Source organism: Ovis canadensis, chromosome 13 (assembly GCF_042477335.2).
Source record: "Ovis canadensis isolate MfBH-ARS-UI-01 breed Bighorn chromosome 13, ARS-UI_OviCan_v2, whole genome shotgun sequence".
Lineage (NCBI taxonomy): Eukaryota > Metazoa > Chordata > Mammalia > Artiodactyla > Bovidae > Ovis > Ovis canadensis.
In genome coordinates, this window is record NC_091257.1 from 44234190 (window position 1) to 44373179 (window position 138990).

Consider the following 138990-nt stretch of genomic DNA (forward strand, 5'->3'; position numbering starts at 1 on the left):
AAGTCTGTTCTAGTACTCTTAGCCATTAAATACATTCAGCTAGCATTTATTATGTTAGAATCACACCTAAAACAATAAAAATATGGCCATATGGAATATTAAATTGATGGTGATTATAAAATACTTCAAATATATTCAGAAGAACATTTACAGGCATGTTTTGAACACCCACCTTGGATCATAAGCTCTACTGTTAAGATGAAGTCTTAAGGGTCAGTGAGTATGTACAGATGTATACAGTAGTTACATTTGATTATATGACATGATAATGAAGTATAATTTTTAGAGCTAAAAATAAAAAATGAAGTCTCTGGGTTCCTGTAATAGGCCAGTTGTAGTTATGAGAGTTAAACATTTTGTAGTTGCCACTGGTCATCTCTAGTGACTTTATATTCACGTTGAATTTAGATAATGGTACTCATAGGGGAGCTGTGCAAAATAGAATATATAATTCTTCCCCAGTCACACTGAGTCTGTAGAGTGTATTTCATCAAAAACTCAGGGTAGCATCTGAGCTAGAAAAAAGGTTCCGTGTCCCCTTAAAACTCTGCATTCTTCAGCTCCTTCACCAGCAGCTATATTATGGTGCTCAGCCTAGTCTCTGTTGGTGTATGTATTAATAAACCAATTGTTGAGTAATTTAGGACAGAGACACTTGCTGTAAATTATGATTCAACATATTCCTCAAAGAACAGAAAGGAGTAGCACCAGGCCCCCAGCCCTCAGCCTTATCACGTTGGGTTACCCCTCTCTGGTGCCAATTTCTTAGCTGAAACTTAAAAGTCACTGTCCAGTTTTCCTCCCATGTAAATGGACACGGGCTAATTTATCCTTCTCCCAACACTTGGTAATGGAAAATTCCCTTCTGGACAAGTAAGAGGGCTGGCTTCCTAGGTCCACTTGGTATTAGCTCCCCTGAACACCTGGTTTATTCTCCTCTCCCACTGATTCTGTCCTATAACCTTAATTAGTCTTATGGATTCAGTACTTATTTTTGGCTTATCTACAATGCAGCCTGGTGATAATGCATTTCAGTTTCATTGATCTGCAAATTGATTTTTAAAGACTCCACTTAAGTGAAAGCTCTGCTTTTGCTTTCTTAATATGAAATATCAGCAAACCAAAGTGTTTATGAATATCTGTGAATAAGTATATTAAATCACATACATAACCTACTGGTGGATTTTAAAGACGTTGAATGCCTTTTAAGTATTTTCTTTAGATTTTAATTTTACCACTGTCTTCCCACAACATTCTTAAAGATGATGGAACACCTGAGGTAGGTAAGAGGCTGACTTTCTTCTGTAGCCATCAGTTTATAGTAATAGATTCAAGCTTATTTAAGTTTGAAGTGTGTTTATAACCTAGGATATAATCCATTGGTGAACATCATCCTGTGTGAACTCGAAAAGCTTGTATTCTGCTCTGAAGTGTACTTTTATCAGTTAAATCCAGTTGGTTGAGGGTGCCATTCTGTTCTTCCATATCCTTATTTTTCTAAACTTATTCTGTTATAGTTGTAATCATGTATTAGTTTGTTTTCTTTCAGTTGTTTTCGCTTTGTGTATTTAAACATTGTTGGTTTACTTCTTTTCCCCTGTTCCCATGTAATTATTGATGTGTTTTGGACATGAGTGTGAGCAAACTCTGGGAGGTAGTGAAGGACAGGGAAGCATGGGGTGCTGCAGTCCACAGGGTCGCAGAGAGTCACACACAAGTCAGCGACTGGAAAACAGTTGATATGTTTGGATTTAGTTCTCCTGTGTCATGTTTTCTGTTCTATTTTTCGGTCATCCATTTCCTCTTTACTGCTGCCTTTTAGGTAATAGGATCATTTCTAAGTATTCCATTTTTATCTATTATGATTTTGACTGGTATCTGTTAGTATAGATTTTTTAGTGGTTGCTCTAGAATGAAGTAAGCCTTTTCTTTTTTCAACTACTATACTCTCCCCTGTTGCCAACTTCTCATATAAATACTGTAAATGTTCTTGTTTAGGAAGCTCAGCTTCTGGAGTGCAGGGAATTTCAAAATCAGAGGAGCTTTGTGAATCCGCACTGCTGCTAAGAGTCAATGGCCTTTTCTCCTGAAGCATCTGTTTCCCACTGCTTAGAGTGGTGGTTTCTCCAGCACTAGGAAGTATATTTACATCCTGATCTCTGCTTTTGAAATCCGAATAAGTGTCCTTTAGGCAAAGTACATTTTGTTCTGGCTGAGGGGCAGGAATATTCTCTTTGATTCCTGGCCTATAGACCCCTTTGTTCAAAGAGGTAACATCCGCACTGTTTCTGTCCTGGGAAGATAACAAAACAGTGTCCGATTGGCTGTCCCAGCCTTGACTTCCTTGTTCTGATATGTGTGTTGACTGAGAGGAGGCCTGGGAAGAAATGTGCGTTGACTCCCCATCAGAATCGCTGAAAAGCTTAGGGGACTGGGAGCCCCCTGCCTCTGTGGAAGACGGGAGGTTTTCCAAACAGTCGTCTGTGCCTTCGTCATCTCTTTTAAAGAACACCTCCCACTGCGGTACTTCCCCATCGGCCTTCTGCTGGGGCTGGAAGACAGGACCCGTGTCTCCTTGAGCTGATCCTAGGATTTCTGATTCTTCATTTTCACTGTTGGATTCCTCGCAATCTATAAAGTTTGCCCAGAGGACTGTTGGCATACTCTCTGCTTTGAAGCATCCTGTGCTTTCTCTCCATTTCTCAGGCTGGTTTTGTGATATAGTAGGTGTGGGAAATACCTCAGGGTGAAGAGTCTTGTGGTTTGGAACCTTGTGCCTTAAAGGTGCCGGCAGAAGATCATCGAAGAGACCATCGTCCTCTTCCTCCTCTGTGAGACAGACAGAACAGGTGTGTTGGTGACAGAATGCAGAAGGAACCAATTCATGCTTTTAATCAAAAATCCAATTTACAGCACTTGGCTGCATTTTTAAGTTCACAGAATTGCAAATAATGGGAATTCACTCTTCTTCCTGGAGAAGTTAAAAGGCCGCTTATTATCCTGAACGATTTGACCTGACTACCAGCCTTCAGCTTGTCATAAAGCCAGGCAGTGAGTTGAGACTAGAGACCTGCACTCCCCAAATAAGACCACAGAGTCTTAATCAGTGGTTCTTATCTGGAGAGCTTTTTAAATAAAATAGCTTTCTACGTTTCATTTCAGACCTACTCAGTCCCTGAAAGTAGGACCGAATAATTTATTTTCTAAGTTCTACAGCTGATTCTTTACATCATTTCAGCTTTGAAACCATCTACACTAGGAGAGAGATTTGCAGACTCTTTGTGCTCTGCAGCCAGTAGATGTTCAGTGCATTGGCTGATTTAATAAAAAGACAGTTTTTTAAAGTTTTCCTTCTGTGAACATTTTTTGATATCCGTTAATAATTCATGCATGTTACAGGCTAAATGTCTGTGGTCCTTTCAGAATTCTTTATTTCTGACTCCACAATGGTGTTTGGAGGTGGGACCTTTAGAAGATAATTAGCTTATGGTCGGGAAGGGGAGGCAACACATACAATGGGATTAGTGTCTTTGTGAAGAGAGGAAGCAGATTTCTCACTTTCTCCAGGCCCATGCACAAAGGAAAGGCCATGTGTGTGCACAGTGAGAAAGTGGTACAACCCAGGAAGTGGGCCCCCACCAAGACCCAGACCTGCCAGCACCTTGATCCTGCCATCGCAGCAGCCCCCAGGACCGTGAGTAGCACCCAGTGTCTGCTCGTTGCCATGCAGCCTGTGCCAAGTGCACAAGGCCATGAGAGACGTGGAGGGGGCAGGGGGAACAGGAGACTTTAACCAAAATACCGAGTAAGCCACGTCTGGTGTCATGTTACTGTCTCAAGCATGCTGCACTGGCCTGAAGTGAGCCCTGTCCACGTACATCCTGCAAATGAGGAAATCTTACATAAAGAATGAACTCTACATAAGTTAAAATGACATGGCATGGAATTAAGGAAGGGGAAACAAATATTTTCCTGCCCTCTGATGGTACCTGAGCTTGAAGAATGAAATGGAATGCTCATGAGACTGCTTACTGGATAGGGTAACTTACTATTCTAGTGGTGAAGCTGGTATTAAGAAGCAGGTAATTATAAGTTAACTATTTCCCCAGTGACAAAGGGTATAGCTTAAAACTACATTTTTTAAAGCTGCTTTAACGGGGAAGGGAGGTATAGGAACCATCATCAAGCTTCCCATCTTACCACTGAGGAGACAGGCCTGGAGAAGATGTGTGACAACGCAAAGGTCAAGAAACCAGAAAGGCCGATTAAGGGAGGAAACCCAGCTCTTAAAGTCCAGGGTTCTGTTACAACTGACAATTGTTCAAACAACCAACTGTTTATCTTCTCATCTTCTAAAGGACTTACGGTGACTTAAAGATGTCTAGCTGCTGTATCTGTAGTCATCCTAATGTCCAAGTTATGGCTTCGTTTTAAGCCAGGGATTAACACGTTTGTTATAGCTCCTTCACAATGTGCCAAAGTTACCTTTCTGTGGAATGTGTTTGTATCACCTCTAAAGCGGGACAGCTTCATGTTCTTCTGAATCAGTGACTATAATAGTATCATGGTATGTTTCAACTCTAAAAATAATCTGTCAGAACATTTTCACATTAACTCACCTGTATGTGTCTGAAAAAAAGTAAAATTTCTATGCCATTAGAAGTTTATTTTCATATTATTCTATGCTACGACAATATAAATACTGTAATATCTACAATTCAATTTAACCCAATAATAATAGAGCTGTGAAATAGACTTAACATATAATGTTCATCACAATATTTATAAAATGGAAAAGTTCAAAATAAATGTACAATGACAAAGATCAAATATACCATTATGTAGTTACGGCATCCAATAGGTGTGTAGAAAGGTGAGAAAATAAAACCTATAATAAGGAAAAGTCAAAATTGACCCAGAAATGGTAAAATATGATAGTAAATCCTCATGATCTTGGATTAAGCAATAGTTTTTCTTAGATATGACACCAAAAGCAAAAGCTATAAAAGGAATTAGATAAATTGGACTTCATCAACAGTTAAGTTTTTATACTTCAGAAGACACCACAAAGACAGCTTTCCCCAGACCATAGCACCCTGAAAAGCAGCCTTGCAGGGAAACCCATATCCATGACGTCAGAGTCATTCTTCCTACCTGAGTCTAGGTGGATTGTTCTAGTTCTCTTCAGTTTTCCAAGAGGTTTGTACTTGGGCTCAGTACTTTGGGAAGATCGGCATAAAGGCTTTAAGCTGAAATAATATGAGCATTTTATTTTTCCTGTTGGAAAAGCTGCTGGAATGTGTTATAGAGGTTATGAAAACCTGACTATGGCGGGGGAAGCCACTACTGTTAAAAGCAGAAAAGCAATGTTTAATAATCAAAAATCACTTTCCTATAACAAAGTGGTAAATACAAGCATTTGAACAACCTAGTAGACCTCATCTAATTGTAGGACTGGGGAGAGCAAAACTGTTCTTGCACTGCAGAAAAACAGGTCCTTAGCCTACTAACTAGTAACTAACAGAGGAACACCTTCTGGCATTCAGGGAATTTCAGTATCGCAGCAGCTTCCTTCTGCCAGATTGCCAGAAGCCTTTAGGATTATGTAGAATACACTTGGTTGAAGAAAGCCAGTGTGCCCCTAACCAGCCTGTTTCACACCCTTGCTCCCACTTTCAGCCCAAGACTATTCTCTAGGTCCATCCCATTCAACAACATAAATGCCACAGGTAGCCCACTCACATTTCTTTAACTTTATCCATAGTTGTGCCCAACGGGATGACATTTGGATAGACATTCACAGGACAGATGTAGCTCAAGAAATCTTTAATCTGGAAGAAGGAAAACAAAATGCATCAATTATCTCTCCCATGAAAACCCTGGGTGTTAAAGAAGAGCAAAGCGAGGAGAAGCTGAGGTCTCTCGAGAGACCTCCCAACATCGGCTGCACTTGAGGTGTGTCCAGGACCTTTCAAGAAGAGATGCACAAGGTGCAGGCCCTATCCCCAAAGATCCCCTAACACCGAGCTGCAGTGGGGCCTGGGAAGCAGTGATTCTGGTTGCCAGTAAGGTGTGAGTTTAACTAATGACTGGGATTCAGAGATTCTGTCCTCCATACGACATTAATTTCCTTACCCATAGTGATTCATTAGGTCACTCACCCATAGTAAATACCTCTCCTTCCAGGAAGTTGGGATTTAGCTGAGTATTTAATATGCACAAGGAAACAAGGTCTTCAAACTGCATTCCTTTCCTCTGATGTGTAATGTTAGCAATACACCAAGAGGAACTACACCTTTGAGACTGCCTAATTTGTTCTCAGGATTTATTCTAAACAAGGACAATGACATGCAAACATGTCATGTCATGAATACCCTCTGCAAAGCTTGGAATGCTAAACAAGAACTTTCACCATTCCTCAAAACATCTTAACAACCCAGACAGGCTTGTGCTTTGTCACTTACTAGATCTTGGTGAGCTTGTGATCTCAGTCAAGTTACCTCATGTCTCTTCGATTCTTCATCTAAGCGTATAAATGACACAATACGTGTGAAGTGCTTAGCCTGGTACCTACCACATGGTTAAATATTCAATAAAACTATTAGGAGTTGGTCATGGCAATGCAAAGATTTTTATTTATTTCTGCACATGGGGAGACTGAGTATTAACACCCAACTTTTTCAAGTAAAGCACCACAAGAGGTAGGGAACTCAGCAATTATTAATAACTGGATTAAAACAAAACAGGAACCTTAATTAAGCCTAGGGGAAAGACAAAGATCCATTCTTTGGCTGCTGCTGCTGCTAAGTCACTTCAGTTGTGTCTGACTTTGTGCGACCCCATAGACGGCAGCCCACCAGGCTCCCCCGTCCCTGGGATTCTCTAGGCAAGAACACTGGAGTGGGTTGCCATTTCCTTCTCCAATACATGAAAGTGAAAAGTGAAAGTGAAGTCGCTCAGTCGTGTCCGACTCCTAGCGACCCCATGGACTGTAGCCCACCAGGCCCCTCCGTCCATGGGATTTTCCAGGCAAGAGTACTGGAGTGGGGAGCCATTGCCTCCTTTGGCTACTTTTCATAAACAATTTCATTTGCACTTTTGGAGCAGGCATGCAATGAAAAACCATTGTTACCTGTCCACAACCTATATGATTTGTATAATCAATCCAAATTTGAGGCTGGTAGAAATCCGAGGCTTTTGAAGGGAATAAGAATGAAGAAAGGAAGGTCAGACCTACACACCAGAAACAGTTTAGGGAGACAGACACCCAGTACACTCTCCTGCTTGTCCATAAAGTCACTGCAAACAGTGGACTGCTGTTCCTGGTGGAATAACTACAGGGTTCTCGTGAGCCTCTAGTCACAGCACTTTGTCAACCAATCAAATACACAATCTTGCTTTATGTGAGTTTCTCTAAAGATATCTTACATAATATATACTGTTGGTCCATGAACAGTGAACTCACGGCCAGTGGCTCTGTAACTTACAACTGAACAAAAATCAAACAGGTACCTCCTCTATAAGGCACACTGCAACCTCCTTGCGCTTAGGCACACTTGCCAGCACTTCAGCATTACACCTGGGGGCTTTTTCAAACAAGAAAATCACCCCAAAAGCACAAAAATGTGGAAAATGCAGCAGCAAATAGTGAAAAGGACACTTGTTTACAGTCTGTGAGCTGAAACACGAAGGCAGGAGGCCACCATGTGCGACCTGAGTCGGGAATGTGCGTGTCAGGTGAGTCCAGTCCTTTGCTTCCCGGGTGTACATGTGTGCAAAGGACCACAGAGCACCAGGCACACTGATGTAAGGGTTCATACAAGTGTCAGTGAGCAGGTGGGTTTGTAATAAGGAATCCACGAATAATGAGAATAACACTTGGGGCGGGGGAAGAAAGGACATAGAAAACAAACCTATGGTTACCAAAGAGGAAAGGGGGTGGCAGAGGTATAAATTATGAATTTGGGGTTAACAGATACACACAATTATGTATAAAATAGATAAACAAGGACTTGCTGTATAGCACAGGGAACTGTATCCGGTATTTTGTAATAACCTATAAGGGAGAAGAATCTGAAAAAGAATGTATACACACACACACACATACATACAAATAACTGAATCACTATACATTAGTGAATTTGCTATACATTACAAACTAACACAACATTGTAAACTATACTTCAATAAAATTTTTTTTTTAAAGAATGTCATTAACTGGAACTGTTCAAATCATTACCATGCCCACAGCTCAGTCCTGCAGAGCTGTATCTGTGTAGCTCCAATACAGAAAATAACCATTATCAGGGAAATGCATTAAGTGCAGAAATGGCAAAACTAAAATCATATATGACAAAGTATCATAAAAAGCCAGCTTTGATCTCGCTTTTTCTCCAATATATGAAATTACTAAACCCCTGCACTTGTAAGATGCTAGCATTTACTTTGGAAATGCTTGAGAATTTTGCAAATAAATTACGTATGTCAGGCTCCCATCCTAGTAGGTCAATATCTTATATAAAAAGTATCCTCACATAACCATATTAAGTCCTCTTCAACTGAGTAATTCTACTATACTGATCCCTACTAAGGACAGAGTGTATACCCCAATCAGCTTTGTTCTTCCACACTTCTGAATATTGAGGACTATTTTGTAAATGGCTTTCAGTACGATCAAAATCCAGAAGGGGCCAAGAATCTGGCCAGTACAAGGCAGCATATCATGAGGTTTTATCTGCAGTGCTCCTTCAAATAAGATTTAAGATATTTTTTCAGTCTTTTTATTGAAGTACTTTTTCAAAGAAGATTTAAGATTTTCAATTTTTTATTGAAGTATAGTTTATGTACAGTATTATGTGTCATAGGTATACAATGTAGTGATTCATAATTTTAAAAGGTTATACTCCACTTGTACTGACTATATTCCTTGTGTTGTATAATGGAGTATTTTACCTTAACTATGACTTCATTAGGGACACTTTTTTTGTCTGTTAGCCTTTAACTTTTATTTATTAAACTATAGCTGATTTATAGTATTGTATTCATTTCAGGTGTACAGCTTCAGATTCTTTTCCATTATAGGTCATCACAAGACAGTGAATATAGTTCCATGTGCTGTGTAAGATTTACGATGCTTTTATGACAAGTAAACAGAATTGGAGTGGGGTATTTCAAATTTAGAAAGCAAGGCAGAGAGAAAACCTTAATCATATGTTTTCTTTAATGTTTCGGTTGAAAATGGTGATGATCAGCAATTTCCTTCAGACTTAGTGACATACCTCATCCACTGAGATGTCTTCCCCACATTTCTTTAGGAAAAGCCACAGGCCACCTCGAGCAGTAGAAAAAAGAGATGCCCCCAGAAGCCACGAAGGCTGCCAAGGTTCTGAGCCTATGGGATCCTCTTACCTCACTGTAGGAGGAATGAAAAGAAAAGCAAGCTCTGTAGGAACTCTCTCCAGTCCTGGTGGGAGATGCAAACACAAAATTAAAGGTCACTTGATCAAAACTAAGTTCTAAACGTCAAGTCTTTTCATGCAGGCTACTGCAGTGCGAAATCATCCTACCATCAGTAATTTCTTCCTGGCACAGGGGGAGCCCTTTCCAGAAATAAAAATGTTTGTAGACATTCTGAATAGCGAACATCAAGGAAATCTGCTAAAACATAATGATCAGTGCGGGGCTCCTCTACTCCACCAAGGGCTCTACTTGCTACAACATCCATTCATGATGTCCCGCCAAGCAAGACACCTCAGCTCTAACCCTCTTGTCTGTCTAATGCAGATAGACTCTGGGAGATACTGGCCAATAGATAGGTTTGGAAGCAGCATTTCTTTAGTTCAAACAGAGTTCAAATTTCAGAGGTTATTTTCCACAATTGTAATGGATCCTCTTCTTGGGCTTAGGCTGCTGCTGCTGCTGCTGCTAAGTCGCTTCAGTCGTGTCCAACTCTGTGTGTCCCCGTAGATGGCAGCCCACTAGGCTCCTCTGTCCCTGGGATTCTCCAGGCAAGAATACTGGAGTGGGTTTAGACTAGACTGCACTTACAGCATTGATTTAATTGATGCCTTCAAATTGTGGTGCTGGAAAAGACTCTTGAGAGTCACTTGGACTGCAAGGAGTTCAAACCAGTCAATCCTACAGGAGATCAGTCCTGAATATTCATTGGAAGGACTCATGCTGAAGCTAAAGCTCCAATCCTTTGGCCACCTGATATGAAGAGGCAACTCACTGAGACATTGAGGCTAGGAAAGATTGAAGGCAGGAGAAGGGAGCAACAGAGGATAAAATGGTTGGATGGCATCATCAACTCAATGGACATGAGTTTGAGCAAGCTCTGGGAGATGGTGAAGGACAGGGAAGTCTGGTGTTCTGCAGTCCATGGGGTCACAAAGAGTCAGAAATGACTTAGTGACTGAACAACAAGGTTTCTCTCCAGAGACACTGCTTGCTTACCTCACAATGATGTTGGTTTTTCTGGTTCTTTCTCCAAACCACATGGTAGATGGCTTAATGCTGATTGTGTGGAGTGGAATTTTATTTTTGGAAGTAATGCCACATGGTAACTTATTCCACTGAAAATATTCCTCTGCCTAAAAACATTTTAAAAATACAGAAAATCAGTTTTAACAGTTTCAACAAATCTGTTTGTAGGCAGGGTCTCAAAAACAAACATAGATGAATTTTCAGACATATATAATAGACAGACAGACATGAGGAAACAGGTAAGTCCAAAGTGAGGAACATTCCACAAAATAACTGGCCTGGACTCTTCAAAAATGTCACTGTGATGAAAGAAAAGCAAAAGACTGGAGACTTACTTGATCTACATCAAAAGAAACTAAGGAGATCTGAGTGATGCAACACATGATTCTAAATAATATCCTGGGGACTTCTGTGGTGGTCTAGTAGCCAATACTCTACACTCCCAATGCAGGGGGCCCAGGTTCCATACCTGGTCAAGGAACTGGCTCCTACATGCCGTAACTGAGAGGTCATATGCCATGCTAACATCCGGCACATCCGAATAAATAAATATATATTTCTTTAAATCCTGGACAGCCTTGCTCCTCCCTCCACAAGCCATAAAGGACACGAATGGGACAACTGGATATTTGAACATGGACAATATCACATCCAACAGTGTTGTATCGATGCTGAATTTCCTGAGTGTGAGAATTGTACTGTGGTCATATAGGAGAATGTCCTTGTTTAGGGTGAAGTGTCATGACTCAGATGGGTTGGCGGGGGGTGGAGGGGTGTGGCATGCTGGTGACACACACACAGGAGAGAGAGATGAGGCTGCCAGGAAGAAGGCATGGTGGTGTTAACACACAGTGGAATCCAGATGAAGGGACAAGGTGTTCATATGACCCAGTGATTCTACTCCAGGGTATACATCTGGACAAAAAAAAAAAACCAAGAACGCTAATTTGAAAAGATATATGCACCCCAATGATCACAGCAGCATTACTTATAATTGCCAGCATGTGGAAGCAATGAGATGTGGTCCATATATACACCATGAGCTATGAGAGGGAAGTTTGGGGGAGGATGGATACATGTATATGTATGGTTGAGTCCCTTCACAGTTCACCTGAAACTATCACAAAGCTGTTAATTGGTTATACCCCAATACAAAATAAAAAGTTACAAAAGAAAAAAATAATACAAAACGGGAGCATTATCACCTCAACTAATGCTGATCACGTGCCTTAAGAAAAGAATGAAATTTTGCCATTTGCAACAACGTGCATGGACTTGTAGGGTATTAAGTGAAATAAGTGAGACAGAAAGACAAATACTATATGATATCACTTATTTGTAGAATCTAAAAAATACAACAAACTAATGAATATAACAAAAAACAAGCAGACTCACAGAGAACAAACTAGTGTTAACAGTGGGGAGAGGGAAGGGGGAGGGACAGATAGGAGTAAAGGATTAAGACGTATAAACGATTAGGTATAAAATGAGCTACAAGGACATATTGTACAGCCTGGGGGAATACAGCCAATATTTTATAATAACTATAAATGGAGTGCAACCTTTAAAAACTGAATCACTATATTGTATACCTGTAACATATAATATTGTACATCAACTATACAAAGTATAGCACTCAGTTGCTCAGTCATGTCTGACTCTTTACAGCCCCATTGGTCTAGCTCGCCAGGCTCCTCCAACCATGAAATTTTCCAGACAAGAACACTGGAGTGGTTTGCCATTTTCTATACCAAGCAAAAAGAAATCTGCCAATTAAGACATTTATTGGGGGTTGTTGGGGAAAAGACAAGAAGTCCCACAGAAAAAGGACAAAACAGTTTCTACTTTGTATTAACATTATTTTTATCCATCCATTAAATAACTGCATGGTGTGTGTCTGTGTTTGTGTTTATATATACATACACAAACAAAATGATGAAGTAAATTACGATGTAAATTATAACATGCAGCTGAACAATCATCAAAAGAATTTCTTAGCTCATATCTCTCCTGTGGTGGTTTGAAATAGAATACTCCATGGTATGAATAACAATCTTTTTTTAAATTTTGCTTTACTTTAGGGCAAAGTGGCTGATGGAGTTACATAGTATTACTACTACAGTGATTATCCAAATGTGCTATTTACTAAAATAAAAATTACTCAGCATTTGAATGCCAAGATTAAAAATTTAGAGAAAAATTATGATCACACGAACCCCCTGCATTTGATGGTCACTAATTAGTAGTTGAGTTACACTGAATGACAATCTAAACTAAAATGGAACTGTTAAAGCCAAATTCAAAATTGAATCCTTGGCAGTTAATACGAGAAGAAAGTATGATGGCATCAGAAAATCAATTACCAGTGAGTTTCAAAGATACTAAAAATATTCATTTGGAACTGGATCACCAATACACGTAACTACTTCCAAATTTAAGGGACTTCCCTGATGCTCCAGTGATTAAGACACCACATTTCCAATGCAGAGGGCATGGGTTTGATCCCAGGTCGGGGAACTAAGATCCTGTATACCATGTGGTGTGGCCAAAAAATTTAAAAAAAAAAAAAAGCAAAGTTATATTTAGATATTCACTTCAAATAGGAAAAATATAAAGTTTATAAATGTGCATGTGTCACGAGTTTCAAAGTAAGCCACAATGGTGATCACATTTTGTTAAATTTTAAATTATAAGCTCTAATGGAACAGCAGCTGGGAGGAGCTACCCTGCGTCCGAGCCAAGGGCGATGGCTGAGAGGAGCTACCCCACGTGCGAGGTCAAGGGCCACGGCCCAGAGGAGCCACCCCGCATCCGAGGCCAGGGCAGCGGCCGGGAGGGGCAACCCCATGCCCAAGGAGTGGAAGCTGTGCGGGCACAGGAGGGCCTAGAGGAGCCATCCCATGGCTGAAGGTCAGGAAGGGTGGCGGGAAGAAATACCCCTCATCCAAGGTAAGGAGCAGCGGCTGTGCTTTGCTGGAGCAGCCGTGAAGAGATACCCCACGCCCAAGGTAAGAGAAACCCAAGTAAGATGGTAGGTGATGCAAGAGGGCATCAGAGGGCAGACACACTGAAACCATACTCACAGAAAACTAGTCAATCTAATCACACTAGGACCACAGCCTTGTCTAACTCAATGAAACTAAACCATGCCTGCAGGGCAACCCAAGACGGGAGGGTCATGGTGGAGAGGTCTGACAGAATGTGGTCCACTGGAGAAGGGAATGGCAAACCACTTCAGTATTCTTGCCTTGAGAACTCCATGAACAGTATGAAAAGGCAAAATGGTAGGATACTGAAAGAGGTACTGCCCAGGTCAGTAGGTGCCCAATATGCTACTGCAGGTCAGTGCAGAAATAACTCCAGAATGAAGGGATGAAGCCAAAGCAAAAACAATACCCAGCTGTGGATGTGACTGGTGATAGAAGCAAGGTCCGATGCTATAAAGAGCAATATTGCATAGGAACTTGGAATGTCAGGTCCATGAATCAAGGCAAATTGGAAGTGGTCAAACAGGAGATGGCAAGAGTGAACGTTGACATTCTAGGAATCAGCGAATTAAAATGGACTGGAATGGGTGAATTTAACTCAGATGACCATTATATCTACTACTGCAGGCAGGAATCCCTCAGAAGAAATGGAGTAGCCATCATGGTCAACAAAAGAGTCCAAAATGCAGTACTTGGATGCAGTCTCAAAAATGACAGAATGATCTCTGTTCATTTCCAAGGCAAACCATTCAATATCACAGTAATCCAAGTCTATGCCCCAACCAGTAATGCTGAAGAAGCTGAAGCTGAATGGCTCTATGAAGACCTACAATACCTTTTAGAACTAACACCCAAAAAAGATGTCATTATAGGGGACGGGAATGCAAAGTAGGAAGTCAAGAAACTCCTGGAGTAACAGGCAAATTTGGCCTTGGAATGCGGAATGAAGCAGGGCAAAGACTAATAGAGTTTTGCCAAGAAAATGCACTGGTCATAGCAAACACCCTCTTCCAACAACACAAGAGAAGACTCTACACATGGACATCACCAGATGGTCAACACCGAAATCAGATTGATGATATTCTCTGCAGCAAAAGATGGAGAAACTCTATACAGTCAACAAAAATAAGACCAGGAGCTGACTGTGGCTCAGATCATGAACTCCTTATTACCAAATTCAGACTTAAATTGAAGAAAGCAGGGAAAACCGCTAGACCATTCAGGTATGACCTCAATCAAATCCCTTATGATTATACAGTGGAAGTGAGAAATAGATTTAAGGGTCTAGATCTGATAGAGTGCCTGATGAACTATGGAATGAGGTTCATGACATTGTACAGGAGACAGGGATCAAGACCATCCCCATGGAAAAGAAATGCAAAAAAGCAAAATGGCTGTCTGGGGAGGCCTTACAAATAGCTGTGAAGAGAAGAGAAGTGAAAAGCCAAGGAGAAAAGGAAAGATACAAGCATCTGAATGCAGAGTTCCAAAGAATAGCAAGAAGAGATAAGAAAGCCTTCTTCAGCGATCAATGCAAAGAAATAGAGGAAAAGAACAGAATGGGAAAGACTAGAGATCTCTTCAAGAAAATTAGAGAAACCAAGGGAACATTTCATGCAAAGATGGGCTCGATAAGGGACAGAAATGGTAGGGACCTAACAGAAGCAGAAGATATTAAGAAGAGGTGGCAAGAATACACGAAGAACTGTACAAAAAAGATCTTCACGACCCGGATAATCATGATGGTGTGATCACTCACCAAGAGCCAGACATCTTGGAATGTGAAGTCAAGTGGGCCTTAGAAAGCATCACTACGAACAAAGCTAGTGGAGGTGATCGAATTCCAGTAGAGCTATTTCAAATCCTGAAAGATGATGCCGTGAAAGTGCTGCACTCAATATGCCAGCAAATGTGGAAAACTCAGCAGTGGCCACAGGACTGGAAAAGGTCAGTTTTCATTCCAATCCCAAAGAAAGGCAATGCCAAAGAATACTCAAACTACTGCAGAATTGCACTCATCTCACATGCTAGTAAAGTAATGCCTAAAATTCTCCAAGCCAGGCTTCAGCAATACGTGAACCGTGAACTTCCTGATGTTCAAGCTGGTTTTCGAAAAGGCAGAGGAACCAGAGATCAAATTGCCAACATCCGCTGAATCACGGAAAAAGCAAGAGAGTTCCAGAAAAACATCTATTTCTGCTTTATTGACTATGCCAAATCCTTTGACTGTGTGGATCACAATAAACTGTGGAAAATTCTGAAAGAGATGGGCATACCAGACCTCCTGACCTGCGTCTTGAGAAATCTGTATGCAGGCCAGGAAGCAACAGTTAGAACTGGACATGGAACAACAGACTGGTTCCAAATAGGAAAAGGAGTACGTCAAGGCTGTATATTGTCACCCTGCTTATTTAACTTATATGCAGAGTACATCATGAGAATCGCTGGACTGGAAGAAACACAAGCTGGAATTAAGATTGCTGGGAGAAATATCAATAACCTCAGATATGCAGATGACACCACCCTTATGGCAGAAAGTGAAGAGGAACTAAAAAGCCTCTTCATGAAAGTAAAAGAGGAGAGCGAAAAAGTTGTCTTAAAGCTCAACATTCAGAAAACGAAGATCATGGGTCCCATCACTTCATGGGAAATAGATGGGGAAACAGTGGAAATAGTGTCAGACTTTATTTTCTGGGGCTCCAAAATCACTGCAGATGGTGATTGCAGCCATGAAATTAAAAGACGCTTACTCCTTGGAAGAAAAGTTATGACCAGCCTGGAGAGCATATTCAGAAGCAGAGACATTACTTTGCTCACTAAGGTCCGTCTAGTCAAGGCTATAGTTTTTCCAGTGGTCATGTATGGATGTGAGAGTTGGACTGTGAAGCAGGCTGAGCGCCGAAGAATTGATGCTTTTGAACTGTGGTGTTGGAAAAGACTCTTGAGAGTCCCTTGGACTGCAAGGAGATCCAACCAGTCCATTCTGAAGGAGATCAGCCCTGGGATTTCTTCTGGGATTTCTTTGGAAGGAATGATGCTAAAGCTGAAACTCCAGTACTTTGGCCACCTCATGCGAAGAGCTGACTCATTGGAAAAGACTATGATGCTGGGAGGGATTGGGGTCAGGAGGAGAAGGGGACGACCCAGGATGAGATGGCTGAATGGCATCACCGACTTTATGGACACAAGTCTCAGTGAACTCCGGGAGTTGGTGATGGACAGGAAGGCCTGGCGTGCTGTGATTCATGGGGTCACAAAGAGTCGGACACGACTGAGCGACTAAACTGAACTGAATGTTACTACTTTCCTTACAAATAAATTGTTCGTTACATAATTCATTACAAATAAACATATATCAATTGTATACATATATTTCATTAGAAATTACAAGTATCTGTGTCTGTTTACTAATTAGGTTTATGATAACGGAATATAGTGAGGTACCGCTGCATGATCCTGATCTAATACCGGGATCTCAGCCTCACTTTTCACATCTGGAAATTGAAGAGCCTAGAAAATGGGATTTCTGAGGTTCCTTCTGAATCTAAAATTCTGGTTTCCGTGAACCATACAAACAGTAAGAGTTCACTGCGTACCTTTGGATGTCGACACGCGTGGATCTGAGTGTCACGGTCTGTTGTCAGATGGTGGAGAATGTCAGGCATGTTTCGAAACATGTCTAGTTTATTCACGTGAACCTGAGGAAAACAACACAAATAAGCACGTTATTGGAACTGTAATTCCTGTAAATAAAGTATTCAAGGGTAAATTGGGCGGAGGTTAGAAAAGAACCCTTCTTCCTCAAAGCCTAGTTTCCAGCTCTCTCAATGCCTGCTAGTGTCTGCCAGGACATCGAGATCCCAAGCCCTGCAATCAGCGTTACTGCCCATTGTGGGTGGCAGTGAAATGTGTGGGGACTTGGCTGGTGGATTTCACTGGATCTGTCCATCAAGTCATTCAATTCGTATTTCTTGTACATCTGATCTACATCATGCTTTATTCTAAATATCGGGTTTATTGCAGTGTACACAGCAGACAAAAACAACCAAGAATCACTTGCTGGACTTCCCTAGTGGTATAGTGGATAAGAATCTGTCTTCCAATGCAGGGGAAGGGGGTTTGATCCCTGATCCAGGAAGATCTCATATCCAGCGGACCAGCTAAGTCCGTGTGCCACAACAACTGAGCCCAAGGGCTTCAACTACTGAAGCCTGCCTAAAGCCTGTGCTCTGTAGCAAGAGAAGGCACTGCAATAAGAAGCCCGCACACTGCAACGAAGGGTAACCCTACTTAACTGCAAAAGAGAAATCCTGAGAGCAGCAATGAAGAACCAGTTAAACCAAAAATTAAATAAATAATTTAATAATTTTTTTAAATGAGTCACTTGCTTATGGAATTCCCTAGCAGGTTTAGTGGGTAGAACTTGGTGCTTTCACTGCCAGGGCCCAGGTTTAATTCCTGGTCAGGGAATCAAGAGTCTGCAAGCAGTGAGGCATGACCAATAAATAAATAAATAAATAAATAAAATGTTTAGAAAAGGACTCACTTGCTCACGAAAACACACACAACGTCCTGTATACTGGCAGCTGGCAGGAGGGGAGGCCAGCAGGAAGAGGAAGCAGAGACCCAGATCCTCCCTTTCCACACTCTTCTTTATTGGGTGAAAGGAGGACTCTGGCAGACGCAACAAAGCAAAACAGAACAAAGCTCAGCCACCTTCAGAATTTTAAGGCTAATACATTTTAAATTGTTAAAACCAACATGTTGGTTTTACTTAAATCTTCTGGGTATTTTAGAGTAAACAACAAGTACCTAAATTGATACAAGGATAATGAAATGGCACCCTCCCCAAAGCATTCTAATTTTGAAGTCTGAATAACAAAACAGATTAGACTAATGTTAAATCAATGTGGAAATTAAATACCCAGACAGGTGTGGAAAGAATCCAAGCCTGATTGTGACTTAGCCTTATTCCTCTCGCTGCCTGTTTTCCTAATGACTAACAAGAAGAAACAACAGATGGATTTTTCTGGCCTAAGCAGATAAAAAGAGGTGAATTCTGAGATGTACAGAGAGACACAGGGAATTTTCATCCTCACAAAAATGAAGGTGCTTGAAGAGGTTGCTATAAATCAACCCTCAGATCTCATCTTTCAGATCCTTCTGTCAAAAAACCTCACTCTTCTCCCCCTTTTCTGTGTGCTCTTTTCCCACCAGGCATGTAGGATATTAGTTCCTCAACCAGAGATCGAACCTGTGCCCCCTGCACCGGGAGTGCAGAGTCTTAACCACTGGACCGCCAGGCAAGTCCCTATACTCCCTTGTCTCTAAAGTTGTTTCTGTTCCCTACAGAGGGATTAAGAGGCTTTGCAAGAGGGCTCACTCCAGGGTCACCTTCCTAGGACCTGCCTCCTCTCCACCATCCCTGGGTACCTCCTAGGCCCAGGGTTTCTCCCTGCCAGGCCTCTGAGCTGGAGCTTCCAGTCTTATAGATTTCACACACCACTGAAATTCACAAAATAAATTCAGGATTGACAGGTGGTGGCTAGCTTTATATTTTGCCAAGAAAGGACATGAAGCGGGGGAAAGGCAGACTAAAATACGCAAGTTTGCACACACACACAACATATAATCACTGTGATTTTTATTTAAAAGGCCATTTTAACACCAAAAACACATAGGAACCAAAATCTCAGAATGAAAGCAAATCTTTCCCAAAATGGAGAATTGGGAGCTTTATGCCAAAAATATTTGGACAGGAAAACTTAAGGAAGGAAGAAATTAAGGAAAGAAGGACTTAGGAAGTAAGGCTTCCTAAGGCTTATGGAGAGCGGCAGAAATTGTTTAAATTTCAAATGTAAAGCACTAAACCTTTTTAGTTTTACTAAATTGTGTTGTATATAAGTGTTAAGTTCATGGCAGAAGTCTGTTAGCCAGAGGATCAATAAAAGATGCCAAATGAAGCAGAATTTAAACGTCCAACTCGTGCCAGCATTTCTTTTGTTCAGAGCCACCACCAAAAATCCATCTTCTCTCAGGGGTCGTGGGCACTGCCAGAAGCAGTCACTCCACTCACCTTGCTGCCGGAGTTCCCAAAAGCCCAGCACTCAGCTCCCATGGAAGGGACAGGTGAAGACTGACTCCCAGCCTGACCTGATGCGTTTCCTTCAAGGGGAAGGGGCTTAGTGCCCCAGGACAGTATTCTCCATACACTTTCGACCATGATCTCCAGTAAGAAATACGTTTGAATTGTGATCTTTTCCCAAGCTGGCGATTTGTGGCATACTGCTTTCTCGGGATACTGGGCAGAGGCAGAGCTGCAGCCCCTGGCCAGGCACGCAATCACGAGGGTGAACAACTCACACACTGACTGAATGCCGTAAGTGAAAACCAGAATGGTTGTGTGTGTCGGCATTCAATAAGTTACACGAGACTCCCAACACTTCATTGTAGATAGGCTTTGTGTTAGACGGTTTTGTCCAACTGTAGGCTAATCTGTGTTTGGAGCACATTTCAGGTAGATGAGGCTAAGCTATGATGTTCAATGGGTCTTGGCTATTAAAGGAATTTTTGACTTAATGATAAGCAATGGACTTAGCAGGACAAAGCCCTGTGGTTAACTCAAGGAAGGTCCAGATAGGCATGTGTCTGATTCCTGACGTAAATTTTCACATGACAGTGGTTACTCTTAACTGTAAGCAACCCCCTCAGATATTTCCTAGTTCAAATGTATTCTCATTGCTGGCCACAAACACTAAATTTCATGACCTGTGATTTTGAAAAAAAATACATCCTTTAGGGGACTTCTCACCAAAGGGCTCTTCCCACTGTCAATTCTCCCAAGAGGAAGCAAACAAAGATGACAAAGGCTGTGTTCAGGGCTTCCCTGGTGGCTCAGTGGTGAGGAATCCACCTGCCAATGCAGGAGACACGTGTTTGATCCCTGATCCAAGAAGATCCCACATGCCACGGAGCAGTTAAGCCCGTGTGCCACAACTACTGAAGGCTGCATGCCCTAGAGCCTGCGCTCCACGACAAGAGCAACCTCTGTAATGAGAAGCCCATGCATCGCAATGAAGAGTAGCCCCAGCTTGCCACACAGCAACGAAGACCCAGCACAACCAAAAATAAATTAACGAATTAAAGACTGTGTCCATCTGTTATGGTTTTCAGTCTGGGGGATGCTGGGAAGTGGCCATGAGGAAGGGGAGGAGAGGAGGAGATGGGAGGATGGAAGCTCAGAGCAACAGAAAAGAAAGTCGTCAGGTACCTGGAGTCCAAACTCCTCACTGAGGTTGGTGAAGAGATACTCGTAACCATAGGCAGCCTTGCAGTTCAGCCACACCACGTGGTAGGGGCTCCGTGAGATCCAGTTTCGGACCAGCTCCATGATTCCACGCAGACACTCCTCCTGGGCAGGAAGGTTCAAAGGCAGTTAACACTGCTCCACGCCTGGGCTTCCCAGATACCCACGGCAACAGGAACAATTAACATCCCATCTGTTACTCCCCAAACCACCCTCTTAAGAAATACAGCTGTGCTCCAGGGAGACGTACCCGACTAGGAATTTGATAGTATTTTGGGTCGCAGAAAGTTGTGTCTAAGTACACACTCTGGATGTCTTTCACTCTGAAAACAAAATTGAAACAAGGGGTGTGACTCATTTCATGGGAAATAAAATACAAAGCCTACACTTTCAGTTATTTTACAGTTTGTTCTGTCATTTGGATTTTTTCTTGTATCAACTTTGTTGGGAAATGATTTCCATATGATGAAATAATACAGCTCTTGCATATATGGTTCAGTGAATTTAGACCAATTCATGTAATTACCACCTTGATCAACACATGGCATGTTACCATCCCCTCATTTCAAGAGGAAAAACGTGCCTTTCTGTTACAAATATTATTATAATCCAGTTAGATTTCTAAGAGAAACAAAAGCTGGTATTTAGTGGGGAGAAACAAACAATAAAACCTTTAAAACAATGCAGTCATTAGGTTCCAGAACTCCACAAAGCCCAGTACCTGCCCCCAGAGTGCAGAAGCTCCATTCTGGCAGCTTCTCCTTTAGCCAATCTGAAGTCTCCTGTGTACAAGACAGTTCCATTGTTGCCCTGAAATAAAAACCTGGAAAAAAATAGATCTCAGTGGCTTCTAAATCTCATACAAAATTCTAATACATTTATTCTAAGTCCATATACTAAATATATGTGCTGTGATTAGTCACTCAGTCGTGTCCGACTCTTTGCGACCCCATAGACTGTAGCTCTCTCCAGGCTCCCCTGTCCATGGGGATTCTCCAGGCAAGAATACTAGAGTGGGTTGCGTGCCCTCCTCCAGGGGATCTTCCCAACTCAGGGATCAAACCCAGGTCTCTCACATTGCAGGCAGATTCTTTACCATCTGAGCCACCAGGGAAGCCCAAGAATACTGGAATGGGTAGCCTATCCCTTATTCAGGGGATCTTCCCGACCCAGGAATCAAACCAGGGTCTCCTGCATTGCAGGTGAATTCTTTTTTTTATATATATAATTTTTTTAAATTTATTTGCTTTTGTCTGTGCTAGGTCTTCCTTGCTGCATGGGCTTTCTCTAGTTGCAGTTTGCGGGCTTCTCACTGAGGTGACTTTTCTTGTTGCAGAGCACAGGCTCAGTAGTCGTGGCTCATGGGCTTAGCTGTCCCGCGGCATGTGGGATCTTCCCAGACCAGGGATCGAACCTGTGTCCCCTGCATTGGCAGGCAGATTCTTTACCACTGAGCCACCAGGGAAGCCCTGCAGGTGAATTCTTTACCAGCTAAGCTTCCAGGGAAGCCCACTAAATATATACTAAATACAAATATATACTAAATCCATAGCCCATGTTGTCTGCCAAACACAGCCACTGTGGTACGGTGCTGATGTAATTCCCAAAATGTTAAACCACACTGAACCCTCAGCTGTTATGTCTTCCCAAAGAGGGGAAAAAATAACATGGTGGATATATCACTGAGTTTGCAAGAGATGTCCCCTAAAATGCATCAGCACCTTTGACCATATACAGAGATCACCCCTGCTCATGGAGAAAAAGATCCATATGATGAGAAAATGCAACGTCCATGGAAAGACTGCTACTGAAGTCTTCCATTGTAAGAAAGCCCCATTTCAAACTTGACTTGTGCCCCAGTCCCCCCTAGTTTAACCCTGGAAATGAAGGTTAAAGGAATTGCCATCACAAGAAGCAAATCTCCTGGTACATGTTATTTTCTAGACCCTACAAGTTTATTTCTACAAATGTATTACATAACAACACAAAATAAATGGGCAAAATAGATGAACCCCCTTACATAACTGATCCTGGGCAATGACCAGCAGGTAAAAGAGTCACAACAATCTCTTCCTTCTAAAAAGAAAGAAAAATAAATAATAATAGAAGTTATCATTAGGACCCAGCTAAACAAAGCCCTCCTGAGTAGAAGGTAAAGTACTTCTCAAGAACGTGCTATATCTTGATCCTTTCCCCACTCTCCAAATCCTGGAAACAAGTGGAATCCTCATTCACAAAACAAATGGTTAAAAGTAGAGTTCCAATGCAACACAGCACTTCCACTCTTGGGAAGAAAGAAATGAAGTGATGGGCCTAGAGACTGTCATACTGAGTGAGGGAAGTCAGGCAGAGAAAAATATCATATAACATCCCTTACATGCAGGATCTAAAAAGAAATGATAAAAATGAACTTATTTACAAAACAGAAGCAGACTCAGAGACTTAAAGAATGAACTTATGGTTACCAGTGGGGAAGAATGGGGGGAAGGGAAGGGATAGTTAGGGGGTTTGGATGGACATTGACACAATGCTGTATTTAAAATGGATAACCAACAAGGTCCTACTGTATAGCACAGGGAACTCTGCTCAATGTTATGTGGCAGCCTGGGTGGGAGGGGGGTTTGGGGGAGAATAGATACATGTGTATGTATGGTTGAGTCCCTTCCCTGTTCACCTGAAACCATCACATTGTTAATCGGCTATGCTCCATTACGGTAACTCCTCCAGTTATGTTTGACATTGTTCATTCCCCGGGCCCCTTTAAAACAGGCTCTCCCACTGGCTGGAGCTGGAGACAAACACACAAGCCTCAGTGTGTGAGAAGAAACAGAAGGGCCAGAGTGGGGTGGCCGGACTCTGGCCACTGGGGGCCACCTGCTGCCTGCCACCCAGTTCTGAGAAAGCCACTCGCTAACCCAGGCCGCCAGGGACTGAGAGCATCTCCCCAAAGTGCCAGCTAGTGGAGCTCAGGATGGCATTCAGGAAGGTTTCAGGCCATCCCTTCCCTCTCCCTCAGAACAGTTACTGTAAAAGCAGTTCAGTGTTTGATCTCCTCCAGGGAGGACATGTGAAAAATCCGTTCCTGTCCCTTGACAGCCACACCACCAAAGACACTCCAGATTTAAAGCAGGTTCTAATTGGGCTACACAACAAATGTTAACTGTATTTGCTGTAAGACAGGAAAACACCTCCCAGCCCAATGTATAATTTGAGATAAAAATAAATACATACATAAATGGTGGGTCCGCAATCCTAGTTACTATTAAAAAAAAGAAATTGAATGCACAACACAAAAGTACCTGCATCTGAATTTAAGGACCAAAAAATAAACGAGATCCACTTGAACAATGTCTTTTTTCTTGAATAAGAAAATGATTCAGAAAAAAATCACAATATACATAAATTTGCTGCAAAAAACATTAAACACTGTTCTGTATACCTAACATTATAATAAACTTAATACATGTGACAGTCATACTACATAGTAATCATACCATTACCATGGCTCTCCTATAACTAGCATGTGGCACTAACAGAAGCAATTCTGTCCTTAAAATTGGATAGAAGCAATGTTCAGTCCCTTAGATGTAGAAAACAAATATATCACAAACTTTTTTTTTTCCCTTACAAACTCATTCACTTACTATAAATTTTATTTCTGGCTAAATGAACATTCAAAATCAAGGAGAAAGATAATCATTTAATGCTAAATAACAATTTTTAGAAATACAGTATTTAATATTTAGTTACCTCGCCTGATGCTTCATCGACTAAAGATATCTGGGTAGGAGTTTCAATTTCAATTGATACCTATTAAAATAAGACATCAGGTATATATCATATTGTACACAGTCTTTCATGACTTTATATGCCTTTGCCATCTAAACACAGAAAGGGAACTAAGAGATATGACAGACTCTCGGTGGAACAATTTCTGATTTCACTATAAAAACAGTTTTACAGCTTGAAAACATGATAAAGTTAAAATTACACCTTTCTTGAGGTTGATGTGGCAATACGTATATATTGAATGCCTTACAAACCTGTACATCCTCAGACACAGCATTTCTACTATGAATTCAATTTCCCCCCTTCACCTCCCCAACCCTCCCATTCCCATTGAACTTGAGTCTTTACAACATGTAGTCACATGTTCTTTGTATTTAGATTTTCTGCTGCGGAACACAGTCTGCTATCAGTCTGTGATGTGTTGGCCTAATTCACAGATTCAAGAAGCTATCCGCACACTTTATAGAATGGCAACCAGCACAGAGAAGCATTCAGTAAGTAGTTGACAAATGAAGATAATTTTTCTTTTTAGTCCGCTGATGTCATAATACCTACAGTGAGGTTCAGGTATGAAAATAACCTTATATTTTTGGATTAAACACACAGTATTCATGATGTACTATTTTTTTTGATACTATTAGATTCAGTATTGGGATGTTCACATGTGCTCATATAGAAATGGCCTTTTTGTCCCATGTATTATCATTGTCCATTTGACAGTGAGGTTGAGCAGCTTATCTTTTTATTCTCTCCTACAGTAGGGATCATTTGTTCTTTGAATATTTGGCAAAAGGCAAGATAAAACCATCTGGGCTGGGGGCTTTTTTTGAGGAAGAGATCTTTGAAAACTGCTTTAATGTCTTTGATGGCTACTTCTTTATTCAAGTTGTCTACTTTTCTTGCCCCAATTTGGGATTTTCCTCCTTTTCCTGCCTCAATTTGGGATTTTTCTACTTTTCCAGGTATTTATCCACTCTATCTAAATCATCAAATATACTATATTAATTTTCAAAACAAGGCACTGCTATTCATTAAGTTATTTTCCTTTATATCATTTGTTATTTTTATATGATCTTTGTTTTTTCAGTCTTGGCAGAAGTTTATTTCTCTACAGACCAGCTTTTACTTTTATTCATCTTCCTTTTTATTTTCTGTGGTAGTTTATTTTCTATGGTAGGTAGGGTGGAACCCAGGCAGGGACAAAGTGGCTTGTGTGGCCTGAGAAAATGGGAGTGAGTGGTCCTGGTTTTTACTGTGGTTACAGGGTGGGCCTGGGCTTGCATCTTCGAATGCCATGTAGGTGCCAAGGAAGGTGTAGACTTTTTAAAAAATCAGTTTGCCCACAGGTAGGGCAGAAGGGAAAGGCGGACACGGGAGCTGAAAGTTGCCAGCATTCAGACGTCAAACAGAATCTTGTTCAGAACTCTCTACTAGCTCCCCCAATTATTGATGGTTTAATCCATATAATGACCCCTAATTCTACCTACTCATTGTCGGTTGTTTCTCTGATCAGTCACTGAATGATCAGGGACTATTATATCCGGTCTGAAGCTATTTTGTTAGTTGCATATATGTTGATATCTTTTCTCTTTTTTGGCTGCACTTTGCAGTTTGTAGGATCTTAGTTCCCCAACCACAAAGTGGTATCTTCTTGATACTTTTAAGAGCTTGTCCCTTTGAACAGTAAAAACACACTCTGTGAAATTAATGATATTTTTTGCCTTCAACTCTCTGCGTGATATAATAGTTGCTACTCTGGCATTTTTAGTTTCTAATTGTTTAGTATATCTTTTCCCTTCCCCCCCCCACCCCACTTCTACCCGAACTTTTCCTTTAATGTTATCTATATGTCTTGTAGACCAAAACTTGGGGATCTATTTTTTTTAAACCTAAATCAAGAATTTGTCTTCTGATCAAAAGTTGACATAAATCCATTTATATTTAGAGCAATTACTCTTATAACATAACCTTGCCTGCCATCTTCACATTTTCATACCATGCTTTGTTTTTCTCCCCTCTACTATAACTTTCTGTTGGAGAGATCCATTTTATACAGCCAGATTCAAAATTATCCATTCTACTTTTATTTCAGTTCTTTATTATAAATCATGTTATGTTTATTTTTCTTATTATAAACCATAAGTTATGTTATTTTTCCTAATCTATTCCATGATCTAAATAAAAGGTTTATTAATTCTGTCAATAAACAATTTACATTTTAAAGCATTAAAATGCAACTCAGCAAGACAGCTTGTGAGATTAGACAAAACTAAGCATCTAGGTCAACATATTGGGGGACAAGAAAGAAAAATCAACAACAATAAAATGTCAACTTCTTCTAAACTAATGAATTGCAAAGGATAAATATTGACATGGTGGTTACTGTGGATAAATACATTGTGTGAGGAAGTGGGCTTTGAATAATGACAATATTTTGTTCAGTACACCTCGAAAAATATTTCCCACTTAAAAAAAAGAATTAGTGTCATTCAAAAAATAAAACTTACAATTCGTTTCTCCCAAAACCTGTACCTCGGGCTTGTTAACAACAACTCTTTAGTAACAGGTGAACAGTATAAGCAAACCTTCAAGCTGGGGAAAAAAGACAAAAGAAAAAAAGTCATCTGAGTGCAATTCAAAATGAGCCGCCATCTGGGTGACTAGGAAATATGTTTCAATGTGTGTCAGTTGTCTCAAATAAATCAGAAACTGTGCTGACACAAACGTATTAGAATTGTTCCCAGCACCCAAGAGTCCAACCACTTTAGTCCCATGATGGTGTAAAGCGACAGAGAAGAAGCAGAGGACAGATTGGATGGGGCCCTCTGACCTCCTCAAAGGCTGGTCCTCACCATTCTCATCTTAAAGACATGCATTTTACAGGATCAGCTGTGTCTGGAGAGATAACGTGGGTAACCTATCTCTGCAGAAGGTGCAAGGGGACAGAAGACATATGCCTTGTACTTCATATAAATCTATTCCATTTATATTTTTAGTTGGCAGAAATCAATTTCATGACAAACTTTAAAACTTCAACACGCTAGTTTCAGCTCAGTTCAGTTGCTCAGTCGTGTCCGACTCTTTGCGACCCCATGGACTGCAGCATGCCAGGCTTCCCTGTCCATCACCAACTCCTGGAGTTTACTCAAACTCATGTCCATCGAGTCGGTGATGCCATCCAACCATCTCATTCTCTGTCGTCCCCTTCTCCTCCCGCCTTCAATCTTTCTCAGCATCAGGGTCTTTCTTCACGTCAGGTGGCCAAAGTATTGGAGTTTCAGCTTCAACATCAGCCCTTCCAATGAATATTCAGGACTGACTTACCCTAGGATGGACTGGTTGGATCTCCTTGCAGTCCAAGGGACTCTCAAGAGTCTTCTCCAACACCACAGTTCAAAAGCATCAATTCTTTGGCGCTCAGCCTTCTTCACAGTCCAACTCTCACATTCATACATGACTACTGGAAAAACCATAGCTTTGACTAGACGGACCTTTGTTGGCAAAGTACTATCTCTGCTTTTTAATATGCTGAGGTTTAATATGCTAGGTTGGTCGTAACTTCTCTTCCAAGGAGCAAGCGTCTTTTAATTTCATGCCTGCAGTCACTATCTGCAGTGATTTTGGAGTCCAAAAAAATAAAGTCTGTCACTGTTTCCATTGTTTCCTCATCTATTTGCCATGGACCAGATGCCATGATCTTAGTTTTCTGAATGTTGAGTTGTAAGCCAACTTTTTCACTCTCTTCTTGCACTTTCATCAAGAGGCTCTTTAATTCTTCTTCGCTTTCTGCCATAAGGAATCAGCCTTCAATGCAGGAGACCCCGATTCAATTCCCGGGTTGGGAAGATCTGCTGGAGAAGGGAAAGGCTACCCTCTCCAGTATTCTGGCTCTGGAGAATTCCATGGACTGTATTAGTCCATGGGGTTGCAAAGAGTCCGGACACTCCAATTTAGAGGTTAGGAATGCAGTCTATGGCAGATCATACTTTCCAAAGATGGCCATGTTAACCATATATTCCCCCCAACCACACACGGTCCTCTTAACAAAATGGTCATGGAATTTCCATTGACAGAAGGGGTCTGTGTTGACCTCCCCTTGAACCTGAACCAACAGAATGTGATGGAAGTAATACTGTAGGGCTTCCGAGTCTAGATCTCTGGACAATATGGCTTCCGCTAGCTCTCTTTTATAGGTCTCTGGTGGCCAGATGGTCAAGAATTCGCCTGCAATGCAGGAGACCTAGGTTCAATCCCTGGGTGGATTGATACCGTGGCGATGGAACTGGCAACCCACTGAAGTATTCTTGACTAGAGAATCCCAAGGGCAGAGGAACGTGGTGGGCTATGTCCATGGGGTCGCAAAATTGAGTCGGACACAACTGAGCAACTGACACAGCTCTCATCTGGGACGTACACTTTTTTTTCCTTTAAAAACTCCACCTATCCTGAAACCACTATGCTGAAGAGGTATTTTTAGAGGTGGAGATATTTTTAGAGGCCCTTTGGGTAAAGGGCTCTGACTGCCTAACCCAGGTGTCAGACATTGAATGAATAAGCCTCCACTACGTAACGTCAGCCCCATATAATACCCAGTCAGGCAGAAGCCAGCCATCCCCACTAGGCCCTGTCAGAGCTCCTGACCCTCAGAAACAGAATATAGACAGAATACATGATTAGGGTTATTTTAAGCCACTGAGCTTGTGGGTAGTTTGTTACACAGCAATAGATAACTAGTATACCGGCTCTAAAATCAAACAGACCTGGTGGGAATCCTGGTCCTGCCACATTACTAGCTGTGTGACCTTGGGCAACTAATCTAATCCCTCTGGTTCCTCAGTTTCCTCATCTATAAAATAGAATTGATTTCACAACCAAAAGCTAAACAATGACGACAGAAGCCAGAAGAGAGGTTATCTGTGAGTGGGGAAGACTGAGTGGGGCGGCGCAGAGTTCTGTACCAGGTGATTGCTGTTCTGCTTCTCACCCTGGGCAGAAGCTACACATGTGCTTACTTGTGAAAGTTCATCAGACTGTTTCCTTATGATGTAAGTACTTTCCTATGTAGATGTTACAGCTCAATTAAAATTTTTACTTAAAAAAGCACACACAAATAAATAGTAAGAAAAAATTACCTGCATTCCAACCTTCTTTTCAAGCTAGGGGCTCTTAATCCTTTCATATGATCTGAAAACATAAAAGAATCAGATATCATAAAAACATTATTTTTTCAGAGGATTCCTTGACCCAGGGAAACTGAGTTGTCTGTTGTTTATAGATTTCCTTTTAAGAGAAAATAAACGAGAGTTTCACTTTTATAAGAGCATTGATTTGTATGAGCTCTTGCTTCTGCAAGCGAAGAATCCACTGAAAATAGGACAAGAACCACCAAAGTTGACCATCTCTGAGCCGACAGAAGCCATTTAAAAGGAGAATGAGCCTCTGTATCTTAGGGCAGAGTCTAAATCACTTGCAGTAGCCACAGAAGAATGCATGACCAGGGTCTCATTTGGAACTGCTTCCATCATTTTCCTCTACTCTCTTTCATTTCAATACAACCATCTTCGGACCATGCTCACTCTAACCCCTTCAATTCCAGTCACTAAGTTAGTCCATCTGGAAATTCAAGTTTGCTTCCATGGAATCCCTGAGGAAACCATTCAGGGTAGGCCAGAATAAGAAGAGTTTCACTAACTTTTCAGCCAACTGTGACTGCTGGGTTGAAAATCAATAAAGAGACACTGGACTTAAACGAACATTAGAGTAGATGAACTTCACAAATATATACAGAATGTTCCATGCAAAAGCAATAGAACACACATTCTTCTCAAATGCACAGAGAACACTGTCCAAGACATACACATATTAGGCCACAAAATGAGTCTCAATATATTTAAGAAGATTAAAATCACATCAAGCATCTTTTCCAACTACAATGGTATAAAACTAGAAAAAAATTAATTACAAGAAAACTGGAAAATTCACAAATATATGGAGATTAAACAACACACAACTGAACAACCAATGGGCCAAAGAAGAAATCAAAAGAGAACTTCAAAAATACCTTGAAACGAATGAAAATGGAAATAAAACATACCAAAATATGTGGGATGCACAAAAACAGTTCTAAGGGGGAAGTGCAAGTGAAAAATTTCTACCTCAAGAAATAAGAAAAATCAACCTCATTTTACACTTCAAGGAACTAGAAAAATAACAAAGCCCAAAACTATTAGAAGGAAGGAAGTAACAAAAATTAGAAAAACAAAGAAATAGAGGCTAAAAAGGCAACAGAGAAAAATCAATGAAACTAACAGCTGGTTCTTTAAAAAGATAAACAAAATTGGCAAGTCTTTGCTAGACTCACCAACAAAAAAGAAAAATACACATAGGACTCAAATGAATAAAATCAGAAATAAAAGAAGAGTTATTACAACTGTTGCCACAGAAAAGAAAGAGTAAGAGACTACTATGAACAGTTATACACCAACAAAGTGGACGGCCTAGAAGAAACTGATAAATTCTTAGAAACATACAACCTAGAAGGACTGAATCACGATGAAACAGAAAATCTGAGCAGACTGACTACTAGTAAGGATATTAAATATCCTTTCTAATATCAGTAATTTTAAAAAAATCCAACAAACGAAAGTCCCAGACCTGATGACTTTGCTGCTGAATTCTACAAACATTCAAAGAACTCATTTTATGAAACTAGTATTACCCTGATACCAAAACCAGAAAAGGATACCACACACAAAAAAGAAAATACAGCCCAATATCCCTGATGTACATAGAATAAAAAATCCTCAACAAAATATTAGCAAACAGAATTCAACAATATATTAAAAGGATCATACACCATGGTTAAGTGGATTTATTCCAGGGATGCAAACTTGGTTCAACATCCACAAATCAATCAATGTGATAATCTCATTAACAAAATGGAGGATAAAAATCATATAATCATCTCAACAGATGCACAAAAGCACTGGACAAAACTCAATATACATTTATGATAAAAAATCTCAATAAATCAGGTACAGATAGAACATACCTTAATATAACAAAGCCATATGTAACAAGCTCTCAGCAAACATTCACAACTACATCAAAAAGAATCAAATGCCTAGGAATAAACTTAACCAAGGAAATGAAGGCTTGTATATTTAAAATTATAAGACATTAATAAAATAAATTGAAGATGACACAAATAAATAGAAAGCTATTTCATGTTCATAGACTGAAAGAATCAATATTGTTAAATTGTTAAATTGTCCATACCACACAAAACAATCAACAGGCTCAATGTAACCAATATCAAAATTCCATTGACATTATCCATAGAAAAAGTTCAAATAATCATAAAGTTTGTATAGAACCACAAAAGACTCCAAATAGCCAAAGTAGTCTTGAAAAAGAACAAAACTGGAGACATGTTTTCTGATTACAAAATGTATTTCAAAGCTATAGTAGTTAAAACAGTATGGTACTGGCATAAAAACACATAGATAGATCAACAAAACAGAATAATAAGCCCAGAAATAAACCCACATATATAGTGTCAATTTATGATAAAAAGTGAAAATGTTAGGCACTCAGTTGTGTCCGACTCTCTGTGACCCCATGGACTGCAGCCAGCCATGCTTCCCTGTCCATGTAATTCTCCAGGCAAGAATACTGGAGTGGGTTACCATGCCCACCTCAAAATTTAAGACTAATTACTCCCAAATCCATAGTTGTTTATATATATATATTTATTTATATATATATATATATATAATCTTTACTTTTTTATTTTTGGCTGTGCTGAGTCTTTGTTGCTAAGCTCAGAATGAAAACTAACCACTGTCTTATACTATACATAAGAATTAACTCAAAACAGATTAAAGACTTGAATGTAAAATCTGAAACCATAAAATTTCTAGATGAAAACACAGGCAGTAAGCTACTTGATATGGGTCTTGCAGATGATTTTTTTAATCTGACACCAAAAGCAAAAATAAACAAATGATCAATACAAAGTGATTCTTTTTAACAGGCAGATCTAAATATACATTTTCCCCAAGACATACAGATGGCCAACAGACACATCAAATGATGCTCCACATCACTAACCACCAGTGAAATATAAATCAAACCCAGTATAAGATGTTACCTCATACCCATTAGAACGGTTATTATCAAAAAGAAAAATAACAAATGTTGAAAAGGATATAGAGAAATGGGAACCCTTGTGCACTGTTGGTGGGAATGTAAATTAGTGCAGCCTATTTTATAAAAAACAATATGGAATTTCCTCAAAAAATTAAAATACAGAACTATCCTATGATCTGGCAGTTCCAAATCTGTGTATTTATCTGAAGAAAGATATCTGCACCCCAGGTTCATTGCACTGTTATTTACAACACCCAAGATATGGAAACAACCTAAGTGTCCATCAATGGATGAAGGGATAAAGAAAACTGTGGTTTATATGCACGAAGGATATTTTCAGCCATGAAATTGCTGTCTAACCACAAATTAACAATTTTCATTATAAGTTTTCTAAAAGCTGATAATAAGTTTAGTAAGTTTAAAGCTAATTAAAACAAAAGTATTCTCTCTATATAACTTTTTCAGTTCTTTTAAGGTTAACACATAAATGCTGCTGGAAATTAATTTTACTTAAAACTATAACTAAGTTGGTTATTTTAAAAGTCATTCCCTCCTCAAATCATTTACCAAAATTGACTTTCATTTGCATTTAAGTAAACACTGCCCATTACCACCCCTGATGAGAGCAAAGACAGTCAAGCTTGGTTGTTGGGGAGACAATGTTAAATAGCGTGGCAATAACCCACAAAAAAAAAATATCTAATTACCCTATTCACTACCAACACTAGAAAAGGTCAGTTTTCATTCCAATTCCAAAGAAAGACAATGCCAAAGGATGTTCAAACTACCTCACAATTGCACTCATCTCACATGCTAGCAAAGTATTGCTCAAAATTCTCCAAGCCAGGCTTCAACAGTACATGAACCGTGAACTTCCAGATGTTCAAGCTGGTTTTAGAAAAGGCAGAGGAACCAGAGATAAAATTGCCAACATCTGTTGGATGATCAAAAAAGCAAGAGAGTTGCAGAAAAACATCTACTTCTGCTTTATTGACTATGCCAAAGCCTTTGACTGTGTGGATCACAATGAACTGGAAAATTCTTAAAGAGATGGGAATACGAGACCATCTTACCTGCCTCCTGAGAAATCTGTATGTAGGTCAAGAAGCAACAGTTAGAACTGGACATGGAACAACAGACTGGTTCCAAATTGGTAAAGGAGTACATCAATGCTGTATATTGTCACCCTGCTTATTTAACTTATATGCAGAGTACATCATGCAAAATGCCAGGCTGGATGAAGCACAAGCTGGAATCAAGATTTCTGGGAGAAATATCAATAACCTCAGATATGCAGATGATACCATCCTTATGGCAGAAAGCAAAGAACTAAAGAGTCTCTTGATAAAAGTGAAAGAAGAGTGAAAAAGTTGGCTTAAAGCTCAACATTCAAAAAACTAAGATCATGGCACCCAGTCCCATCATTCCATGGCAAATAGATGGGGAAACTGGAAACAATAACAGACTTTATTTTGGGGGGCTCCAAAATCACTGCAGGTGGTGACTGCAGCCATGAAATTAAAAGACACTTGCTCCTTAGAAGAAGGTTATGACCAACATAGACAGCATATTAAAAAGCAGAGACATTACTTTGTTGACAAAGGTCTGTCCAGTAAAAGCTATGGTTTTTCCAGTAGTCATGTATGGATGTGAGAGCTAGACTATGAAGAAAGCTGAGCACCAAAGAACTGATGCTTTGGTGTTGGAGAAGACTCTTGAGAGTCCCTTGGACAGCAAGGAGATCCAACCAGTCCATCCTAAAGGAAATCAGTCCTGAATATTCATTGGAAGGACTGATGCTGAAGCTGAAGCTCCACTACTTTAGTCACCTGATGCGAAGAACTGACTCATTGGAAAAGACCCTGATGCTGGGAAAGATTGAAGGCAGCAGGAGAAGGGGACAGCAGAGGATAAGATGGTTGGACGGCATCACCAACTCGATGCACATGAGTTTGAGTAAGCTCTGGGAGTTGATGATAGACAGGGAAGCCTGGCATGATGCAGTCCATGGGATTGCAAGGAGTCAGACACAACAGAGCAACCGAACTACCAACACACACACCCTCAAATTTGTATGTAACGATCCTTAAACTAATGAAAATAAGGTCATCCCCATACCTCATGTGGCCGACGCTGACCAAACACATGCCTCTACAGGACAGTCCACCTGCCCCCTCAGAGGGTCATCTCCTCACGTCACTGCTGGTCCAGGCTTTTCAGGACAATGAGCACATCCCAGAGCAGGACTCCCTGTTATATAGTTTCTAAACTGTTTGAGTCATGACAAATAGAAGGCTGACTCAGGACTCTGCTCCATGTTCCCAAACCAATTCAGTGGGCAGCACCCTGTTCCATCAAGACAGTCCAGCCCACCACCCCAGGCTCCTTCCTCATGGGCAGTCAAGGGAACCTGGATGAGCTTACTTTGTGATGCTAGTGGCTCAGTGGTAAAAAATCTGCATGCAGTGCAGGAGACCCAGGTTTGACCCCTGAGTCAGGAAGATTCCCTGGAGGAGGAAATGGCAACCCACTCCAGTGTTCTTGCCTAGGAAAGCCTATGGACAGAGGAGCCTGGGAGGCTACAGTCCATGGGGTCACAACAGCTGGACACAACTGAGCGACTCAACAGCAAGGACTGCACCCAGAGTCTCTTTTCCAGGGCCTTTTTTGTTTTCCTTGACCAGAATAAATCTTAAGTTGTCTCCAGAAGGGGTCCTCCCCACCTCTGGGCCACTCTCATAAGGCTATGGGTCCCCTCTTGTCCTCCAGGCCTCACTGGTGCTTAGTCAAGTCTGCCCTGAGCACAGCATTGGATTCCAGATGGGCCATAAACAAGCGTCAAGCAGGTCCATGGCCCACCTTAACTTTCATCAAGATGTGATGCTAACAGTGTATGTGCATGTGTTAACAAGAGACCATAGATCTTGTCAGACATCCTGTGTCACTCAGCTCAGGCTGCAATAACAAAATATCAGAGTCTGCATTAAGCAGAAATGCATTTCTAACACTTCTGGAAGCTGAAGTTCAAGATTAAGGTGACGAGACTGGTTTCTGGGGATGCCTCTCCTCCTGCCTTACAAAGAGCCATGTTCTTGCTATGTGCTCACACCTTTCCTCATTGTGCATATGGAGGGAGCGAGCTCTCCTCCTTTTCTTCTAAGGCCACCAATCCTATCAAATTAGAACCTCACCCTTACAATCTCATTTAACCTTCAGGTGTTAGTTAGTCATTTGTGTCCGACTCTTTGCGACCCCATTCAGTGTAGCTCACCAGGCTCCTCTGTCCATGGAATTTTCCAGAACATTGGAGTTAACCTTAATCACTTCCTAAAAGTCCCTTCTCCAAATGCAGCCACACTGGGAGTTAGGGACTCAGTATCTGAGTTTGGATTTTGGCCGGGGGGGCGGGGGCGGTGTACAAGTCACTCCATAACACATTCAAAGAAATCTGTTTCCCAAAATGGTTATAAACCACCAGTGGGCAATGTGGCAAACCTCAGAAAGCAGAAGGAGAGTTCTTGCCCTTGATGAGTCTACATCCTTATTGGGAAAACAGACCCATGTGGGATCAGAGAATAGGAAAAGTTATTATAAAGTGCTGGACAGGAGAGTCTTCGTTAATGTACAAACTAATGATGATGATTTCACAACTATTCCTCAATTTAAAAAAATAAGTAAAAATATAAATACACATATAAATACAAAAACAAGCAAACATACAAATTCCTTTAGATGAATATGAACTCTTTCTCCAAATTCACTACTGCAAAATATGAAGGCCAAGCCCTGAATCCATTCTTTCACTGTGGCCACCACATGTGAGTTCAGACACCTCCCGTGGAGACTCAACAGAAAAGGTAAAAATATTCTCACCCAGCAGTGAATTCCCAATGAAAAACAAGGCAAAAACAAAAATGATATCAAGTCGCAGAAAGACTGTACAGAGGCTCCTATGCTCTTCAGTGAATCAGGAAAGGAGGTCCAGACTTTTCTCATTAAAGAGAGGGGAAAAAAGAGCTGAGAGCTGGAAAGCAGAGGCATTTCCCCAAAGCAGAAATTTCATCAATTTACACCTTAAAGTGACTGATTCCACACACAAAACAACAGCTGGTCTTCATACCAACCGCACCACGAGGGCCAAGTTTTGGTATTTGCAGTTTACTTTAATATCACACAGTGTGATTTGTACATGAATAAGTATCTGAGTCACTCCTCAAAATAGGGGTTGGGGATCCTACCTAAGCTACTCTGGAAGTCCACACTCAAGAGGCAGCTTCCAGACGGCTCCAGTTAAGCTTCATCTCTGGTCAATGCCCAAGGCTGTGCTAATTAGCACAATGAATATGGAGCCTGTTTTCATAGGTAAAGTTAGCGACCTATCAGTCAGCATGTCAGATGTTAAAATGGAAAGTGGTTGTGAAATCAGCAGGTACCCCAGCCCTGGAGACAGGCTAAAACGTTTTAGAGATGCTCCAGCCTTGCCTGGAGCAGTTAGCCTTGGGACACTATCGTTAGAGGGTGATGCCAGGCTTAATTCCTAACAGCTTCCAGCTGTGAAACATTAGTATTCTAGTTGCCTAACCTGGCCCTCTATAAAAGAAACCTGCATCCCACCTCTAGACAGAACATCTATAATTGAGGGGAGCTTGCACTTCGTTGAGCTTACAGACAGGACTTTTCAGTGCCTGCATGCTTGCTAATCTGTGTGTAGGAGTATGGCACAAGACGCTTCTCTCAGAAGAAAAGCTATGACAAACCTAGACAGCATGTTAAAAAGCAGAGACATTACTTTGCTGAGAAAGGTCTGTCCAGTCAAAGCTATGGTTTTTCCAGTAGTCATGTATGGATGTGAGAGCTGGACTATAAAGAAAGCTGAGCGCAGAAGAATTGATGCTTCTGAAATGTGGTGCTGGAGAAGACTCTTGAGAGTCCCTTGGACTGCAAGGATATCCAACCAGTCCATCCTAAAGGAAATCAGTCCTGAGTATTCATTGGAAGGACTGTTGCTGAAGTTGAGGCACCAACACTTTGGCCATCTGATGCTTAGAACTGACTCGTTGGAAAAGACCCTGATGATGGGAAAGATTGAAGGCAAGAGGAGAAGCGGACGACAGCGGATGAGATGGTTGGATGGCATCACCGACTCGATGGACATGAGTTTGAACAAACTCCGGGAGTTGGAGATGGACAGGGAAGCTTGGCGTGCTGCGGTCCATGGAGTCGCAAAGAGTCAGTCACGACTGAGCGACTAAACTGAACTGTATGGCTGAATTTCATCTAAACTTGTCTTTATAACATAATCCCGAGGATGTGGGGGAAGGCTAAGTAATACCCGTCAACCTCTGACTATAGGGCACTGGGAGAGCTTTCAAAAGAACCGAACAGTTGTGGCAGATCAAAGTGGCGGGGGTCAGTGGTTGCTGTTCTATCCCGCAGTATGAGGGATGAGAAGATAAAGTCTCGGATAGACTGAAGAGCCCGGCTGGGACAAGGTCCAAGCTAGTTTCTCGCATGGCCTCCCAAAGCCTGCACTTCCTCCTGCAAGACCCTCGCCTTCCCTCTCTCCAGACATGGGTGACCTCCTCTAGAGGCCCGATCCCACGCAGCCCGGGTCCCCGGGAGGAGGCGACGCGCTGCGCTCACTCACCTTTGTGGCAGTGGGACAGGAAGTAGGCACGGGCCCTCAGGTTCTCCCTGTCGAAGCGGTCTATGGAGATGGTTGGATACTCTGCCATCTGACCCTCGAAGGAGCTCATAGCGTCGGTCAACCTTAGCGGACTAATCGCCTAGCGAGTGAGCCGCGGAAGCCCCAGCCGGCCGCGCCGCTACTTCCGGGAACTTGCTACCGCCTCACCATTGGCCGGTCGGGCGCAGCAATGTCCAATCAGAGCAGCTCCGCTTCCGGGGTGGGCGGTGCCAACGAGCTTCCTGTCATTTCCGGCCTCCAGTCACCTGCGGGTTGAAACCAACCACCTGCTCTGCGTTCACAGCTGAGAGGCTGGGTGGAATCTAGGCTGTAACGCGAGCAGTGGGCCTCCTCCCGGATACCTTGGCACAACACATCGTCGCTTTTGAAGAGTTGCCTGGGTCTGTGCAGGAACAAGAATGCGAAGGGAGACAACGTCCAGAGCAGGCGACTACATCGAAGGATGCGAAGCGAGATGCGGAGCTTGGCTTTGAAATCGGACTGCATTCTGCTTCCTTCTTGTCCACTGTGTTCCTGAAAGCTTGCTTTGGCTTCTCTTCTTTCTGTCCCTTCCCAGTGTCTTCTTTATGGGATAATCGTGAAGATTATGTGAGAAAATTGTATCAGTCTTGTGGTATATTCGAAAACTATTAGTCTCAGTTTCCATTTATAATCTACAAACTGAGTAAAATACACAATCTCTGACAATCAAGCTCAGATGCATGATCTTAGGGTAGATAAGTAAAGATCCCAGGGAGAGTTTAGCTGCTAGCCTCCCCAACATCCAACTCTTCTGAGATGTTTCATTGTTGTTATTGTTTTCTGGAAGTTAGAAACATGTGTAAAAGAAAAAAATGGTAGGGTGATAGATGAAAGGTCTGAAGTTTTTAAACATCAAAGAAACTTTATGGAAAGGTTTGCTAAAGTATTGTGTGGGCCTACATGCTCAGTCGTGTCCGACTCTTCGTAACTCTATGGACTGTAGCCCACCAGGCTCCTCTGTCCAGGGGGATTCTCCAGGCAAGAATACTGGAGTGGGTTGCCATTTCCTCCTCCAGGTGATCTTCCTGAACCAGGGATGGAACCCATGACTTTTGTCTCCTGCACTGCAGGTAGATTCTTTATCGCTGAGCCATTGGAGAAGTCTTGTGAAAATATTAACATTCACCAAAGAGTCACAATAGCATTATCTGCACCCCCTTTGTAGCAAGTCTCCTTAGACAGCACAGTATTATTTTAATCACAACTCCAACACCTGTGAGTTGTGCTTAGCATTGTGCAAAGTACTACTTTGTGCTAGCACTGTACAAGCCCTGACACGATGACAGAGATGACTAAGATGTGTCTACAAGTCTTTTTCAATCAATTTGGAGATAGACCTTTGCAGAACATGGTAAATAAATGCTTCCACAGAGGCACAAGGTAATGTAGGAATAATTCCAGCAACAATTCGTTCTAACCAGGGAAATCAAGAATCAGAATGTCACCCTCGGGGAATATTAGCATATTCCTGCAGCCCTGGCAGTCAGTTCTATTCAAATACAGATTCTGATGATGTGCTGAGGAGGAGGAGGAGGAGAAGAACAGTAAGAAGAGAAAGAGGAAAGGAGGGGGGAGGAGTACACACCATTGTCACTACTCTGAGTAAAATACTCTGCTTGTATATATTGCCAACACATTTGATTTGGTATGAGATGGCTTGTCATAGGATAAAAGAGAGTGACACTGTGGCTAGGCTGTCTATACCTAAAACCAGATCTTGCACTGAGCCTGATATCTGCAGAATCCTGTGTGTCTACTTCTGACAATGAAGCTCCTGGCCACAAGCCTTGATATGGCTCATATTCTTATTTTTTTATTTGTCCCTTTGTTTATCCTATTCTCTTTCCACAATGGATACAGTACAGGAGAATAAAGACAAATAGAGAGTCAGAATAAAAAGAAGATAGGATAGAAAATAGTGAAGATGGATAAGCATTGCCCAGAGGCATGTAATGCGTACTCTTAGGATGAGTGAGCCATATATTTAGGTTGTGCTTTTTTTTCAGGGGACAATATAAATAACTTGCATTATACACATACTATGTTTTATGCTATTCTTTTAGAAAAGAAAGTACAGGCCCTGATTAGCATTTCATCTGAGCCACTACTATTTATGTAAATCTTGGTTAAGGTAACCTCTCTGAAACTCAGTTTTCTTATCTTAAAATGGAGATAACAATAAAGCCCACACAAGGCCCTGGAAAATGGTAAGAGCTCAATAAATATTAGACAATCAGTCGTGTCCAACTCTGTGCAACACCATGGACTGTAGCCCACCAAGCTCTTCTGTTCATGGGATTCTCCAGGCAAGAATACTGGAGTGGGCTGCCATTCCCTTCTCCAAGGGATCTTCCTGACTCAGAGATCCAACCTGGGTCTCCTGCATTGCAGGCAGATTCTTTACCATCTGAGCCACCAGGGAAGCTTCCAATAAATATCAGCCATTATTATTTAGTGGGCACCTACTACTATATGATCTCACTGATATGTGGAATCTAAAGAAATCCAACTCTTGGAAACAAAGAACAGATTGGTGGTTGCCAGAGAAGGATGAGGGGTGTGGGGGAGATGAGTAAAAGTGGTCAAAAGGTACAAACTTCCAGTTATAAGATGAAACAGTCATGGCATGGAAGGTACAGCATAGCAACTACAATCGGCAATACTGTAGTCTATACTTGTGCTTAGTTGCTCAGTTGTGTCCAGCTCTTTGCGACCCCATGGAGTGTAGCCTGCCCACCAGGCTCCTCTGTCCATGGGGATTCTTCAGGCAAGAATACTGGAATGGGTTGCCATGCACACTTCCAAGGGATCTTCACAACCCAGGGATCAAACCCAGGTCTACCTCATTGCAAGCAGATTCTTTACCATCTGAGGCACCAGGGAAGCCCAGTGTATACTTGAGAGTTACTGAAGAAGTGGATATTAAAACTTTTCATCACTAGAAAAAAAACTAACTATATGAGGTGATAGATGCTTAGCTAGATTTATTGTAGAGATCATGTTGGTGCAGCATATACATGTTTCAAGACATTATGTTGTTCACCTTAAACTTATGCAATGTTATATATAAATTATATAACAATACAATTGGGAGAGAAAAGGAATGAGCTGTTAATACAACAAAACAAAAGGGATGAGTCTCAAAATAACCTTGCTGAGCAAAAGAAGCCAGACAAAAGAAGAGTACATACTACATTATGCCATTTATATAAAGTTATAGAAAAATGTAAACTGATCTAAAGTGACAGAAAGCAATCAACAGTCAACTTTGTACACAAGGAAACAAGTTCATTAACTTGATATGGTCATGATTTCACAGGTATATACATATGCCATACATGCTGCTAAATATGTGCTATTTATTGCATTTCAATTATAGCTCAATAGATTTGAAAAAAATTGGAGTGTATATAGGGCTTCCCTGGGAGAAGGCAATGGCAACCCACTCCAGTACTCTTGCCTAGAAAATCTCATGGACGGAGGAGCCTGGTAGGCTGCAGTCCATGGGGTCTCTAAGAGTCAGGCACGACTGAGCGACTTCACTTTTACTTTTCACTTTCATGCATTGGAGAAGGAAATGGCAACCCACTCCAGTGTTCTTGCCTGGAGAATCCCAGGGACCGGGGAGCCTGGTGGGCTGCCGTCTATGGGGTCGCACAGAGTCGGACAGGACTGAAGCGACTTAGCAGCAGCAGGGCTTCCCTGGTGGCTCAGCTGGTAAAGAATCCACCTGCAATGTGGGAGACCTGGGTTCAATCCCTGCGTTGGGAACAGCTACTCACTCCAGTATCGTGGCCTAGAGAATTCCATGGACTGTATAGTCCATGGGGTAGCAAAGAGTCAGACACAACTGAGTGACTTTCACTCACTCACATAGGAGAATATAAACAAAGTAAACAAGATTGGTAGGGATATTCCTTATCTATTGGAGACGACTGAAGACACTACCTAGCTATGAGGTTTCCCTGGTGGTCCAGTGGTTAAGATTTTACATTCCCAATGTAAGATTCAACACAATCCTTTCAAAATACCAAGAGCATTTTTCACAGAACTATAACAAATAATTTTAAAATGTATGTGGAAACACAAAAGACTCTGATAGCCAACAATATTGATAAAAAAAGAACAGAGTTGGAGGAATAACACTTCCTGACTTCAGACTGGACTACAAAGCTACAATCATCAAAACAATATGGTTCTGGCACAAGAACAGACTCAGATCAGTGCAACAGGATAGAAATCCCAGAAATAAACCCATGCACTTATGGTCAATTAATCTACCTCAAGGGAAGCAAGTATATCTAATGGAGAAAAGACAGTCTCTTCAACAGTGGTGTTGGGAAAACCAGACAGCTACATTGAAAAGGTTCTAATTTCATTCTTTTACAACATCATATGCAAAGATAACTCAATATGGATTAAGGACCTAAATGTAAGAACAGAAACCATAAAACTCTTAGAAGAAAACACAGGTGTAATACTCTGACATAAATTATAACAATATTTTTTTGGAGGTCCGCTCCTAAAGCAAAGGAAATAAAAGCAAAATAAACATATGGTACCTAATTAAACTTAAAAAACTATTGCACAGCAAAGATAGCCAGTGACAAGACCAAAAGACAACCTACTAAATGGGAGAAAATATTTGCAAGTAATATGACTTATATAGCCCATGGTATCTCAAAAGAGCCAAACATGACTTAGAGACTAAACAACAACATAAGGGGCTAATATCCAAAATACATAAACAGCTCATACAATTAACAGCAACCTCCCCCAAACAACCCAATTTAAAAATGGGTAGAAGACCTGAATAGACATTCTTCCAAAGAAGACATACAAATGACCAACAGGGACTTGAAAAGATACTCAGCATCACTAATCAACAGAGAAATGAAAATTAATACTACAATGAGATAGCACCTTACACCTGTCAGGATGACTATCATCAAAAAGAATACAAATAACAAATACTGGTGAAGATGTAGAGAAAAGAGACCCCTTGTACACTATTGATGGAAATACAAGTTGGTGCAGCCACTGTGGAAAACAGTATGGAAGTTTCTCAATATCCAAAATACCATATGACCCATCAGTTCCACTCATGGGTATATAAAAAAGAAACCCATTAATTCAAAAAGAATTAACTAATGTTCATTGTTGTCGTTCAGCTGCTCAGTTGTGTTCAGCTCTCTGTGACCCCGTGGACTGCAGCATAGTGTCCTTCACCATCTCCCAGAGCTTACTCAGACTCATGTCCATCGAGTTGGTGATCCTTCCAACCATCTCATCCTCTCTTGTCCCCTTCTCCTGCCTTCAATCTTTCCCAGAATCAGGGTCTTTTCCAATGAGTCAGCTCTTCACATAGGCCAAAGTATTGGAGCTTCAGCATCAGTCCTTTCAACGAATATTCAGGACTGATTTTCTTTAGGATTGACTGGTTGGATCTCCTTGCAGTCCAAGGTACTCTCAAGAGTCTTCTCCAACACCATAGTTCAAAAGCATCAGTTCTTCAGTGCTCAGTCTTCTTTATGGCCCAACTCTCACATCCATATGTGACTACTAGAAAAACCATAGCTTTGACTAGATGGATCTTTGTTGGCAAAGTAATGTCTCTCCTTTTTAATATGCTGTCTAGGTTGGTTATAGCTTTTCTTCAAAGGAATAAGCATCCAGCAGCATTATTTACAATTGCCAAGACATGGAATCAACAGATGAATGTATCTTCTAGGCATCATGCTATACTGCTTCCACAGCATCACAGTAGCAGTGGTGGTGAAATATATTTATTCCGAATATGCTGTTTTAGTACCTACTTAGTGCTAAGCACTGTTCTTGGAATTTAGTTAATGATATCTCTCTCGATGGAAACTACATTCTAGTGAAAGATAAATACTAAAATATAAACAGGCAATGGGGGTGGAATGAATTGAGAGATTGGGATTGACATATATACACTATAGATACAACATGAAAAATAGATAACTAACAAGAACCTACTGTATAGCACAGGGAATTCTGTTCAATGCTCCATGGTGACCAAAATGGGAAGGAAATCCAAAAATGAGGGGATATATGTATATGTTCTCTGGTGGATCAGACAGTCAAGAATCTGCCTGCAAGGAAGGAGACCTGGGTTCAACTCTGGGTTGGGAAGATCCCCTCGAGAAGGGAATGTCAACCCATTTCAGTAGTCTTGCCTGGAGAGTTCCACGCACAGAGGAGCCTGGTGGGTTACATTCCATGGGGTCAGAAAGGGTCAGACATGACTTAGAGCCTAACACTTTCACTTTCATAGCTGATTCACTTTGCTGTACAGTAAAAACTAACACAATATTGTAAAGCAACTATACTTCAATAAATGTTTTTGAAAAAGAAACAACCAATATAAAAAAACATTACACTAAGAAAAGGAAATAAGAAGCAATATAAAAATAGTATATTAGGAGGTGATCAGACTTGTGGAAAAAAAAGAAACACTAGAACATAGTAAGAGGACTAGAGAACACGATGGGAAGAGCGAGCTAGGTGGATGAAGATGGGTGAGTTGAGATATTAACAAAGAATTGAAGACAAGGAAGTGAGTCAAGGGGATAAATGGAAGGAGGCAGCTACAACTAAATCCTTACTGTGGGAGCTAGGAGATGAACAGCCAGGTCACTGTTGCTGAGCAGTGTGATCCAGGGCTACAGAACAAGGGAGGAGTGATTGAGTGCAAATCTTGTTGGGCTTTGGTGGTTTTTACTCTGTAAAATGGGAAATCATTGCAGGATTAGGAGAAGAGAAATTACATAATTTTATAATAAGATCAAGTCTATTGTTTTGCTGAGAATAGACTGCAGGGAACAAGAGAAGCCTGTTGGGAACTACTGCAATAACCAGAAGGGGAAAAGCGATGGTGGATAGAAGCTGTAGCGCCAACAGATTTTGCAGATGGATAGATATGTTGCTGATGAATAGCAAGAGAAAATGAACTCTAGTGACCACTTACTGAAAGTGGGAGACGATGGAAGGGGAAGAATTAAGCATGGGTGTTTCGAGGGTAGTTGTTTTGGGCAACCATATGGATGTTGAATAGTGCTTTTCTTGTGGCTCAACTGGTAAAGAATCCGCCTGCCATGTGGGAAACCTGGGTTTGATCCCTGGGTTAGGAAGATCCCCTGGAGAAGGGAAAGGCTACCCACTCCAGTATTCTAGCCTAGAGAATTCCATGAACTGTATAGGCCATGGGGTAGCAAAGAGTCGGATACAACTGAGCGACTTTCACACACATGGATGCTGTTACACCTTGGAGTTTAGAGATCTGGGTTAAGGAAATAAATTTGAGAGTTGTAAGTAAAGAGGCAGTATTTTAAATAGAATAATGAAGGTAATGTTGGAAAAAATAATTAAAGCTATAGAAGTCATTTATCATAGGTTTACTAGACTGTTATGCACTATGCTCAGCCCTATGGATTGGTTAATTTAAGAGGTGGGACAGATAGGAGATATTTAGTATCAGGGACCAGAAGCCCAGTGGTCTCTATTCCTTGATCAGCTTTTTTAGGGAATGCTGTCTGTGACTGATGCAGTGGCAAGTGACACAGTCCTCTCTCCACCTCTAAGAGGGGTTGAGACAACTGCAAGGCTCCATCCAGAGATCCGCTTTCAAGCTCCAAACTGGGCCCCGCCCCACGCGCTTGCGCACAAAGGCCCATTCGCAGAGGGTGGGGCCTGAGTGAGTACAAAGGGGCCTAAGTAAGCTGCGAAAGGCGTTGCCAGGTAAAGGAAGCGTTGCCAAGGCCGTGACAGTTGGCCTCTGGCTGGCCCAGCCCAGGCCACGGATCCCGAGTGGAGAGCACGAGCACCACTGTGCTCGCTTGCAAGCTCCTGGGCGGGGCTCCCCGGCCTCTCAAGGATGGCTGAGCGAGGGTTACCCCTGCGAGCAGGACCCAAGGGTGAGAGGCCCCATTGCGGAGGGATGGGTGCGCCCTCTCCGAAGCCATCCAGGGCCCACCCCTTCTTCTTCAGGGTACCTGAGATTTGTCTGTCTCCCTCCTCTATTTTCTCGTTTCCTCTTTTTATGGAAGGGTCTTTAATTTCAACTCTCGGTGGTTTCCAGGCGGCCCTGTGCCCCCTTTGTCTTTAGGGGTCGCAATTCTGGGGCTCCTTTCTGAGTTCCTCCTACGGGGCGACCATTTGATCCCCAGTGTTGAGGACACGTTCTCCATCCCAGCCTTCTCTAGGCAGATTTTGCCTCACAGACGTGATTGCTGATTTCTGGCAGAAAAAAAAAAAAAAAAAAGTTTGAGGGACCAGAGAAGTCACATTAGTCACCTTGGAGGGTCCCCAAAAGGAGAGGCTTTATGCTGCAGAGGTACACAGCACACCTGGACGATGGACCACCAAGGCTTGGATTCTGGGAACCAGTTTTGTTGTTCAGCTGAACACCAACAACTTTGGGAACAGTGAGAAATTTAGAGGTTATCAAGTGACTTGCTAGTTAAAGGGCCCTTCTGACAAATCCTGCCTTGCCTAGGAACAGAAGAAAATAAAATGGGCAAAAAAATGGGAGATTAGCCTTACTGATGACTCTTGGAGTTTGAAAACTAAAAGCACTTTTAAAAGCGAGAAGAAGGTGACATGTTTGCACAGAAAGGAGTTTGACAGTACATCAAATGCTTCTTCTGTTAGATCTGAGCTTCAGATTGTCAGGGAATTAATATCAGTTGGATTTTTCAATACCCATGTAAATCCTAATACTGTTTAATAAAGTCTGATCTTTGCATAGTAGGGAGGCATTGCCATTTCCTGTGTCTCCAGATACACCTTAGTATTACAGAGGTAAAAAGTATTTCATATCAGTTATTTTTTGCTACAGCTGTCATTAAAACTTACAAAGTGCTAAAGGTTACCAGCCGAATTAGTGCAGTCACTGAATTTCTGAGAATCACTGAAATCTTTAAGGAATTTTAAGTTGATTTTTTCCTATTTTTAGTTTCATTCTGTTTTTAGTAAATAGAAAGCTGTAAGAAGGTTTCGCAGGTGGCACAGTGGTAAAGACTTCACTTGGCTTTAACGTCATAAGCATTCACTGTTATAACTGAAATTCAAATTCACTTACAGAATCTACTTTATTAGGTCTAATTTAATGTATTTCAGCTAATAGAACCATACTGAAATAGAAAAATGAATTCAAGGAATCACGATGAAAATTCTGGGCACTACTTTCATAAATGACTATAATATATACTGATATATAATAATTATAATATTAAAATGCAATATACATATATAACATGTACTATAAAATATTATTGTTCACTGTTCAGTCACTAAGTCATGTCTGACTCTTTACGCCCTGTGGTTTGCAGCACACTAGGCTTCTCTGCCTTCTCTATCTCCAGGAGTTTGCTCAAACTCATGTCCATTGAATCAGTGATGACATCCAACCATTTCATTCTCTGTTGCCCCCTTCTCCACCTGCTCTCAATCTTTCCCAGCATCAGGGTCTTTTCCAATGAGTCACCTCTTCACATCAGACAGCCAAAGTATTGGAGCTTCAGCTTCAGTCCCTCCAATGAGTATTCAGGGTTGATTTCCTTTAGGAATGATTGACTGGTTTGATCTCCCTGCTGTCCAAGGGACTCTCAAGAGTCGTCTCCAGCACCACAGTTTGAAAGCATTATTTCTTGGGCATTCAACTTTCTTTATGGTCCAACTCTCACATGCACACATGACTACTAGAAGAACCATACATAACTTTGACTATATGGACCTTTGTGATGCCCCTGCTTTTTAATACGCTGTTTAGGTGTGTCATAGCTTTTCTTCCAAGAAGCAAGCAACTTTTAACTTCAGGCTGCAGTGATTCTGGAGCCCACTAAAATAAAATCTGCCACTGTTTCCACTTTTCACTATCTATTTGCCATGAAGTGATGGGACTGGATGCCATGATCTTGGTTTTTTGAATGTTGAATTTTAACCCAGCCTTTTCACTCTCATCTTATATATAATAAATATTAAATGAATGATATTTTTGGGTAATAAGTAGCTGAGAAAACAAGTGCAAGATTATGTCTTTGAAAAATTGGCTATACAAATTTGATGACTATACAGTTATTTAAACTAGAGTCGAAAATTTAATTTCAGGAACTAAGTTGTTTTATTTTTAAAAATTTTAATATAAATTTATTTATTTTAATTGGAAGATAATTACTTTACAATATTGTATTGGTTTTGCCATACTTTGACATGAGTCCACCATGGGTGTACATGTGTTCTCCATCTTGAACCCCCCTCTCACCTCCCTTCCCATCCCATCCCTCAGGGTCATCCCAGTGCACTAGCCCCGAGCACCCTGTATATGCATCGAACCTGGACTGGCAATCCATTTCATGTATGATAATATACATGTTTCAATGCCATTCTCCCAAACCATCCCACCCTCGCCCTCTCTCACAGAGTCCAAAAGACTGTTCTGTACATCTGTGTCTCTTTTGCTGTCTCACATGCAGGGTTATCGTTACCATCTTTCTAAATTCCATATATATGTGTTAGTGTACTGTATTGGTGTTTTTCTTTCTGGCTTACTTCACTCTGTATAATAGGCTCCAGTTTCATCCACTTTATTATAACTGACTCAAATGTATTCTTTTTAATGGGTGAGTAATACTCCATTGTGTATATGTACCACAGCTTTCTTATCCATTCGTCAGCTATTGGACATCTAGGTTGCTTCCATGTCCTGGCTATTATAAACAGTGCTGTGATGAACATTAGGGTACACGTGTCTCTTTCAATTCTGGTTTCCTCGGTGTGTATGCCCAGCAGTGGGATTGCTGGGTCATATGGCAGTTCTATTTCCAGTTTTTTAAGGAATCTCCACACTGTTTTCCATAGTGGCTGTACTAGTTTGCATTCCCACCAACAGCGTAGGAGGGTTCCCTTTTCTCCACACCCTCTCCAGCATTTATTGTTTGTAGACTTTTGGATCACAGCCATTCTGACTGGCGTGAAATGGTACCTCATTGTGGTTTTGATTTGCATTTCTCTGATAATGAGTGATGCTGAGCATCATTTCATGTGTTTGTTAGCCATCTGTATGTCTTCTTTGGAGAAATGTCTGTTTAGTTCTTTGGCTCATTTTTTGATTAGGTCTTTTATTTTTCTGGAATTGAGCTGCAGGAGTTGCTTGTATATTTTTGAGATTAATTCTTTGTCAGTTACTTCATTTGCTATTATTTTCTCCCATTCTGAAGGCTGTCTTTTCACCTTGCTTATAGTTTCCTTTGTTGTGCAAAAGCTTTTAAGTTTAATTAGGTCCCATTTGTTTATTGTTGCTTTTACTTCCAATATTCTGGGAGGTGGGTCATAGAGGATCCTGCTGTGATTTATGTGGAAGAGTATTTTGTCTATGTTCTCCTCTAGGAGTTTTGTAGTTTCTGATCTTACATTTAGATCATTAATCCATTTTGGGTTTATTTTTGTGTATGGTGTTAGAAAGTTTCATTCTTTTACACATGGTTGACCAGTTTTCCCAGCACCACTTGTTAAAGAGATTGTCTCTACTCCATTGTATATTCTTGCCTCCTTTGTCGAAGATAAGGTGTCCATAGGAGTGTGGATTTATCTCTGGGCTTTCTATTTTGTTCCATTGATCTATATGTCTGTCTTTGTGCCAGGACCATACTGTCTTGATGACTGTGGCTTTGTAGTAGAGCCTGAAGTCAAGCAGATTGATTCCTCCAGTTCCATTCTTCTTTCTCAAGGTTGCTTTGGCTATTCGAGGCTTTTTGTATTTCCATACAGATTGTGAAATTATTTGTTCTAGCTCTGTGAAAAATACTGTTGGTAGCTTGATAGGGATTGCATTGAATCTGTAGATTGCTTTGGGGTAGTTTACTCATTTTCACTATATTGATTCTTCCAATCCATGAACATGGTATATTTCTCCATCTATTTGTGTCCTCTTTGATTTCTTTCACCAATGTTTTATAGTTTTCTATATATAGGTCTTTTGTTTCTTTAGGTAGATATATTCCTAAGTATTTTATTCTTTTCGTTGCAATGGTGAATGGAATTGTTTCCTAATTTCTCTTTGTTTTCTCATTGTTAGTGTATAGGAATGCAAGGGATTTCTGTGTGTTGATTTTATGTCCTGCAACTTTACTATATTCATTGATTAGCTCTAGTAATTTTCTGGTAGAGTCTTTAGGGTTTTTTATGGTAGAGGACCATGTCATCTGCAAACAGTGAGAGTTTTATTTCTTTTCCAATCTGGATTCCTTTTATTTCCTTTTCTGCTCTGATTGCTGTGGCCAAAACTTCCAAAACTATGTTGAATAGTAGTGGTGAGAGGGGGCACCCTTGTCTTGTTCCTGACTTTAGGGGATGCTTTCAATTTTTCACCATTGAGGATAATGTTTGCTGAGGGTTTGTCATATATAGCTTTTATTATGTTGAGGTATGTTCCTTCTATTCCTGCTTTCTGGAGGGTTTTTTAAAAAATCATAAATGGATGTTGAATTTTGTCAAAGGCTTTCTGTGCATCTACTGAGATAATCATTTTTTAATTTGTTAATCTGGAGTATTAAATTGATTGATTTGTGGATATTGAAGAATCCTTGCATCCCTGGGATAAAGCCCCCTTGGTCATGATGAATGATCTTTTTAATATGTTGTTGGATTCTGTTTGCTAGAATTTTGTTAAGGAGTTTTGCATCTATGTTCATCAGTGATATTGGATTGTAGTTTTCTTTTTTTGTGGCATCTTTGTCAGGTTTTGGTATTAGGGTGATGGTGGCCTCATAGAATGAGTTTGGAAATTTACCTTCCTCTGCAATTTTCTGGAAGAGTTTGAGGAGGATAGGTGTTAGCTCTTCTCTAAATTTTTGGTATAATTCAGCTGTGAAGCCGTCTGGTCCTGGGCTTTTGTTTGCTGGAAGATTTCTGATTACAGTTTCAATTTCTGTGCTTGTGATGGGTCTGTTAAGATTTTCTATTTCTTCCTGGTTCAGTTTTGGAAAGTTGTACTTTTCTAAGAATTTGTCCATTTCTTCCAAGTTGTCCATTTTATTGGCATATAGTTGCTGATAGTAGTCTCTTATGATGCCTTGTATTTCTATGTTGTCTGTTGTGATCTCTCCATTTTCACTTCTAATTTTGTTGATTTGATTTTTCTCCCTTTGTTTCTTGATGAGTGTTGCTAATGGTTTGTCAATTTTATTTATCTTCTCAAAGAACCAGCTTTTGGGTTTGTTGATTTTTGCTATGGTCTCTATTGTTTCTTTTGCATTTATTTCTGCCCTAATTTTTAAGATTTCTTTCCTTCTACTAACCCTGGGGTTCTTCATTTCTTCCTTTTCTAGTTGCTTTAGGTGTAGAGTTAGGTTATTTATTTGACTTTTTCCTTGTTTCTTGAGGTAAGCCTGTATTGCTATGAACCTTCCCCTTAGCACTGCTTTTGTAGTGTCCCATAGGTTTTGGGTTGTTGTGTTTTCATTTTCATTCATTTCTATGCATATTTTGATTTCTTCTTTTTATTTCTTCTGTGATTTGTTGGTTATTCAGCAGCGTGTTGTTCAGCCTCCATATGTTGGAATTTTTAATACTTTTTCTCCTGTAATTGACATCTAATCTTACTGAATTGTGGTCAGAAAAGATGCTTGGAATGATTTCAGTTTTTTTGAATTTACCAAGGCTAGATTTATGGCCCAGGATGTGATCCATCCTGGAGAAGGTTCTGTATGTGCTTGAGAAAAAGGTGAAATTCATTGTTTTGGAGTGAGATGTCCTATAGATATCAATTAGGTCTAACTGGTCTATTGTATATTTTAAAGTTTGTGTTTCCTTGTTAATTTTCTGTTTAGTTGATCTCTCCATAGGTGTGAGTGGGCTATTAAAGTCTCCCACTATTATTGTGTTATTGTTAATTTCCCCTTTCATACTTGTTAGCATTTGTCTTACATATTGCGGTGCTCCTGTATTGGGTGCATATATATTTATAATTGTTATATCTTCTTCTTGGATTGATCCTTTGATCGTTATGTAGTGTCCTTCTTTGTCTCTTTTCACAGCCTTTGTTTTAAAGTCTATTTTATCTGACATGAGTATTGCTACTCCTGCTTTCTTTTGGTCTCTATTTGCATGGAATATCTTTTTCCAGCCCTTCACTTTCAGTCTGTATGTGTCCCTTGTTTTTAGGTGGATCTCTTGTAGACAACATATATAGGGGTCTTGTTTTTGTATCCATTCAGCCAGTCTTTGTCTTTTGGTTGGGGCATTCAACCCATTTACATTTAAGGTAATTATTGATAAGTATGATCCCGTTGCCATTTACTTTATTGTTTGGGGTTCGAGTTTATGCACTCTTTCTGTGTTTCCTATCTAGAAAAGATCCTTTAGCATTTGTTGGATAGCTGGTTTAGTGGTGTTGAATTCTCTCAGCTTTTGCTTGTCTGTAAAGCTTTTGATTTCTCCTTCATATGTGAATAAGATCCTTGCTGGGTACAGTAATCTGGGCTATAGGTTATTTTCTTTCATCACTTTAATTATGTCTTTCCATTCCCTCCTGGCTTGAAGAGTTTCTATTGAAAGATCAGCTGTTATCCTTATGGGAATCCCCTTGTGTGTTATTTGTTGTTTTTCCCTTGCTGCTTTTAATATTTGTTCTTTGTGTTTGATCTTTTTAATTTGATTAATATGTGTCTTGGGGTGTTTCTGTTTGGGACTCTCTGGGTTTCTTGGACTTGGGTGATTATTTCCTTCCCCATTTTAGGGAAGTTTTCAACTATTATCTCCTCAAGTATTTTCTCATGGTCTTTCTTTTTGTCTTCTTCTGGGACTCCTATGACTTGAATGTTGGAGCATTTAACATTGTCCCAGAGGCCTCTGAGGTTGTTCTTATTTCTTTTCTTTTTTTTAAATCTCTGTTTCCTTTATTTCCACCATTCTATCTTCTACCTCACTTATCCTATTTTCTGCCTCCATTATTCTCCTGTTGGTTCCCTCCAGAGTGTTTTTGATCTCATTTATTGCATTATTCATTATATATTGACTCTTTTTTATTTCTTCTAGGTCCCTGTTAAACCTTTCTTGCATCTTCTGGATCCTTGTCTCCGGGCTATTTATCTGTAACTCCATTTTGTTTTCAAGATTTTGGATCATTTTCACTCTCATTATTTGGAATTCTTTATCAGGTAGATTCCCTATCTCTTCCTCTTTTGTTTGGTTTGGTGGGCATTTATCCTGTTCCTTTACCTGCTGGGTATTTCTCTGCCTTTTCTTCTTATTTATATTGCTGTGTTCAGGGTGGCCTTTCTGTATCCTGGCAGTTTGTGGTTCCTCTTTATTGTGGAGATTCCTCGCTGTGGGTGGGGTTGTACGGGTGGCTTGTCAAGGTTTCATGGTTAGGGAAGCTTGTGTCTGTGTTCTGGTGGGTGGAGCTGGATTTCTTCTCTCTGGAGTGCAATGAAGTGTCCAGTAATGAGTTATGAGATGTCAATGGGTTTGGTGTGCCTTTGGGAAGCCAATATACATATTGAAGCTCAGGGCTATGTTCCTGTGTTGCTGGAGAATTTGTGTGGTATGTCTTTCTCTGGAACTTGTTGGCCCTTGGGTGGTGCTTGGTTTCAGTGTAGGTATGGAGGTGTTTGATGAGCTCCTATTGATTAATGTTCCCTGGAGTCAGGAGTTCTCTGATGTTCTCAGAATTTGGACTTAAGCCTCCTGCCTCTGGTTTTCAGTCTTATTCTTACAGTAGCCTCAAGACTTCTCCATCTATACAGCACTGATGATAAAACATCTAGGTTAATGATGAAAAGTTTCTCCACAGTGAGGGACACCCGGAAAGGTACACAGAGTTACATGGGGAAGAGAAGAGGGAGGAGGGAGATAGAGGTGACCAGGAGGAGAAGAGGGGGAATCAAAAGGGGAGAGAGCAAGCTAGCCAGTAATCACTTCCCTATGTGCTCTCCACAATCTGGACCCCTCAGAGATGTTCACGGAATAATACAGAGAAGAGAAAAGGGAGGAAGGAGAGAGAGGTGGCCAGAAGGATAAAAGGGGGAATCAAAAGGAGAGAGACAGATCTAGCCAGTAATCAGTTCCCTAAGTGTTCTCCACAGCCTGGAACACACAACGAGATTCACAGAGTTGAGTACAGAAGAGAAGGGGGAGGGAGGAGATAGAGGCGACCTGGTGGAGAAAAAGAAGAGACCAAAGCGGGAGAGACAATCCAGCCAGTAATCTCACTCTCAAGTAAAAATAGGTACTGAAGATTGGGTTCTTTAAGGTACAAAATTGATAACAAATATCAAAAAGCAAAGATTAAAAATCTAGAGTAGAGGTTAGATTCTCAAAAATACAATATTAAAGAAAAAAACCCAAAGTCACAAAATTATGTATATATGAAGTTTGCTTTTAAAATAGGTCCTTTTTTTTGCAAAGTAATAGTAGGTTATAAAAATGAAAATTAAAGGAGTAATAGAGGACTTAAAATTTTAAAAAAATATTTTTAATTAAAAAATGATAATAGTAAAAATATATCTAGAACTTTCTCTGGTGGTGTTGTGGACAGTGTGGGGTCAGTTCATTTTCAGATAGTTCCTTTATCCAGTTTATACTTCTCAAGATCTATAGGCCCCTTCCTATGTAGTCGTTGCTAACTGCAGGGTTTTAATCTATTGCACCTGTCACTTCCAAAGCGATTCCCTCTATTCATTTTAGCGTCTCTGTTTGCTGGCCTGGGATTTCTTTGGAAGGAATGATGCTAAAACTGAAGCTCCAATACTTTGGCCACCTCATGCGAAGAGTTGACTCATTGGAAAAGACTCTGATGCTGGGAGGGATTGGGGGCAGGAGGAGAAGGGGACGACCGAGGATGAGATGGCTGGATGGCATCACTGACTTGATGGACGTGAGTCTGAGTGAACTCCAGGAGATGGTGATGGAGGGAGGCCTGGCGTGCTGCGATTCGTGGGTTCGCAGAGAGTCGGACACGGCTGAGCAACTGAACTGACCGACTGACTCAGTGTCTAATTTCCACCCTGACACAAGGGGGCGATGGTGGTCACTTTTTTAGGCTCGCTTGTTCAGTCGTGCTGCAGGGAGGGAGGAACACTGCAAACAAATATCATTGGCGTGTGTGGGGAGTGCTCACAGTGTCTCGGCCACAATGGGTTTGCCCCCGCTCATAGCATGTGTGCTTTCCCAGTCTATAATGTTCAGGCTCTAGGTTGCTCTGCTGGGAACTGTCTGAGGTGGGCCCTGGGTTGCATGGACTTTCCAGGTCTAAGCTGCTCAGATTCAGATTCTCGGGTACTCCGCAAAGGCACAGACTTGGTTGGGCCTTCGTTTTGTGCCCTTCCCAGGTCCAAGCAGCTCAGATGACCAGGTGCTTGGCGAGTGCAGTCGCCCCCAGTTGGGGGCTTTGACTTATTGCCTGCCCCATCCCTGCTGCTCAGTTTTCTGGGTGTACAGTAGGCGTGCCTTCTCAGGTGTGCCGTGTGTCTCTTCTGGGGAGCTGATCTCTGGCTGCGACCCTCCGGGTGGATATCGACCATCCAGAATCCCAAGAAGTCTTGGTTAGCAACGAAGCCTGCTTGCAGGTTGGTAAATGATGCCTCTCTGGGGCCGCGATTGCCCCATTCTGGCTCTGGTTGCCCTCCCCTGCCTGTCTCCGGTGGGGGATGGGCTGGTCTGCAGCTGGCTAGCTCTGCTCAGTCCTTTGTTCTGTGAGCAGGCCTGGCGGTGTCTTAGGTTAGGGCTTTTCACAGGATAGCTATCCCACAGTTTGGGTTGCTATCTCTAGTTAGTTCTCTCAGATTGCCCTTGGGGCACTCAGGGCTGGTCCTTACCCTAAGCAATGCAGCCCCCGCCTCCCTGTCCAGTCCCCACTTGCTAGTGGCGAATGCCGGTGTCTGCGCTGCTTCTCTGCTGGGAGTTGCTGTTAGACACATAGTCTGTGGGTTTTAATTATTTATTTATTTTTCCTCCTGGTTATGTTGCCCACTGAGGTTCCAAGGCTCGCCACAGACTCCCCGGTGAGAGTGTTTCCTGGTGTTTGGAAATGTCTCTCTTTTTTAAGACTCCCTTCCCAGATGGATCTCCACCGCTACCTCTTTCGTCTCTCTTTTTATCTTTTATATTTTTTCCTACCCCCTTTCAAAGACAATGGGCTGCCTTTCTGGGTGCCTGATGTCCTCTGCCAGCATTCAGAAGTTGTTTTGAGAAATTTGCTCAGCGTTCAAATGTTCTTTCAATGAATTTGTGGGGGAGAAAGTGGTCTCCCTCTCCCTATTCCTCTGCCATCTTAGCTGTCTTGCTCCTGAGTTGTTTTAAAATCAGTGATCTCAGTACTAGGACACAGAGACAGCTTTTACCTACTGCGTAGATGGTCCATCTTCTCACATCAGAGCACAGTCACCTGAGTTACTGGCCTGCAGTGAGTGGCATGTTTCCAAACAGTTAAGAAAAGAAAAAGGAGGAGACCATTGCTTCCCCATAAGAAGAAAAGGAAGACTGATCTTACATTCCCTTTTTAGGGAAAAAGAGGGAGATAAAATTTTGAAAATGATTAAATAAAATAATGATAGGATACTTTGACAATCTCCTGAGCAGTTAAAAATAAGAGAGTGAGGAGTGGCTTCCCTGGTGGCTCAGTGGTAAGAATCCACTTGTCAGTGCAGGAGACACAGGTTCAATCCCTAATGTGGGAAGATTCCATGTGCCTCAGAGCAGCTAAGCCGGTGCACCACAGCTATTGATTCACCCGGGAGTCACAATTACTAAACTTACGTGCTGCAACTACTGAAGCCTGTGCACCCTAGAGACCATGCTCTACAATAAAAGACGCCACGGCAATGAGAAGCCTGCACTGCAACTAGAGAAAAGCCCGCACATCAAAAAAGACCTAGCACAGCCAAAAACATAAATAAATAAAATTAAAAACAAAAGTAAGAAAAGGATTTCGGAAATGTGTAAACTATTATTTGAAATGCCAGAATCAGTCTGCACCACTTAAGACATCACTCCAGGATTGACTTTATTTCCAAAATAGAACATGGATCCTTCTTACTTTTGGAATTGAATGTTTAAAAAGCTAACATATTTAATGGGATTCTTAACTCTAATTTTTAAAAAATCTACTTTGGTTCATTCTTAAAGGGGTTTCCCAAACTGTCACTACTCTGTTATCTAATGAACTTTTTTTTAAACATCCTTCAGAAATACTTAGTAAGAAGACCTGTGTAGCCATGGCTAGTTCTGACGTGAAACCAAAATCAATAAGTCGTGCCAAAAAATGGTCAGAAGAGATAGAAAATCTGTACAGATTTCAACAAGCAGGATATCGAGATGAAATTGAATATAAACAAGTGAAGCAAGTTTCTATGGTAAGATTTATGCCTCTACAAATCTGAACTCAAAATGAATTTGTTAGAGGGTGAAACGCACTAAAAAATAAAAAACAAACAGAAAACCCACCACCAATAAAGTACTAGAGAATACTGAAAGGGAATTCTACCCCAACCCCCTGATTTTATGATAAAGAGACTAAGATTCAGAAGAATGATTTTCTTGCTGCAGGTAGACTGCAGCAAGAGGTCTCAGCACAGAAACATTAAGAATTTTCTAGCTTTTACTGAGCAACTGTGCTGTGCCAGACAAATCCTTTATGGTAGGCCATAACTCTCATTAGGGTGAGGGTTCTGATAAGATAAGTTCTCTTATCAGATATTCAGTTTGTTTCCTTTCTGTGTTTTTAAATTTCAGCTGCAAATTATATGCTTAGTTGCTCAGTCATGTCTGACTCTTTGCAACCCCATGGACTGTAGCCTGCCAGGCTTCTCTATCCATGGCAATTCTCCAGGCAAGAATACTGGAGTAGGTTGCCATGCCCTCCTCTAGGGGATCTTCCCAACCCAGGGATCAAACTGGTTCTCTTGCATTGCAGGTGGATTCTTTATCAGTTGACCTACCAAATTCTGCCTTAGGCAACAAAATCTCCTGACTTTGGCTGTATACTCCAGACTTTCGTGAGAGAGTGGAGACATGGTTTTGCTTTTCAAAGACTAGACAAAATCTAGATATGGCCCTAGTTTATAATGTGTTTTTAAAAATTCATTTATGCTACTGAATATGGGGAGACTGAGTTTTGAGGAATATTATAGAATATGATATAGTATTCATAAATGTATATTAGGTTTTGGAGTTGATATTACCACGAAGTGTTTATTATTGTTTATTTTCAAATTGTTTTATTATTTTTTTAGAGACTCATTCATGAGCAGGTTTTTCAGATCCCCTTATTTTCTTTCTTTCTTCATTCTATTTGTTGATCTCTACTCCACATTTCCTAAAAAACTAGACAGAAAAATATGATGAAGGCGACCCAGAGCTAAAGTGTAATAGACTCTTTTGTTTAATGGACGTTAACTTAATAGAGAGTATTAGCAGTGGTGAGGTATGAAATTTAAAATACTCTCTAATGAGGGTTTGACTGATGACTGTGACCTTCCCACATCCATTTTTTCAATTCTAGTAGCATTTTACATTTTGGCCCACATTACCAAAAGGGAGTTTTCATTACTTTATTATCTGTGGCTTTTAAATAGGCAAAACACAAGCATTAACATTTTACCGCAGGTCAGAAATAAGCTCCATATACCTTGCCTTCACACTGGGACGCCCCTGAAAGGTGTATAAGACCCAAAGACCCAGGGACATACAGGCACTCCCGCATCTACACCACCATTACAGAAACTGTTGGGACTGAGCTCAGAGATGAGATCAGATTTAAGGGAACACGAAGAACACCTTTAAAGAGAAAGTCCCCAAAAAGCACCTGAGGGATTTGTGTGTGTATGTGTGTATAATGAAGGGAAGAACACCACTATCCATTGAATGACTTGACAATTACAGAGGTGTTTTATATTTTACTTCTGTGTATATTTTTTGGGTACCTGCCCTGTACCAGTTTCTGTGCCAGAAGCTTTAAAAAGATAAATATAAAATCAAGTGCCTGACCTCAGGAAATTTAGTGGGCCAGTGGAAAGAGTACAGACTGTGAAATCAGTCTGCCCAGGCTTTGCATCCTGGCTCTCCTCCTTGGCTGTGTAACCCTGAACAAGGTTAATGCTTACCTTGCAGAGCTCAAGTGTAAAAGGGCAATGCCAGTGCCTGCTTTGGAAAAATGTCTCAAATTAAATGAAATCAAGCGTTGGAAATACCTGATTTTGTGGTGCTCGGTAGTAATTCTTTGAGTGAATGGTGTTTGGTGAATGATAGCTCTTATTATTCTTGTATCTTGGAGTGGAAGATTAAGAGTGACAAACAATGGAAACTTACGTGAGTGAAAATATATGCCCCCCCCCCAGATTAGAGGAACATAAAAATTTCTTCCTTTAAGGACAATCTTCCAAAAGGGCTTTGTGCCCCAAGAGGCATTTGCAGTGGGCTGTAGAGGATGGACAGGATGATACCCAAAGGCTTGCTTTGATTGGCAGTTGTCTGAAGGGCTTGAGCGATGGTCTTTGTTCTTATCTGAAGTACATGTCCTTATAGACACTGTCATTACTGACTGATTTCCTGCCCAAGGAGAGCTGACTTGAGGATTATATCAACCCCCCAACCCCATCCCTACCACCACTCTCTAAGGAATGAAGTTTTCCTAGGTTGAATGGGAGTGATGGGTAGAAAGCCAAGAAGGAAAAATTATGAAACAGTGAAGGGTTATAGAAGGAAAAAAGGCTAGAGGTTGATGAGACAAAACCAATATAGCTACTCTGAGGTCCCTCCTGATTTCCAGGGACAAAGCAGCTGGAAGCAGGACCTTGGTCCTTGTCTTCCTTGAAGAAATATTCAGCAGAGAGACTGTGAAGCACATAAAGTGTTTATTGGAAGCAAAGAACCTGTAGAGGAACACCTGGGCGGGCTCAGAGTGAGCTGTACCCAATAGAGGTGGCTTAGATCGCTGATATGGGGGGCAGTCACCTGGGTTATCTCTGACTGGCTGTCTTGTTTGTGCCTACATTTGGTCTGACTCAAGGTCCTTCATGGTGGACGTGTGTGCATCTCTCACCCAAGATGGATTCCAGTGCAAAGGTGTCTGGGAGGTTGGCAGGATATACTGTGAGCTGGTGGCTCCTCCCTCTTTTGTCCCCTTCTGAGACTGATGATCTCCTCTGTGCGTGTGTCCAGCTGGGAAATCCCCTTGACCACAAGAATGAGAAAAATGGGGTCGCTTTGTCTTCTGCCCCAGTCAGGGCTCTCATCCTGCTGGTCTTACCTCACAGTGTCGGCAGAAGTGGCCGCAGCTGCTCAGCCTGGGCCCACCTGTCTCCTTCCTCACTCCACATGAAGCGCTGTGGGTAATTCTAAACCAGCTGCAGGCTACTGCTTCTTCACTGAGTGAGGTGGTTGGGGGACCCTAGTAAATGAGAGAGCCTACTGTTGGCCTCAAGAGAAAGAGAGTGGTAATAATGTCTTGAGAACTTCTTTCTTTCTCCACTGAGGGTAGTGGAAACCACGAAGTCAAGCAGGCTTGACCTAAGTGATGGAAAACATCGCTTTTCTCTGTGATGTACCTGTCAGAGAGCCTGCCAGGGTTCATCAGATAGACTGCTACCCATTCTTGCTAACTCCTAAATAAATGAAATGACAGGAGAAAGCAAAAATACATTGTTAGAAAATAAAAGATGTATATCCATTTATATTTGTGGAGCTTCTGTACTCCAGTTTGGAAGTTGTGGTTTATAAGTCTGGAGAATGAGTAGCTGCCAGTAGAGATGATGTTGAAGAACAGGACTTGGTTTTGAATGCCATGAACACAAAATCCAAATAATTGGGTTTTGACAGTGATGGAGTAGACTTCACACCATCCAGAAGCAACATATCCAACAAGAGCAGAAATGCACTGGCCTGAGCAAGAAGGTATAATGTGAATTCACAGAGGAAGGGAAAAAAACAGTCCAAAGTGGATCAAGCCAAACAATCAAGTAAGCAAACCAATATGGCAAATGAGAAAGACTAAGGTGGAGAAGCTAAGAAGAGGTTGCTGAAGACTCTGTTCATGACCTCAGATTTCTATGAAAATGAGCTTCAAGGTGTGCGTGTGAAATATGGACATGAAATACACATTCATCTTTAGAGACATCCAGTCTAGCTTCTTACTGTTGCCTGAGCCTAGCCCTAATTCCCTCCTTAGGTATTATTTTCAGAAGTTAGTAAGTGATAATGCCTAAAATCATCTGTACATATAAGAAGAATAAAGTTTAGATTATTCTGAATGTTTTATCTTGGCTGCAGAGCAGAAATTTAAATCTAGAAATTGGGATCTAGGGAGAAGCATTGAACCAGGTGTCCTTCAGTATAAGGTTACAACGTAAGACAAGTGTGTTGTATGTGTGTCTTTTATGTGTGTGTGTCTATGTGTCTACAAGTGTAAGACATCACTAAGAGCTCTGTTTGGTGTGACTTGCACTTTTAAAGGTTTGATAGTGAACCGTTATATGGAAGGACCATTACAATGTTTGTGTTTTGGTTTTGGATGCACAGGTAGATCGTTGGCCAGAGACAGGATATGTGAAGAAGCTTCAGAGAAGGGACAATACTTTCTATTACTACAACAAACAGAGGGAGTGCGACGACAAGGAAGTCCACAAAGTGAAAATTTATGCTTACTAGCCTTTCTTCTCAGTATTGCTTGCTGTGATCTTTTTTAAAAATCTGTTGTTTCATTTGACATCATGTAAGTGTCATTTTACAAAATACCCACAAGTGCAGACTCTGATGGAATATTTTGAGACACCAAAAGTTGGTCTCTGGTAATCATCTCCTTTTGTTCTAAAATATAACTGCAGTAGCATGCCACTGATGCCCACCTCAGTCTGGTTCTTCCTGTTTTAACTGTGGTAATGTTAACAGCTGTGCAGGGGAAGAGAAAGCCCCCCCACCTAGGAAACCATTCAAGTGGTTGTGTAGAGGTTAGGCCCACCCCCAGCCCCCCAGCCTTTACCACTTCACTAGACCGTCACTTTGAACTGCCAGATCTGCATTTTGTGGCCCAGGAGCTTTCCCTTGCCTCTAGATTCCTTTGCTTTTCACTGAATTGCCAAGAAATGACGGTGGCTGGGGCAGACAGGTGCCAGCCACCTGCTTCCTCTAGAGGAACGTTAATCTCCTGAGGTTAATCTCCAGTCACATGCCACAGTATCTCATTGGATGACGTAGCAATTGGTTATCTCCCTTCCTCACCCCTTCCCCCACTGCCCTGCTGGTCCTCTTCCTCTGAGTCACTTCCTTGGACTTGAAACCTTGTCCTGGGTCAGCTTCTGGATCGCCCTTGAATCACCGCCACAGAAAATATGTTCCAGTGCTTCCTTTAATCACTGCAGTAATAGCCCAAGAACAAGGAAGGCTATTATCCTGGAGACTTAAGAAGTGCCCCCAGATCAGTGAGTCCTGAGGACTTTGAATTTAAATAGATGAAAGATAGCCTTTTATTGTAAATTTTTGTCACTGGGCTTCCCTAGTGGCTCAGATGGTAAAGAATCCACCTGAAATGCAGGACAAGTGGGTTCAATTCCAGGGTTGGTAAGATACCCTGAAGTGTATGGCAACCCACTCCAGTATTCTTGCCTGGTGTCCCCTGGACAGAGGAGCCTGGTGGGCTACAGTCCATGGGGTTGCAAAAGAGTCAGACACAAATAAAGCAACTTAGCATGCATGCATGAACAAGACTTTTTATTTCCCATTGATAAGTTCTGACCATTAAATAGATTCACTTCATGAGCTTGATAGTTTACGGGTGAACGATGTTGGATACATTGGATCTCTGAAGAAGATTTAGCTTGGGACCAGGGACCAGAGTTGATCACTCAAGAGCTTATATGTAGCAGAGTTTCCTTAAAGTATAAAAAGGGACAGAGAAAGCTTCTGACATAGACATCAGAAGAGGGATGGAGAGTGCCCCCCTTGCTAGTCTTAGCAATGGAGCTATACACTTTTTCAACTGATTATTACAATAAATGAAAAGAATGTCTCAAGGTTGTAAAGGTCTTATCAGACCCACTCCCAGAATATACATTTTTATATGACAGAATTAGTCAGAAGGTTCTCAAGAAGGAGAAACATGTTCTCAGCCAAGATACAATGTTATATTAACTATGACAAAGCAGTGTAGAAAAAAAGTGTGTCCTTTTCTCCTCCTTGAGAACTCCAGACTCCTGTCTCCTCCTTGGGGACCCCAGACTTCTTATCAACCTACCCAGGAACTGACTCAAGCTCATATTTATCAATTCATTCAACTCCAGGCCTGCTTCTGCAGAACTCTGTGGTCTCATGAAACTCTATTAGTTTTCCTCGAAGTTGTGCCTTTTCAGAACAAACACATTATGGAAAGGACAAATAGACCAGCAAGCCTCTTATATGCCTTTCACATGCTGCCTGGTGTCATCTTATTGACCACTTGTTTCAAGTCATGTTTCTGTACCTCTCTGGTACAGAAACCTGATTTTCCAGATTTGACAGACCACTAAGTTGCTGAGCATAGGAGGTCTTCTGAACCTGATCACGCTTTTAAAAAAAATTTCCATGGTAGAATAATTGACCCCAAAGACAGCCACATCCTTAACCCTGGAACTTATGGGTATGGCACATTACCTGGCTAAAGAAACACTGCTGCTGCTGCTGCTAAGTCACTTCAGTCATGTCCGACTCTGTGCGACCCCTAAGATAGCAGCCCACCAGGCTCCCCCGTCCCTGGGATTCTCCAGGCAAGAACACTGGAGTGGGTTGCCATTTCCTTCTCCAATGCATGAAAGTGAATGTGATTAAATAGAGAATTTGATATAGGGACATTAACCTGGAAAACAGCAGACCCCATGAAATCATCCAGGTCCTTAAAGAGGGCAGCAGGCAAGTCAGAGTCAGAGGAGATGTGATGAAGGAAGCAGAGGTCTGAGAGAGGTAAGGCAGAAGCCAAAAGCCCCCCAAAACCACATAAAGCCCCTAGAAGCTTGAAAAGGCCAAAAATTGATTCTCCCCTCCTAGAGTTTCCAAAAGAAACACAGCTCTGCAGACCATTTGGTTTTGCCAAATAAGACCCCTTTTAGACTTCTGGTTTCTAGTCCTGTAAGAGAATAAACTCATATTGTTCTACACACCAGTTTATGGTGATTTATTACAGCAGCATCAGGAAACAGACATTGACACAGCACAGATAAAGCCATTAACATCCATAGTCTTGAACCATCCATGGCCTGCCATTTCTGATATTTTGTTTCAGGCTAAGGTTCAATCCAAGAGGGACTTCTCTGGTGGTCCAGGGGTTAAGGCTCTACCTTTCAATGCAGGGGTCGTGGGTTCCATCCCTGGTTGGAGAACTAAGATCCCACATGACTTCAAAAAGTTTGGAGTGAGGCCAGACTTAAAAAAAAAAAAAATCAATCCAAAGAAGTTGCTCAGGCAGTGTTTTAGTAATTAGCGTGAAGGTTCTAACTGCCACAGGACCTGTGCAGCAAGACTCAATTCACAAACATGGCCCTAGGGGCTATGACATGCAGTTTTGGTTCACAGAGTCCACATGACTGGCACTTTCCGCATATGCCTTATGGTAAGCTCAGATGGTGCCAATTTTCCTTAACAAATGCAAAAGCCACCTTCTTCTTGGCCGTTCTTCATAAGTGCTGGTGCCAGCTGACCACCATGGTGCTAGAGAGCAGCGTTCGCAATCGCTCGTAGCAGGGTACCTGTTCTGTAGTGGGACTCAGCCCACAAGCCTTGGTCCGTGGTGGAAACTGCCTCCCTGCCAAGAGAAGCCCAGTCCTGTTCCATGATGGACAGTGGTATATATATACACTCCATTGTGTATATATACCACAGCTTTTAGAAAGATGGTAATGATAACCTTGTATATGAGACAGAAAAAGAGACACAGATATATAGAACAGACTTTTAGACTCTGTGGGAGAGGGAGAGGGTGGGATGATTTGGGAGAATGGCATTGAAACATATATAATATCATGTAAGAAACAAATCACCAGTCTAGGTTCGATGCAGGATACGGGATGCTTGGGGCTGGTGCACTGGGATGACCCAGAGAGATGGTATGGGGAGGGAGGTGGGAGGGGGGTTCAGGATTGGGAACACGTGTACACCCGTGGCGGATTCATGTTGATGTATGGCAAAACCAATACAGTATTGTAAAGTAAAATAAAGTAAAAATAAATAAATTAAATAAAATACTTAGTAGTATAGTATGAATTTAAGGTTTTCAGGCTTTTTGTGGCATTATGTTGGTTGAACACTAGGTCAATTGACTTGTTTCTCAGGACCAATATCACATGTGGCTCAGTGGTAAAGAATCCACCTGCAATGTAGATAATGCAAGGAGACTTGAATTTGGTCCCTGGGTCAGGAAGATCCTCTGGAGAAGAAAATGGCAACCCACTTCAGTATACTTGCCTGGAAAATCCATGGACAGAGGTGTCTGGTGGGCTACAGTCCAAGGGTGGCAAAGAGTCGGACACAACTTAGTGGCTAAACAACAGCAGTGGGAATCTGCTATGTAAAAAAGAGAGCCCAGCCTGGTGTCTTGTGATGATCTGGAGGGGTGGTATTGGGGAGGGGAGGGAGGCTCAAAAGAGAGGGGGTGTATAAATATATAATTACGACTCATTTGCATTGTTGTTTGGCAGAAACCAGCATATTGTAAAGCAACTATCCTCCAATCAGAAAGTAAATAAAGAGAAACAAATACCATATATTAACACATATAGGTGGAATCTAGAAAAATGGTACAGATGAACCTATTTCCAGGGCAGGAATAGAGACACAGACATAGAGAATGAACACGTGGCCATGGTGGGGGAAGGGGAGGGTGGGATGAATTGGCAGACTTGACATATAGACACTGCCATGCATAAATGGATAGCGAGTAAGCTGATGATAGCGCAGGGAGCTCAGCCCGGTGCTGTGCGGCAACCTAGAGGGATGGGATGGGGGCATGGGGAGGAGGAGGGTGCAAGAGGGAGGGGAGATATATATATATATACATACATATAGCTGATTCACTTTGTTGTACAGCAGAAACCAACACAACATTATAAAGCAATTATCCTCCAATAAAAATAAAGTTTTCAAAATGCGACAGAGAGCACACATGGATGAGTTACAGTATGAAATGTGCTTCTTCCTGACCTATGTGTCAAGTCAAAAATGCTGAAAATCACTGCTTGGGCCCAGTCAGCCACACTCCAATTTTAATCAGGGTCCTCCAGAGAGATCACCATCTGGGACCCAGATTCTCAGACATGCCCCCATCAGGCCAATTAGAGCAGATGCTTGGAACTCTTAACTGAGACCTCCATGCCCTACTCTTATAGAATGGGATAGAATACAATAGAACCAAAAGGCTGACTCTCCCTGGAATGACAGGGAAACTCCTGCCTAACCACATGAGTTGGGACAATGGTCTTTTTCTGTCCTGAAATTTCAGCTCTTCTTAGATCCTGAACCCACTGGTTTTCAGACTGAAAGTTATACCATTCACTTTCCTCGGTTTCCAGCTTGCGGACTGTAGAGCTTGGGACTTGTCAGGGTCCATAGACACCTGAGTCAACCCCTTATAGGATATTCTTTATATTTCCTGTTGGTCCTATTTCTTCAAAGAACCCTGACTAATACAACCGTCCCACCAGAGGACCCACCATCCAGTCAAGGAGATAAACTCATGATGAACCGAGTAACAGGGCCCAGCAGCACATCATCTGATGCCAAAGCATGGGTAGGAAAAAAAAAAGAAAGAAAGAAAGAATACTGTGGGCTGCAGAAATTAGGAGAAGCTTTTTTAGAGAGCTTGGGACATGAGCTGAATCTTGAAGGACTAAAATCTGATCAGAATAGGTCTAGTCATAGGTAGAGAATGCCCAAACCTGTAATAGGTACTTCCTGTACCTGCACATAGGTCTTGCCAAATTAATTTCAAATTGGGTTAGGTGGCTCCTTGGGGAGCAGCAATAACAGCTTATTTGTGTTTGCACCCAAGGCACTGATGTGTGGTAAGTACTAAGTCAGCATTTGTTAAATGAATAAAGGATGGTGCCAACAGAACTACCACAGTGAGAAATGCCACTGATAAGAGATTTAGGTGGACAAAGATGATGTAAGTAAATCCAACAGGGTTCGTTTCTCTACAGGAGAACATGCAATCAGATTGTACAGCAGTGATGGGTCTACAACTGGCAGACAACTTTCTGGGCTAAAGGTGACTCCAGCAAGCACTCAGCTATGGATGATAAGACTTGAGTAGCTGAGTATGGAGGAGGGTCATTCTCTCTCTGAAGAGGGCCAGCCTCATCTTCCTAGAGAACTTGTAAATGTGCCTTTTAGACTATGTTGGCAACCCTGCCACCTGGACCAAGTGTCCTTCTTCCATCCCAGGGTCTGTGCACATCCTCACAACCTCAGCCCTGCCCGCAGGCTTTGCTGAACCCAGTGTTGAGGCATGGTTGCTTCCTTCTTCGTAGGTCTAGGAGTTGGGCTCACAAGCTCTCAGAGGAGCTCTGAGACTCATCGGCAGTGTGGATCACCCCACAGTTTTATCGGGGGCACAAGAAAAATCCTAAAGACAGACAGGAAGGATCATTGAGTGATCCAGAGTCTTCCTATGGTTTATTTATGGATTTGTTTCCTTGTGATTATCTTAATTGAAAGGGAATCAAAAACAAGCCTACCTTCTTTCGCTTTGGTATGAGTGGCTCTTCAGGGACTTATTAATACATCATTTGAATGTTTCCTCAAAAATGTGTTCCTGCTCTCCTCTCAGAAACATTCATTTGTCCAGGCCCCACAGTTGAGGATCAGTTTATTTTAATTTATATTTTAAGCTCAAAAGTGTATTTTTAAATTGAAATATAATTGATTTACAATAATACGTCAATCTTCACTGTACAGCAAAGTAACTCAGTTATACACATACATACATTTAAGAAATTCTTTCCCACTAAGGTTTACCCCAGGAAACTAGATATAGTTCCCTGTTCCCTGATCTTGTCATTTATCTAAATGTAATAGTATCTAAATTGCATCTACCAGCCTCAAACTGGCACTCCATCCCTCTCCCTTTTCTCCCCCGCCTTGGCAACCACACATCTGTTCTCTATGTCTGTGAGTCTATTTCTGTTTTATAGATAGGTTCATTTGCACCATATTTTAGATTTCATATGTAAGTGATACCACACGATATTTGTCTTTTTCTTTCTGACTACCTCACTTAGCATGAGAATCTCTAGTTGTATCCGTGTTGCTGCAAATGGCCTTATCTCATTCTTTTAATGATTGAGTAGTATTCCACTGCATACATGGACTACATATATATATGGACCCTTTATCTGTCAATGGATGTATAGGTTGTTTCCATGTCTTGGCTATTGGGGTGCAGGTATCTTTTTGAATTACAGTTTTGTCTGGATATATGCCTAGGAGTGGGATTGCTGGATCATATGGTAGCTCGATTTTTAGTGTTTTGAGGAGCCTCCGTTCTGTTCTCCATAGTGGCTGCACCAACAATGTAGGAGAGTTCTGAAAGTCAATTTAGATTCCATGATCTTCCTTGGCCCCCAGGTCCTATTTGATTCCTCCCAAACAGGACATTTCTCTGAGCTCCCTAGAAGTTCTGTGTCCATGTTGCCACCCTAGGCACCTACTCTTTCTGCATCATCACAACAACTTCCATTCTGATTTCCCAGCCTCCACTCTTGCCCCTTCCAGCCTATCATCCTTACCATAGCCAGAGTGAACTTTCTAAACCACAGACACTTGGAAATTCCCTATCGTTCTTAAGACGAAGTATAAATGCTACTCAAAGTCCTCCATGGACCTTCATAACCTTGTTGCTGCTTATTCCTTGGGCATCTTCTCTGAAAGCTTCCAATTTCCACATCTAATTGACCTTTTTTCAGACTGTTAAGGCATCTTATTGGCTGCCTGCTGCTCTCCTCACAGGCTAGACTGACGCTTTTTTCCTAACTGGCTTCCACTCCTCTCTCTATGCTCAACTGGGTCACATTTCAGAGGAAGCCTCTTCTCATAGTTCCCACTCTCCTCAGTCTGGGGTAGGTGTCCTTTCCCTGACACCTAAGTAACAGACATCTTTTATTTCAGCACTTGTCACATACTGTTGCAAAAGGTCTGTTTTTTCACTCCTCTTGCTCTACAAGACTTGAGCTCAAGGAGGCAGAACTCCCAGTGTTTATCCATCTTTGTGTGTCTTCGCATTGAAGTTCTAGTAAGGATGGGTGAAAGTGAAAGTTAATTGCATAGTCATGTCCAACTTTTTGCAATCCCATGGGCTGTAGCCCAACCAGGCACCTCTGTCTATAGAATTCTCCAGGCAAGAGTACTAGAGTGGGTTGCCATTTCCTTCTCCAGGGGATCTTCTGACTCAGGGATCAAGCCCAGGTCACTTGCACTGCAGGCAGATTCTTTACCAACTGAGCCACTAGTGGACAAGTGAATGAATAATGTGAATACTAAACAAACTACTAAGACTGCTACTAATGACTAATAACTAACAAAAGTTGTTACAAGTTAAATAGAGCCCTATGATACAAAGGTAGGGATAATTTATTACCAGAATAAACTGGATCCATTGGAAAATGGAATGCAAGTGGATTCTGAAATGAGAATTGCTTTTCCATGTTCCCAGCCTGGTGCCTTCCCCTGCTACTTTTCCTCCTGGATTCTGATGCTGCTGAATCGCTTCAGTCGTGTCCGACTCTTCACAACCCCATGGACTGCACCCTACCAGGCTCCTCCGTCCATGGGATTTCTGGATCCTACTCAACTACTACTTTTGGGAAGTTCGGTGAAGGACCTTAGCCTTTTATCTCTCAGGGCTTCCCACTGGGAAACTGATTCTACAGTCTCGGATACCCTGCAATTTCAGCAATGGCCACAGTGGTACCCAAAGTGGACTCCCAAGATGACAACTCATCAGTCTGTGGAGGACAGTATCTGCAAGACCAAGACGGCAGGTCCACAGACTGCTTCCCACCTCAGCGCACTCTGCCAGCGGCTAGTTTTCCTTCATCACCCTTAGACCCCAGAATGGCCTTGACTTTCTCCCCTCACTGCATCTTCTTTTGGAGTTCCTTGCCCATCAGAGAAGTTCTAATAATGTTGAACTTCAAAAAGGGTAGAGTCTTCCCTCTCTTCTTAAATGCTCCTTTGGCTCCTGTAGAAATGTCTTCACCTCTTTCTCCACTAGCAGTTCCACATAAGGATTATTGGGAGAGACAACCTTCTTTGAGTTAGAAAACTTAACTAACAGGGAGGGCTGTTCATGGGTTTTGTCAAAGAGCCAGCAGGCTCCCACATCCAGCAGCTTTCTTCAAGCATCCACCTTACCAGTCCCTGTCTGTCTGTCTTTTTCCTTTACTATCTCCACACCTCTCCCTCCCCCGCTTCTCTTCTTTTCTTCCTCATTCTCTATCTCTTTCTATGCATGTGTTATTGATAAAGAAAGGAGACTGTCATGCCTCTATATACCTAGACTTTCACTCATGAAAGGATTTGGCCCTTTCCATCACCCATTATCTTGATTAAGCATGTCTAGAAATCTGAATTTATGGACCTTAATAATTAAGGAACCACTGAGTCCTAGCAGCTATTCTTGCTAAATCCAAAATCCAAAGTCATGAAAATTGCTCAATGAAATCAGTACATTCCTTCCTTGATAGATCAGAATGAAGAAATCTGTTTTTCACACAAGATAGCGAGGTAGAGTGGGATTTAGTTCCTGCTTCTCTGAATTTAAGAATATACTGACCTATATACCTTTTGAGAACTACTTCAAAAATCCCTTCTTCTGCCAGAAATGGCAATGGTGAGAAGCCTAATGCATCTGGCATTTTGAAGAGCAAGTCATAAATTTCTCTGTTAGGATCGTTTCACTTGCAGAGTATATTTGTGTTCTTGTTGAGCATCACGCTAAGATTTGCGCAAACTGCCTGTTAATGTCTGGGCAATAAGGCAACACAGGAAAGATGCTGAGCAGTATCCATATGGCCCTCATGGCAGTTTCCATTCAACTGTTTTCATCCTTGTTTTATAGATTATGTGCAGTAACAAAAGGAACTTTGTAGACCACTAAAAATCATCCTGTGAAAGATATAACAAGATAACCAAACTTAAAATACCTTTTCTTCAATTGTAAAGGTCTAGGTAGCTATCATTTAGAAGAATAGAAAAGTATGGTGAGGGCTTTGAAGTCAAGGTTCCTGGTTCATGTTCTTCCTCTACCCTTGAACCAGCTCTGTGACCTGGAGCCAGTTACTGAATCTCTCTGTGCCATACAGGGTTATGATGAGAATTTGTGAGTCTCGAATTTTATCTGTTGTCCTTTTGATTAGAAATAAATATCATATATTATGAACCTTGTAACATATTTTGTATTTGAGCTCAAAAACATAGGTGACTTAACTTTTCCTACTCAAAATAATTTCCTAAATGTTGTTTATTTTTTATGTTATTTCTTTATTTATGGCTGTGCTGTGCCTTTGTTGCTGTGTGCGGGTGTTCTCTAGTTGCAGAGAGCAGGGACTACTGTCTTATTGTGGTGCATGGCTTCTCATTGTGGTTACCTTCTCTTGTTGCAGCTCACAGGCTTTAGAGCACATGGAGTCAATAATTGTGGCACACAGCCTTAGTTGCCCCACAGCATGTGGTATCTTCCCAGACCGGGGATTGAACCTCATGTCCTCTACATTGGCAGACAGATTCTTAACCACTGGACCATCGGGGAAGTCCCTAAATGTTTAATAAACATGAATCAGTTTCAAATGAAAAAAAGAAAAATAAAATTATTTTTATTTATCCATGCGAGTGGATTCTGAAATGAGAGAGAAAAAAGCCACAGACCAGAGAAAGCATGGTCTCTTAGGTCGGTGACATTCCAAATCCTGAAAACAGCATCGGCTACATCATCTTTGGTGCCCACTTTTTCTTCCCCTTCAAAAGTGTCTCATCCTTTCTTTCTGTGGGGCTGTGCTGGGACCCCAGGAGGAAGTGCAGAGGAACTGCCCCTGTGGGACGGAAGGAACCCAAGCACATTGCATCCCAGGTGGCACTAGTGGTAAAGAACCCATCTGCCGATGCAGGAGACTTAAGAGCCGCAGGTTCAATCCCTGGGTTGGGAAGATCCCCGGGAAGAGGGCATGACAACTCACTGCAGTATTCTTGCCTGGAGAATCCCATGGACAGAGGAGCCTGGAGGGCTCCAGTCCATAGGGTCACAAAGAGTCGGACACAACTGAAGCAACTTAGCATGCACACATGCATACCATTTTCCAACTTAGAAAGTCATCAAATCAAAGAATGTTAGAACTAACACAAGGCTCAGAGAACGCATGGCCCAGCACCCCTTCCTTTCCTGTTCACACCATCCTCAGATCTCACACCCATCCAAGTAAGGCAGTGGGAGGAATTCAGGCCCACAGAAGTATGTGGTTTGCCCATAGCCTCAGGGTGGCCTAGATGCTACAGGAAGCTGAAACTCCTGCTCACCACAGTGGTGTCGGCCGGGAGGAGGAGGAAACACTGCAGCTGGACCTTTTCAGAGGCTGGTCCACAGGCTCATTAACTGTACATTTAAGTCACATTCCTGTCTACTTAATTATGGTCTCAGCTATTTCCTGAGATGTCAGATCCCCTAAGAATTATGATTAGAAAGAGTGATACATGGGACTTCCTTCACAGTCCAGTGGCTAAGACTGTGTGCTCCCAAAGCAGGGAGCCCGGGGTTCAATCCCTGGTCAGGGAACTAGAGCCACAACTAACAGATCCTATATGTGTTGTAACTAAGACCCACTGCAGCCAAATAAATAGATAAATAAAAACAAATATTGTTTAAAAGAGAAAGAGCGATACATTACTAGCTGTCATTGTGACTGTTTGGGCAGGGAGTTCTACACAGGAAGACGTTGTACCCTGGTGGCCTCTTCAACAAGACAAAACTCATTTCTCCCAAGCTCTCCATGGACAGTGGAAAAGCTGAGTGGGGCAAAGAAATGGTACGAGAGTCCTGCAAGCCCGAAGCTCCTGGTCCGAGTCTCTACATTTAGGAGGCACTGAACTTCAGCGGCCTCTTCAGTGTATGTGCTGGTCTCTACCCTGACAGCAACTTTGCCTAGGAACAAGACTTCTCGGAGATGTCCTCTGTACAGCCAAGGCAGAGAGCCAAAGTCCAAATCCATTGTCAAGATGGATCAGGAGAGGGGCACCCTAGCCCTTTGGTGCAAACAGAAGGGTGAGGCTCTGGCAACCTGACTCAAATTGGAGAGATTTCAGGAGAAAACACAGGAAGTATTAACAGTAACTAAGAGGGAATGTGGTGATGGCTCTGAAGGTCAGATTTTTAGAGAATTTGCCAAATGTCTGCAGCATGACTCCCCTCCCCCGCTCAACTCCACACTCTGGCAAAATGGGCAGCTCATAAAAAAAAGAAAAAAAGCTGGAATTTTAAATGTCTCCCTATAAAGCTGAGCTTGTAGGTGTGTTTTTTTGAGACCTTTGGCCTACATCTTCCTTCTGAGATTGTGTCCACACACTGATCAGAGGCTGGGCCCAGGCTCCTGTACCTCTGCCTGAGTGACTTCTTGCTTACTTTCTCTCCCACTTTCCCGGTTTCCCCATCCAGGCTTCTCTGTCTGCCGGCCACTTCAACACAAGTACAGCCAGGGCTCTGTCTTCTCCCATGTTCTTGTCACTCTTAACCTGAAAGCCACTGACTCTCCGAGAATCTCTGAGGGCTTGAGGAAGGGGTCCACACCCCATCCCCCACTCCCACAAGGGCACCAGGCACCAATACAATGAATAGGCATGAGAAAAAATAGGCAGGGGTATATCTTCTAGAAAGAGGGTCTGCAGTACATGTCTGATTTGAAGGGCAGCCTCTGACCTCTCCCCCATCTCCACTCCCGGTGGAGACCACTGTTTTCCGTCCTCTCCCAGGCCTTCTCTCGTCCTCCCCTGGAGGCAGACAATCCCCAAATCTACTCCCAGACACGCTCCTGACATCCAGATCCCTGTGGCTGAATACTCTTTAGAAATCCCTCCATGGGTGCCTCACAGATGTTGCTGTTGAGTCTGTTCAGAGTCTTTGAGACCTCATGGATTGTAGTCTGCCAGGCTCCTCTGGCCCTACTGGAGTCCACCTTGGGAATGGCAATGCAGGACCTGGATTAGATCTCTGGGTCGGGAAGATCCTCTGGAGGAGGGTAGGGCAACCCACTCCAGCATTCTTTCCTGGAGAATCCCATGGACAGAGGAGCCTGGTAAGCTACAGCCCATGGGGTCACAGAGTCAGACATGACTGAGCGACTAACACTTAACCTACAGTCTGAAACTAAACCCCTCGCCTTTCCCCACAGTCCTCTCTCCTGTTTCCCATCTCAAGACAGCCACATGCCCCACCCATTGCCTAAGTGAGAAAGCTGGGAGTCACGCTATCTGTGGCTCTTCCACACTCACCATGTCCAATAAAGCACCAGGTCCCACAGATGCCAGGGAAGGAGGCTGCTGCGGCACACAACGCGCAGTAGTAGCAGGCACTGGGGTTTAAGAGCTTCTCAAGCCAGGCTAGCTGGGTCTACTCCTTGCCAACATATGTCTTCTAGTCACTGAACCTCTCTGTGTCTTAGTTTCTTTATTTTCAAAATGTAGGTAATAATAATACCTTCAGAATTCCCTGATGGTCCAGTGGGTTAGGAATCTGTGCTTCTACTGCGGGGGTGTGGGTTCAATCCCTGGTTGGGGACTGTATGTATATGTGTGTGTGTGTGTGTGTGTGTGTGTGTGTGTGTGTAGAGACATATGCAAACATATAAACAAATATATTTTATAATATATTATAAATTTATATAATAAATAAAATATAAATATATAATAAGAAATAAATTTTATATTATTTTTATATGTAGGGGCTTCCCTGGTGGCTCAGAGGTTAAAGCGTCTGCCTGCAATGCGGGAGACGTGGGTTCGATTCCTGGGTTGGGAAGATCCCCTGGAGAAGGAAATGGCAACCCACTCCAGTATTCTTGCCTGGAGAACCCCATGGACGGAGGAGCCTGGTGGGCCACAGTCCATGGGGTCGCAAAGAGTCGGACACGACTGAGCCACTTCACTTCACTTCACATAAATATTTATATATTATATTTATATTATATAAAAATAAACTTATATGATTATATAATAAATAATAAATATATAATAAATTTATATAAGTTTATAAAGAAATTTGTATTATAAATTTATAATATATTTTATAACAATAAAAATAATATTTTATAATAATACCTTCATCATGTGGGGCAAGAATGTTCACATAATTGTAAAAATTAAAACACTTAATATAGGATGTCCCCAATGGTCTGGTAGCTAAGACTTTGAGCTTCTAATGCAGGGGGCCCAGGTTCAATCCCCAGTCGAGGATCTAGATCCTGCAAACTGCAATTAAGATCCTGTGTGCTGGGCTTACCTGGTGGCTCAGTGGTAAAGAATCTGCCTGCCAATGTAGGAGACACAGTTTCGATACCTGATCCAGGAAGATCCCACTTGCCACGGAGCAACTAATCCCATGTGGCACAACTCCTGAGCTTGTGCTCTAGAGCCAGGGAGCTGTGACTACTGAGCCCATGCACCCAGAGCCCGTGCCTGTGCTGTGCAGCTAGAGGAGCCACCACAATGAGAAGCCGTTGCGCCGCAACTAGAGGGTGGCCCCTGCTCGCCAGAACTAGAGAACAGCCCTCGCAGCAACGAAGACCCAGCGCAGCCTAAGCTAAATAAATAAAATTACTAAAAATAAAATCTCATGTGCTACAACTAAGACCTGGCACAGCCAAATAAATAAGTTAACAAATACAATAAAAGACACTACATTAAAAGTATGAGTGATGCCTGGCCCTTAATAACTGTTCTGTAAGTGTTTCTTAATGTCAGAATGTTAGCCCAAGTCATCATCATCCTTTCTCTCCTGGATTATTACAAGCACCTCCTAACCTTCTCTTTGCTGTGATAACATTCTCTTGTTATCAGAGCCATCATCCTGAAAGGTGACGCATTATCCTGAAAGGATACGCAGTGATCACGGTATCTTCTCATGCATTCTCTTTGTTCTTAAGACCAAGTCCCAAATTCTTCAGACTGCTTGCTCACAAGGTTGGCCACAATCTGTCTCTGCCTTCCATCCATGCTCTGCCTTCCATCCATGCACAAATCCTTTTGATTTCTGAATTACCGTGCACCACCTCACCTCTGGGGCTAAGGCACCCATTGTTCTTTCTGCCTTGTTCTCTGTCACTCCTTTCCCCATGCCTTCTTTTCCATTGCCTAGCTGGTAGCTAATATGTTTCAGAACTTGTTTCCTCTGTGCCAGAGCCTGGCATTGACTATTTTACATTTGAAATTATTTTAAAATCTTAAGAATGATATCTTTTTAGATACATCTTATATACCCAGCATTATAGCTGGAGTAGTTTTTAATCCAACCTGACAATTTTGCATCATACTTAGAGAACTTAGCTCATTAATATGTAATATAAAACTGGGACTTCCCTGGTGGTTTAATGGCTAAGACTTCTCACCCCCAGTGCAGGGTGCCTGGGTTTGATCATGGAACTAGATCTCACATGCCTCAACTAAGAGTTCGCATGCTACAACTAAAGATCCTGTGTGCTACTACTAAAACCTGGCACAGTCAAACAAACAAGTAAAAGTATTTTTAAAAACACAGTCCGTGATATTCGGGGTTTAAATCTGCTATCTTGTATTGTGTTTTCTGTTTGTTTTACCTGTTCTATGTTTTTCCTTACTTTTCTCTTTTTGATTAACTAAACAGTTCTCTCTTCCAGTTCGGGTGGCATATGGGATGTTTCTATTCTTTTAAGGAACTTGCCTTAGAAATTAAAACATGCAATTTAAATTTAATAAAACCTCAAAGATAAAAAGAAATTCCTTTATTTGCTCCTGACATATATATTATTTTTGCTCAATATTTTAATTCCATATATATTTAAGGCCAATTAGAAATTACAGTTACTGCTTTATGCAATTAATGTTTATTTACATTCGCTCACTTATTTACCATTGTCTTCTAAAATTTCTTTTTGCATCTCAAATCTCCCATCTGCAGTCATTTACTTTCTGCCCAAAGTATTATATGTCCTTTAAAATTTCGTTTAGAGAATGTCTTCTGGGTGGCAAACTTAGAAAAGACACTTGAAAATGTTTTTATTTTGCCCTGCTTCTTTTGCTTATTGAAGTATAGTTGATTTACAATATTATATTATTTCCAGGTGTACAGTTGAGTGATTCAGTATTTTTGCAGATTATACTCCATTTTTAGCATAAGACCATGGCTATAATCCCCTCTGCTATACAATACATCCTTGTTCCTTTCTACTTTATACTTAGTTGTCTGTATCTCTTAACACTAGATCCTTAATTTGTTCCTCCCCTTTTCCTCTCCCCTTTGGTAGCCCCAAGTTTTTTCTATATGTATGGCTCTATTCCTGTTTTGAATATACACTCATTTGTATTATTTTTTAGATTCTATGTATATATAAGTGATATCATACAGTATTTGTCTTTTTCTGTCTGACTTATTTCATAATCTTTAGGTCTATTTGTGTTGCTGCAAATTGCAACATGAATTTCATTCATCTTTATGACTAAGTAATATTCCATTGTGATATCTATATATATAAAGTCAAAGTGTTAGTTGCTCAGTCATGTCCAACTCTTTGCGACCCCATGGACTGTAGCCTGCCAGGATCCTCTGTCCATAGAATTCTCCAGGCAAGAATACTGGAGTAAGTTTTCCCTTTTTCAGGGGATCTTTCCAACCCAGGAATCAAACCCAGGTCTCCTGCACTGCAGGCAGATTCTTTACTGTCTGAGTCACCAGGGATGTCCATCTATCTCTGTATTATATCTTCTTTATCCATTCATCTGTCGATGGGCACTTAGGTTGCCCCCGTGTCTTGGATACTGTAAATAGTATTGCTATAAACACTGGGTTGGATGCAGCTTTCCAAATTACTGTTTTCAGTTTTTCTAGATAGATATACTGGATCATATGGTAGCTCTATAAACAAAACTCTGTACTGTTTTCCACAGTGGTTGCACCAATTTACATTTCCACCAACAGTGTGCAAGGGATCCCTTTTCTCCACATCCTTACTGACATTTATTATTTGTAGACTTTTTGATGACAGCCATACTAACAGGGGTGAGGTGATATTGCACTGTTGTTTCGATTTGCATGTCTCTAGACAGAGAAGCCTGGTGGGCTGCTGTCCATGGGGTCGCACAGAATCGGACACGACTGAAGCGACTTAGCAGCAGCCGTAATTAGTGGTGTTGAGGACTTGCCTGGTGGCTCAGTGATAAAGAATCTGCCTGCCAGTGCAGGAGACACAGGTACAATCCCTGATCTAGGAAGATCCCATTTGCTGTGGAGCAACTTACGCCTATGCACTGCAAGTACTGAACCTGTGCCCCAGAGCCTGGATGCTGCAACCACAGAAGCCTACACACTGCAGCTAGAAAGTAGCCCCTGCTCACCACAAGTAAAGAAAGCCCCACACAAGCCAAAAATAAATCAATAAAATTTTAGAAAAAAAAAGAAGAATAGGTTTTCTGCTGATTTTGGATGCAATGTCCTATAGATTGAGTCCAACTGCTGCACCGTGTCACTTAAGACTACCGTTGCCTGATTTTCTGTCTGGACAATCTGTTCATTGATGTCAGAGGGTATTATGCATTATTACAATAATACTATACGACTAACATGCTACTACTATCGTATTTTTATAATAATATACTACTACCATTGTATTATTATAACGATATACTAATAACACACTACTATTGCTGTACTATTTTAATCTCTCCCTTAATGTCTGTTAGTATTTGCTTTATATGCTAGGTGCTCCTGCATTAGGTGTGTATATGTAAATGAGTGTAATATCCTCTTCTTGTATTGATTTTCTTATAATGCCTTTCTTTGCCTTTTGTTACAGATTTTGTTTTAGTCTATTTTGCCTGATATCTGTGTTGTTACACTTGCTCCATGCAGGCTGGGGAACACATGGAGGTAGTTGGGGAAGACCTCTCCCCTCCTTGCCTGGGGGCCAGCCAGCACCTGTGCACTCTTGAGCGGTGTCTGGGCTGCGCCAGCCTTTTCACCTGTGCCAGCAATTCTCCAACCAGGCAAGGGGGCTTGTCTCCTCCACATAGGACCCCAGGACTGGGATGCTCAGTCTGAGCCTCAATCTGCTCACTCCCTGGGGCAGCATCCACACGTCCAATCCCCCTTTTCCTCTTAGCCCCCTTCAAGGGGCACAGGTCCTGACCCAATGCTTTTCTTCCTGTTTTACCCAATTATGTGTATATCTTTCTTACAGCCTTTATTGTTACAGGAGTCCTTGTGCTAGTGTCTAATTAGCTTTCAATAGGAACTATTCCACATCTGGATTTTGCTGTTATTATCTGGGTGTTTGGGGTTTTTTTTTTTTTTTCGGCCGTGCTATGCAATTTGCTAAACTGGAAACTGGCAATTTACAATAGTGTAGAAGGGCTCCCTTTTCTCCATACCCTCTCTAGCATTGATTGATTGTGGCTTTTTTGATGATAGCCTTTCTGGCTGGTGTGAGGTGACATCTTATTGTAGTCTTGATTTGCATTTCTCTAATAATTAGTGGTCTTGAACATCTTTTCACGTGCTGTTGGCCATCTGTATATCTTCTCTGGAGAAATGTCTTCTATTTATGCTTTCTGCTCATTTTTTGAGTGGGTTGTTTCTTTTGAGGCTGTTAAATATCATGCTCAGTTCAGTTGCTCAGTCGTGTCTGACTTTGCGACCCCATGAACCGCAGCATGCCAGGCTTCCCTGTCCATCAAAAACTCCTGGAGTCCACCCAAACCCATGTCCGTTGAGTCGGTGATGCCATCCAACCATCTCATCCGCTGTCGTCCTCTTCTCCTCCTGCCCTCAATCTTTCCCAGCATTAAGCTCTTTTCCAATGAGTCAGCTCTTCGCATCAGGTGGCCAAAGGATTCGAGATTCAGCTTCAGCATTCCAATGAATATTCAGGACTGATCTCCTTTAGGATGGACTGGTTGGATCTCCTTGCAGTCCAAGGGACTCTCAAGAGTCTTCTCCAACACCACAGTTCAAAATCATCAATTCTTCTGCACTCAGCTTTCTTTATAGTCCAACTCCCACATCCATACATGACTACTAGAAATACCATAGCCTTGACTAGATGAACCTTTGCTGACAAAGTAATGTCTCTGCTTTTCAATATGCTGTCTAGGTTGGTCATAACTTTCCTTCCAAAGAGTAAGTGTCTTTTAATTTCATGGCTGCAGTCACCATCTGCAGTGATTTTGGAGCCCAGAAAAATAAAGTCTGTCACTGTTTCCACTGTTTCCCCATATATTTGCCATGAGGTGATGGGACTGGATGCCATGATCTTAGTTTTCTGGATGTTGAGCTTTAAGCCAACTTTTTCACTCTCCTCTTTCACTTTCATCAAGAGGCTTTTTAGTTCCTCTTCACTTTCTGCCATAAGGGTGGTATCATCTGCATATCTGAGGTTATTGATATTTCTCCCAGCAATCTTGATTCCAGTTTGTGCTTCCTCCAGCCCAGCATTTCTCATGATGTACTCTGCATATAAGTTAAATAAGCAGGGTGACAATATACAGCCTTGATGTACTCCTTTTCCTATTTGGAACCAGTCTGTTTCTCCATGTCCAGTTCTAACTGTTGCTTCCTGACCTTTGCATACAGGTTTCTCAAGAGGTAGGTCAGGTGGTCTGGTATGCCCATCTCTTTCAGAATTTTCCACAGTTTATTGTGATCCACACAGTCAAAGGCTTTGGCATAGTCAATAAAGCAGAAATAGATGTTTTTCTGAAACTCTCTTGCTTTTTCGATGATCCATCAGATGTTGGCAATTTGATCTCTGGTTCCTCTGCCTTTTCTAAAACCAGCTTCAAAATCTGGAAGTTCACGGTTCACGTATTGCTGAAGCCTGGCTTGGAGCTGTTTGCAAATTTTGGAGACTAATCCCTTATTGGTTGCATCATTTGCAAATACTTTCTCCCAATCTGTGGGTTGTTTTTGTATTCTGTTTATTGTTTGTGTTGCTGTGTAAAAGCTTTTAAGTAGATCCTATTTGTTCATTTTTGGTTTTATTTCCGTTATTCTGGAAGACAAGTCAAAAAAGATGTTGCTATGCTGTATGTCAGGGTGTTTTTCCTATGTTTTCCTCTAGGAGTTTTATAGTGTTCAGTCTCACATTTAGGCTTTGAATCCCTTTTGAGCATATTTTTGTGCATGGAGTTAAAGAATGATCTGGTTTCATTTTTTTACATGTAGTTATCCAGTTTTCCCGTTGCAGAGACCGTCTTTCCAACATTGTGTAGTCTTGGGGGGAGGTGAGTTTTACATCCTTCTGCTACACATTTTGACCTCTCTCAAGCCTGATTCTTATGATTTTCCTTGCTTGAGAGTTGTTCTGAAAATCCCAATTTAGCAATTTTTCTTTTAGCACTTGAAGAGATTAGGCTCTCTTCTAGATTTCCATTCTGCTGTTCCTTCCAGATTATAGTTCATCCCCTCATCCTCTGGGATTTTAATATTTGCCCTTTGTCTTTGTTTTCCATTTTCATCATTACATACATTTCTTTCTTTGTAGTCTATTCTGCTCAGAATGTGCTGGGCATCTTTACTCTTTGGACTGGTATTATGCATCAGTTCTGGGAAAATCTAAGCCACTGTCTCTTGAATATTGTCCCTACCTCATCCCTCTCTTCTCTCCTCTAGGATTTCAATCAAATAGATGCTTCTATTGTTTTTTTCTTGAGGACAGAGCCACTATTACTTTTATCTGAGGATAACTGCAAATGTTGAGAAATTACCCAGGACGTCAGTGATATCTATCGAAGTAAAATGTCAACTGAGTAAATTGACATTTACTCAATTGGCATGTCAAAAAAATGTCTATTAAGTTTTTAATTTTTATTTATTTTTGATTCCAATGGGTCTTTGTTGCTGTGCATGGGCTACTCTCTAATTGTGGTGCATGGGCTTCTCATCATGGTGGTTTCTCTTGTTGTAGAGCACAGACTCTAGCATGTGCAGGCTTCAGCACTTGGGGCATACAGGCTTAGCTGCTCTGTGACATGTGGGATCTTCCAGGACCAGAGACTGAATCCATGTGCCCTGTGTTGGTAGGCAGATTCTCAACCACTGGACCACCAGGGAAGACCTATTAAGCAAGAGTAAACACTCCTCTTGCCTATAACTGATCACAAGATGTGCCAAGTCAAAAATAAGGTGATATCAGAAAGAAGAATAGGTTTTACTTATTTCTATTAGAAACAGCTGATGGAATTTAGCCTCATTTTACTGAAGTTCTGTAGCCCTCAGTAAGAGCCTTCAGTCATAAACACTAAAAACATGCATCCAACCTCTGATTGCCAATTTTTCTTGGTAGGCAAAGCTGTCTCTTCTGGCATTTTATCTTTTCTTAAGGAGTCAGTGAAATCCTAATGAATCAAACAGGTGGTTTTTTGGGAGAATTTGTGATTTCTCCAGGCCATTCTTACTAAGAAAACAGCCTGAGTGACAAAGTGATTCCCCACCTCTGGGAACTTTCTTCCTCTAGTTAAGCAGGTCTTTCAGTTCCTCAGGTGCCCTGCACTGCACTATAAGAAGTCAGCATACTGAGAGATCAGCCTGGTCTCTGGGAAACACTCCTGAGGCTCACAGCTGAGTGATCCAGGGCCTTGACATGATTCAAGGAGCTTCTAGGAAGTAAAAGGATAAAGTCCACTTGGGGGTGGTAATTATTCTTCCTTTCTTTTCTGAATATTTGCAGCTTGCAGAGTTGGAAGTTTGGCATTTTATTTTTTTTTATCTGCTTATTTTTGGTTGCGCTGGTCTTCATTGCAGTGTGTGTGATTTTTTTAGTTGCAGCGAGTGGGGGCTACTCTTTATTGCGGTGCACGGGCTTCTTGTTGCAGTGGTTTCTCTTGTTGGAGAGCACAGGATCTAGGCACACAGGCTCAGTAGTTGTGGGGCATGGGCTTAGATGCTCCACAGCAGATAGAATCTTCCCAGACCAGGGGTTGAACCCATGTCCCCTGCATTAGCAGTGGCTTCTTATCCACTGAGCCAGCAGGGAAGTCCCAGAAGTTTAGGTATTAGCAGTAAAGTTTTTCTAAGACTTCCTAATTCTCCCTTAAGTTTTAAAACTTTATAAATATCTAGAAAATGAAGACACCAATATTTTAAAAGCAAACCTCTCCTCAGACTCCAATTTTCTAGTAAGTATTGAGTGTTCTTGGCTTGATTTGGCTGCAGGGTGTTTACTAGCTAGAGTTTTAGTAATGTTCATCTTTGTGTTTCTCTGTGTTAGGCAGGGGTTCAGCTAATGGAAGCACTTCCTGATGACTGGATGTGAGCTGAGGAAGGTGACTCCAACATAACATCTGTCATGTTGCTTCTAATCCATTTCTTCTCCTCTTTTTAAAATAGGGCTTGGAATAATAAAAATAATCAACAGATTTAAAAGTGTGCTCAAGGCTGATCAGACGTTTTATGTCCAAAGAGGTATTGAATTTGGCACTGACCAGAAAGTTCCTGAGAGGAGCAGTTTTGCACCATTTCCTCAAAAAATGGAGAGGAGAGACAAAGCTGAGACAATCAGGGGTGTCACTGCGTGCAGTCTGGGTCTTTCCAGTCCCAGGTGCTCTAACACTCTGCCTTTGGAGGTTGCCCTTTTACATGGAAAGGGGCTTCTCAGAGAAAGCTCATTAGATGGCCATTGTCTCCAAGGCAAGGTATTTGTGTTTTTGCCACACCATGTGGCGTGTGGGATCCTAGTTTCCCCAACTAGGGACTGAACCCATGTACCCTGCGTTGGAAGTGCAGAGTCTTAACCAATGGACCGCTAGTGAAGTCCTGTAAGGTATTGTAAATGGCACCAACTACTCACTATGTAAAATGGTACTGACTTGGTGGTGAGCTTAATGTGAAATTGTAAATCCATGACTTGGCCAAAAATGTGAAAGCAGGATTCCATTTACACCCAGACGTAGAGTAGAGGTCTGTGTCCCTGGCTCTGTCATCTGAAGCCTCCCAGGTATGCTATCCACTCCCTGCCACTTATAGGTCCACCTGTTTGTTGATGCTGAGAAAATAAGAAAAGGGCTAAAGTAGGGAAGTAGCTGTTAGGATGAACAGGACTTGTGTTCCAATTCCTGACTTGTCACTGGCCAGGTGACCCTGGGCAAGTAACCTAATGTCTCTTGGCCTCAGTTTCTCCAACTGTCAAACCAGGATTAATAGAAAACATTCATTTTTGTTTTGTGGGTTACTAAAACTTTGCCGACTAAGGTCCATCTAGTCAAGGCTATGGTTTTTCCAGTAGTCATGTATGGATGTGAGAGTTGGACCGTGAAGAAGGCTGGGCGCTGAAGAATTGATGCTTTTGAACTGTGGTGTTGGAGAAGACTCTTAAGAGTCCCTTGGACTGCAAGGAGATCCAACCAGTCCATTCTGAAGGAGATCAATCCTGGGATTTCTTTGGAAGGAATGATGCTAAAGCTGAAAGTCCAGTACTTTGGCCACCTCATGCAAAGATTTGACTCATTGGAAAACACTTTGATGCTGGGAGGGATTGGGGGCAAGGAGGAGAAGGGGACGACAGAGGATGAGATGGCTGGATGGCATCACTGATTCGATGGACATGAATCTGAGTGAACTCCGAGAGTTGGTGATGGACAGGGAGGCCTGGCATGATGCAATTCATGGGGTCGCAAAGAGTCGGACACGACTGAGTGACTGAACTGAACTGAACTGAAAACCAGGCTAAGTATTTTTGAGACATTTAATCAAAATGTAAGGAAGATGCTATGATTGTCCTTATTTTACAGATGAGGACATTGAGACTTTCAGTCACTCAGGTCATTTTCCTAGTGTCATATCAACAGATTTGAATTCAGATCTCTTTATTTCCACAGGCTGTTGAAAGTGAAAGTCACTCAGCTGTAGTCTGACTCTTTGTGACCCCATGGACTATACAGTCCATGGAATTTTCTAGGCTAGAATACTGGAGCGAGTAGCCTATCCCTTCTCCGACAGATCTTCCCCACCCAGGAATCAAACTCGGGTCTCGTGCATTGCAGGCAGATTCTTTACCAACTGAGCTATCAGGCTGCTGATAGTGAGTTAAATGATCACTAATCCCTCTCAACTCTAAAGTCTTAGAATTTTATGATTTAACCAAAACCAAAAATGAAGAAGGGGAAGACAAAGAGAAGGCAAGTGCAGGTAGAAGGCTTCCACCCAGAGGACTGGCTCAGGAAGGTTAGCTTCTCTTGGTCTTCGTCTGTTTTCCTCAGGCAACACAGGAGATTGGATGGATGCAGAGGGCAGGCAAAAGCCCAAGAATGAGAGCGTTCTGCTTCATCCAGGCTTTGCAGCAATGAGCACTACCCTCCGTGGCTCTACCTTCTTGTGAGATCTTGGCTGTGGGTTGCTATGGAGGACAGGCACCCCATCAATGTGGGTTCTGAGGGCCCACTGTGACACTGGCCTGGCTCTAAATAAGTGAAGGGAGCTCCTACCCCCACTCCCAAGGCAAAGAAAGGTGGTTTCATCTTGAAACGAATAATCAAATGGTTTCACTGGTGGCTCAGTGGTTAAGAATCTGACTGCCAACACAGGAGACACAAGTTTGATCCCTGGATGCGGAAGATCTCCAGGAGAAGGAAATGGTAACCCAGTATTCTTGCCTGAGAAATCCCATGAACAGAGGAGCCTGGAGGGCTATAGTCCACGGGGTTCCAAAGAGTTGGAAATGACTTAGCAACTAAAAAAAAAAACAAAAACAAAAAACACAGCAATGATCAAAGTGTCTACACCTAATTTTGTGTTTATGGCTTTGTATTGTTTTCCTTATAGAACTCCCCTATTTCTGCTGGTTACACAGTCTTCAGGTATGGCAAGACTATTCTTATCCTGACATTTTTGTTCATGAGAATGCAAGTCATTGAAATAGACTGAAGTAGGGCTCCTTGGCTTTAAAAAATATGGACTGGTTTTAAAGTAATGTTGAATTCAAATCATTTTTCTAGACTCTTCAATAGCTTCCAGAAATAAGGTTCATAAAACGCACCCATTAGCTATGCAGTTTTTACCAAACTGTGGAAGGCACTATGGAAGGCTTTTGTATTCCTTTAAAAAATGACTCTAGCGTTTTTCCAGTAACTGGTTGATACCTATGAAGCTCTTATTTAGGGCTGATCCATGGTCAGTGAGTTTGTTGATAATAGGATTAGTTAGAAGGAATGTAGCCTCAAGTACATAATGTCCCTCTTCACAAGAAAACATTAAAATTACCCCTTTGAGGGGACTTCCCTGACCATCCAGGAGTTAAGACTTTGCCCTCCAGTGCAGAGGGTGTGGGCCTGATCCCTGGTCGGGGAGTTAAGACCCCACATGCCCCATGGCCGCCAAAAAACCAAAACATAAAAAACATACTGTAACAAGTTCAATCAAGACTTAAAATGGCTCACATTAAAAAATCTTTTTTAAAAAATTGTCCTTTTGTTTTTTTCTCTTTAAATTAGCAATTATTAACATAAATGCCCTGATACAAGCCAAGGAGATTTTCTCCAAAAGTTATTCTTCCCCCCAAGAAAGGTTTTAACTTATGCTTAAGTTTGTGTAAAGTTTCTCATAATTGGTAGTGTTCTATTATTTTATCATGAAAACCAAAATCCTCTTTAAAGAACACATGTAAAGCTGACAAAATCTCAATCATTGTTAGTTTTGGATGCTTGTAGAGATCAACTGGGCGTGCATCACCAGTAGTTCAGCTGGTAAAGAATCCACCTGCAATGCGGGAGACCCTGGTTCGATTCCTGGGTTGGGAAGATCCCCTGGAGAAGGGATAGGCTACCCACTCCAGTATTCTTGGGCTTCTCTGGTGGCTCAGAGGGTAAAGAATCCACCAGCAATGCAGGAGACCTGGGTTCGATCCCTGGGTCGGGAAGATTCCCCTGGAGGGGGGCATGGTAACCCACTCCAGTATTCTTGCCTGGAGAATCCCCATGGACAGAGGAGCTTGGAGGGTTACAGTCCATGGGGTCGCAAAGAGTCGGACACGACTGACTAAGCATAGTGCAGCACAGAGATCAACTGACTAAATGGGAACTTAAAAAAGAGAGAGGCGAGACAGATTTAATCACCATAGTAGAGCTGATTATCTCACATTTGACAAGACTATATAACTTTATAAATAATTTAATCATCAATTTGTAAACTTTACAGGAAGTGTTAAATTATGGATGATGCCAATGTATATATATTGAATGTTTTGTACATATATTTATGTTGAATATATATATATATATATTGAATTTTTAAAAAAGCAATTATCTGGAATACTAGGTGAAAGGATACTTGGACATTGTGGTAAAATTTCCAAAAATTATATGCTGATGCAAAAAGGTGTATTTAATTAACACTCAGAAGGGAGTGAAAATTACGTGCTTTGGAAAACTTACAGATGACTTGAAATTATGAAGACACTGAGATAAAACTGTGTAGATACAACTATTCCCTGAATTGGGAAAAAGGTGATTTCTAAATTAGCATGTCTATCCCTTTTAAATGTGCATATGAAATGTATTTCCTAAATATTAGATATAATTGACTATTTCACTTACATCTATCAAAGTTTATATAAACTGTTAAAAATGAATCCATGAAAAAAATTTTTGGCCATTCTTGTTGGAAAAAAAAGGCAATCCCTTTATATATGAATACAGTCTCCTTATAATGAATTAAAATTTCTGTTAAAATACACCTAATTCAGTTAGGACAGGTGAACTGACTTTGCTGCTGCTAAGTCGCTTCAGTCGTGTCCGACTCTGTGCGACCCCACAGACGGCAGCCCACCAGGCTCCGCCATCCCTGGGATTCTCCAGGCAAGAACACTGGAGTGGGTTGCCATTTCCTTCTCCAATGCATGAGAGTGAAAAGTGAAAGGGAAGTCGCTCAGTCCTGTCTGACTCTTAGCAACCCCATGGACTATTAGCCCACCAGGCTCCTCCATCCATGGGAGTTTCCAGGCAAGAGTACTGGAGTGGGGTGCCATTGCCTTCTCCGGAACTGACTTTATATCATGTTAAATATTTGAATTTTCTCCCTAGGAATGAAAAAGTTGTGAACTGCTTACACCAGAATCTTAATGCACTTTTTAGGCTGGTTTGCTTTCCTTGGGGAAGAGGTGGCTCCACTTACTTTGCCAAATGGGGCCAAGATATTCCTAATTTTGTGGAAGGTATGTGAACTTTTATCAGTAAGTAATTTGCAAGGTCAGATAACATGCACATACAAACAATACAGGTTTCCTCACTGGGGGATAGTTAATATTAATAGATACTCAAGATTGCTCAATAATGTGATTTTTCTATTTCCAGAGCAAGAAATTCTGTTATCTTCCGCTACCAAATTAAACATGTTATACCATTTGTTAAGGCCAATAGGTCACTGAGATTCTGTTTAGACTCTGTTCAACTTTTTTCTGCCCCTTGTCTCTCTGTCTATTACGCTTTCTGTCTTAGGAATTATCTTTCTTTTTTTATTGTTGTTTAGTCTCTAAGTCATGTCTGACTCTTTTGCAATTCCATGGACTGCAGTCCATCAGCCTCTGTCCATGGGATTTCCCAGGCAAGAACACTGGAGTAGATTGCTATTTCCTTCTCCAAAAGATTTTCCTGACCCAGAGATCAAACCTGCGTCTCATGCATTGGCAAGTAGATTCTTTACCACTGAGCTTATTGGTGGACTGTGAACTTGAACTTTTTCTCACAGCAGCATGAAAGTGAATTAAACACCACTCATTTTCTGATTATATTTTCTTATTCCCTGACATGGGTAGCTTAAGATAAGTCGAAAGCTTTGAGGGACAAAACACTGTACCTCTTACCTCTCTGAAACTGTAAGTCGCTCAGTTGTATCCAACTCTTTGGGACCCCATGGACTGTAGTCTGCCAGGCTCCTCTGTTTACAGGATTCTTTAGGCAAGACTACTGGAGTGGGTTGCCATTTCCTTCTCCAGGGGATCTTCCCCACCCGGGGATCGGACCCAGATCTCCTACTTTGCAGGTAGATTGTTTATAGTCTGAGCCACCACAGAAGTCCCTTATATCTGAGGTCACAGCATCTAATTCTTGGCTGACATTGCAACACTGTTTTCTAACTTTTGGCTCAGCTGGTAAAGAATCCGCCTGCAATGCAGGAGACCTGGGTTCAGTCCCTGGGTTGGGAAGATCCCCTGGAGAAGGGAAAGGCTACCCACTCCAGTATTCTGGCCTGGAGAATTCCATGGATAGTATAGTCCATGGGATTGCAAAGAGTCAGACACAACTGAGCAACTTGCACTTTTCCAACTTTTCCCTCTCTAGCCCTGTGGGAATACATACAGTGCTACTGACTTCTTGGCTTCTTAAAAGTAAAGCAACTATATTCCAACAGAAATTTAAAAAGAAAAAGTAGGCCTCCACCTGCAGTCTAGAACTTGCAACCTGTACCAGGTAATTTACACATCTCTACAACAGGAAAGAGGCTGGAGAAATCGTACTTCACTTCTCCAGAATTTTCCTTTCTTCAGGGAGGTCCAGGTTGCCCCAGCAGTTCAATGATCCCTTCAAACAGGTACTGTGTGTGTGTGTGTTATTCAGCTTCCCTACCTGTTCAATGAGAGGATGTTTCTTCTGTAAGACATTAAAAAAATTTTTTTATTGGATTATAGTTGATTTACAATGCTGCGTTAGTTTCACGTGTGCAGCAAAGGGACTCAGTTATACCTGTATTCACTGTTTTCTTTTTTTTCTTTTTTTATGGACACTTTCCCCATATAGGCTATTACAGAGTATTGAGTAGAGGTCCCTGTGCTATACAGCAGGTTATTATTTATTTTATATTTACTAGTGTGTATATGTCAATCCCAGTCTTCCAATTTATATCCCTCTTATCCCTTGGTAACCATAAGTTTATTTTTTTACACCTGTGACTCACATCTATTTTGTAAATAAGTTCATTTATAGTTTTTTAGATTTCACATATAAGCAATACCATATATTTGTCTTTCTGTGTCTGACTTACTTCACTCAGAGATTGACATCACTAGTGAAGATAACAGTCTCTGAGTGAAGCAAGTGTCTGAAGTAGTGAATGTCATCTTCACTAGAGATGACAATCTCTAGGTCCTAGGTCCATTTATGTTGTGGCAAATGGCATTGTTTCATTCTTTTCTTATGGCTGAATTATATTCTCTTTAATTTTTTATTGGAATACAGTTGATTTATAATGCTGTGTAAGGTACTTCTCAGAACTGGAAAGTTGGTTCAATAGCATAATCAAACAAACCATCAAGTATCAATTACTACTGTCTTTTCAATACTACTATTTTGAAATATTTGCTTCATATTTTATTTTTACTTTTGATTAAGATCTCTATTAATCTTTTTAAAATGTAACTATTTTTAAAATGGTTTTAGATTTATGAAAAATTTGCAAAGTTGTTCTCAACTATCCCTCACCCAGCTTCCTCAATTATCTTCCACACACAGTTTCATGTCATTATATTTCAGAGACATTTACATGGATTATAATTTCAAATATTAGTTCTTTACCAGTATTTTATCTTGTTTACCTTTCTTGAGAGTCGCCATTTATTCCTGTGTTGGAATACTTTCTGCCTTTTATGATTATCACCTTCTTTTGGGATCTTTTCCTTCTTTCTTTGTTTTCTTATTCCCAGCTCTTTTATTCCTATCCTCCATATCCATTTAAATACATTGCATCTATTACCTCACAGACAACATTCAGTCATTTTAAAAATCATTTTTGTCCCTTTAATCAATTTCTTTCCAGTATTCTGTCAGCCTTTGTGCAACTGTCTATTTCTGTTCAGGATGTTGAATTTCTGAGTTATAGTGTTTTTTCATATCTGCAATTTCTCATTTGAATTTATATTAGAGTTTTGTATTGTTTGCTTTGCTCTGTGAGCTTTTTAAAAAGCATGTTCAATCATTAGCTGAAAAAGTTTGACTCTTACTTTCTTCGTTTTGTGTGTTATGCTTACTTCTACTCATGATGAAGTACGTTGGATTTTCCTGACCCACAAAAACAGGTCATTCTGGAACTTTGAGATGTTTTGAGGAATAAACTCAAGTTCTAAAACAGTGGGACTCAAATGCTACATTTTTGTAAGGAGGGGATGAGGAAGGAAATGAACTTGCATTTACATATGCATAAAATACCTTTCAAGGCTTATGTTAATAATTGATACCTTTGATTGCCCCTAGCATATTCAAAAGCAGAGACATTACTTTGCCGACTAAGGTCCATCTAGTCAAGGCTATGGTTTTTCCAGTGGTCATGTATGGATGTGATAGTTGGACTGTGAAGAAGGCTGAGTGCTGAAGAATTGATGCTTTTGAACTGTGGTGTTGGAGAAGACTCTTGAGAGTCCCTTGGACTGCAAGGAGATCCAACCAGTCCATTCTGAAGGAGATCAGCCCTGGGATTTCTTTGAAAGGAATGATGCTAAAGCTGAAAGTCCAGTACTTTGGCCACCTCATGCGAAGAGTTGACTCATTGGAAAAGACTGTGATGCTGGGAGAGATTGGGGGCAGGAGGAGAAGGGGATGACAGAGGATGAGATGGCTGGATGGCATCACTGACTCGATGGACGTGAGTCTGAGTGAACTCTGGGAGTTGGTGATGGACAGGGAGGCCTGGCGTGCTGTGATTCACGGGTTCTCAAAGAGTTGGACAAGACGGAGCAGCTGAACTGAACTGAAGAGCAAGATTTGGAGAGATTTTTGCATTGCAAGCCTTTTTGTACCTCTTGAATATTGAACCATGTATGAATTTAAAGTGCCCTGGAAATTTAAAAAAAAAATCTGTAAGAAAAAGCAAACCACCCAGTTAGTTGCTTACTCTGTTTATTAGTTCAAGGGTGCCCTCTTCTGTCACTATAAGTGATGTGCAGTTTATAAATAAATGACAACGTAGAGTTGGGGGGTTCATTCTTCTGATTCTTTGATGCTACCTGGCATCTGTAGGGCTTTTCTCTTCAGCCACTTCCTTCTTTATTTTTGCCATCAGGCCTGCAAGGGACGTCCCTCCCTTTCCAAGGTGCCTCTCTCAGCCACTACAACTCTGCTCCCTCATGCTTTCCAAGCCCCTTTCTCTCCATTTCCAGGTACCAACGCTCTGCCATGGAGGTCTCCCCAAAACCCATGCACTGGAGGAAGAGAGTCCCGCTACTAATATATAAATATATTTTACAAATTATTGAAGGCAATTTCATATGAGGTTTTCAATCAGCAGTTGACATAAGATAGATATTTCACATATTTTTCTGACTTTATATAAATGTAACGTACTGTAAATGTTCCTCTGAAGCTTGTTTTCTCCTCTGTTTTTTTTGAGATTCATCCCTTGGATATGTGACTACTTCACTGGCTTTTAACTAGGAATATATTATTCCACTGTGTGACTATATGTGTCTAGTCTTCTCTTTATAGGGATTAAGGTCTTTTTCTGCTATGTGTAATAACTTCTGTGAGCAGTCTCATATACAGTTGACCTTTAAACAGTGCAGGGGTTAGGGATGATGAAGCTCTGCACAGTTGAAAATCCACGTATAATGAGTAGCTGGCCCTCTGTTTTCAGGGTTCAGCATCTGCGGAATGAACCAGCTGCATTTCTTGTAGTACTGTAGTACTTACTATTGAAAAAACTCTGCATATAAATGGACTCCCCCAGTTCAAACTCTTGTTGTTCAAGGGGCAACTGTATGTGTTCATGCATGCATGGGTAAAAATCTATACTTAAAGGTGGAATTTCTGGGTATTGGAATAGGAATGTCTCTACTCCAAATCGTCCTCCAAAAGAACTGCAAAGATTTTTACTGCCAAACCAGCACACGAAAATTCGTATCCCTTTATATCCTTGACAACACTGTTATTGCCAAGGCTTTTATTTTTTTGCCAATCTGTGCATGAAATTATTCTGATTTTGTTCTATTATTTCCAGTGTTATTGAGATGTAAATGACTGGATAAGCTTGGAGCTTCCTAGGTGGCGTAGTGGTAAAGAATCCATCTGCTAAGGCAGGAAACGCAAGAGACGCAGGTTCAATCCCTGGATCGGGAAGATCCCTTGGAGGAGTAAACAGCAACTCACTCCAATACTCTTGCCTAAAAAATTCCATGGACAGTGGAGCCTGGAGGGCTACAGTCCACGGGGTTGCAAAGAGTCATACATGACTGAGTGACTGAGCACGCGCACACACACACACACACGCATGCACATGGTGAATAAGTTTAAGCTGAACGACATAACTTGATATGTATATATTGTGAAATGATCAACATGTAAGTTTAGTTAACATCTATCCTCTCAAATAGTTTCAGCTCTCTTTCCTGTGATAATTTTTTATCTATTCTCTTAGCAATTTTCAATATGCAATATAATATTGTTAACTATAGTCACCATGTTGTACATTATATCCCTAAAGTGTATTCATAGTAATCAAAATAGTATCCTATTGACATAAAAACAGACACACAGGCAAATGCAATAGAATTGAAAGTCCAGAGATAACCTCCCAAATACAGTCAACAAACATTTGACGAGAGCGATATGAAAGTCACTCAGTTTTGTTGGTTGCTTTGCAACCCCATGGACTATACAGTCCATGGAATTCTCCTGGCCAGAATACTGGAGTGGGCTGCCATGCCCTCCTCCAGGGGATCTTCTCAATGCAGGGATGGAACCCAGGTCTCCTGCATTGCAGGTGGTTTCTTTACCAGCTGAGCCACCAGGGAAGCCCACAGAAAAGACAGTCTGTTCAATAAATGATGCAGGGAAAGCTGGATATTCACAGAAGGATGAATAGACCACTCTCACCACTCACTCAAAAAATTAACTCAAAAAGAATGAAAGACTCAAACATAAGACCTGAAATCATAAAACTCCTAGAAGGAAACAAAGAAAAAGCTCCTTGACATTAATCTTGGTTATGATTTTCCAGAGATTACACCTACAGCCCAAACACAAAAGTAAGATAAATAAATGAGATAACTCCAAACTAAAAAGCTTCTGCACCACAAAAGAATCACCAAAATGACAAAGCAACCTACCAAATGGGAGAAAATATTTGCAAATAAAAACTCTAAGAAGGAGTTAATAGCTAAAACATATAAGGAACTCATACAACTCAATACCAAAAAACAATGATTTTTAAATTGAATAAACAGAGGAACTGAATAGACATTTTCTGAAAGACAACTTACAAATGGCCAACAGGTGCAAGAAAAGATGCTCAACATCACTCATCATCAGAGAAATGCAAATCAAAACCACAAGCTATCACCTCACACCTGTTAAAATGACGGTTCCCAAAATGACAAAAGATAACAAGTGTTGATGAGGATGTGGGGAAAAGGGAACCCTTGTGCACTGTTGGTAGGAATATGAATTAGTGAAGTTACTCTGGCAAACAATATGGAAGTTCCTCAAAAAATTAAAAATAGAACTACCATATGATCCAGCAATTCCACTTCTGGGTATATATCAAAAGAAACAAAACTGGTTATCTCAAAGAGATAGCTACACATCCCATGTTCATTAGAGCATTACTTACAATAGCCAAGACATGGAAGCAACCTAAGTGTCCATTGATGGATGAATGATATAGAAAATGTGATATCTAGATAGATAATGAAATAATAGTTAATACTGAGCTGACAAAAAGGAAATCCTGCCATTTGCAACATCATGGATGGACCTTGAGGGCATTGCTGCTGCTGCTGCTAAGTCACTTCAGTCGTGTCCGACTCTGTGCAACCCCATAGACGGCGGCCCACCAGCCTCCCCCGTCCCTGGGATTCTCCAGGCAAGAACACTGGAGTGGGTTGCCATTTCCTTCCCCAATGCATGAAAATGAAAAGTGAAAGTGAAGTCGCTCAGTCGTGTCCGACTAGTAGCGACCCCATGGACTGCAGCCTACCAGGCTCCTCTGTCCATGGGATTTTCCAGGCAAGAGCACTGGGGTGGGGTGCCATCGCCTTCTCCGACTAGGTAAAATAAGTCAGACAAATACTATATGGTATCACTTATATGTGGGATCTAAAAGAACCAATTCAGAGAGGTACAACTTCCAACTGCAACATAAATTACTCTGATTTTAAATGGAGCAATCCTTGTTATAGGTGAGACTGGCATTTTTCATATATATGCATAGTTGTTGTTCAGTCGCTCAGTTGCGTCCGACTCCTTGTGACCCCATGGACTGCTGCAGCGTGACACACCTCCCTGTCCTTCACAATCTCCTGGAGTTTGCTCAAACTCATATTTCTATTTATGCTTCCTTTCCTGTGAGTTTCTCATCAGATTCTTATGCTTACTTTTCCATTTGATTCTCTTCTTTTTATTGATGTATAGAAATTCTTTACATATTTAGGACCCTACTTTTTTAGGTATTGCAGGTTAAAATGTCTTTCCCAGTCAATGCCACCTCTTTCTTTACATGTTGTCTTTTGATTCATGGAAGTCTTAAATTTTAATATAGTCAAGTTTATCTCTCTTGAAGTTTGCACTTCTTACAGCTTACTCTAAAAAGTATACCCTGTCAGTCACAAAGTTATTTGCCAATATTTTCTTCTCTCAATTTTAAGTATTTTGTCATATTTAAGTTAGAATTGACTTTTCTATATCATGTAAGAGCTAGGTATTTCTTGATTTCACATGAATAATCAGCTGACTTGGTTATTCAGAGACCTATACTTTCTTTCCCACTGATTTTAAATGTCAACACAGTTATAAAGTGAGTTCCCAGATTCATGTTGATGTATGGCAAAACAAATACAATACTGTAAAGTAATTAGCCTCTGATTAAAATAAATAAATTTATATTTAAAAAATAAAGTGAGTTCCCACATGTGTGTCGTCTATCTCTAAGCTCTTGATTCTGTGCAATTGGTCTATCTGCCTTTCCCATAAATTTAAGGCACTTCAATGCTTGTCCTTCTCAGCCACCCTTGAAACTTGGTGTCTTATACTCCTGATACAAGCCATGATGGTGTGATCACTCACCTAGAGTCCTGGATATCCTGGAGTGCAAAGTCAAGTGGGACTTAGGAAGCATCACTATGAACAAAGCTAGCGTAGGTGATGGAATTCCTACTGAGCTGTTTCAAATCCTAAAAGATGATGATGTTAAAGTGCTGCATTCAATATGCCAGCAAATTTGGAAAACTCAGCAGTGGCCACAGGACTGAAAAAGGTCAGTTTTCATTCCAATCCAAAAGAAAGGGAATGCCAAAGAATGCTCAAACTATGCACCATTGCACTCATTTCACACGCTAGTAAATTAATGCTTGAAATTCTCCAAACTAGGCTTCAACAGCACATGAACCGAGAACTTCCAGATGTTCAAGCTGGATTTAGAAAAGGCAGAGACCAAATTGCCAACATCTGTTGGATCAAAGAAAAGATAAGAGAATTCCAGAAAAACATCTACTTCTGTTTCATTGACTACACTAAAGCTTTTGTCTATGTGGATCATGACAAACTGTGGAAAACTCTTAAAGACATGGGAATACCAGACCACCTTACCTGCCTCCTGAGAAACCTATATGCAGGTCAAGACACAACAGTTAGAACCAGACATGGAACAATGGACTGGTTCCAAATAGGGAAAGGAGTACATCAAGGCTGTATATTGCCACCCTGCTTATTTAACTTATATGCGGAGTACATCATGTGAAATCCTTGGCTGGATGAAGCACAATCTGGAATCGAGATTGCTGAGAGAAATATCAGTAACCTCAGTTATGCAGATGACACCACTGTTATGGCAGAAAGTGAAAAGGAACCTCATCAAGAACCTCTGATGGAAGTGAAAGAGGAGAGTGAAAGAGCTGGCTTAAAACTCAACATTCAAAAAACAAAGATCATAGTATTCGGTCCCATCACGTCATGGCAAATAGATGGGAAAACAATGGAAACAGTGACAGACTTTATTTTCCTGGGCTCCAAAATCACTGCAGATGGTGACTGCAGCCATGAAATTAAAAGACGCTTGCTTCTTGTAAGAAAAGCTGTGACCAACCTAGACAGCATGTTTAAAAGCAGAGACATTACTTTGCTGACAAAGGTCGGTCTCTTCAAAGCTATGGCTTTTCCAGTGGTCATGTATGGATGTGAGAGTTGGACTGTGAAGAAGGCTGTGCACCGAAGAATTGATGCTTTTGAACTATGGTGTTGGAGAAGACTCTTGAGAGTCCCCTGTTCTGCAAGAAAATCCAACTCATCAATCCTAAAGGAAATCAGTCCTGAATATTCATTGGAAGGACTGATGCTGAAGCTGAATCTCCAATACTTTGGCCACCTGATGCAAAGAACTGATTCATTGGAAAGGACCCTAATGCTGGGAAAGATTGAAGGCAGGAGGAGAAGGGGATGACAGAGAATGAGATGGTTGGATGGCATCACCGACTCGATGGACATGAGTCTGAGCAAGCTCCGTTAGATGGTGAAGGACAGGGAAGCCTGGTGTGCAGCAGTCCACAGGGTCGCAAAGAGCCAGACACAACTAAGCGACTGAACAACAAGAAGCCGTAGACAGTCATTCTGTTAGCACAGGCTCATGACTGGAATTTTAAATTCCCTCTTATGTTTTTTCTCTTCTAGTTATACCATTTACCTTATTGTGAGTCAAACTGCACACATGTGATTCATCCAGTGTTTCTAAATGTTTTTTAAAAATTCTAAATGTTGGAGAGTATTTTTCAGATATGTAGTCTGCTGTAGCTTGTGTTCATTTACTCAGCAAATTCTAAAATGTTTCTCTCCTTACATTTAACTACTATTATTCACATCTTTGAAACTCTTCCCATCATACTAACATAAGCCCTTTCACAGTATCACAGCAACCCTCATGCCATCTGCACACGTTAACCGTCTTCCTTTACTTCCAGTGCATGCCATGCGGCTTGCTGGGAGAAAGCCGGTTTGAAGAACATTTTGCAAGTGACATGCATCAGGTGGTTGATGAAATTGCCTGTGCCCTGCTGCCGATTATCCAGGGTGAAAATTTCACATTTTTTGGCCACAGGTATTTAACCTCTGTTTTAATTTTTTTTTTTATTGTTGTTGTTGTTGTTTTTAAACCTCTGTTTTGAAAAACATTTGGGGGACTTTTTTCCACCACAGATCCATGGTTAATGTTGTTTTAGTTTGGTTTTGATGTTTTGTCATTGCTTGAAAGAATGATTGACTCAGTATGGTTAGAGCTCTTCTCAAATGAGAAAGTCAGACTGAAAGAAGTCCTAGTAGGGACTGAAAAGATGGAAAGGCCTAGTGCTGAAATGAACGAAACCTCTCCTTCAGGAGTGTGTAAATCCTAGGCTTCTCTTGGTATCTTCTCTTTTGAAAATAGCCCCAGCATGTTGGGTAACTCCGACCAGCCATGGCTTTTACAATTGGCCAGTCTGTACAATCTGCCTTTTAGGCAGAAAGCATTAAGATTTGTAAAATCAAGACTCTAGCAGCAACGTATATCCTATTTATTTTTTAAATTAAAAAGGATATAAATAGTATGTATTTCTTAAGCTAGTTCAGTTCAGTTCAGTCGCTCAGTCATGTCCGACTCTTTGCGACCCCATGAATCACAGCACGCCAGACCTCGCTGTCCACCACCATCTCCCGGAGTTCACTCAGACTCACATCCATTGAGTCCGTGATGCCATCCAGCCATCTCATCCTCGGTCGTCCCCTTCTTCTCCTGCCCCTAATCCCTCCCAGCATCAGAGTCTTTTCCAGTGAGTCAACTCTTCACATGAGGTGGCCAAAGTACTGGACTTTCAGCTTTAGCATCATTCCTTTCAAAGAAATCCCAGGGTTGATCTCCTTCAGAATGGACTGGTTGGATCTCCTTGCAGTCCAAGGGACCCTCAAGAGTCTTCTCCAACACCACAGTTCAAAAGCATCAATTCTTCAGTGCTCAGCCTTCTTCACAGTCCAACTCTCACATCCATACATGACCACAGGAAAAACCATAGCCTTGACTAGACGGACCTTAGTCGGCAAAGTAATGTCTCTGCTTTTGAATATGCTATCTAGGTTGGTCATAACTTTTCTTCCAAGGAGTAAGTGTCTTTTAATTTCATGGCTGCAGTCACCATCTGCAGTGATTTTGGAACCCCCCAAAATAAAGTCTGACACTAAGCTGTAGAATTTTAAGGTTAAGTCATAAATATCAGAGTTCTGTCTGCCTCTTACTCAGTTCGACCTTTGGCAACTTCCTTGGGTTTCTGAATTAAGTTTCTTCCTATGTGAAACTTGAATGATAATGGCTCCATTTCTGAGGATTAAATGAATAATAACCATAAATTACTTGGCATTATGGTAAAGATTCAGTACATTTTGGCTCCTGAATTATATATACACACAGATACGATTGAGGAAAAAAAAAGAAAAGAAAAATCGAAGTATCCATTATCCCAGATAATCCTTCAGAATTTTGATGTGGCTCCATAGTATTTTTGCATGTGGGGATCCTATTTTATATTTCTTCCTAATTATTCCCCCCACTTAAACTATTGCTATGGAGATCTGCTATCACCGCAAGATGACTATCAATTCCTTTTAAGATAATACTTATTTCTATCTTTTTTTCTGTTATAAAAGCACTCTGATGACATTTTTTGTAGAAAATTTAGTATACATTTCTTATAAATTTCTTAAGGATCACATGTCCAGAATTTAGGTTAATGATATACACACTGATAGAGCACTTGATAGAAATTTCCAAATCACCTTCAGTTTACACTCCAGCAGCAATGACCATGGAACTGAGTTTCCTTTGTTCATTGCCTGAAGATATTTGCAAAAAAATGCTCTCGATCAATACTGTCTACAAAATATAACTACGTAATGTCTACAGCAGTTCATAAACTTTTTATTCCTGGCATTGCTTTAATACTGGGTTGACCAAAAGGTTTGTTTGGGTGTTTCTGTAACACAGTATGGAAAAACCCGAACAAACCTTTTGGTCAACCCAATACTTCTAGGTGCATTGAGGGGATCAACGAGATTTTATGTGTGGTTTATCTATCAATATTTACCATATTAGAAAATAAAACTATGAATCTTTCAAGATATTTAACATTAATAATCCCCTTATATGCCGATATAAAGAATACATATTTTATGCAAGACTATATTCTCTCAAAAAAGCACTGTGGGAAGAGTGGCACTATTTTACACTTTGGCACACATTTAATGCCTGGCTTATTAGAAGGCAGCTAAGATTCTCTCTTTTGCATTCCAACTGTGCTGATAACCCATGACATACATAGCATATGGAAAACTCAACTATGCTCTCATAAAAAAAAAAAAAAGAGTTTAAAAGGGAAACATTTTAGCAATATTCTAAAAATGGCTTTAACCTCACAGACCACCTGAAAAGGTGACAGGAACTCCTGCAAGTCCCCAGACTATACCTTGAAAACTGCTGATAAATATTAAATACATAGTGACATCTATCTTTCAGGGAGGAAAGGAAATTTAAATTGATTTCAAGACATGGTGGAAATCAGTACTCAATCTTAGTTTGAATTATCTAGGATGTCTTGAAACACTGCTGATATGGCTGCAAATCATTGAAAACCTACCATTTACAAATAAGTTAGCTATTATTCAACTAATGTAAGCTCTCCTTTGGTCTGTTTCTTGATCGTTGCTGTGTTTATGCTTGTTCTTGTGGATTTCTGATGTATTACCATGAGTTTTGTTGAATAGTTATTATCATGTTTTTCTTCCCCAAATGTAGTATGGGATCTTATACTGCTTTTTTTACCGTGCTACATCTCAAATAAAAATATAATCTAGAACAGTACATTTATTTGTGTCAAGTATAAGCCCTCCTTATGTAAGTAATTTCATTTTCCTTAGGGAGGGTGGTGGAAAGGAGAGAAGTGCAGTGGGGAAATCAAGTCATTGTTTTCCTTTCTGGTGAGTTTTGATCCAGTAGACACCGTGATGAATAAAAGATAGTATTGGTTAATGAAACACTCAAATGTCTTTCACTGTCATCTTCTCATCTTTGCTCTGAAATGCACTTTAACTGTTTCCTGGTCAGTGCCTGCACTGGCCCAGGCATCTCCGATGAAAACTATTGATTCTAAGTGTATTTTCCTCCATTCTGAGTCAAAAGAGAACTTTCAGCAAACTAACTGGATCATTCTTTTCTTTTTAATAAAAAAATGTTTGTTTGTTTGTTTGTTTGTTTTTGGCTGTGCTGGGTCCTCATTGCTGTGCACAGCTTCCCCTAAGTTGCAGAGAGCCAGGGCTATTCTCTAGTTGTGGTGCAGGCTTCTCATTGCGGGGGGCTTTGCTGTGGAAAGAGGCTCCAGGGCGCACAGTCTTCAGTAGTTGCTGCACGTGGGCTCAGCAGTTGTGTCACACAGGCTTAGCTGCTCCCCGGCATGTGGGATCTTCCTGGACCAGGGATTGAACCAGTGTGCCCTGCACTACCAAGGCAGATTCTTGTCTGGTGGTCAGGTACTCCTGTCTGCCATCAGGTGATGTTCTGTAAGCACTTCTGTGTCTGAAGGTGTAGTCCTGACGTATCCCTGGAGAGAGACGTACTCTGCGTTCCACCTAGGTCTCCGCCATCTTGTTCTCCCCGCAAGGCAGATTCTTAACCCCTGGACCACCAGGGAAGCCCTGATCAGAGAATTCTCAAGTCACCAAAAGGCAGAGTAGAGAGCGTTCAGTGTCTGAACAGGTGCTTTAAATGAAATGTCAGACTAATGTTTTTACTGTTTCATGTCAAAGGCCCAAATTCGTTTCCTCAAAGATGATTTGTGTGAAGAAGAAATTGCCTTTGCACTAAAGAAAGTGGGAGGCATGCCTGAGGATTTTGTTGATGACGACGAACTGAGTCAAGAATCTGTTACCAGAGTGTTAGCAGATCTTCACATTTTGAATGATACCATCCAAGTCATTAAGGCACGTTTTCTCTCTCTCTTTTTTAAAAAATTATCTATGGAAGACGCAGCTTGGCTGTTCTCTGAGGACGCTTATCCAGGAAGGCAGAGTTTGACTTGTTTTCTTTTGAGGCCCACCTGTGATATTTTTGTTGCCTTAAAATGGAGCCTGGGCATGGAAATTACATCAATCAAGGATGAACAGGGCATCTTTATCTTTTTTAAAAAATGTGGTTCAATGTGTGTTGGGTTGGCCAAAAGTTTGTTTGAGTTTTTCCAGAAGATCTTACAAAATCCCCAAATGAACTTTTTGGCCAACCCAGTATGCTTTATCACATAAAAAACATTAGTTGCATAAATTACTAATGTCAAAGGATGCTCATCTTCTTAGGGGAACAGCAGAAGGGGATCCCTACTTATTAAATATGTGGAGGTGATTCAGGACAAGGGAGTGATTTGCTTCTTGGGGGAATTTTGTTCCAGAACTCATTTGGCTCCATGACACCTGACTATTCCTGTCTCCTAAGAGGTCTCATTGACATATGATTCTTCTAATAGGACTGAAGTCCTAATGTTCCAGATACTGGCCCTAATAAACTGAAACCACAAGGTTCTCCCTTTTCTAACCTCCTCACAGCAGGTCCTGTGGGGCCAGCATTTGGCCCTCAGTCGCTATTATATACCATCATGCATTTCTTCAGTTTTGTCTGGCTCTTGTCTCCTTTGGGGAGGAGCTGGACACACAGGTCTGAGTTCCTTTTCTTTCTGCCACAAAGCCTGGAGCTGAACCTAGGGCCTCCACAGGCAGTGCCTGTGAGTAGAAGTTTATACAAATAGCTTTAAAAAAGAAAAAAAGTGGAGCAGACCTGAAGCACCTTGAGAACAGGGACAATCCTGTTCATGTTTATCACATCTCTGCGTTCACGCCAATGCCCACCTCTACTCCACCATTAGGGCCACTAGCTGCCCCGGTCTGTCATCTCTCTCCATTTCTACCCCAACCGTCCGAGCAAATGTGGTCCCCACAGGGCTGTGCTGTCTGTCTTCCTGGCTTAGCAGAGTCAGAATCCAAGAAACACCATTCCAAGTCTGAGATCCCGTACCCCCACCAAAGGAAACGCAATCCAGAGCACTATGGACATTAGTGACATACTGTAGGCAAAAGCTGCTTTTTAATTAAGTCTCGTACAAACATGCCTTCTGTGGAGGCTGTTCACCAGGATCCAGACCCCTGGCCTAGTGGCTGTGAGATTTGGACCCAGGGTCCCGTCTCTCAGAGGAAGGGATGCTGAGAGTAAACCCCTCAAGGTGTGGTGGGTGAGGATGCAAGGAAGTCATGTTTAGGAGACGCCGTGGATATGGCACACAACAAACCACCCTCGATTTTAAAAAATCCAACCCAACAATTCACTACCAGAGGTTCTGGTGACTTTGGGGAATTAACATTTGTTAAGAAGAAGCTTGAGTGTTGGAAAGGGAGCCAAGGTTCAACAACAGACCCCGAGAGAAATTGAAATAGAGAAGTTCATGACTCATGGGTCGTGGAGGAGGTCCACGGCGCACCTAGTGGAGCCACATGGGAAGGTCAAGGCCGACTGCAGGCAGAGAGGTGGCTGGACCTGACGGACATGCCCTTAGGCGTGGGTGGAGAGCTTTGGGGTTCCCCGGCTAAGTCCGGATTGGTCAATTCGAACCCCGAAGAGCTGGTTTTGGTAAACTTCATGGGAGGTTTATCTAAAAGGTACACAAGGGAAGGCTCTAGGGGGCCCAGAGCAGCTGTCACCTAGGCCGCTGGGGGAGGGTCACAACAGGAACTCACCCGTTCGTGACTCTGCACGTGCTCCAGGAGGGCTGAGTGTAAGGTCCAGGCTCTCACAAGCTGCCTGGCAGCACAGCATGGCTGCTGAGGCACCAATATTATAAAGCAGTTTAGCTAAACTCTCAAGAACTCTCAAAAGAAACCTCCCCCAGACTGAAAATAAAAGTCACTCACAAGGATATTCCACTCACAGAATAAAAAAAAAAAGTGTTTTAACAGTCTCACCCTCTCCGCAGCAAATCAAATCTCAGGAGCTACTTACAAGGATTCACATTCTCTCTTCAAATCTCAAATGTCCTAAGCTTGTTCTGGATTCTCTTCATTCTGCTTCTGCTCCTTCCCCTTCCTCGGTCTGCTTTCCTCTCTCCACCTCTCTGCAGCACTCAACTTTTCCCAATATACAGGAAATCAGGCCTGGAGTGTCCCTCCACCCTCTCCTTGCCCATCACCCACCCCCCAAGGCTCAAAGCCTGGAGGTCAAAAGAAAAATCCGAGGCAGGAGGGAAGGCTTTGCAGCTCCACTTCACTCAAGCTGTCCTCCTGTGCTACTCGGACGAACACACAGTCCTCTTCTCTCTCTGGGACCCTGACAACACACACGTCAGGCTGTCTGTCATCATCCCAGGGCTCTCAGATGTTCTCCTTAAAAAATTTTTTTTCTTTTCGTTTCTCTTTGGATCATTTCTATTAACCATCTTCACGTTGACTTTGCTCAGCTGTATCAAATCTACTGATGAGCTTGTCAAAGGAATGCCCTATTGCTGCTCCTGCTTATTTCTAGAATTTCTTTTGGACTCTTTCTTGCAGTCTTCACCTCTCTAGTGAACTTCCCTATTTGTTCACTTATGTCCATCTTTCCTATGAAACCCTTTGGCATCTCCATCATAGCGACTGTCAAGCCCTTGTCTGACAATCCCAACATCTGGGTCTTATTTGAGTCTTGCACATGTGTGCTGAGTCACTTCAGTCATGTCCAACTCTGTGCAACCCTATGGACTCTAGTCTGCCAGGCTCCTCTGTCCGTGGGGTTCTCCAGGCAAGAATACTGGAGTGCGCTGCCATGGCCTCCTCCAGGGGATCTTTGCCACCCAGGGATTGAACCGGAGTCTTTTATGTCTCCTGTTTTGGCAGGTGGGTAAGTTACCACTGGGCCACCTGGGAAGCCCATTTAAATCTTATTCTTTTAATTACTTTGCCTCTTGACAATGGAGTCATTTCTTGCTTTTTGTGTCTGATCATCTTTTTTTAATTTAAAGCTAGGTATCATGCATAAAACAGATATTCTATTGAAAAATATCATGCATGAAACTAACATAAATATATTTTATGATTTGAGCACATCTCCTCTGGCAGGCCATGAATGTAGGGAGTTGGGTCAATCCAGACTGGAGCTGAGCTGAGTTTCAGTTTTGTTGCTACTATGGGTACACTTCAGGGCAATGGTTCTCCCAAGTTACTGTGTGCTTACTGTGGGGACTGGACTGGAGAATTTTTCTCAATTTTTCTGTCTCTCTCCAGGCTCTCCCCACTGACAGCTGTAGTTTGGCCCCCTGTGTGTGATGCTAGCCTCTGAGGTAACAAGGGGAGCTGTTGGACATCCGAGCCAATCTTCAGCTTCAGTCTTAGTCAGGTCCTCTGTGTCTAGGCCTTGTGGGTGGGTCTGGTGGGTATCGGGTCGAAGTTTCCAGTCCCTCCCCAGTAGTAGAAGATTTTGCCTTGGCTTTTGTATAGAATTGGGGGCCTGGTGGCTCAGCTGGTAAAGGATCCACCTGCAACGCAGGAGACCCCAGTTTGATTCTTGGGTCACGAAGATCCCTTGCAAAAGGGATAGGCTACCCACTCCAGTATTCTTAAGCTTCCCTGGTGGCTCAGATGGTAAAGAATCTGCCTGCCTGTGGGAGAACTGGGTTTTATCCCTGGGTTGGGAAGATCCTCTGGAGGAGGACATGGCAACACACTCCAGTATTCTTACTTGGAGAATCCCAATGGACAGAGGAGCCTGGCAGGCTACAGTCTATGGTGTTGCAAGGATTCAGACACAACTGAGTGACTAAGCATAGCACAGGGGGCCCAAGACCCTTCCCATTCCTTCCCCCAGGGTAGAGGGTTATGTTTCCATCCCCTACATCCATGGGTCTTCCCATGTGCCCTGGGTGGGGGGCGTGGAGGGGGAGTGTTTGATGCCCCTGCTCCGACAACTGAGATTTCCGCTTGGTAGGAGGGGAGGACTTGACTGGGGGCAGGGTTAGTGTCCATCTGATGGTCATATCCAATTTCCTGCTGCCACCTGCCCTGGAGAGAGGGCTATTTCTGACCTCCTGCCTTGTTCCTAGTCTTTCTCATGAACCCCTAGTGGGGGCCGTGGACAGAAGCCTGTGAGTCAGTGTGGACTGCATCTGACACATCACCCCATGCTTGGTCCCCAGCACTTGAACATTTGCAGCTGGTTCCTTCTCACCCACATGGACAGCAGACACCCCTTCATCCTGTGCTCTGCCCACATGAGCCAGTCCATGTGACCCATCTCTCCTTAGAAGGGCCCAATTTTCCTTGGAGTTCGGTTTCTGGTTTGCCTTGCAAACTCAGCTTCCTGATGAGTTCAAGAATTTATGGTTTTGCAGTTTGTAGGGCTTTTTTCTTTGTTAGGCTACAAGTGGTGCTCCTGGTTTTCTACATTCCAGGCAGAAGAGGGAATTCTCGCCCGGACTATTGAAAGAGACAATCCTTTGTCCCCTTCAGTCTGCTCCACACATTGTACCAAAACGGATGACTGTCAAGTCCAGTCATGATGTGCCTTGCACTAAATCCTCCTGGTGGCTTCCTGACTCTCTTAGGATGACCAAATCCCTTCAGGAGACCTACACGTGGCCCTTGCTTGCTTATTATTATTTCTTTTTGGGCACACCACGTTGCATGTGGGATCCTAGTTTCCTGACCCAGGATTGAACCTGCACCCCTTGCATTGGAAGCTTGGAGTCCTAACCACTGGACCACAGGGAAGTCCTCTCGCTTGCTTCTTTGACCTCAATTTATCCCAATTCTCCATTCACTCATGGAACAAAAGCCATCTGGTTTGTGCTCACCTGGTCCCTCTTCCCCTACCATCTCTCTGCCCTTTGCCAAGTTTTTCCTATCTATTCAGATCTCAAGTCTAACTCCATGTTCCAGGGAGTCCCTGCTTGATGTCACTCCACCCCCGCTTGTCAAGTGTTCACAGATCACCCTGAACTTGGTGACTCATCTGTTCAATCGTCTGGTGACTTCATTAATGTCTGTCTCCCCAGCCAGTCTCTAAGTGGCAGGAGGAAAGGGACCGTGCTTACCCAAGTGTCCCTAGGGACTAACACAGCACCCAGCACCAGCTCAGCGAATGGTTTCCTGCTGTTGTGATGAAACTGAGAATCAGCAGAATCAACTCAGGGGCCCTATGTCCATAAATCTGCTTCTGTTCTGTGCACAGCAACCCTCTGCCAAACAATGGAGGGCTGGGGGATAGAGAGGTGGCCATTTCAGGGAAATGACAGTTAAAGATACTATATAGCTAGTCCCATTTTGTGTTGGACTGGGTACCCAGGTGCCACCTGACTGCACCTGACTATTCTAGAAGCCAGAAGATCTTGGAAAATAACCTGGACCACAGTGACTCTCAGACAGGTGCTGACATGTATATGTGCCATGGATTAAAAAAAATAAAATGTTTGTATTGCTGTAAACAGTAAAAGGGAAGGAAGTGAGGACTTGTTTGATTTAAATGAGCTTATTAATAGGAAAAGATTCTAGGGGGTGTCTATTATGAAATGTTACTAACCGGCTCCTTTATATTTGCAGCTGTGACACACCCTCTAAGACTCGTCTTTCTTGTGACATAACATGCTTTTCTGGATCTGAAGATATACCAGTGGTTATGGAAGGTGAAATGATTTTGATGGTTTGAGGTGTTTTATTGAGATATCTGATGATTTCCATGCCAGAGGTGCTGGCATGCCTTACAGCACAGATCTGATTTATTTTTTATTTTATTTATTTATTATTTTTTTAAATTTAATTTTTAAAAAATTTTATTTTTACTTTATTTTACTTTACAATACTGTATTGGTTTTGCCATACATTGACATGAATCCACCACGGGTGTACATGCATTCCCAAACACAGCCACTATGGAGAACAGTGTGGAGATTCCTCAAAAAATTGCAAATAGAACTGCCTTATGACCCAGCAATCCCACTGCTGGGCATACACACCGAGGAAACCAGAATTGAAAGATCTGATTTTTTAAAACGTCCTGTACTAGTACATAAATCCAGTCACACACTTTTTTTCATACACTACAAGGGGATGTGTGATATCCATGCTTTTTATCCTTAAACTATTGCCATACTTCAAGTAAGTGTCTTTTTTAAACAATTCACTTGTATAAAAATGGTCTGGTCAGTATAGGGTACAAACGCCAAACAAAAGTATTAGTGTTAACAACAACAACAACAAAACTCTCAACTGGCAGTTACATGGAGGAGAAAAGTGGTCCCAGTTTTATCTAGTGTAAATGGAGAGATGTCAGTGGTGTGTAAAATGAGAGAAGGCAGGTGATACCGCTGTGTACTGATAGGTCTCTGAGAGATTAAAAATTCAGGATGCACGGAACATGAGCCCATGGAAGTAACCCTACCTCTAGTGAGCTCTTAGAAAAGTAACACCCGGAAGTAAATCTGTGGGTGGCGGCGTCATCTGTTATTAAACACAATTCTGTTTTTTCAGCCTGGAAAGATGTAACCAGTGGAAGTGTTGTGCTTCCAGGACACCACTTCTATCTTCTGGAACATTCCAACACAAGCTTCATCAAGAATTACCTAACCAAGACTCTAGAAATATCAGTGCTCGCCTCTTGACAGATATCTCCCCTTCTTGGCCTTAAAACAGTCCAGTTGATTGTCTGCTACTCATCTCCAGTTTTGCAGAGTAGCTTAGGAGTTTGTTTCAGAGATTGGAAAATGATACATTTGCTGCTGTCAGGGTGATGTGTTATCTACAAATGTATTTCCCCACAGAGCATTTACGTATCTAGGGGATGAAAGACGAATGGGTCAAGAATACTTCCGGGAGGGTCTTTCTTCTTTGTATTAGAATCTCATTTGAGTCTCATCTGTGGAAGGTTTGTCAATGAAATTCCTGCTTGGTCAATGATTCATTTCTTCCTTTTGGTTATTCTGATAGTGAAAATCACAGACAGGGGAAGTGCTTGAGACGAAATGACTGTTTCATTAACACACTGTGGCCCAAAGCCTGATCTCACATTTTGAAATGTGCCCCATTCAGTGAGGAAATGTAGCCTACTGTTAAAATAAGACAGCCCCGAATAATCATTGCTGCCTGTCCTGCCAAGTCCCTGGAATGCCCGTAGCCTTCTTAGGTTCTCTTCTAAGGCGATCCTCCAACCTGGATTGCCTGTTGTCTCTGTGTGTTCCTGCTGCTCTTTATGCAAGGACCAACTGGGACTCAGGGCAACTGTTTGGGGTCTAGCCCTTGGCGTACAGAGGGTCACACACAAATGCCAGACCCAACAGGCTGCCTCAGCTTCATGTGTGATCATCTGAACCAGACAGAGAAAGAAAGCACACCAGTTGGAAACAGACAGGAAAGAAAAGGGAAAAAATTAAATAGGAGAATGACTTGAGTCAGAGCAACGGCAGAACACCACTGGTAGGATTCACAGATGCCTACTGCCCAGGATGGAGAGGCACCACATCCCCAGGGCTACGTGGGTCCCGCCATCTCTGCCAAGTCCCAAACTGTGTGTGTCTCTCGGAATCCTATGTGTTCAATTGGCACCTTGATTTGTTATCTCCGTCTTCACAACAAAGCTCCTACTTCATGCAACCAGTGTCTCTTCCTTACGGCTTCAAATGCTTGACACAGCTTGACACACTAAAATGTCACCTTCTAAAGCACGGATGTGTTTGGGATCACATAATATGGGGTTGTGTTTTTGTTGGTTTAAAAATAGTATATAGAGAATCTTAGTGAGTAAGATTAAGGGAAATGCACACAAGAGGGATTTTTTAGAATGTATCATTCTTTTTAATATTTATTTATTTCCTTGGCTGCAGTGGGTCTTAGTTGCAGCATGTGGGATCTAATTCCCTGACCAGGGATCAAACTCTGGCCGCTGCATTGGGACCTCTGAGTCTTAGCTACTGGACCACCAGGGAAGTCCCCATTGTTTCTTTTTAACAAAGTGAAAATAATACAAAATTCATTGTGGCAGGGAGAAGGGTTTTGAGTTAGAATTCATGTAATACATTTGAGCTAAAGGTAACCTCAAGAAATTATGTTCCCTGTTTAGTACACACTGAACTGTGCTTTACTCGTTGGTAGGATACAGGGCTCCATTCTGGAAGGATTGGTGCTAAAGGAATCTAGATTTGTGATTATTCATTCGAACAACCTGTAGTTACTACAGTCCACAAATAGGAATCTCATGATGCAGCCAACACCAGGCTTTTGGGGTGGAGGTGAGGTCCACGCAGGAACAGCTCGAAGAGTTTCTGAGCCCTCCACTGGAAGAGGGTGTTGACTTCATCGTGGAAGACTTCTGTCTTTAGGCAACACTTAGTAGAGAGGAGAATCACTTTAACTTTCCAAACTTTTCCAGATTAGAAATCAAGCTAGATTTGTTTTTCATTAAACTTTTTATTTTGAGAGAACTGTAGATTCACATGGGGTTCTAAGAAACAACACAGAGCTCCCTAGTTTCCCCAGATGGCAACATCGTGGGAAATTCTAGGGTCACTGCCCAACCAGGGGATGACACTGATACAGAATATCTCATCACCAACAGATCCCTCCTGCTGGCCTTGTAACATCCTCCCCCACTCCCCTCCTCCTTGGCAATCCCTGTTCAGTCCTCAAGGTTTGTAATTTTGCCAATTCAAGAATGTTACATAAACAGGACCATACAATATACAACCTTTTGGGACTGGCTTTTTTTTTCACCCAACATAATTCCCTGAAAATTCATCTAGTCGATCCAAAAATTTATTTCTTAAGTCACATGAAATCAATCTCTTACACAACACCAAACCTACACCCTTCAGCAGGGGACAGGCACCCTGTCTGGGAAGATTTCTAGCCTGTGGAATCTCAAACGGATGTTAGGACTCTGAAAATGAGACCACCTTCTTTCAGAGAGCCTGTGGACAGCCAAGTGAGACTGCAAACTGGTCCAACAGACACTCCAGATTCTGCATTTTCACTCTGATAAAGCTGGACTTCAGAGGCATAGTGTACAGTCTGTCATCACCAGCTACTGCATTTCAGCCTGATGTTTTTGTCTTAAGCATAGAAACTTGAATAGTTGATAGCCCATGATAGCTTTTCTTCTTTCTTTGAAGAGCTTGAGACAGACTCATAAGGTTTGTGTTGCTTGCTATCAGCTTTTATATAGTACACACTTTAAAATGAAGGTAGGAAAATTATAGGTACCTCATTCAACTCCTACCCCCTGAGATCGACATTTTCCCCTTACCCTAGAGATCAGCTTTGGCAAAGCTTCAGTAACTTGCCTTGGTTACCTATAAAGCAGTCACTGAAGGGAGCCTGGAGCAGGTGTGTCTGTATTGCCGAGGTTCCACCTTGGTGTGAACCCCAAAGCTACACAGTGAAACAAAGACCCTTGTGATTAGTTCTAATAAACTGTGCTGATTATACCAGTAAGACCAGTTCACTGCAGAAAAAACAGAGGAGTCAAAAGAACAGGCAATGATTAATGTCTTTATGTACACACTACCAGAGCAACACTTTAAAAAGAACTCTTAAAAATTGCCTGGTTTTAGCAAGTAAAATTTCGTTAAACATGTAGTTTCAGCATACCTCTAATTCAGAATGACAAGTCATGTTACTAGCAAAAATATTGATGATCCGTCAAGAGTTACAGTGCATTTCTCCCCTAAGTATTAGGTCACGATACCATTATGAAGGCTTCAGAAGGAAAATTCTCTCACAGGCTGAATTCTAGATTCCGTATTTTTCTATTAGCTCTTTTGCTTTAGAAATATAGGCGATCATGGCATCTTCCTTTGATAATCCTAGAAAGATACAAACAGGTTGACTCACCGCCTGATGCATGTGGAAATTAAGACGGTTCGTGTAACGTTTAAAAACTAACTACCTTTTTGAAGGTTCCAGGCTTCCCACTTAGCCTTTCCTTTTAGATCTAACAGTGCTGGACACTCTGCCAAAAGAGGGACAGATATATTCACGGGATTACTTGTTATTTTATGCTTCTACACTGTTCAACAAAGTGTACTGTTATTTTTTAATATGACAGCACAATACCAATATCTATGTCTCCAATTACAGACTGTTTGTAGAGTCCATAGAGCGCTTTTAATTCCTCATCATCTGGCCTGGTTTTCAGCTTCCTCACGTCTTTGGCCGCCTTGTCAAAATCAGCCTAAAACAAAAAGACAGTGCATTTGCTAACTTTTGGCAGGTTTATCTGCTTCAGGGGAACTTAGGACAGGAAGCTTTCAATCAGAAACGAACTATTACTGCTCTGGTTCCACCAGAATTATCCTTATTTTAATTTGTGGATACTTCCTCTGGTCCTTACCTGTTACATGGACAATGCACCTATGTATTTGATACAGAGAACAAACTAAAATTCTTAATATTTAAAATGTTTATCTAAATGTTTAAAAACTGAAGAATACACAAATAAATGGAAAGATATTCCCTGTTCATGGATAGAAAAAATTAACAGTTAGTAAAATGTTCATCTTACCCAAAGTCATCAACAAATTCAATGCAGTTCATTATCAAAATTCCCATGGCATTTTTCACAGAAAGAGAAAAAGCAATCCTAAAATGTGTATGGAACCATAAAAGCTAAAGCAATCTTGAGAAAGAAAAACAAAGCTGGAGGCATCACAATTCCTGATTTAAAATAATATTACAAGCTATATAGTGAGCAAAATATATAGTATGGTGCTGTATGGTACTGACATAAAAACAGACACAAAGATCCATGGAACAGAGTCAAGAGCCCAGAAATAAACCCGTGCATATATGGTCCATTTGTTTATGACAAAGGAGCCAAGAATATACACTGCAGAAAGGGCAGTGTCTTCAGTCAACAATTCTGGGAAAACTGAATACACATGCAAGAAAAATCAGACTGGACTCCATCTTACACCACATACAAAAATCGAATCAAAATGAATTAAAGACTTGAACATGAGATTCAAAATTGTAAACTACTAGAAAAAGACAGAGAACGTTCCTTGACATCATTCTTAGCAATGATTTTTGGATGTGACACTGAAAGCAAAACTAGTTAAAAGGAAAATAAATACAAGAGACGACAGCAACCAAAAATGCTCCTGCACAGCAAAGGAAACCATCAACAAAACGAAAAGGCAGCCTACGGCACGGGACAAAATATTTGCAAACTGTATCTGATAAGGGGCTAATTTCCATATATATACAGAACTCATATGACTGAACAGCCACAACAACTAAAAAAGCAAAACAAAACAATCTGATGTTAAAAGAGTCAGGAGATTTTTCCACAGAAGATATATAAGGACCTGAAATGATGTTCCACATCATTAAGCATCAGGAAAATGAAAATCAAAACAACAATGACATATAGCCTCATATCTGTAAGAATGGCTATGATCAAAAAGGCAAGAAATAACCAGCGTTGATGAGGATGTGGCGAAAAGGGTACCCTATACACCACTGGTGGGAATGTAAATTGGTGCAGCCACTGTGGAAAACAGTGTGAAGCTTCCTCAGAAAAATTTTAAAAAGAACTACTATATGATCTCACAACCCACTTTGGAGTATTTATCCAAAGGAAATGAAATCAGTATCTTGAAGAGACATCTAAATATACTGAAATGTGTCAATATTAATGGCCTCTATTGGTAAGTTTCCTGTTTTTTAAAAAATACCATCTATACTCTCCAAATTTCCCATAATGTGCACATATTGTGTCTATAATAAGGACAAAGTTAAAATGCTACATCACTGCCCTCAGCTTCCTAAGGGCAGGACAGGGAGAGACTGTCCAGGAGGTATAAGGATCCTTCCCTTCAGGGGTGGCAGGCATCTCGGGTGTTCTATTTGCTGTGAAGTCCCATGCCATCTTCCAATGACAGCAACTCAAGTCCTTTTGGCAAACTAAGCCTTGATACGAATTCTAAGGCTTTTCAGAAACCATGCTAACTCCCTGCCTTCCAGGAAGGAGTTTTTGAAAGACTGTGCTTCATGTTTTGAAGGGTATGGAACCATCTGACAAGCTCATGAAAGCCTTGCTCAGTTCAGTTCAATCGCTCAGTCGTGTCCGACTCTTTGCGACCCCATGAATCGCAGCACGCCAGGCCTCCCTGTCCATCACCAACTCCTGGAGTCCACTCAGACTCACGTCCATCAAGTCAAAAGTGGAGCCCCTGACCATTTCCCAGGCAATTTCAGGGGTTCCCTCTCTACTCTCTCCCCAGGCAGAGAAGAAAAACCCATTCCAGAGCAGGGCCCAGGGCCGGTCTTTCTCTCCAGCATGCCCTTCCCTGGCACCCCAACGTGATACACATGTGTTTTACATGGCAGTTTCGATGTGCCTTCTCCCAGCCTAACCACGATGAGCTGTGGTGGGAAAAACATCGGGCTTGCATCAGCATCCTGGATTTTAATTCTAGCTTGGAGACACACTGCCCTGGAACCCTGTGTAAGCAATGGAGAAATCTGGCTTCAGCTCAAAAAAAAAGGCATCAACCTCAGCCGGGAAGCGTGAGGATGAAACAAGAATAAGACCGTAAATATTCTTGACTTCATTCTGTTGACTCTGCCGGCCCAGAGCTCACCACTTGTATCACACTATTGATTTAATATGTATTGAACACCTCTGAGGGGCCAGGCCTTGGGAGAGCAAACAGGGATGAACAGGGCAGCCAGCTTTCACAAAGCTCAGCGTCCTGTGGGAGATGAGTGGGTCACAGTGATTATGTGATACTTGCTCAAGCAGAGGAGCAGCGGGTGCCCTGGGAGAAGGGAGCAGTCGAGAGGGTGGAAGGCACCTTCTCCGAGGAGATGATGCTTAGCTGAGCCTGGGGAGGGGTGAGTGCCTAGGGGATGGGCAGAGACAGGGAAGGGGGTTCTAGGCAGCCCCAACAGTATCTATTAGGGCTCAGCACAAGGGCTGGTGGGAATGTATTTGTTCCCCCCAAGTATTCAGAACAGAGGATAGGCACAAACGTTCATTTCAGTAGCAAGAGCCTTGCCTTACAGAGTGCTGGCAGGTGGTAGGAGCCCATCTGAGCCCTGTACCTCCCTGTTGAATACATGAATGAAAAGTGAGTAGATATTAGGAGAGTCTGAAATTATCATAGGTGAGAAACAGATTTTTCTTTTTCTTTTAATCTTTGGCCACACCTCACCACATGCAGGTTCTTAGTTCCCTGACCGAGGATGGAACCTACACCCCCTGCAATGGAAGCACAGAGTCTTAACCACTGGACCACCAGGGAAATCCCAGAAACAGGGATTTAAAGGTACAGTCATTTACACTTAATTCCAAGCACTCTGGGCCAAAGGGAAAGTTGGATAATGCTGTCGTGCTGCTGCAGAGCTGGGCTCGCAGCTCTGGGTGAGGAATTTCAACCTCCGTTAAGCTCACTCTGCTGGAGTCGAGTCCTCAGCACCCTGTCTGAAAGCTGACCCACTGGATTTCCCGGGCGCCTGTGTCTGAAGGGTCTTCAAAACAACTCCCTTAAAACCTCTCCTTACACCCTCTCCCGTTCATGTTTTCACAAGGCCCCCCGACCCCGCCCTTGGTGTAGCAGTGATCCTGGTGTCACCGATGTCACATGGGGTGCACCCTGCCATGTACCCAATGCAGGCATTTAAACATTTTAAAGAATATTTAGTGGTGACAAAAAGCTCATAGTACCAAAAAAAAAAAAGAGAGAGAGCGAGAGCAAAATTATATAAAAAGCAGTGTGTGTATAAACATATATATTCACATATCACAAAGATGTCTCTCGAACACTTGAGAAAGTAACTTAGTGCTACTGTGGTTATCACTTGGGTGAAGGAATGCCTGATGTTTTACTTTATATTATGGGCTTCCCTGGTGAAGAATCCGCCTGGTTTCATATCTGGGTTGGGAAGATCCCCTTGAGAAAAGAATAGCTACCCACTCCAGTATTCTTGCCTCGAGAATTCCATGGACAGAAGAGCCTGGCGCGTCCATGGGTCAGAGTCGGACAGGCCTGAGAAACTGACACTTCCCCTTTTTTTCTTTTTTACTTCTTATTTGTTCCCTTTCCCCCAAATTTCCACCCTGAATATACATAGTTTTTCCTCCAAAGATCACAAGAACAGTATTTTAAGATTGTGATTTTTCCAGATCTCTGCACTTGCCTGGGAGAGCCCCAAGAGGTTCCAAGGAGCAAGGGGAGGCCGCAGCCGCTCACACCTCCCTCTCCAGGATGGGAAGAGAGCGCTGGGCAGGGCCCGCCGGGTCCGCCGGGTCCGCCGGGTCCGCCGGGAGCAGCCCCTCGCCCGCCCTCCCCGGGCCGGTGCCTAGTTTGCGTCTAACCAGTCCCCGGGGTTCACAAGAGTTGCTATAGGGAGCCCGGCACGCCGTCAACAGAGTGCACCGGTGCGGACTCCGCGCAATAAGGGGGCGCTGGGGATGGGGTGGGCGTGTCTCGGGGGTCCCCGCGGACAGCCACCGGGGACAAAGGCGACTGCCAGCAGCGGCCCGAAGCGGCGGGTCAGAGATGCGCCGCGCCCCCAGGGGGGCGTCACGCCGGCCCCACGCCCCACTCGAGCGCTTTTCTCCGGGACGGACGCTCCTCCCCGCCCCTAGCAGCGGTAGCACACCCAGCTCACCTGCAGGGACATGGCGGCTAAACCTGGACGATGCCTGTCTCCAAGCGCCGGGTTCCCGGGACCCCGCGCCCAGCGGCTCCTTAAAGGGCAGCGCGCCTCCGCCCGCCGGCTCCCGTTGGGCGCGCTCCCGGGCCCGGCCTATGCCCATTGGTCGCTGGCCCGCGAGGGCGAGGCTGGGCGGTGAGTGACACCCTCCGGGCGCGCTGAGCCGCGCTCTTCTCCCAGCCCAAGCCCTACAGAGAGTTGTGCGCTGCCAGGGGTTGCAACTGGCAAGGCGCAGGGAAGAGAATATAAATGAGCTCCTCTCTGCCCCTGACTCGCTGTATTCATTCTCTAGAAGTTGTTTGCAGGAAGTCCTGAGAGGTCTCTCCAGGGCACTGACCTCACTTGGGATTCCTTTTGATATATACCTCTGTCCTCTGCATGATTCTAAGAACTTAGATGGCAGACAGCATTTATCTGATGTCTCTGTCTCCCGACCCGTCTTTAGGCACAGCCCATCAGGAATGAAAAGAGGTAGTTTGCCTCTTTTCTCCTCGTTATAAAAGGAGAGCCACTTATATTCGGAACACGCTCTGCAGTTATCCCAATTGGATTTCAATTAGGGAAAAAAAAAAAAAAAAAAGCACAGGACTCTTCAACATGACCCCATTCTCCAGGGGAACAAACCCAGTGTCACTCGTCTGCAGACACAGAACGGGGTTGTAATTCACATCTGATTAAATTTTCGAAGAACTGGAACTGCATTTTCTGGTCATCTGAGGAGTTCATTACATGGAAGTCTTCGTGGAGCAAAGTGATTGGAAGAAAGGGCAAACTCAGTTTTAAGAAAGCTATTGATTTGAAATGTCTAACAATGTAACAAGATACAGGAGTTCAAGGGCCTAAAACGGTTTGCCTTGTTTTTGCATAAGAAACATTTTACCTTGTTTTTGCATAAGATTACACTTAAAAATTATTTGCTACATCTTCATGTAAATCCCTTGGTTTTTTATTTTCTCCTCAAAACTATTTTCATGGTGAAATCAATGAGTTTCCAAATAAGGGACAAAAAGCAAATTTTAGAACAATATACAGAAAGGAGAATTCCCTGGTGGTCTCGTAGTTAGGGCTCTGCGCTTTCACTGCTGAGGGCCAGATTGGATCCCTGGTTGGGGAACTAAGATTCCACAAGCCATGTGGTGTGCACCGCCCCCCCCCCCCAAAAAAAAAGAAAAGAAAAAAGAAAAAGAAATTGTTTTTTCTGTACTGGGCAGAACTTTTTTCAAAATTTCCCAGTGATGAGAAGCACGCTAAAAGGCACAATGAAAATAGCAGCTGAAGAAGAGCAAGTGCTCTGTCTGCTGGGGAAAACCCTCTTTATCAGGGTGTGTGAGTTGGGAAATACTGCAGTGAGCTCTGGCATCGCTGTGCATCTGCAGCTGAGACATTTTGATATAGTCATTATAAAAACTCAGGAGGAAAAGAGAGGGAAGATACACTGTGCTCCATTTTATTCTCTAAGTCTAGAATGTTATTTTAAGCACTCTTTTCAAGACATGTTCTTCTCTTGAGTTGCCATCCTCCTACTGGTTGCCAGAGCCATGACTGGCCTGTCTCAAGGAGCAAAAAGAAACAACAGAAACATCAATGTCCCCTGTTCAGTGATCATAATTTACTGCGTACAATGAAAACTCAGTTTTGTGGAACCCTTAGGGAGTCAGTCAAGCTGGACAATAAAGATTTTTATTTTCATTATTATTAAATATTGGTTATAAACCAGTATGCATACATACACATGTATTTTTTAAAATAAACCGCACATTTATGAACATACCACCAATTTATGAAATAGAACCTTCCCCTTTACCTCTGTGACTCTCCTGGTTCCAGTCCATCCTATCCTCCTTATTCTCTCACGCTTTCATTCATCTAATCAAACAGTTATTGAGTGCCAACATGAGCCAGGCACCCTTCTAGGTTTTTGAGAAACATCAGTCAGCAAAACAAACAAGAATCCCTATCCTTGTGTTACATTTTGGTAGGGGATGACAGATAATAAACATATAAAAAAAGCAAATTATACAATCTATTGAAAGATGTTAGGTGATAGGTGCTATTTTCTTTTGCAAAGATTTTCTTGACTTGGACCAGTTTTAAAGTCTTTATTGGGCTTCCTTAGTGGTCCAGTGGTTAAGAATCTGCCTGCCAATGCAGGGGACACAGGTATGCCCTAGTCCAGGAACTAGATCCCACATGCTGCGGAGTAATTAAGCCCATGCACCACCACTACTGAGCCTGCACTTTAGACCCCGCGAGTTGCAACTACTGAAACCCAAGTGCCTCGGTCCGGTGCACTGAAACAAGAGAAGCCACTGCAATGAGAAGCCTGTGCACTGCAACCAAGCGTAGCCCTTGCTCACCACAACTAAAGCTCTCATGCAGTAGTGAAGACCCACCACAGCCCAAAATAAAAATAAACATTAAAAAATAAAATCTTTATTGAATTTGTTACAGTATTGCTTCCATCTTATGATGTTCTGGGGTTTTGGCCATGAGGCATGTGGGATCTTAGCTCTCTGACCAAGGATCGAAACTGCGCCGCCTGCATTGGGATGTGAAGTCCCAACCACTGGACCGCCAGGGAAGCCCCTGATGGGTGCCGTTTTCAAAAAGAGCAGAGCGAAGAGATGGAGAATCTTGTGCATGTGGAGTGAGGAGGTGACTTGCCGTTATAAACATGGTCATCAGGATGGGTCTCTTGGGAAGATGACATTTGAGTAAAAGTTGAAGGAGGTGAGGAAGTGGCCTGGAAGATCCCTGGGGAAGAGATTCCCTTGCAAAAACAGCATCCAGCACAAAGGTACTCAGAAATGAGCTTCCTGGCAGGTGTGATATGCCAACGGGGCTGGAGCAGAGTAGCAAGAGAAGAGGTCAGACGATAGGAGATGGAGACCTAATCACACAACACCTTGCCTGAAGGCATTTGGATTCAAGGGGGAGTCAAACAGAACCACTGAGGGTTCTGAGTGAGGACTGACATGATCTGACTATATTTATTTATTGTTTTCTAAAGAATCTCTTCTGTTACTATGACTACAAAAAACAACATTGGAAGCAAGAGTCTTACCGTAATAATAAATCCAGGGGAGAACTTAATGGGTGTCTCCAACTCAGGTGGCAGCAGTGGAGGCGGTGAGATGTTCAGATTCTGCATTTATTCTGAAGGTAAAGTCAACAGGAGTCCCTGATAGATTCTATATTGGTATGAAAGAAAGAGAGGAGTCAGGACAGCTCTGAGATGTTTGCCTTGAGTAACTGGAAGGACTATAGGTGGAGTTGGCCTGATGGGGTGGCAAAGATCAGAGAGTGCCTTAGACAGCAAGATCAAACCAGTCAAATCCCAAAGGGAATCAACCCTGAATATTCATTGTAAGGACTGTTGCTAAAGCTGAAGCTCCAATACTTTCCCCACCTGATGCAAAGAGCTGACTCATTGGAAAAGACCCTGATGCTGGGAAAGATTGAAGGCAAAAGGAAAAGAGGATGAGATGGTTGGATAGCATCACCGGTTCAGCAGACATGAACTTGGGCAAACTCCGGGAGATAGTGAGGGACAGGGAGGCCTGGCGTGCTGCAGTCCATGGGGTTGCAAACAGTCAGACATGACTCAGCAGCCGAACAACAGCAACAAACATCAGAAGTTCCACTGTGGACATGCTGCATTTGAGATATCAGACATCCAAGTGGAAATGTGAAATGGGCAGTTAGATATTCAAGTCTCGATTGGTCTGGGTATATAGATCTGGAACTCAAAGGTTCAACTTCTGAAACGAGATAGGATGGCCCTAGAAACTCAGTGTGTATGGAGGAGAGATGGAAACAGAACTGAAGAGTGAGCCATGGGAAATTTCAACACTAAATATTTGGGGAGAAGAGCACGAAGGAGACAGAAAAGTGATCACTGAGGTGAGAGAAAAACCAAGAGAATGCAGTGTTGAGAAAACATCATTAGTGAGAAAGTATGTTTCGTTGTTGTTGTTCAGTCACTAAGTCAAGTCCAACTCTTTGCAATAGCATGGACTGCAGCATGCCAGGTTTCCCAGTCCCTCACCATCGCCTGGAGTTTGCCCAAGTTCATGTCCAAAGTATGTTAGGTTAGATGAAGACTGAGAATTAGCTATTGGATTTAGGTCATTCTCCAGATCACTGACTGATGACTTGAAGGGAAGTTTTAAAGCAGTCATGGGTGTGGGGGCTGGGGGAACAAGCCTGATTAGGGTGGGTTTAAGAGAAATCATGGGCTTCCCTGGTGGCTCAGAGGGTAAAGCATCTGCCTGCAGTGCGGGAGACCCGGGTTCAATCCCTATGTTGGGAAGATCCCCTGGAGAAGGAAATGGCAACCCACTCCAGTACTCTGGCCTGGAAAATTCCATGGAGAGAGGAGCCTGGTAAGATATAGTCCATGGGGTCCTGAAGAGCTGGACACGACTGAGTGACTTCACTTTCACTTAAGAGAAATCATGAGAGATAACATATTAAGTTTCTGGGGCTCTGCATTTGTTTATCCCCCCACCGACATCACATTGTCTTAATTATTAAAGCCTCCTAATTTTGTTCTTCAGGAAGGCCTGTCCTTGGCACCTTGCTCTTCTATATAAATTTTAATATCCATGAGTTGAGTTCCATAGAAGATTCTTGAATTTCTCTTGTCATTGCATGGAAATTATAGCACATACAACAAGCTGGGGAAGCATCCTCTCGTTTTTGTATTCTGGAAGAAATCAAGTAGAATGGGGAAAAAATGACAAACGAGAGGTTGCCCAGCCATCAGTGATTTGCGCTGACCTTGTTCTTGCTGTCTCCCTCACTGTCCTTGCGATAAGAGGCCACTTTCAAAACACAAAGAGAACTTGGCCGCTTATCCTTCGAGTCTCTAACCTACAGCCAGAACGAGCGTCCTATAACGCAAACAGCATCGCAGTGCCTGCTGCGCGCACATTTCCGTTTCATCCCGGCTCTCTTATGATCAACTCCAAACTCTCTTCGGCACAATGGTCGCTGTAATACTAGTCAGGCCTGCTCAGCAAAACTCGCCCAAGAGATGTTCCCCGGAAGCACCCGTTAGGGGTTCTGATACGGTACCAAACCGCCCTCTCGCAACCCTGGCTTCCCTCCCCCACAAGCACGAAAGCAGAGCCGGCGCCGAGATGCGCGGCCAGGCGGCCCGGATGCAGTCAGGTGCGGGGGCAAGGACTGCCCCACCTTTTGTCTCCGTAGAGGCTCCTGGCCACTTTTTGAAGGCAGAAGATGCAATGATTTTTTTAGCGAGGAGGAGTGGAGACAATGCTTTCCAAATCCGCAGAAGCTCAGCTCTCCACGGAAAAGGAGCTACGTTGAGAGGCGGCCATGATCGTTTGGACCCCTGTCCTCTTGGCCCCGGTGCCAGGCATTCACAGCAGCGCAGGCCTCCTGCTCAGTTCGCACTGACCGCCCTTTGCTTCCAGCGCCTGGTTGAAGACCTGCACCTTCTCGCTGGGCTCCATGAAGTTCACAGTCTTCAAGTGTCCTGAGCACGACCTGGCCTTCCCACGGTTTTTCTTTGTCACTGCCTGTGCTCCCACTCCATGCGGGGGAAGTGTCTCCCTGCCTCATACTGTCAAGATTTCTTTTGACAAAGCCAAAACACAGAAGTTTCAGTATGAACTTGAACTTGAACCTGGTGAAGAAGCCCTTGCTGGTCCTTCGAAAGAAAGGCTGGGGTGGCTTATCCTTCAGAGGTTTCCCCGATGGATGGAGCTTCCTTTGGACACACCCTGGAGGACGCTGGTTCCTTCTGTGGCTCTGCCACTACTGCTGATGTGTGGGTGGAAGAAAAGGACACCCTTGGGAGTCTGGGCTGGGGACACATCCCAGCTTCCCTGTAGGGCATGGCCCTGAGGCCTTGGTGAGGCGTAATGCGTGGATCTCTATGCAGGCATGGCTTTGTCAGGGAGACTGAGGTGTTGGGAGATTGCAGACACCTTAGAGCCCTTGACCTTGGCAGGGTTAGGCTGCCTTTGCCCTTTTGCATGGAGGCCTGGCCCAGGCTTGCTCACTCCCAAAGCAGACAATTCCTGCACTGATTTGTGCTGGAGGCTAGGTGGTCTCTTCCCCTCTTTGGCTTGTCCGCTACCCTTCTGCCCTACACTTGGTCCTCTTCAGGTGGCTTATGTTCTGTGTTACCCCTCTGAGTATTCTTAGAATAGGAATTAGTGGAAGGGGCTGCCAGCTTGCCGACACCTCACTGTTGTGTGTTAGCAGAAACTTCGGGTGGTTCCTTGGTGGGCTGCTGTTGATTAGATTTACCAAAGTCTGGGGTTTTGGGGCAATGACGTGGCCCTCCTGCTCGGCTCTCTTGTACCTCAGAAGCAGATAGATGGCCATCACTTGGTTGTGCTTCCAGCCATCAGTGAGCCTTGGACTTCTTCCCTTTTGTCACACTGGACACCACCATCAGGGTTCCTGGTAGTCAAGAGAGTGGCTCCATGTAAGGTTTGGTTCGTCTTCATGACCTGTGTTTATCCATGGATCTTTCCTGATGAGCTATAAAGTGCCTTTTTTGCTGGGATTGAGAATGAGAAACTTCTTGAGCAGTTTTTTCACATTTCCTGGACATGTGAAAGGGCATATGGTCTACTTCATTAAGTACTGACTCCTGCAGCTCCTTGAAGAAAGGGGTCCATCAAAAGGTAAGGGGTTTGCAGACCAGTGTATATAGGATGATCGTCAGATTCCACACATCTACTGTGGGTCTATCTTATTTGGACTTGGAAGACTTCCAGGGCAGCCTAAAGGGGAATGGCCAATGAAGATATCTAGTTTGTTGCCAAAGGTGAATGTAACACCAAAGCCATAGTCTTCAATGTTTTTTTCATATCAGTATCCAAAAGCAGGTGCTCTGCCTTTAACTCTATGAGCAATGCACTTCTGGTGACAGTATGACACTGATGGAATTTGCCAGAACCTCTTTTTCTTACGGATTTCCATGAGCCACTAGGTCCTCAAATATGTCTCTTCCATTGAGTAATTCCTCAAGGAAGGCAGAATGGATCACTACAAATAACTGTTTGGGGAGGACTCAAGTCTTTCATGGTTCTTACTCAAGGGACTGTCTCTGGAGTCCGGAGGAGTTTGGCTAAGTCTTGTCAATGATCTGCCTGACTGCCTCTTTCCTAAGTCAGGATGTACTGAGCCAGCTTTAGCTTGGTCATGTTGCCCGTGGCGATGGTCTTGACTGTCGGTGATTGTCAATATGGCAGTCATCCTCAACAGAAATGTCTGAGAGGCCAGGCGCGTGTTGGACTTACTGCTGACCTGGGAGTCAAGGTGTCTCAAGGTCAACTTAAAATTGAGGAAAGCTGGTCAGAAACTTGACCTAAATCACCTCAAAGAAAATCACTTCCCAATGCCCTCTGATGAACTGATCCTTATAATGGAACCAAAACATAATGCCAGACATGCCAATAAACAAAACCAAATACTGACAAATCTAAATAAGAGAAAACAAAGTTTTAAAAAGGAAAAAAGTGAGAAAAAGAAAAAAAGTAAAGATGAAAATGAAGAAAAGAGTTTTTAAAAATGAAGGAAAAAAGAACCAAGAGAAAATGGGGAAGTAAAAGTAAAAATTAGTAACAGCCAAAAACTCTGTGTCTACAAGAAACATTGGTCAGAGTTCTGGTCACTGAAAACCAGTTTCTTGAGCTAGAAGAACTGAAAAGCAGCCCAGCCAGAGAGTTAGAGGATTGAAATTTTATAATGATTGTCTCTTGTGAGACTGTATCAAGAAATGGGCCCATTTCCTCATTTTGGGGACTCTAGATCTGGAAAATTCCATGGATGGAGGAGCCTGGAAGGCTGCAGTCCATGGGGTCGCAAAGAGTTGGACATGACTGAGCTACTTCACTTTCACTTTTCACTTCCATGCATTGGAGAAGGAAATGGCAACCCATTGCAGTGTTCTTATCTGGAGAATCCTAGGGACAAGGGAGCCTGGTGGGCTGCCGTCTATGGGGTCGCACAGAGTTGGACATGACTGAAGCAACTTAGCAGCAGCAGCAGCAGCAGATCATTTTACTCTTTTAAATAAATTATTGAAGATCCCCCAAGAGTTTTTTGATTAATGGGTTATAGTTATAAACATTACCTTATTAGAAACTAAATCCTGTAGGCTTTTCATTTTCAGTGGCTTTTTCATCTCTAGCTTAAAAAGTTGTAATAATGCTTGGCTTAGAAGAGCTCATATTGGCTACACACACACAAAAAGTTATATATGAAGCAAACTGCATTATTCAAAGATTTTCTTTTACACATAGATTAAAATTTTCTACCCATTTTATTTTTTTCCTACTTTGTTACGTTTTCTATGATGAGATTCACCTTATTATTTTACTAGTCACTAATCAGAAATATTAGCTTTTTCCATAAATATAAGTGGTTTTAAATGTGACATTAACAATTATGATGGTTAGAAATGGTTCTCCATTTCTGATATCTGGTTTTGTGTGACTGGCTGTATTTGCTCAAGGTCTGATTGGCCTAAACAGCTGTTGATTATGAATATTCACAAGGAAGGAAGTGAAAATACTCATACTTGTGTTATTTATTTGAAATAAGTCTACTAGTGCTACCAAATTCATTATAAACAGGTCCATGGGAAGAAAATCAAAACAGGATTCTTAGTACCTTATGGCGAACCAATGAGGTCAAGTTACTTCTAAACTAATAAAGTTACAAAATCAGTGATGTCCTAACACTGAATTGGTGATATGTCAGGTGACTATGTCACAGGTTAGGTACAGGTGACTATGTTACAACTTCAGATAAATAATTTTCTACAACAAACATCTTAATAAATATAACTTCCCTGAAACCACAGACAACTAATACCATTTCCCAAAGCAAACAACTAAGAAGGCATAGCCAGGAAGATCACATTTCACATTATTTTAAAATTAATATGTTTGAAAACTCATTGCAAAAAACTAACCAGGATGATCTCACTGTAACTAGCTTCAGAAAAAGACTGTGTCTGACAGGAGGCACTTTTACTTTTGTTTGGTTTAACATTATTATTTTGGGCTTCCCTGGTGGCTCAGATGGTAAAGAATCTGCCTGCAATGCAGGAGACATGGGTTCGATCTCTGGGTTGGGAAGATCTCCTGGAGAAGGGAATGGCTACCCACTTCAGTATTCTTGTCTGGAAAATTCCGTGGACAGAAGAGCCTGGTAGGCTATACAGTCCATGGAGTCCCAAAGAGTTGGGTATGACTGTTATTTTAAAAGAGTTTTCGAAGTAAAGGTTCATGAATACCTTCCAGCTTTTACCCAGTTTAACAAGATGCAATGGCTAGCTCAGGGCTTTTATCTTCTCAAGGCACCAGTGCCAACAACCTCTCATGAATTTAATATTCCTCATTAAACTCGTGTCATTTTTAGGCTTGGTTTCAATGATAATTCATAGACAGGGCTGAATTAAATTATAGCGGCTCATCATTTTATTTCCACCCTGATCATTTGGCTGTTATATTGCATGTTTTATGTATGTGTCCAATTAAAGTATTCTGCAACTGAACTCCACTGAACAAAATGTCTCCCTACTAGAGATATTAATGTATTGATTCCCCACCTAGCAGCCATTTCCCCCTTCATTTTTGTCAATAATCCTACTTTCATTTAGTTATGGAGCCATATTTTGCTCCATCTCCAAGAGAAGGCTCATAACCAGTCTCAGCGAGTCTCATTTGATGCACTCACCCCAGCCAGGGACTGGTTTCGGTATGGGCATGTGACTGATACTGACCAGTGAGCCACAGAAGGAAGTCTGTTAGGCCTTCTTTGGAAGATGTTTCTTTCTAATAGAAAGAAATGCACGAGGGAAACTTCTGCTTCCTGCCACGTGTTTGTGTGGATTGTGATGATGAGAGCTGTGACCACTAAACCGTGAGCTTGAGAGGACAAGCTTGAGGCCCAATGTCAAGAGTCAGAGGATGGCAAAGGAGAAGGACAGAAAGTCCTTGGGATTTTGAGGAGATGTTGTGTAAGCCAATGAGCCAGTCTTGGAAAAGATCCAGACTTTGAAGACAGATAAAAACCACAAACTAACCACATTCAGAAGGAGGCTTTGTTAACTGCATACTGAAAAGGTCATTGAGTTTGTAGCTCATCACAAAAGTTATTCTAGTCACTGATTTTAAAATAACATTATTGTTTATATAACAATTATTATGTATGATACAGTAACCATCACACCGTGATGGTTAATTTTATGTGTCAACTTGACTGGCCTGATTAAACATTATTTCATTATTTCTGGGTGTATCTGTAGGGGTTCTTCAAATCAGGTAGCCAAAGTATTAAAGTTGACTCATTGGAAAAGATCCTGATGCTGAGAAAGATTGAAGGCAAAAGGAGAAGAGAGGGGCAGAGGATGAGATGGTTAGATAGCCTCCTGACTTAATGGACATGAATTTGAGCAAGCTCCAGGAGATAGCGAAGAACAGGGAAACCTGCAGTCCATAGAGTCACAAAGAGCTGAACACAACTTAGCAACTGAACAGCAAGAACTGTGGAGGTGTTTCTGGAAAAGACTAGCAGTTGAATCAGTGGACTCAGTAAAATATTGGGTTGGCCAAAAAGTTTCTTTGGGTTTTTCCATAACAACTTATGGGGAAAAACTTGAATGAAGTTTCTGGCCAACCCAATAGACCCCTCCTCCCCAGGCGAGGTGAGCACCATCCAATCCACGAACTGCATTTCATGCTCAGTCGTGTCCGGCTCTCTTGTGACCCCATGGACTGCAGCCTGCCAAGCTTCTCTGTTTAGAAAGGGCTTGAATAAAACAAAAGTCAGAGGAAGGAGGAATTGCCCCGCTTGTTTCTTGCTTCCCTGATTGAGCTGGGACATCCCATCTCACCTTCTCCTGTCCTTGGAATGAGATTTTTAAACTGTCAGCTCCCATGATTATCAGGCCATTGGGTTTAGACTGAAATGACATCACTAGCTTTCAGGGTTTCCAGCTTGCAGACAGCAGACTGTGGACCTTCTCAGGCTCCATAACTCACATCTGTATTTCCACTGGTTCTGCTTCTCTGGAGAACTCTAATGCACGCACACACAGAGCAAAGATGAGGATGCCACAGAGGGAAAGAAGAGTCTGCTGCTCAATTCTACATTCTTCTATTGACAAACTTTCCAGCTGGTAACTTTCTTTCAACAAAAAATTGTGGTTAATGATAAAACATAGCCAGGTCTCTTAAATGACTCTTACCTCATGGCAAGCATATAAACCTAACTGTAGTCCAATTCTAGAATGAATATAAAAAGAACACTTTGTTATTCAAAGACAAATTGAGTTCACAGGGTAACATAACAGAGTAACAGCTATTATTAAAAAGTAAACTGATTGGTATAAGATACCAAATATATGTTAAAGTGATAACTTGAAAACTATGTTTGGGAAATATAGGGAAAAATGTTATATGAAAAGAAAATCAGAACATGAAATTTATATTATTTTAACAATGTAAGTGCACACTTATATGTGAAACAAATTAGAAGGAAACATTGAAAGGAAATGAGTTTTGAGGTAATTGGGTCATGGGAAAATTTTTTTAAAAACTTTTTTGTTGCAGTGTTTGTACGATACAAATAGGAGAGAAATTACCTTTGAAATGCAGTCATTGTAGCAACATTCTTGTGGAAATTTTGTTGCTTAGTCTTCAAACAGAACAAGGCACTAAAATCATAGAGGCTTAATTTTTATTAACCTATTATCTCTGGATTCAGGTTGCTACTGGATCCATCGGTTCTATTTATGAAGCATTCTGTATGTATCAGGCACTGTGCTAAGCATTTTAAGTAGATTATTTCTTCTAATCCTCACAACAGGTACTATTTTTATCTTCATAGACAGGTTTAATTAGTTTGCTTTAGAGTCATGTGATGATGAGGTTAAGATCTTGAGCTTAGCTGGTCTTGATCCAGAGTCATGGATATAGTGGCTGCAAATCTTCACAGAGTAAATATAAACTGAAATGGTACTCAAGCTATAAATCTGAAACCTTAGGGGGACAAAAGCTTACACATATTTCCTTCCCATTACTTTAGCATTTCAATCTGATGTGTTTCTGTCATACAGCTTAAAAGCTGGATCTGAGACTTTATTATTTTTTTAGGTTTTAAAATATTTATTGGAATACTTTTTTTTTTAAAGACTCATAATACTTCATTCTTTTAAAATTATTACCTTCCACTTTGGTTGAATAATTTCTTATCTTTTTATCCAAAAATTTCTACTGAGAGTTTTAAAACTTCTATTTAGTGGCACTACTTAACATGTGATTTACCCTCATCATTATTTAATCTTTGAAATGATACTTTATAATTTTAAAATCGGTGTGAGTTAATTGAAGGTTTGAGACTCTGTAGGACTAAGTCATTAACCTGCAATTTTACAGTAGATAAAGTACTGTTTTCATTACTTTGAAAAAAAAAATAACATTGTGATTGGCTGTTACATTTAACATTTTAATCTCAGCTTGCCACCATTAAATATAACTGATTACACTGACCACATAAGAAGCCAGAAAAAAAATCACTGCGTTGCAAGTTAAGCTAATTCAGTTTAAATTTAACAAAGACAGCCATAATCAGCAATTTAACAAATCAAAAGCCAGGGTTAAGTTATATTCAAAACTAGCAATTTGGAGGACTTCCCTGGTGGTCCAGCGGTTAAGACCCCAGCTTCTAATGCAGGGGATGCAAATTCAGTCCCTGGCAAGGGACCCAAGATCTCTCATGCTGTGTGGCTCAGCCAAACAAGAAAAAAGAAAGTTGATTAATGTTTTTCAAGGGTTGAATGATTTATGAAGGTTATAACCTAACACAGTACTGAGCCTACAAACAGGTCTTGTTTCACGTGACCTGCTTTAGGGTCTAGTATCACAGCTTTTTACCAATCGTAGTAGAAATTCTAGCTGTCACCGAAGATTTTAAGTATTATATTAAAAAATCATGAGACATGAACTTCTTGCCTTCCAGTGCCCAAAACGCCCATCTTGTTTCTAGTGAATAAGGCGACCGACATGATAGAAACAGGTTAGAGCTGAATCAGGACATTCAGTGACATTTCAAGAATAGAGGGATTCTGTTGGGCAATGAGAGGTTGCTGCTCAAAATTGTGATCTGAGATTGCTTTACAACTGCATGTTTACAGTTCATGGTGACGATCTGTTATTATTCATTTTACGAAACAAAAGCTTATTACACTCAAACTCCTTTGTTTTTGTTTTTGTTTTTGTTTTTTTTTTAATTTTTCTAGTTGGTTAAAAAAAAAAGCCACACTGTACTTTACCCCGCGTAACCTGCAATACTCTGACCACACGCACAGCTCCTTGTTTTGTATACATTACGGCCAGTCGGGTACTACGAAAATTGAAGCTATGCAGACCAAAGATGCGAAAAAAAAACTAGCGGTGAAGCGATTGAGAAAAAGAGGAAGATATTTAGAAGAGGAGTAAAAGTGCTAAGTTAGACTGGAAAGGGAAAAGAAAGGGTGTGAGGAGGGAGGTGGCTCATTAGGTCAGAAGCAAACTATGGTCTCGGTCTTGACAAGAGTAAATAAACAGACTCAGATCACTGATCTTGAAAACGTTCTTCAGCTGTCTTACAATTGTCTATGACTTCCCAGCGACTCCATTCGTAACCATTCAAGCCTCCATTGGCTGGAGTAGTCACAGTATTTGGAATTCTCTGAATTGCTCTCTCAGAATTCAAGATAGCCGTTATTCGCCTCTTTCCGGAGGCTCAAGATCGTCTACATCGTTGCCTGTAGGTGTGTGGTTTCTTCACCACCTTCCCGTCTCCCATTTATCTTTATTTCTTTATTTCCACATTGCCGGGGATTCGGCAGAGACTCGGTGAAGGGGGCACTGATTTAGCGTCTCTTTGGCAAGCCGAAAACAGAAAAGCGAGAGGGGCTCAGACTACCAGGCGCTGAAAGGCAGAAACTGGGTTAGAAACGAGCGGCGACTGGAGCGAGAACTAGCCTTTGGAGTCTAACCGGTACACTGGTCCTCAGGACAGACTGCAGACAGCTGGCTGCCCGTTACCAGGCAACTGGAGATCTCGCGAGACACACCTTGCGCCTGCGCACTGCCAGTGGAGGGCCTTTCCCAAGGCCTTCGCCCAGCCCCTAAACTCCTGAACCCTGTCGCGAAACCCAGGGCCAACTTTCCGGTTTGGGAGTGGTCGGATGCAGAAGGATGAAAAGTGTTCTCTGAGCGGTCCATCCTCCGCCCCACCGCATTGGAAGGCAGAGGCCGGGCAAGGAGCGGGCTCTGCGCACGCGCAGCGCGGCCACGTGGAGCCGGCGCGGAGGCAAACGTGAGTGGAGGGCTCTGCGCTGGGATCTGAGATCCGGGGGGGTCGCTCTGGTTGGGATCGAACCGGCAACTCGGCCAGGCGCGCGCAAAGTTTTCTGGGTTCCGCATCCTTAGGGCTTCCCCGGACTGGCGTGTTTTCCTGCGTCCCCGCCCGGGCTCAGGCTCAGCTCTGTTTGGAGTTGAGCGTCTTTTGGATACGAGAGGCAATCAGACAAACCCGGCCCTTCTGCTCTCCGCAGCCTAGAAGTGGAGGCCGACAAGAAAATAACTCCAGTCGTGTGTGCTGAATAGTAGGTCGGCACTAGATAGACGGCAGACCAGAGAGAGATGACCTCGGGGATCGGTTACCAGATCCGGAAACCGAGAGTCCTCCCTGAGTCGTCTGTTTCACTCCCAGCTGATCACTAAATCGGGCGGATTGTACCTCCTTTTTCAACTAGCGTGTGTTTCCGTCCAACGGCAACTCTAGTGAAGGTCACTGTCATGTCTTTTAGGACTATTCCGAGTCCTCTTTGCTGCTTCCAGTCTTGGTAAAGATTCCTCCTGGCTCGAGTCTGCCAAGATCTTTGTATGACGTCTTTCTAGCTGTGCCATTCCTCTGCTTAGAACGTGACAGCCGCTCCCACTGTAAGAATCGCGTCAGTCTTCACCATCTGGTCCAATATTTCTCTGCTCTCTCTAACATCCATGCCCCAGCGACATTGACATTATTTCCTTTAATTCAGGTCCCTGGGATGCCCTTCCCGAATAGGGACTCCTTTTGGTGGGGATTCTTTAGATGTGGGTTAAAAGGTCACTTCCAAGGTGGTTCAGTGGCTGACACTCCTGTTCTCCCAACGCATGAGACCCCTGTTGGAATCCTGCTCAGAGAACTATATCCTATATGCTGCAACTAAGATCCAGTGCAGCCAAATAAATAAATATATGGTCCCCAGCTCGAGGCCCTTCTTGACTCCCTCAACTTTGTCAGGCCTCAGGGCCCTGACCTTGAAGTGCATCACATGCTTTGCTGATGAGTCTGTCTCATAGACATTAAGCCCAGTGAGTTCAGTAGCTGTTTTTAATTCATAATCTTTCTGTCTTGGTGCATTGTGTATAATCCACAAATACTTGTTCAAGTAAGACAGGTGGTGGGGGTGCTGAGGGTGGAACTCATTTTCCAGGCAGAGGGAATGGGAATAAGGCCATGGAAGGCCAGACTGGTGGCCTCGGTAAATAGTAAGTGGTTCAGTGGTGGGGCATAAGGAGAAAGGCTGATGGGGAGATGGGGACCCTTGGATGTCACCTTAATAAGTTTCCACTTGATCTTTGGGGCAGTAGAAGCCTCCAGAGGCACCTCAGCAGGCCCTTCCTAATCTTCTCCTCCTCCAACACTGTTACTTCTTCCCACTTTAGTTCTGGATTATATCCCATGAGATTCTACTTATCTGGCTCTGGTCTCTCCCTCTAGATTCTGAAGACAGGAGGAGCCTAATGCCCAGAACTTCTAACTGTAAGTATCAACTTCCTGTTGTTTGGGGGGATTTTGGTCATGCAGCTTGTGGGATCTTAGTTCCCCAGCCAGGTATCAAAGATTTGCCCCTTGCAGTGAAAGCACAAAGCCTTAATCACTGGGCCACTGGGGATGTCCCTCCCTGTTGTTTGAATGCGGAGGCATGTGAACTGTAGCTTGTGTGCAGCAAAAGCTCTGCTGAAGTGAAGTGAAGTCGCTCAGTCATGTCCGACTCTTTGCCACCCCATGGACTGTAGCCTATCAGGCTCCTCTTTCCATGGGATTTTCCAAGCAAGAGTGCTGGAGTGGATTGCCATTTCCTTCTCCAGGGCATCTTCCCGACCCAGGAATCGAACCCTGGTCTCCGGCATTGCAGGCAGACACTTTACCATCTGAGCCATCAGGGAAGCCCCAGCCAGGTATCAAAGCTTTGCCCCTTGCAGTGAAAGCACAAAGGCTTAATCACTGGACCACTGGGGATGACCACTGGAACTGTAGCTTGTGTGCAGCAAAAGCTCTGTTAGATCACCGAATGTGCTCCATGGTCACCTAATTCCCTTTTCCTGACCACCTTCAACCTGGTGCCAGCCTCTGCCAGTCATGTCACTGGATTTGGATGAGCAATCTCCTTTGCAGAGCTGGAGGGGAGGAGCTGACTCCGATGACTGGCATACGCAGGCCTGCTCTGGAAGGAAGTTTAGGAGACAGACACCGAGTCTCCAGCAGTGGTCGCCACTGACAGGAACAGTTCAGTTCAGTTCAGTTCAGTTGCTTAGTCATGTCTGACTCTTTGTGACCCCATGAATCACAGCTTGCCAGGCTTCCCTGTCCATCACCAACTCTCGGAGTTTACTCAAACTCATGTCCATTGAGTCCGTGATGCCATCCAACCGTCTCATCCTCTGTCGTCCCCTTCTCCTCCTTCCTTCAGTCTTTCCCCACATCAGGGTCTTTTCCAGTGAATCAGTTCTTTGCATCAGGTGGCCAAAGTATTGGAGTTTCAGCTTCAGCATCAGTCCTTCCAATGAATATTCAGGACTGATTTCCTTTAGGATGGACTGGTTGGGTCTCCTTGCAGTTCAAGGGACTCTCAAGTCTTCTCCAACACCACAGTTCAAAAACATCAATTCTTCAGTGCTCAGCTTTCTTTATAGTCCAGCTCTCACATCCATACATGACTACTGGAAAAACCATAGCATTGACTAGACAGGCCTTTGTTGGCAAAGTAACGTCTCTGCTTTTTAATATGCTGTCTAGATTGGTCATAGCATTTCTTCCAAGGAGCAAGCGTGTTTTAATTTCATGGCTGCAGTCACATCTGCGGTGATTTTGGAGCCCCCAAAATTTCCACTGTTTTCCCATCTGTTAGCCATGAAGTGATGGGACCGGATGCTGATTTGTTTCTGAATGTTGAGTTTTAAGCCAACTTTATCACTCTCCTCTTTCACTTCCAAGAGGCTCTTTAGTTCTTCTTCGCTTTCTGCCATAAGGGTGGTGTCATCTGTATATCTGAGGTTATTGATATTTTTCCCAACAATCTTGATTCCAGCTTGTGCTTTATCCAGCCCAGCATTTCTCATGATGTACTCTGCATATAAGTTAAATAAGCAGGGTGACAATAGACAGCCTTGACATACTCCTTTGCCTATTTAGAACCAATCTGTTGTTCCATGTCCAGTTTTAACTGTTGCTTCTTGACCTGCATACAGATTTCTCAAGAGGCAGGTCAGGTTGTCTGGTATTCCCATCTCTTGAAGAATTTTCCAGAGTTTGTTGTGATCCACACAGTCAATGGCTTTGGCATAGTCAATAAAGCAGAAGTAGATATTTTCCTGGAACTCTCTTGCTTTTTTGATGACCCAGTGGATGTTGGCAATTTGATCTCTGGTTCCTCTGCCTTTCTAAACCTAGCTTGAACATCTTGGAAGTTCACGGTTCCCGTACTGACAGGAACAAGGTAGGAGCTTTCACTCCAGGGGGCTGAATTTTGGTTTTCTGTAAGGTGGCATAGGAGGAACTTCAGAGGCCAGTAGAGATCAGGAGACCCTGTCTCAGGGACATCAAGTGCAGAAAGGCACCCATCCTGCAGCAGTGGTTCCCAATCCCAGTTCCATAGCAGAGTCACCTGGGCAACCTCTTGACAAGGAAAGGAGCCCTACCGTATTCTCAGGGATTTTGATTCAGTAGACCTAGGGTAAGGACCAACCATCTATATACTCTAAAAAGTCTCAGCTTATTTTTGAGATGCAACCAGGATTGAAAGAACATAAAATTTGGATTTGGGAAACCAGCTGTGACTCTGGCAGGGTATTTAACCTGAGTCTGTTTCCTCCTCCACTCATGGAATTTTGTGAGAATCAAATATTTCTTGGAGAAAGTGCCTTACTTGTTCTGACTTCCTCCTCAGCATTGGCAGCAGGCTCTTAAGGTGTTTATTGGAGGGGAATTCATCCTTAATCCTGCCTGGGCCACTTGGGGGTGGGGGGCATCTGTGGGATGAATGACCTCACATGAGGAGAAATCTGGAATGAGAAAATCTGGTTACCTGAAAACAGGGACAGTCCCAAACTCCAGACTTCTCCAGAGCTGGCTCATTTACCTTCTTTCAGTTTTGCAACATGGGTCCCTATGGTTCCCAGGTGAGCCCAGGAAGTGAGGAAGAATACAGGAGAGAGGAAGATGCAGTTGCCTCTGGATGGGATTATCAGAACATGCTCCCGAGAAGAGTCATCTGTAACATTTCGCCTCTCTTTTTGCCTTAACAGATTAGTATCTTTAAATTTCATTACAGAATTCCCGTTGTTTTCATCACACTGTCAGCCAGAGGAACAGCCTGCTCCCACTTTCCAGAGGAAGGGGGATGTGTGTCCGTGTTTTATGAAGGACAAAGAACTTAGGGTCCAGGGAGGGGAGGAGGACTTCCAAAAGGGCACAGGATGAATTACTCAGATTTTCAGTCATGTGCATGTATTACGGTCCCAGTTCTTTACAAATCAAACCTGGTTAATGGCAGAGGCTTCCAGGGCCCTCAGAGATTCTGTGCTGAGGGCAGAGGGATTTGGGGACTCACAGAGGTGGTCATGGGAACTTGTTCAAGGCTGAACCCCAGTGCCCAAGACTCCGAGTAGAGGTGCTCAGTATTTGCTGAATGGATAAATAGAAGTCTAAGTGGAAAGCAATCTAGAAAATGGTCAGAAATCTATCGGACTAATACCAGAGGTCCTGAAGAAGATAAATAATTACGACAAGTAGCAAAATTGCAACATTTTCAATAAAGGAAACATAGAATTTCACTGTGATTGCAGTAAGGCAAAACATTCATAAATTGCCTGTATATGAATGAAGACTAAGTCATAGAAAAAAATGGGGAAAAAAAAAAGACTTAAAAGAGAGATTAGGTGTATGGTCACATATATATATAATTATTTACATACATATATATATGTAAGTATATACATGTCCTATGTAAGTAGGCTTGCTCTAGCCTTTCAAAAATCAGAAAGAGCACAGCCAAGATATCCTTAAGATGCGCATGTCTAGTTAACATGAATTTTCCTTTGCTGTTTTGCTCCCCTGTGAAGGATTTTTCAGTATGGCTGCAGCCCCACAAGCACCAGGGAGGGGCTCCGTACGGAAGACGAGACCTCCACCTGTGAAGACGTCACTGAACAACCCGTACAGCATCTGCTGGGGTGCCCTGGACAGGGAGGACATGCACTTCATACTGCAGACCCTGGAGGACAGAATTCAGTCTCTCGGGCTTCAGAAGATTGAGGATAGGAAGAGAAAGAAAAAGCAGCCCCCTTTGAAAAAACAAAGTGGAGACACGAGCAGCATAGACGTGGACATTGGTGAGGATCTGAAGAAAGAAAAGCCTGAAGGTAATGCCCAGGTGTCAGGGTGGACCCCGGCTGACGTCAGGAAGCAGCTTGCTATCGGCATCAACGAGGTCACCAGGGCACTAGAGAGAAACGAGCTGCTCTTGGCCTTGGCGTGTAAGTCTGCCAAGCCAGCCATCATGACCTCACACCTGGTGCAGCTGAGCGTCAGCAGAGGTGTCCCCGCCTGCCAGGTTCCCCGGCTAAGCGAGAGGCTCGCACCTGTCCTGGGCTTAAAATGTGTCCTGGCCTTGGGGTTCAAGAGGAACACTACTGCCTTTGGGGAGGAACTGAGGGCCATCCTCCCCAGAGTCCCCCGTCTGAATGTGGCATGGCTCCAGGATGCACTCGAAGACCCCAGGGAGAACCTACAGACAGAATCTTTGGAAAGCCAAGATGAAGAGATTCTGGACACTTCCTTTGAAGACCTCTCTAAACCCAAGAGAAAGCTTGCTGAGGGTCAGCAGGCTGTAGTGTTACAACCCCTGAAAATAAAGAAACTGATTCCAAACCCCAATAAGATAAGGAAGCCACCCAAAAGTAAAAGAACGGCTTCAAAGTAATCTTGTGTAAACCTGTCACTTGATACAGTTCAGTTGTAAACACCACCTCCTTAAGAAGCCTTAAAATGAATAAAATGACTTTTATATATATTCTCGGGACTGTTTAGCATCATTCCTTTCACATGTGTAAGATTTTCTGTGACTAGAATAGCTGCAGCTTAGAAACACCAAGTGCAGAGATTTAGAAGTGTGAATATCAAAACGAAGCTTTATTGAAACGAAGGTCCAGGCTGGTATAAATTTACTTTTTAAAAGGCTGGTACAGCGCTTGTGAGCAAGAACATCTGTATCCTGCAACACTGAACATCTTTCCATCCAAACTTGGAAAACCTGCCACACAAACACCGTTCCAGTTGCGGGGGGAAGATGAGGCTAGACTGCAGATGCACCATCCGTGTACGGGAAAGATACTAAATGCCAGGCAATGCACTGTTCTCAGAAGTGATATGTTATTAATTTTTACTGTCAGTTTACCTTTGTAGGTAGGTATGGGCTTAGGAGAAAGGCTAAACGTAGAAAATGCCAGGTAAGCTATTTTGACTAGAATTCACCACTTTATTTGGTTAACTTACTTCCTTGGAATTTTATTATTATTTTCTCCCCTTGGAACTTTAACATTATAAAAAGTATGACAGAAATAGGTGAAATGAGGCAGGAAGAGAATAGAAAAGTAAATGGAGGAGCCTGTATGCTCTGATGTGGGTCTGTCGTGACAGGGTCATTTGTGTTAGTATGTGGAGCATAATTGATGCTCTGAGTGAAAGCATCACTATTTATAGTGTTGTTGTTTGGAAAAGGTATTTTCTGTAATGTACAGGGAAGGAATTGGGTTAAAGTTTACTTTTAGCCTAAATTCTGGTTGATTTGTGGATTATGCCACCTATTTCTTAAATCGACTGAATGTCATCTTGACCAAAAAGGTGGGGGGCAAGGATATGTCATGGACTAGAGCACTTCCATTGCTGACAAAGGACATGGGATAGTGTGGTTTTTTGAATCTATGACTATATATTACATTGAAATTTGGTTCTATAATAACAGCTATTTTATAAACATGAGCTGTTTTACTGATTTTCTATTTTAAAATGCTCATTGGTAGCATGTTTACATTATAAAGAGATGGATGTGCTAATCATTTATTAACTACTGAATTTAAAACGAGTAAAAGAATATGAAGCCTGTAACAACAACTATGTAAGTGAATAGAGTAACTGCCACAGTTCCATGATGAAGTGAGCCCATACAAAATTTCTGAGTGGCAATCAAGCGATTTTTTGAAAACCTACTTCGTATAAGACTGCCATAAAAACAAGTGGGACATGATTCTCAACTGGAACCTCATTTGCAGATTAAGTTAAAA

The 138990-nt window shown here is 42.1% G+C and overlaps 5 protein-coding genes across 10 annotated transcripts; 3 read left to right on the forward strand and 2 right to left on the reverse strand.

Moving 5' to 3' along the window:
• Positions 1-1199: 1199 nt before the first annotated feature.
• On the reverse strand, positions 1200-38576 carry DCLRE1C (DNA cross-link repair 1C). Its single transcript, XM_069547549.1, has 14 exons — positions 38366-38576; positions 29700-29751; positions 27075-27159; positions 24529-24588; positions 22799-22854; positions 21500-21601; positions 21029-21101; positions 20743-20883; positions 17069-17170; positions 10456-10592; positions 9409-9463; positions 5743-5831; positions 5155-5249; positions 1200-2829 (listed from the first exon to the last, which is right to left on the reverse strand). Exons 1-14 carry the CDS (start codon positions 38472-38474, stop codon positions 1853-1855), a joined length of 2133 nt encoding a protein of 710 aa, XP_069403650.1. The 5' UTR covers positions 38475-38576; the 3' UTR covers positions 1200-1852.
• A 7674-nt stretch (positions 38577-46250) lies between these two features.
• On the forward strand, positions 46251-62212 carry MEIG1 (meiosis/spermiogenesis associated 1). The gene is made up of 3 exons (XM_069547555.1): positions 46251-46383; positions 57653-57819; positions 61982-62212. The coding sequence occupies exons 1-3, from the start codon at positions 46344-46346 to the stop codon at positions 62108-62110; spliced, it is 336 nt and encodes a 111-aa protein (XP_069403656.1). The 5' UTR covers positions 46251-46343; the 3' UTR covers positions 62111-62212.
• A 23584-nt stretch (positions 62213-85796) lies between these two features.
• OLAH (oleoyl-ACP hydrolase) lies at positions 85797-109582 on the forward strand. Its single transcript, XM_069547195.1, is given in 9 exon segments — positions 85797-85868; positions 86466-86500; positions 88721-88851; positions 98569-98590; positions 98592-98705; positions 101424-101460; positions 102431-102558; positions 108230-108312; positions 109157-109582. Coding segments are annotated over 9 exon segments (753 nt in total). The 3' UTR covers positions 109288-109582.
• An 870-nt stretch (positions 109583-110452) lies between these two features.
• On the reverse strand, positions 110453-117629 carry ACBD7 (acyl-CoA binding domain containing 7). The gene is made up of 4 exons (XM_069546446.1): positions 117296-117629; positions 112733-112850; positions 112566-112628; positions 110453-112482 (listed from the first exon to the last, which is right to left on the reverse strand). Exons 1-4 carry the CDS (start codon positions 117305-117307, stop codon positions 112409-112411), a joined length of 267 nt encoding a protein of 88 aa, XP_069402547.1. The 5' UTR covers positions 117308-117629; the 3' UTR covers positions 110453-112408.
• Positions 117630-131433: 13804 nt separating this feature from the next.
• On the forward strand, positions 131434-137720 carry RPP38 (ribonuclease P/MRP subunit p38). 6 transcript variants are annotated; one of them, XM_069547563.1, is made up of 5 exons: positions 131480-131698; positions 132192-132324; positions 133148-133189; positions 135101-135146; positions 136771-137720. In XM_069547563.1, exon 5 carries the CDS (start codon positions 136782-136784, stop codon positions 137628-137630), a length of 849 nt encoding a protein of 282 aa, XP_069403664.1. In that variant the 5' UTR covers positions 131480-131698; positions 132192-132324; positions 133148-133189; positions 135101-135146; positions 136771-136781; the 3' UTR covers positions 137631-137720. The 6 variants fall into 6 exon arrangements, with proteins under 6 accessions (XP_069403661.1, XP_069403662.1, XP_069403665.1 ...); XM_069547561.1 differs by lacking the exon at positions 135101-135146 and having other exon boundaries at positions 131445-131698; XM_069547564.1 differs by lacking the exon at positions 132192-132324 and having other exon boundaries at positions 131465-131698.
• Positions 137721-138990: the final 1270 nt, after the last annotated feature.

Coding starts and splice junctions, on each gene's coding strand:
- RPP38 (XM_069547560.1), top strand. CDS start 136,782: ATGGCTGCAGCCCCACAAGCACCAGGGAGGGGCTCCGTACGGAAGACG.
- DCLRE1C (XM_069547549.1), bottom strand. CDS start 38,474: ATGAGCTCCTTCGAGGGTCAGATGGCAGAGTATCCAACCATCTCCATA. Junction 9,464..10,455: donor AAAACCAACATCATTGTGAG/GTAAGCAAGCAG, acceptor ATCTCCCACCAG/GACTGGAGAGAGTTCCTACA. Junction 5,250..5,742: donor ATGGATAAAGTTAAAGAAAT/GTGAGTGGGCTA, acceptor ATATTATTTCAG/CTTAAAGCCTTTATGCCGAT.
- ACBD7 (XM_069546446.1), bottom strand. Junction 112,629..112,732: donor AATTGGAGACATAGATATTG/GTATTGTGCTGT, acceptor CTCTTTTGGCAG/AGTGTCCAGCACTGTTAGAT. Junction 112,483..112,565: donor AGCCTGGAACCTTCAAAAAG/GTAGTTAGTTTT, acceptor GTATCTTTCTAG/GATTATCAAAGGAAGATGCC.
- MEIG1 (XM_069547555.1), top strand. CDS start 46,344: ATGGCTGAGCGAGGGTTACCCCTGCGAGCAGGACCCAAGG. Junction 46,384..57,652: donor CCTGCGAGCAGGACCCAAGG/GTGAGAGGCCCC, acceptor AACATCCTTCAG/AAATACTTAGTAAGAAGACC. Junction 57,820..61,981: donor AAGTGAAGCAAGTTTCTATG/GTAAGATTTATG, acceptor TTGGATGCACAG/GTAGATCGTTGGCCAGAGAC.